This window comes from Staurois parvus, unplaced genomic scaffold (assembly GCF_062004578.1).
Source record: "Staurois parvus isolate SC_StPar_1 unplaced genomic scaffold, SC_StPar_1.0 ptg000039l, whole genome shotgun sequence".
Classification (NCBI taxonomy): domain Eukaryota; kingdom Metazoa; phylum Chordata; class Amphibia; order Anura; family Ranidae; genus Staurois; species Staurois parvus.
Genome location: NW_028317835.1, coordinates 1,060,943 through 1,205,121, shown reverse-complemented (window position 1 = coordinate 1,205,121; position 144,179 = coordinate 1,060,943). Strand labels below are relative to the sequence as shown.

At 47.5% G+C, this 144,179-nt stretch overlaps 2 pseudogenes across 1 annotated transcript; one reads left to right on the top strand and one right to left on the bottom strand.

The window, feature by feature from the left end:
• LOC149470539 (uncharacterized) overlaps positions 1-4,209 on the top strand; it is a 128,811-nt pseudogene extending 124,602 nt beyond the window's left edge.
• A 20,005-nt stretch (positions 4,210-24,214) lies between these two features.
• On the bottom strand, positions 24,215-139,926 carry LOC149470538 (uncharacterized; annotated as a pseudogene). The gene is made up of 3 exons (XR_016308465.1): positions 139,617-139,926; positions 117,426-118,327; positions 24,215-25,890 (listed from the first exon to the last, which is right to left on the bottom strand). The product of XR_016308465.1 is annotated as an uncharacterized LOC149470538 (transcript).
• Between the last annotated feature and the right edge of the window lie 4,253 nt (positions 139,927-144,179).

The window sequence follows — 144,179 nt, the reverse complement described above, 5'->3', positions numbered from 1 at the left end:
TTGTTACTTCCATAGTCCCCCATAATCTAACTGATAAGATATCAACCAAACCTTCTCTTGTTTGACCTAGCCTACCCCGTGAATGGCCTTTCTCCTCTTACTCCCCACCGCCCTTCCATATTTCCTTGATATAACAGATCTTTTTTTTTTTTTCTCCCCTTCTTTCTCTTTCCCTTCCTTTTTTACTTTCTTTCTTGCCCTTTTCTACAATCGACCCCCTCCTGGCCACTCTCCCCTGGCATGTCCTTCAGCTCAATTGTGGTGCCTTTCCTCCAGAGTACACACTATGACCCAGGCCATCTCTACTTTCTCCTTGACCCATCCCAAGCACAAGTGACCTCTCACTGCCACTGCCCTGGATTTGTAACATGTAAGGTCCTGCTAGATGCTTCTATGCAGTTATTCCTGACTGGACATAAGATGATATACCGAGCTTCCAGCGAACGGGACGCATGTTACACTATTTTAGCTTGTAATGGTTTGTTACTGTTTGACTTGAGCTCAACCAGCTTGTCGGTTGTCTTGTTGTACCTGTTGTATCAGCTCATCTTTTCTGCTGTAACTACCTAAGTGGCTTATACAACTTTGCTGATGACTTGTTCAGGCAATTTTTTTTTATAATATTTTTGAACAAGAAAATGAATTGACTTTCAAATTTCACCTCCAATTGGATATGTATTTAGTCTGCATTGTTGGGTTTTTAGATGCATTTGCCGAATGTACCTGCAAATCTGAACCCGAGTATCTTCACCCATCACAATGCAGCAGAATGCTCTGAATGAGAACAAAGAATGAGATTCTGCTGCAGAATATTGTATTTTACCAGCCAATGGGAATATTCTAGTGTTCTCCATAAAATACAAACCTTTAGATATGTACAATGTTGTAGATATACTTTCTATATATTAGATTCATTTAAAGGGTAACTCCACTTTTGTGGAGCAAAAATGACAAATACAAAAATAACACACAATTGCTGCACAATCCATATTGTAAGTGAATGTTATTAAATGATTTTTCCTGTTCCATCTGCAGCGCTGTAATTTTCTGTAAAATTCAATGCAATATGGCAACCTGGAGGCGTTCTATAAACAGCTGGTGTACTGAACACCCCCCAGAAATGTCATTTCCTGCTGCTGTGATTGGGTCATTAATTTTCCCAGAAGTCTGCACTAAACTCAAATTGTAGGCATCCTCTTGTACAAAGATTGTATTTCTGGTGTGATACTCCCAAGGATTAATCACTTCTAAAGGGATGCAGACTTTCCTCTTTAGAACACTGCAGGGGCATCAACTAAATCATAAAAATGTCACCCTCCATTCACATCCACATTACACATTGACATAGACAAACAGCTTTATTCTTCAGAGCAGAAACAGGTTGGAATCTACAACAACGTTTGGTAAAATCCCAGCAATGTACATTGATCACTCAGATTATTTTCTCAACAAAAATGCAGTTACTCTTTAAAATGAGAGTTATTATTACATTGTTTATATAGCACCAAAGGGTTTGCTCAGCGCTGTACAATAGAGGGGGGGACAATACATGAAACAGTACAGCAACTACAACCAGTACACGAGGGGTTAGAGGGCCCTTCTCTTTCGAGCTTACAATCTAGGAGGGAGGGGATAGTGGTACAGGAGGAAATGGCTGTGGGGGATGGAGTGGTAGGAAGAGTGGAGGAGAACGGCTGTTAGGTGAGGGTGGGGTAGGCTTCCCTGAAGAGGTGGGTTTTCAGGGAATGCCTGAAGGTGAGGAGGGAAGGTGACAGTCTGATGGATTGGGGTAGTGAGTTCCAGAGGATGGGGGAGGACCTGGAGAAGTCTTGCAGCCGTGCATGGGCGGAGGAGACCAGGGAGCAAGATAGGAGGTCCTGTGAAGAGCGAAGGGTACGGGTAGGGTGATACCTGGGAATAAGGTTGGTGAGGTAGTTAGGGGCAGTGTTGTGAATGACTTTGTAGGTCAGAGTGAGTAGGTTGAATTTGATGTGTTGGGCAAACGGGAGCCAGTGGAGGGAGAGGCAGAGGGGGGTGGCAGAGGTGGAGCAGTTGGTGAGGTGGATGAGTCTAGCCGCTGAGTTCAGGATGGTCTGATGCGGGGAGAGCCTGCACTGGGGTAGGCCGGTGAGGAGGGAGTTGCAGTAGTTGAGGCGTGAGATAATCGGAGTGTACGAGTAGTTTAGTGGTGTCTGGGGTAAGGAAGGAGCGTATCTTGGCGATATTGCGAAGGTGGAGCCTGCATGAGTTTGTAAATGATTTGACATGAGGTTGGAAGGAAAGATTTGAGTCCAGAATGACGCCAAGGACTTTGGCTTGCGGGGTGGGAGTTAAATAGGAAGTAACTTTATTTAGACCTTTTATACAGAATTCTGACTTGTATTTATCTTTTTCTATACAGGTGGATTGAGGAACCAAGTTTTTGGTCAAGTTGCTCTTTATAAGTACAACTGATCTACGTGGGAAATGAGCCATATGGGAGTCTTAGGTGACTGAAAGTCTTTAATGCAGTTCACTGGAGGATTCACACAGGACACAAGACATATCAGTGCTCTTATTGTTTGGGATCCTCTTCAACATTGATCCATCCTCAGAGGACAACAGGAGAGAAGTCATTTCAGTGTTCTGGACGTGAAAAGTCCAACCCCTGTACACATAAGAGGAGTCATTTTAAAAGTTGCTTCTTCTTTGGAAAGTGACAGGTTTTACAATGAAGGCAAAACGCATCACACAGCAAGAGATGGACACTGGTGAGAAACCATTTCAGTGTTCTGAATGTGACAAACCTTTTACATCAAAGAGTAATCTTATAAAACATAAGCAGATTCACACTGGAGAGAAGCCATATCAGTGTTCTGAATGTGACAAAGCATTTATAGTGAAGGCAGATCTTATCAGACACCAGAGGGGCCACACTGGAGAGAAGCCATATCAGTGTTCTGAATGTGACAAAGCATTTATAGTGAAGGCAGATCTTATCAGACACCAGAGGGGCCACACTGGAGAGAAGCCATATCAGTGTTCTGAATGTGACAAAACTTTTAAACATAAGGAAGGTCTTAAAATGCACAAGATGATTCACACTGAAGAGAAACCATTTCAGTGCTCCAAATGTGACACAGCTTTTCTACGGAAGGCACAGCTAAATGAACACCAGAGGGTTCATGCTGGAGAGAAGCCATATCAGTGTTCTCAATGTGATAAATCTTTTGCACAGAAAGCTAATCTTATCTCACACCAACAGAATCACACTGGGGAGAAGCTGTATCAGTGTTCTGAATGTGATAAAGCTTTTGCACATAAGGAAAGCCTTCTCTCACAGCATCTTGCCAAGTCTTGGAGTCCTAGGGGGGAAAGTCCTTTCCATATTCTTTTGAATATTGATACATCATCAGTGATGCTTGAGGGTTCCAGCACATCCTACCTTTTCCACATCTCCCATTATACAATCCACCTCCCCTTTGATGGTTCACGCCTTATTTTAACATTCCACATCCTTCCTTGGATGACATCTTTACAGTCAGGTCTGCGGCTGGGACACCAGACAAGAAGTCTTTGTTCAGTGAGAAAGCAACTTCCTAAGCTGGCATAAGCCTTCCAACAGTGAGTTGCTGCAGTTTTTTGGGATGAGCTTGACAGTCCCACTTAAATCCAGCTGGTCCCATGTGAGTTCCATCCAGTTTTGCGGCAAGTCTAAGGGATCCTATCAGGTGAAGATTGGATGTCCTTGTTATCTTATTTCTCTGTCCAGCTATTGCTCCTCTCCATAGACATATCACACAGGACAACTACAAGAGATCTGATCTTACAAAGTGCTGAGTGTGCGGTCATATTCCTACAGATGGGTTCTCTTTATTGACTGAGTGGACAGATCCATTATTTTTTTTTTTAAATTTGGAAGTTTGTGAAACTATATTTTATCCTAGAAATGTTACAGCGTTGGCCCTAAAAGTGTAACTACAGCAAAATCAATGATGACATAAATGCTGAAATCTGTCATTACCACTTTATTCCTCGGCCCTTCTTCTTAAACCCCTCGAGCCCCAGAAAGGTGTTGTTTGTTTGTTTTTTTTTCCCCATTTTTGGCAATGTCCCAGTTCTGCGTATTTTATCTTTAGCATTTGTAATCTACCCAAATGTATTATACTTCAGTATTTTGGGGGACAAATAGGGCTTTTATTCAGTAGGAGATTTGAATGCTTACTTTATATTTTTATTTCATTGGTTTTATTAGTAATAAATTGTAATTTGAAAAAAATAAAGCATTTCCTTATTTTTCCCAATGCAGTGTTAAGGTCCTTTGTGCTTCCCCAAATTTTTAATTTCAAAATATAATCAACAAAGTCTGCTAATTAAAAATGATTTCACATTAGTGGATTGTTTCTGTAATTATCCACATTGTACTTTAGGAGAGCTTTATTCCCCTTGTGTTCTATACTTTGTGTATAGAGATCCCTCAGCAGAATAAACCTCCTACAAAACAAATTGTGCAGCTAGCATATAATGTGTTCCCACATGGAAACCGTAAATCACAATACAAAATACAGCGCAGCAATATAAACTCCAATGGTGCTAATAATACAAATGTGCATATATGAAGAGTGAGAACAGAAATGGTGTTTGTGACAATAAATATGTGCTACACCCAATATCTTCACAATGCATACACATAAATAATCACAGACTTGCACATAACAGTGCTGAAATAAATAGAAATACCAAATAAAATGTACTCAATAGTGAACTGTCCCTTTAAATCTCAGATATCTTCACATGTGCTTGTCCAGTATGTCTCCTATATATCGTGATCCAAATACACCGGCAACAAGTGTCTCATAAATAAAATCTCCAAACATTGGTGAACCGTCCCTTTAAATCCGCTGTACTCCAAGTGGATCAGTGTAATCACACTACTGCATACACGTGTCCGGTGCTCCCGTGTCACCCCTTAGTGTACATCCACCTCCAACACACTATTGTGCTCACCTTCAGGTTTGACCCGTAATGCCAGGTCAGACTACGCTTCTCCCTTTAACCCGGGAGGGTATACTGGTACACAGATCTTCACCATTGTCAGCACTTTAAAACTCTCCAAAATGCTCCACAATCATAGGAACAAAATGCTCCATATAGTGTAGTATTGCCAAGTAAAACGGACTTTATTAAAACAATCAAAATAAACTCACATATAAAAGTGTCCACCTGGGACACTGCAGGGCAAAAACTCACTATACAGTATGTCTTGTGAACAAAGTACAGGAATCCCTTTTCCAAAATGGTGGCATGTGCACTTCCGGGTTGTGGCTTGACATCATTGGTGTACCCTATGCGTTACGTCACGTGGTGGGTCTGGAAATGGTCAGTGGGGACCAGATCCAGACCCACGCAGGCATCTGTGCAGCTTGAGATCATCTCTAATAGTGATCTATTGCTGGCTGCAACCAGCATCTCTAGAGTGGATATGTAACGGAACCGACCCAGCCTGTGCTGAGTACTTCCATTATAATACCGCTTCCCTGTGCGAACACCGACCACAGACACCACAGCCGACCATACAAGACTAGATGACACCAGTCCTGAAGTAAACCAGGAAATAGACTATTTTATTTTAACACAGATACAAGATATATACATTCAATGAAACAACCCCCCCTCCCTGCATAATGACACAGGGCGGGGCAATCTACATTTAGTAACAAGAGACACAACAGCAGACAGTCCCATCAGGAGGGAGGGCAGCTGAGACACCCCCCACCAAGCCAATACACATAAACACAAACATCCCATAATAGTTTTCTCCCAAGCCAGACACACAATAGAACAATGAGATGCAACCACATGGCATTAAACAATCTACAACTCCCCACCCCAATATTAGGACAGATCACCCTGTACCCCTAACAGGCACAGGGTGACTTACACATAAGAGGGATATGGGGAGCTGAGACAGGATTCTCCCCATCTCTCCAAAGGGGGCTGTGCTCCATGGGCCCCCACCCAAAGTGAGTTGTGTTCCATGGGCCCCCACCCAAAGTGACTCCCATCACAGGATACATTGTATACAGCAAACTCTTCATAAACAGGATGGGGAATCTACATGACAAGTAAGGGGAACCTGCATACTGGAGTCACGGATCAGATCCCCATTAATGTTTTGTTTTCCAGTAATAATAATCAGGACATACAATTCGGTGACATTACCAGGACTGAGAAAGCATGCATGGCATGGAATGTGTTTCATCATCTAACAGGGAGATACAATACAGACATTGAGGGGATAATAGTCCGATGGAAGTGCTACATCCATATTCAGGAGAAGAGAACATGTCACAGAAAATTGCTTCAAGAAACTCCCAACTTGGACAAACCTCCAGTAATAAACAATCTTCAGTGTATTCACCTCATCAATATTGTGTTGTCTAGCAAAGTGTATGCCGGAGGGTTCAAATCGGATGTTGCAGCTTGGCAGGGTGTAGCTCAGCCCTGCCACAGAGGAAGCGGACAATTTGGGCAAGTGTGTGACCAGCACTTACACTGCCTGTAACGTCTACTTGTGTGTGGGGGAGGGTAAGAGGGTGGGGAGAGGGTATAGGTAAAGGGGTGCAAGACCAGTGGGGGCTAAGGAAAAAAGGGGGATCTTAAACTGTGTATAAGTACAATGATCTTATGATCTTCATTACGGGAGGGTTATGATTTGAGGTCAGCCATGAGGGGGAGGAGTCAGGTAATGTCTCAATAAATATCTACACAAGTATAATTGGATGTGTGAGACCCCATTATCCAGTATATTCATCAGAGGACTGGAAGTGGATCCAGCATGCCCAGATAGAGGTGAACCTAGAAGGGGAGCCGTGACAAATGGAAATGAGCTCTTCCATCTCTGCAACCATTGATGGTATATCAGAGCTGACACCAGAAGTGGCTCCATCACCTGAGGTGGTGTCACAGAACTGCATGGCGGATGACTATCCCTCGGAAGATCAAGGTGGAGTCTACAAACTGGTGTCACATAGAGAGTGTTGTCCATTTATATGAGAACATGAGGATCTGAGAAGGAGATATCTACACAAGGTAAAGGAGATCCAACAGGCACCTGGGTGGGGGAAGTTGGATCCAATGTTTTTGGATGGGCTGAGCTGGAACTTGGTGGGTTTGCTGCTTAAGCCTTTAGATGTTACTAATAGTTCTGATAGTAATTCTACACATTGCTGGGATTTCTCTCGCTGCCAGAGTGGAGTTGGCCTCCACTGAACAAGGCTCATTTTAGGCCTTCAGCCTGGACATAGTTACATAACTAATCTGATAGAAAGAAGACACAAGTCCATCCAATTCCACCAATAGAGGGGGGGAGGGGACACACACATAGAAACCCTCCATATACACGATCCTATACCCACAGCTCATCCAGAGGAAGGAAAATCCAATCTGTTCAAACAAAGGAAAATCATTCCTTCCTGACCCCCCGAGAGGCAATCGGATATTCCCGGGATCACCTTCCCTATAAATGTTCTATCCAGTTATATTCTGTGTATCCAAGAAAGGATCCAGGACTTCTGTAACGCAATCCACCAAAAACACAGCAAGGGCAGCGAGGGGGGAGGGGGCTTAGATATGCTGAAGCACCCCCATAATTCCCTCAGCACCCCCATAGATCCCCCAGCACCCCCATAATTCCCCCAGCACCCCCATAGATCCCCCATGGTCACAGTCAGGTCTTGAATATCTCTTTTTGTGTATCAGTTGCCCAGAACTGGGAGTATTGTAGATCCCAGACAGGGGACTTTGTCCTGATGTGCGGAGGGATCCAGCGGCTCAGAACTGCAGACCCCGATGCTGTGGTTCTAGTTGTGGCTGCAGGGACCCCGGTGGATTGCTATCTCCCTGTGACCAGAAGAAGTCCTCTGAGGTCCTCGGAGTGAAGTGGTCACACCGGGAGGAGGATTGCAGCTGCCGGCATCCTCCCCATATCACAATGATCAGCCGGAGATTCAGCAGCTATACAGCCACTCCATCCCTTCCACAATTGGAGGAAGGGGGTCCCCCCATCCCACTGTCCCCTTTCCTGGCCCCTCCCATCCCCTTTCCTGGCATCCTGAGCACTGAGCAGACACAGAGGAACTGACGTTGTCCCTCCTTCTCTGTGACATCAGAACCCGGAACCAACCAGGATTCCATCCCTTCCGCTTCTGCTTTGGTGACAACCTGTTAGTGGCTTGTCCAGCATGCCATCCAAGCCGTGCCACTTTTCTCCGATGCTTTGGAGGCCAGAGGAGAGGTCTAGGATCTCATAGAGGCCACACCTCTCCATAAAGAGGACCTGTCCCAGCCCATGATATCACCAGGTGAGCTGTTCATCCCGTGTCCTAGCAAGAGAGTTACCACCATCCAAAATAAAGGGGCGTGTTAGAGAGAAACCAATCCTAAAAGGAATGAGTGACTCCACCCCCTGTGCTCATACATGTAGGTCCCGCCCACAAATGTACACAGTGGTGGCCCACCGCAACTCACACATGTAGGTCCTGCCCACACATGTACACAGTGATTGCCCCCCGCATCCATGCATGTAGGTCTCGCCCACACAGTGATGCCCCCCCGCACTCACACATGAAGGTCCCGGCCCACACATGTACACAGTGATGGCCCCCCGCACTCACACATGTAGGTCCCGCCCACACAGTGATGGCCCCCCGCACTCACGCATGTAGGTCCCGCCCACACAGTGATGCCCCCCCGCACTCACACATGTAGGTCCTGCCCACACATGTACACAGTGATGGCCCCCCGCACTCACACATGTAGGTCCCGCCCACACAGTGATGGCCCCCCGCACTCACGCATGTAGGTCCCGCCCACACAGTGATGCCCCCCCGCACTCACACATGTAGGTCCTGCCCACACATGTACACAGTGATGGCCCCCTGCACTCACACATGTAGGTCCCGCCCACACATGTACAGTGATGGCCCCCCGCACTCACACATGTAGGTCTCGCCCACACATGTACACAGTGATGGCCCCCTGCACTCACACATGTAGGTCCTGCCCACACATGTACAGTGATGGCCCCCCGCACTCACACATGTAGGTCCCGCCCACACATGTACAGTGATGGCCCCCCGCACTCACACATGTAGGTCTCGCCCACACATGTACACAGTGATGGCCCCCTGCACTCACACATGTAGGTCCTGCCCACACATGTACAGTGATGGCCCCCCGCACTCACACATGTAGGTCCGGCTTACACATGTACAGTGATGGCCCCCCGCACTCACACATGTAGGTCCCGCTTACACATGTACAGTGATGGCCCCCCGCACTCACACATGTAGGTCCCGCTTACACATGTACAGTGATGGCCCCCCGCATTCACACATGTAGGTCCCGCCCACACATGTACACAATGATGGTCCCCGCACTCATACATGTAGGTCCCACCCACACATGTACAGTGATGGCCCCCCGCACTCACACATGTAGGTCCCGCCCACCACATGTACACAGTGATGGCCCCCCGCACTCACACATGTAGGTCCCGCCCCCACATGTCAGGGGTCTCCAGGAACATCATGGGTCTGTCAGCAGACCTCCTGTGTGACTCCAATCTGGGGCCCTGGAAAGGCGCTTCATGCGTGTCCTATGGAGATTTCATGGACGCACTTTGCGGGTGATCACAGGCGTGTGCAATGTGAAGGCGTGACATGTGTGTGCAGAAAATGGCGGATTATTCCGTGTCGGTGTGACTAAAATCCAGGAAATAGAGACTTTCCGGAAAAGTGCGCCAATCCCGTGTGACATAAAACATTGCCACGCCCACCATTTTATTCTCTATGGTTCCTGCATAAAAACATGGAATCATGCCTGCCCCCCTACGGGAGGGGTTATATGGGGGCGGGGCCAGTGGAAGCTCTGTGATTGGCTGTGGGGGGGTCGGTCGGCTCTGAGGACACTTTCCAGCTCTCGGGATGTTGGCTTTGCTCAGCTGTCTACACAATTCTGAAGAGGGGCAGTAATATACTGCAACAGAGGCTTTACCACCCCCCACTGCAGTCTGACCACAGAACAGGGGCAGCACAGGGTCCCCCCACTTCCCATAGACTTCTCTTATGTCCCCCGTTTTTGGTGCCTTTTCTGAAAGTTCACCAAAGATGCCGCATGCAGGACTGCGGGGGAGGGGGGGTCAGAAAACGCACCAAAAACTTGATGTCATAGAAGTCTATGGGGCGTACACTGGGCAGACCGCAGGGCTCAGTGTGAAAGCATTCTTATGTTTCTCCATGAAGGTCTAAGGGCCGGCTCACACTTGCTTTGCCCTCTGAAGAATGATCTGGTTTTGGATCGCTCTTCAGAGGGCACATTACAGGCAGGGAGGTGTCATTATATGGCCTCCTCACCTTCTGCTTGAATCCCTTCAGCCCCGCCCTGGCCTACCACACCCGCCCCATTCCCTGGAATCGGTGACATTGGCTGTGCCCGCTGATAGTGACAGTGGTGTCATTCCTGCCGCCGCACATAGACCCCCCTAGCTGAAAGGGGGGAGCAGGTCCATGGAGGTATAAGTGTGGCTCAGCCTTGGGGTATTACCATCCCCCAACAAGCCCTGACTGTCCTGTCCCCATAATACAGCCCAGCCCATTCTCTGCTCTCCCCTCCCCCTCCCCCATACACTCTTCTCTTCTCCCGGACTGATCCCGCCATGTTTTCTCTGTTCTCATACACGGTACAATCTGATTGGACGATCTCTTCTAGAATGACGGAAACTGTGTAATATGAGGACAAAGCTCAGCCAATCATTGTCTTCGTATCCAATCTGGCCTGTCCTTGTCCAATCAGATTGTACCGTGTATGGTCCCCTCCCATCTCCCACAGTCTCTATGAAGCCTGAACACAGGCCCCTCCCATTCTGTCATCATTCCATTACCATCCCCTGTACAGAAATGGGGGGCGTCTAGCAGGCGGTACTGCTCACCACAGGACATGCTTTCCTCCCAGTGACACCACGAACACAGGACATTTCTTTCCTTCCAGTGACACCACCAACACGGGACATGTCTTTCCTTCCAGTGACACCACCAACACGGGGCATTTCTTTCCTTCCAGTGACACCACCAACACAGGACATTTCTATCCTTCCAGTGACACCACCAACACAGGACATTTCTATCCTTCCAGTGACACCACCAACACAGGACATTTATTTCCTTACAGTGACACCACCAACACAGGACATTTCTTTCCTTCCAGTGACACCACCAACACAGGACATTTCTTTCTGCTGATTGTCTCTCTGTGGAAACCAATCATTCCCATCCAGGACTCTCGGGGTTTTCTCTATGGAAGAAACAAATACAGAGAGAGGTGGGCTGAGAGAGAACTCCACTTCTTTCAGTGTTTATGAGACAGAACCGGGAACTCGGGAAATGAATCGTCCAGAGTCGGTTATATTTATTTGATGGTAATTCTCCCACCAGAAGGATGGAGGCGCTGCTCTATGGAGATCCATTCAATCATCTCTCGCTTTCTTTCCCTCTCAATTCAATGAGCTTTATTGGCAGGAACAAAGGACATTGTAGCATTGCCAAAGCAGTTTGTATGGGAAGAGGGGAAATATAAAGGGGGAGGGGTCCATGGGAAGGATTATGAAGTCCTCAGTGTTTCATGTCCCTCTCAGTCTGTGGCATGGTGTCACATGTGGTGCAGCTATTTCCCCCATTGGCTCCTCTTCTCCCAGTAGAATTTGGAGTTTTCTCCTTTCTTCTATAGAAGTGAAGTCTGGGATGAGAGCGGAGAGTCTCTGGAAGTGAGTGTCCCTGACTGATGAGTACATGGGGCCCCGTACTGTCCTCCTCCCTCTCTCCCCCCCAGGTCCCAGAGGATGGCGGCCCATTCACAAAGTGCAGTGCGATTGGCCCATGAGCAGGAGGAAACCGGCTGTGGGGAGTCATGAGAAACGTGCAGTTCCTGGTGTGACCGGAGCCTGACAGGGAAAACGTTTATCTGGGGTGACGTTTGGGGACAATGTGATCAGTGACACCCACTTATGTCTGATCTCACTATTACTTTTCTATCCGAGTTTTCACTTCAATACGGGAAATAATGGGAAATCTGAGGGAAATCTGAGAGCCATATGAAGACTTTGGGCCGTTCTATTGTCTGTTCATATGTCTGTGTGTACATCACACCGAAAAGAGGGATATTTACAGGGCAAAGAGGGACAGAGAAATATGGTGTCACACAAGGGAGAGTGATGGGAGATATGATCAAATACAATCTCATTACCTCCTCTGCTCACACTTCCAGCAACGTCTCCTCTATAATTCCTCCCACATGGAGCTTCCTGTCTGTGCCTGAAATCACTTCCTGTGTGTGCCTTACCTTACTTCCTGTCTGTGCGTGACATCACTTCCTGTGTGTGCCTAACCTCACTTCCTGTCTGTGCCAGCCATCCCTTCCTGTCTGTGCCTGACATCACTTCCTGTCTGTGCTAGACCTCACTTCCTGTCTGTGCCTGACATCACTTCCTGTCTGTGCCTGACATCACTTCCTGTGTGTGCCTGATGTCACTTCCTGTGTGTGCCTAACCTCACTTCCTGTCTGTGCCAGCCATCCCTTCCTGTCTGTGCCTGACATCTCTTCCCGTCTGTGCTAGACCTCACTTCCTGTCTGTGCCTGACATCACTTCCTGTCTGTGCCTGACATCACTTCCTGTCTGTGCCTGACATCACTTCTTGTGTGTGCCTGATGTCACTTCCTGTCTGTGCCTGACATCCCTTCCTGTCCTTGCCTGACATCACTTCCGGTGTGTGCCTGATGTCACTTCCTGTCTGTTCCTGATCTCACTTCCTGTCTGTGCCAGACCTCACTTCCTGTCTGTGACTGAGGTCACTACCTGTCTGTGCCAGCCATCCCTTCCTGTCTGTGCCTGACATCACTTCCCGTCTGTGCTAGACCTCACTTCCTGTCTGTGCCTGACATCACTTCCTGTCTGTGCCTGACATCCCTTCCTGTCTGTGCCTGACATCCCTTCCTGTCTGTGCCTGACCTCACTTCCTGTCTGTGCCTGACATCACTTCCTGTCTGTGCCTGACATCACTTCCTGTCTGTGCCTGACATCACTTCCTGTGTGTGCCTGATGTCACTTCCTGTCTGTGCCCGACATCCCTTCCTGTCCTTGCCTGACATCACTTCCGGTGTGTGCCTGATGTTACTTCCTGTCTGTTCCTGATCTCACTTCCTGTCTGTGCCAGACCTCACTTCTTGTCTGTGCCTGAGGTCACTACCTGTCTGTGCCCGACGTCACTTCCTGTCTGTTCCTGATGTCACTTTCTGTCTGTGCCTGACACCACTTCCTGTCTGTGCCTGACCTCACTTCCTGTCTCTGTATATGTGTGATCACCACCTTGTGGAGCTCAGAAGAATGGCATCCTGAGAAATGTAAGAAAATGAAACCAAACTGTACGATGACAGCAAGATTTATTACCTACTTCAGCTCCGGAATGTTTTACCCCCTTCATGATAAGGGTTTTTTTTATTTTGCTTTTCAGCACTGCACTACTTTAACTGACAATTGTGCGGTCATGCTACACTGTACACAAGTTTCACTGATATAAATAGAGCTTTCTATTGGTGATATTTGATCACCACCAGGGGGGGGGGGTTATTTTTTAATTTTGAAAACAAATATCTTCTACTTTATTATAAAACATATCCCATAAAATCAGATTTCTTCATACATGTAGTACAACGTGTATTCTGCTCCGTGTCTTTGGTAGAAGCATAGCTGAATCCGTGGATATTGATTGGTCTGTGTGAAGTTATGGCGTCTACAAACTATGGGATATACAGTTGCAAGAAAAAGTATGTGAACCCCTTGGGATTACGTGGAGTTTTGCATGAATTGGGCATAAAATGTGCTCTGAACGTCATCTAAGTCACAACAATAGAAGAACACAGTCTGCTGAACATAATACTACACAAACATTAGATGTTGCCATTGTTTAATTGCACATAACATGTAAACATTCACAGTGCAGGGAGGAAAAAGTATGTGAGGCCCTAGCTTAATGACTTCTCCCAGAGCTAATTGGAGCCAGGAGTGAGCCAACCTGGACACCAATCAGTGTGATGATATTGGATGTGTTGCTGACAGCTGTCCTGCCCTTAAAAAACACACACCTGTTTTGGGTTTACCGATTTCAAGAAGCACTGTCTGATGTGAACCATGCCTCACAGAAAAGAGCTCTCAGAAGACCTACGATCAAGAATTGTTGACTTGCATGAAGCTGGAAAGGGTTACAAAAGTATCTCCAAAAGTCTTGATGTTCATGTGTCCACGGTAAGACAGACTGTCTACAAATGGAGAAAGTTTAGCACTGCTGCTACTCTCCGTAGGCGTGGTCGTCCTGTAAAAATGACTGCAAGAGCACAGCGCAGAATGCTGCATGAGGTAAAGAAGAATCCCAGAGTGTCAGCTAAAGACCTACAGAAATCTCTGGCACATGCTAACATTTTGTTGACACATCTACAATAAGGAAAACATTAAACAAGAATGGAGTACATGGGAGGACACCACCGAGGAAGCCATTGCTGTCCAAAAAGAATATTGCAGCACGTTTGAAGTTTGCAAAAGAGCACCTGGATGTTCCACAGCACTACTGGCAAAATATACTGTGGACAGATGACACCAAGATTGAGTTGTTTGGGAAGAACACACAACACTATGTGTGGAGAAAAAAAGGCACAGCACACCAACATCAAAACCTCATCCCCACTGTGAAACATGGCGGAGGGAGCATCATGGTTTGGGGCTGCTTTGCTGCCTCAGGGCCTGGACGGATTGTTGTCATTGATGGGAAAATGAATTCCAGAGTTTATCAAGACATTTTGCAGGAAAACGTACGACCATCTGTCCGCCAACTGAAGCTCCGCAGAGGATGGGTGATGCAACAGGACAATGACCCAAAGCATACAAGTAATTCAACAAAACAATGGCTGCAACAGCACAGAATACGCCTTCTGGAGTGGCCCAGTCAGAGTCCTGACCTCAACCCGATGGAAATGCTGTGGCATTACCTTAAGAGAGCGATTCACACCAGACATCCCAAGAATATTGCTACACTGAAACAGTTTTGTGAAGAGGAGTGGTCCAAAATTACTCCAGATCGTTGTGCAGGTCTGATCTGCAACTACAGGAAACGTTTGGTTGAGGTTATTGCTGCCAAAGGAGGGTCAACTAGTTATTAAGTCCAAAGGTTCACATACTTTTTCCTCTCTGCACTGTGAATGTTTATATGTTATGTGCAACTAAACCATGGCAACATCTAATGTTTGTGTAGTATTATGTTCAGCAGACTGTGTTCTTCTATTGTTGTGACTTAGATGACATTCAGAGCACATTTTATGCCCAATTCATGCAAAACTCCACGTAATCCCAAGGGGTTCACATACTTTTTCTTGCAACTGTAGAATGGAATTTATGCAGCTTTTACGTCGCTGTTACTTTCTGACTGCCGATCACATTTCTTGAGGCAGTAAAATGCCCGGACCTTACAAACATCCCCAAATGTCCCCTTTATGGGAAGGATACATCCCAAGGTATGTGCGGAGAGGCATGTTGTGTCCATGGAACATTTACAGTTTTTGCCATAAGTTATTGGAAAATGAAAAACAAAATCTCTTTTTACACCAAGTTGTCATTTAATGAGCTATTTCTGGCACACGCCATGGGGAGATGTGGAATTACACCCCAAAACACATTCTGCTACTTTTCCCCAGTATGAGGACACCACAAGTGACAGACTTTCTGGCAGCCTTGCCACATACAGGTCCCAAAATCCAATGACCACCTTAAGGAGGCTTAGGCAACCATCTTAGGGTGCCAGGATAGGGGGGTGGTAAAATATGAACATGCAGCCACTTGCTGGGGATTTGGATATTTAACAATGCTGCAGACGTGTTATTTCCCCCCATACTGCCCACCGCTACACAGCCGGGAGTGTGAGGACTTTAGTAAATCTGAATGTCGGCTGTCATGTGGAAGTGATACAAGTGGCTGTGAAGTCGCCTATCATTCCCACACCCACCACTGAGATGTGCCCCTCCCCCTGACACCATGTGGGACAGCAGAGCCCGGTACTGTCATGGTGGGTGTCACTGGGAAGAACAGAGGGAGCTCAGCGGACCTCCTATACACAGACCAGGACGTGACATGTACATTGGGGTGCCTACATAGGAACACAGTGATCCCCACACATATTACATATCAGCGCACACGCCGGAGGGAGAGCAATGATTGGAGCACCAGTGCTCCTGTGTAACTCTATACTGATGACCTGGAGGGGCTATTAAAGCGTTCCAAGTGCACACAGTGTTACGGCTTGACATGTTGGGAATCCCATTTCCTCGGCACAACCTCATCTTTTATATTTCACCAGAAAATAGGTCATGAATTGCATTTATGTGCTCAGAAATAAACGTTACTATATTGTTCCTGAAATGTTGCCTTTCATAAACTGTTGTGCTAATATCATGTAACATAGAAAATGACAACTCCCAACATTGTATTATATAGGGTGTCTGCTATCAAAGAATACATCAGATTTGGGGTTTAGTGATCTTCAGGAATAAATGATTTTTAAAAGGTGTAAACAAAGAACAAAAAATGTCCCCAGGACTCCATGGACCCCTTCATTCCACGCCGTCTCCAGGAACCGGGAAACCCCAGAGAAGCCAAGTGTCCCCCGACTTCCTCTCCAGGCTGGGATGTCACTCTGGTTGGCGCCACCTACAGGGGAAGAAGCAGACTGCACCGGCCTACATCTGCTCTATGCTTTGTCTGATCAGGATGGCGGCCATTTCTCCCTGAACACAGAGCGCCCTAAACACGAGGTAAACGTGGTGCAACACTGAGCCCCGTCCAGCTGTAGTGTAGACTTTGACAGGCTGCAGGCAGCGGGGCTGGACGCTGTACCTGTGCCTACCAGGTGTATTATAATGCCAGCATTGCACCCACAGGGGCCGGACCCCCCATGTACAAGGGGCCTAAGAGATACCATCAGCTTGTGTCCCATTCCACCAGACTCCTAGAACTGGAAGAGGACATTTTTGGGGGGATGTTGTAGAAGAACCCAGACCACGGTATTGTGCGGTGAAAATATCACCCAACTTTATTCATCATATATATGTGACACTTTAACAACAGAAGGAAAGAGATAGATTGTTTACATTTCAAGGATCTATTTATATCATCTATTATAAGAAATGATTAACATATGACACACACCTCATTAATACCAGCCCCGCCCACTTATGAAATCATCACTCACACTACACATTGTACATATCTCTGCACACACCAGAGGGAGAGGAATAACTCTAGGGCCATCATTCATGGTTCACTATATAAACTGATGACCTGTAAAGGCTTTTAAAGTGTCCCCTATGGACAATATTTGGTACTGAAGTTTGTCACCATTTCACAAGCACATGACATTTTAAAGCTTGACATGTTTGGTATCTATATGCTTGATGCCAACCTCATCTTTAATTTTTCATCAAATTAGGTCATATATTGTGTTTTTCTGCACTGTAATTATTGTTAGTGTTTTTTTACTGAAAATATGCATTTCATAGACAGCTGCGCTAATATTGTGTGACAAAAAAATTTTAACCACCACCATTTTATTCTCCAGGGTCTCTGCTTTCAGAAAATAAAACACAATATTTAGGGGGCTTTAAATAATCTTCTGTTCTAACAATGTGAATGTAATCATGTGCATAAACAAGCAAAATCAACTGGCAGCGAAAGACACAACAGCAACAATGTATACGATTATCATCAAATCTATAGTAGCAACTAATGGCCTAAGAAGCAAAGCCACCATATTACTCAACCAAGTTCCAGCTAAACCCATCCAAGAAAATGGATCCCACTTCCCCCCACCCAGGTGACTGTTGGAACTCCTTTACCTTGAGTAGATATCTCCTTCTGAGATCCTCATGATCTAATATAAATGTACAACACTCTCTGACACCAGTTTGTAGGCTCCGCCTTGATCTTCCGAGAGATAGTCAGCCGCCATGTAGTTCTGTGACACCACCTTAGGTGATGGAGCCACTTCTGCTGTCAGCCCTGCTATACCATCAATGGTGTCATTGGTTATCTGATCCATGACTCCAGTACACCGGTTCATCTTACTTATCTTAGATTACTTAGATTCCCCATCCCGTCTATGAAGGGCTCACTGCATAAAACATCTCCACTCCAGAGAAAATGTTTCTTCTCACTGGAAGGCCAGGGGAGTATTGGGGGAAATTGAGGCTTTCCATTACAGATATGGGGGAGGGGCAACATCACCTAAAGTACAGCTATGGGTGGAATTGAAGGGAAGACATTTTAGGGTGCTCCTTCCACACAAGAAGCAATGTATATGAAGGACTAAGAATCCATTGGACCAATGGGGATTAAACATTCTGCAATACATTGAGACACCATGAAATGTTACTGGCCTGTGATTGGCTCTCCTATTGTTAGTGAGGTGAGACTCTCCTTGTCGATGTCATTAATGGAATGAAACCATCTGAAATGTTTCCCCCAAATCCAAAAAGGTGACCCCCCCATGGGTAGGTATCCATCTTACTATTCCTAAAAACTAAAAAACTAGTAGTTGGAAGTCAATATAAAGCACTTTATACTGTTTTTAATTGATTATATATATATATGTACGTATTTTTTCTTTTTTCTATTTTTTGTATATGCATTTTGTAATAAATTTTGGATTAAACCTTATTGTTAAAAGTAAATGTGACCGACTTTCCTGTTGCCAATTACATGCACAGTCTATATAGCCGACGTATACAGGGTTGTTAAAAACAGTGGATATAACCGTTACATGTTTTCACACAAACAACATCACAATTAGCAACATTGTCTCAATTTGATCAATACAGCTGTCCATAATGATAGCTATAAAGGTTTGGCCCCAAAAAGATGGCTGCAACCATACATACTTCAAGAAAATGGTGCCAAACTATTATAAAAGAAGTCCAGGCACGGTGATTGTCCTATCACATCCCCCGGAAGAAGCCACCCGGAAGAAGTGACCCTGTGGCGCAATGCGTTGGGGAGGGGCTTTGATGTCACCACGGCAACCCAACTTCAGTAACGGCAGGTATAGACAGTGTGTGTAGACACACGGAGGAAGCCTGTCACATCCGCATTTAGTGGTTTTATCTATTACAAAGCGCATTGAAATGATTGACATGTGAGGTCATATAGAGGGCATTAAATAAATCTTTTTATTAAAACGATAAGGCACCAAATATCTCTTCTTTCTTCCACTATACTAACGAGGAGAAAAATAGGGAGATGGAGCCACATCCAGCATCAGAAGGAAGCAGAGATCATCATGTCCATACAAGCACATTAGAAGTGACCAATCCAGGAAAACCCAGGGGAGGTCCAAAGGATCTCATCAATACAAACCCCTAAAAGCTGTGTCAGCCCAGCAATAGGCTAACAAGAAGGTGAGCCCATAAAAGGGTCAATATTCAAGCAAGGATTTATTTCTACAGTTCCTTATATACAGCAATTACTATTGTGGACACGAATAGAATACTCCGCTATTATTCATAGACTTTGGACACCATTTCATTTTTAGATTCTTTTTCATTTTCAAAATTTTGTGATTATATTTCATTTATATTTTTTATTTTTCTTTATTTTTTTATTATTATTTTTTATATATTTTTCTATTATTCATAATTATTATTCATTTCTTATTTAAAAAAAAAATTCACACATATATATCCAGAAAATCTTTTTGCTGTACTTTATAAGGATTTCTCTTATTTTTTCATATGTGAATTATTCATGATAAAATCCAGCCAGTGTTTATTAATAACAATCTAATATATAATTTATATAGATATACCTTATTGTAAGGGCGCGGCCCTATCTATTAACTTACATTTTATCATCCTACTATTCCTGATATGAGTTTGTAGTCCCTGCTACTACAGGAAACATGCGGGCGATCATTTACACCTTTTACAGCAGGACAGTAAATATCAGAACACAATTCAAACATCAGACCAACAGCAGGAAGTCTGCTAACTGAATGTGTAATGCAATCTGTCATTAGCATTCCCAGAGTTCCCTCTGCAACATAGTTGTATCAGCTGTTGGTCCTGTCTGTACATCTGTTATTTTCCCACCTTCTGTAACAGAGTGACAACCCTGATCATTCTGCAGGAACATTACACAGCAGCGTTGTCACCCTGTACAGGGAAGTCTTAGATAGATTATAAGACACACAACAAGTAAAGCCCAACTTCAGCTAACGCTTCTACAGCAGTTACAGCAACAGGTTCTCTATAAGGTCCAACCCCCCATATGAATGACAACTGACAGTTGTGAGCACCCCCAGCAGTGTTATAGGATTTGCCCCGACCCCTCCAACTGCCATTTTTCCCAAAAGACTTGGCCTTCTACAGGAAGTACAAAAAAAAAACAATCTACTGGGAGTGACAACAAAAAATAAAACAAAAGGAGACTCAGAAAAACAAAACCTGCTCTGCTAATGACAGATTTCATTATTAATGTCATTACTGATTTTGCCCATAGTTACACTTTGGTGCCAACGTTGTAATATTTCCAGGGAGAAGAAGTTTTCTTTACAAACTTTGCACCAAAAAGAGATGTGTGCACTCAGAGTGATTATTGTGAACCCCAATCAGAGGAATGTCAGTCCCCCGGAAGAAGTGGTAGGAATATGACCGCACACTCAGCACTTTGTAAGTTCAGATCTCTGGCAGTTGTATTGTGTGATTAGTCTATGGAGAGGAGTAATAGCTGGAAAGAGAAAACATGGAACAAGGATTTCTGATCTTCACCTGATGGAATCCCATTTGGCAGAACCACATGGAACACAAGTGGCCAGCTGGGCTTACGTTTTACTGCTGAATACATCCCCTAAATCAGCAGTAACTCAGTATTGGAAGGCCTGCATCAGCTTGGGATGTTGTTTTCTCACTGAACAGAGACTTCTTTCTAGCTGGTGTCACAGACACAGACCTGCCTGAAAGGTTGTCACCCATGACCTGATATCCTACAACCTCACAAACACCCCCTTTCCTCTCTCTGATCACAATCTCATCACCTTCACAGTCTCCTCATCTTCAAACACTTATCCCTCCAATCAGCAATCACCTGCAGAAACCTTCACAACTTGAACCCTTCTCCCTTCCACTCTGCAACTGACCAACTCTATGACAGAATCTCTCCCCTGTCCTGCCCTGACCTGGCCACTGCTGTCTACAACAGTTCACTTTCATCCACATTAGACTCACTTGCTCCTCTAACCACACGAAACATCAGGCCCCGACCATTACAACCTTGGCAGACTGACCACACCAGACATCTTAAATGACATAGTCGTGTGCTGGAGCGAATGTGGCGTAAAACCAAATCTCACCAAGCATTCACCCGATATAAATCTGCTTTCTTCACATACAATTCCTCCCTCCATGCTGCCAGACAAGCCTACTTTGTCACTCTCATCAATACCTTGTCATCCAGTCCTCGTTGTCTCTTCTCTACTTCTAACTCTCAACTTTCTCCACCTCCACCCAGTACCTCACTCACTGCTCACGAGATTGCAAATCATTTCAAAAACAAGATTTACACAATTCGTAGGGACATCTTCACTGCACAGACATCCATCCCACTTAGCATACCTTATACTAAACCTCCCTCAACACTTTCCTCTTCTGACCTTCCTACTACCAAAGAGGTCACTAAGGTTTCTCAGAAGCCCGTCTCACTACCTGCCCCCTGGATCCTGTCCCCTCACAACTACTACGGTCACCCTCTTCTTCCATCCTATGCTCCCTCACTCACATCTTCAATCTCTCCCTCTCTACTGGTGCCTTCCCCTCCCCTCTAAAGCATGCGCACATCACTCCCATACTTAACAAGCCCTCCCTGGACCCCACCAACCTGAACAACTTAAGACCCATCTCCCTGCTGCCATTTACCTCTAAACTATTAGAACTCTTAGTCCACAATCGCCTGAGCTCCCATCTCAATGACAACAACCTTCTTGACCCTTTACAGTCTGGCTTTCCCTCACTACACTCCACTGAAACTACCCTACTAAAACTCACTAATGATCTACTAACTGCTAAAACCAATGGCCACTACTCCATACTCATCCCAACCAATGGCCACTACTCCGTACTCATCCCAACCAATGGCCACTACTCCGTACTCATCCCAACCAATGGCCACTACTCCGTACTCATCCCAACCAATGGCCACTGCTCCGTACTCATCCCAACCAATGCCCACTACTCCGTACTCATGCCAACCAATGGTCACTACTCCGTACTCATCCCAACCAATGGCCACTGCTCCTCACTCTTACTACATGACCTCTCTGCAGCTTTTGATACGGTTGACCATCCCCTCCTCCTCAAAAAACTCCACTCTCTTGGCCTCCAAGACTCTGCGCTCTCCTGGTTCTCCTCCTACCTATCACAGAGCTCATTCAGCGTTACCTTTAACTCTGCCTCCTCCTCTTCACTCCCTCTTTCTGTAGGGATCCCTCCAGGTTCTGTCCTTGGACCCCTACTCTTCTCCATCTACACCTCCTCCCTTGGTCACTTGATAAACTCCCATGGCTTTAAGTACCATCTCTATCCTGATGACACACAAATTTATCTTTCTACCCCTCACCTCACCCCTTCAGTCTCCTCCACACCTCACCCCTTCAGTCTCCTTTCGCATTACTACCCTACTAAGTGACATATCGGCATGGATGTCACTCCACTTCCTCAAACTCAATCTTTCCAAAACTGAGCTCTTAGTATTCCCCCCAGCCTGTGCCCCCTTCCCTGACTTCTCCATCAAGATCAATAACACAACCATCAGTCCCTCCCCTCATGCCAGGGCGCTAGGTGTAATCCTAGACTCCCATCTGTCATTTCAGCCCCAAATCCAATCGCTGTCCAAATCTTGTAGACTTCACCTCCGCAACAGCTCCAAGATATGGCCGTTCTTAACCTCGGAAACCACTAAGCAACTTATTCACTCCCTTGTTATATCTCGCCTCGACTATTTTAACTCCCTCCTCATTGGCCGACCTCATTGCAGGCTATCCCCTCTTCAGTCTAGCATGAATGCTACTGATATCCACCTTACAAACCATTCTGTATCAGCCATCCCCATCTGCCAATCCCTCCACTCAGTGTCCTCCACCCCTCTCTGCCAATCCCTCCACTGGCCTCCATTCAGTGTCCTCCACCAATCCCTCCATTCAGTGTCCTCCATCCCCCTCTGCCAATCCCTCCACTGGCCTCCATTCAGTGTCCTCCACCTCTCTTTGCCAATCCCTCCACTGGCCTCCACCCTCTCTGCCAATCCCTCCACTGGCCTCCACTCAGTGTCCTCCACCCCTCTCTGCCAATCCCTCCACTGGCCTCCACTCAGTCTCCTCCACCCCTCTCTGCCAATCCCTTCACTGGCTTCCCATTGCCCAACGGAGAAAATTCAAAACACTAACAATAACATATAAAGCCATTTATAACTCTGCCCCAAATTACATCACCGATCTTGTCTCCAAATATCACCCAAACCGTACTCTCCGCTCCTCGCACGACCTCCTGCTCTCTAGCTCCCTTGTCTCCTCCTCCCATGCTCATCTCCAGAGCTTCCCCCATCCTCTAGAACTCTCTACCCCAATTTATCAGACTATCGCCTACTCTGCTCACTTTTAGGTGATTTCTGAAAACCTATCTCTTCAGGGAAGCCTATCCTGCCCTCGGCTAATAATGGAATCTTTTACTCTTCCAACCAGTCCATCCCCCACAGTTACTACCTTTTGTACCACTAGCCCCTCCCTCCTAGATTGTAAGCTCTGAGGAGCAGGGCCCTCCTATCCCTCTTGTATTAAACTGTATGGTTACTGTATTGTCTCCCGTTATATTGTAAAGCGCTGAGCAAACTGTTGGCACCATATAAATCCTGTATAATAACAATAATAATAATAATATCAATGAGAGATGAAATGTGGAAAGAAGTCATTGATAATGGGAGAGGAGATGGAACAGGTAATGGGAGGAGTGGACAAGGTGGGCTTAGCTGGAGACCTCAAGCCTGGCTGATGATGTATCAATAGTCAGAAGAACCTGTAATGGGCTCTCCCACTGAGGCTTCAGAGACTTGGTAAGATGACAATAGACCCCATCCTAGTCTCTGGTACTGAGGCAGTGTTGGTCATGTATAACCTCAGGATCCAGAAATGAAGAAAATGCTTGGAAACACAACTCAGCTGGTGAATCATGAAAATGCATTACATGTTCATTCAAAGCTCCATGATAAAGATGAGAATCATGAGGGAAGCTGTTCAGTTATTGATGCTTATCTTAAAACAAATTGTCAAGCGATAAAATATTCAAATCCCTTCTAGTTGTGTATTGATGGACATAAGCACTAAACTCAGTTCATCCAATCACTACATTCCAGTTTGCTCAGATTTTAGTTTGTTTCTCTTAAAGTAGCATTTTATCTTCTCCCTTCTTCTCTAGTTTGTGGGATGACATTGGGGATGTGAAACTAACTTGTGACACCTGAAACTTATTTAATATTCCTTTTTTCCAGAATATAATCTATGCTGAAATTTGTGAATCCTCCGGTGATAGATTAGACCGGCATTAACTGAAAAAGTTTTGTCACATTGAGAGCATTAAAATGGCTTCTCTCCAGTGTGAATCCTCTGGTGTGCGATAAGATTTGACTTCTGTATAAAAGCTTTATCACATTCAGAACACTGATATGACTTCTCTCCAGTGTGAATCCTCTGGTGTGTGATAAGATTTGACTTCTGTATAAAAGCTTTATCACATTCAGAACACTGATATGACTTCTCTCCAGTGTGAATCCTCTGGTGTGTGATAAGATGTGGCTTCTGAGTAAAAGCTTTATCACATTCAGAACACTGATATGACTTCTCTCCAGTGTGAATCCTCTGGTGTCTGATAAGATGTGACTTCCCTGTAAAAGCTTTATCACATTCAGAACACTGATATGACTTCTCTCCAGTGTGAATCCTCTGGTGTGTGATAAGATCTGACTTCTGAATAAAACCTTTATCACATTCAGAACACTGATATGGCTTCTCTCCAGTGTGAATCCTCTGGTGTGTGATAAGATTTGGCTTCTGAGTAAAAGCTTTATCACATTCAGAACACTGATATGACTTCTCTCCAGTGTGACTCCTCTGGTGTCTGATAAGATCTGACTTCTGAATAAAACCTTTATCACATTCAGAACACTGATATGACTTCTCTCCAGTGTGAATCCTCTGGTGTTTGATAAGATGTGACTTCACTGTAAAAGCTTTATCACATTCAGAACACTGATATGACCTTTGTCCAGTGTGAAGCCTCTGGTGTGTGTTAAGACTTGACTTTTGTGTAAAAGCTTTATCACATCCAGAACACTGATATGACTTCTCTCCAGTGTGAATCCTCTGGTGTCTATTAAGATGTGACTTCACTGTAAAAGCTTTATCACATTCATAACACTGATATGGCTTCTCTCCAGTGTGAATCCTCTTGTGTTGAATAAGATGTGACTTCTGAGTAAAAGCTTTATCACATTCAGAACACTGATATGGCTTTTCTCCAGTGTGAATCCTCTGGTGTTCAAGAAGAGTTGACTTTTGTGTAAAAGCTTTATCACATTCAGAACACTGATATGGCTTTTCTCCAGTGTGACTCCTCTGGTGTTCAAGAAGAGTTGACTTCAGAGTAAAAGCTTTAACACATTCAGAACACTGATATGGCTTCTCTCCAGTGTGAACTCTTTGGTGTATTATAAGGTATCTCTTTCTTATAAAAGTTTTGCCACACTGAAAACACTGATATGGCTTCTCTCCCTTGCAAGCCTTCTGGTGTGTGATATATTTTCTCTCCATTGTAAAATCTACAAACAAGTAGTTTGAAATGACTCCTCTTATGTATACTGGGGTTGGACGTTATTGTAAAGCCATTGTCACTTCCAGAACACTGAAATTACTTTTCTCCTGCTGGATCAATGTGGAAGAGGATCCAAACCATGACTTTTAGAACACAGATATGACTTGTATCCCGTGTGAATCCTCCAGTGAACTGCAATAAAGACTTTCAGTCAATTAAGACAAACATATGTCTTGTTTTCCATGTGACTCAGCTGTATTCATGAACCAAAATGTCCTAAAACCTGGTTCATCAATCTACCTGTAGAGAAAGAAAAAATAATTCTATATAAAGGGTTACATAAAGTTGCTTTCTATTTTTAATGTTCATTACTAAATATATCTTATGAATAGAAAGAATATGTACAGCATTATCTACAATATTTTTTTAATCAAATAGATTTGATTAAGAAAGTTTATAAGTGCGCACAGTATTCCCAACATTCAGCCCAGACAATGGAGTCATACATTCTCACGTATAGGCAGTTGTGGCACTGTTACAGATCATACAGAACAATAACTTGCTTTGTCTATGGTGTCACTTTTACCTTTTATAAACAAATGAACAGAGAAAAGAACAAACAACCTAGAACAATTCAGCTGTACACGGCAAGTAACTCCCCCCAGTACATACATAGATAGCTGACACCGATCAATGAAGCCCGTGTCTCCAGGATCATACCCCAAGTATGGGTCTCCCATGTAGTCACCATTCAGTAGGATACAACTGGCTCGTTCTCCTTCTATGGGGCTAAAAGAGATAAGATTTTAAAAGCCTATGAAGAACTAAGAGAGAACAAGGAGTATCCAGCCAGTTCTGCCAGACATACATCTCCTGGGGGAATTACAATGTTGGTAAGTTTGTTTTTCACATGTTAATGTGGAGTTCACCTGCTCAATCCACTGTTGTCTGCTGGGAGTTTGACATGATAGCCAAGATTGGGATATTTTTTATGGTCAATAAACAGCAGCCTCACTATTGCTATATGACTTGTAATAGGAGGAGGTGTAAATAATTCCTCCTCTATTGACACCAAGAGGCACACCTGAGGAATATTGAATACCAACATTATAATACTGTTCATATCGTTCCACTTTTTGAATATCTCCAAAACACGTATCAAATCCCCGACATCACCGCTACAAGTGGGGTCAAAGGGGAAATCCCTCCTGTCCTAGCTGAACAATTGAGCTGGAGTCCTGAAAGCTCTATGCAAAAGAAATGACTGAGTTTCTGTGAAGAGGACAGAGACATGAGAGGTATGGAGGTCAATATCATCTCCCACCACTTTCTCTTATTTCCTCTGACTGTTTTCCATTTCTTTCTATAAGTCTTCGGTAAGAGTCAAAAGACTGGAATAAATAGATGAGAGATCATGCCTTTCCCACTGGTGCCATCTGAAGCCCATTAACAAGTGTGAGAGTGATGTGAAATCTGTATCTGATGGAAGTAGCAATCGATGGATGGGATCTAATGTGTCTACTAAGTCCCACCTGGTAAGATGTTGAAGTTGGGCAGCTATAAAATAAAGTCTAGCATTTGGTATTGCTAGGCCTCCTTGGTCTTCACCATACTGTAGAGTAGTGAGTTTGATTCTAGCTGACGGCATCTTCTAAATGAGTTCCCCAAACTGGGAGTCTATACTGGAGAACCACTTACGAGGTGTCCACATGGGAGAATTGTGGAGTATATAGAGGAATTGTGGGGTCCATATCTTCTCTTGTTCATAGATTTTATTGGAAAGAGATAATAGTTTTACAAGGAGCTCAAAATGTGATTGCAGGACTCAACAACAGTGTCAGGGAAGATCGCAGCGGCGCACGAATCTGCGCATGCGCAGGATCCTGACAAGGCATACAGGAAGGCGGGCACTAGGACCCAGGCGCACCTGTCACAATGACGGCGCTGGGCAGGCACTAGGACCCAGGCGTGCCTATCGGTGCCGGGCGGGCTATTTAAACGGACCACTGCAGGATCCAAATTGCCGTATGGTCTTATTCCTTTGCCTCTGATTCCTGACTCGGAGTTGTTTCCTGTTGCCGAACCCAGCCTGCTCCTGACTACCATTGACCTTCTCCTGCCCTGACCCCTGGCTTGTCTCTGGATATTCTTCTGCCTTCTCCTGGTCATTCTGACCTCCTGTTGCTGAACCTGGCCTGTGACCCGACTATGCTTCTGCCTGCTGCTCTGGTCTGCTCTGCCTTTTCGGACACCAAACCCGGCCCGCCTGACTCCGCTACCTGCCACATGGATCCATCTGCATCCTCCTCTGATCTGCTCTGCCTTTTCACATCAGGCTCACTACTAAATTACGTGACACTAGAGGTCTCCTCTACCGTAGCTGGGCATACCTTGGGGCCACAACCTGGTCTCAGCCTGCTCCAAGTCCATCCCCACCATCAGGGGCTCTGGTGAACAAGCAGACTGGGGCTTAGACCCCGCACCCTAGGGAACCCCAAACTGTGGACCTATAGAGCTACCGCTAGAGTCGTGACAGTACCATATGGCCATGTCTAAGCCTGGAAGAGGACCTTCTCCCCTGGATGAGATATGTCATCATTTGACCGCACTTACCCAGGCTGTTAAGATCTTACAGGATGGATATGCACATTTGGAAGAACGTATCCAAACCTTGGCTACACCCGCTTCTGTACCAACAGATCCGGCTACTTCTCCCTCGGCCAGTGATTCATCAGAAACCCGTACTAGTACGGTGGTCCAGTTACCTTCACCTTAACCTTGTGTGCCTACTCCAGAACGATTTAATGGGGATCAAAGTAAATTCAGGGCATTCAGAAACGCATGTCAGCTGTATTTTGACCTGCAAGCACAAACTTTCTCCACAGAGACTGTTAAGGTGGGGTTCATCATCTCCTTGCTGCAGGGAGAACCTCAGGGTTGGGCCCACCGCCTGCTCAAGAGTCACCATCCACACCTAAACACCATGACTACATTCTTCAATGCCATGGCCCAGCTATACGACGATCCACAGCGGACAACTACAGCTGAAACAGCATTACATGCGCTTCAACAGGGTCGCCAAGCAGCAGAGGACTATGTCTCAGACTTTAGACGATGGAGTGGTGACACAAACTGGAATGATGCAGCCCTACGACATCAGTTCCACCTGGGCCTGGCCGAACCCCTCAAGGACGAGCTAGCTCAGGTAGGCATACCTGGTTCCATGGAAGATCTGATAGCGTTAGCCATCCAGATTGACCGTCGGCTACGTGAACGCAGGTTGGAAAGATCCAACCAAGCTCTGAGGCCTACCTGGGTGCTACCCAAGTTTCCAGCCCAGCACAATCCCCCTGCTAGAACCCGGGATTCTGAGGATACGGATGCCCCGGAACCTATGCAACTCGGGCTAATACATCCTTCACGAACTACCGAGGAATGTCAAAGATGTCGGGTCCACAACCTCTGTTTATACTGTGGAGAACCAGGCCATTATGTGCATTCCTGCTCAGCTAAAATGCGTAAGTGCATCTTTGTTTCTTTAGCTGCTCCTCCATCATGTTCAAATAGTTCAACTCACCTGGCTGTTCCCATTTCCTTCCAGCATCCCGGAAGAACTGTGTAGGTGACGACAAATATTGACTCGGGGGCCTGCAGCTGCTTCATAGATTTAAACTTTGCCGCCCAACAACATATCCCATTACTGCCAAAAGAACACGGGTTAAACATTTTTCTTGCTGATGGAAGCCGTATTAAATCCGGACTGGTAGACAAAGAGACCCCACCAATCCATACTACAGTAACCAACCATCATCAGGAATTTTTACTTCTAGATGCTATCACCGCCCCACTGTTTCCTCTCATACTGGGCCTTCCTTGGCTACGGGCACACGAACCTCAAATTAACTGGAAGTCGGGCTCGATCCAATTTCCCTCTTCTTACTGCCAGGAACATTGTTTGGCCAAGGTATCCTCAGGTCCACCTACCCTACTGTGCATGGACTCTGATAAAGAAATCTCTCAAACAATTCCTCCAGCTTACCATGACTATCTTGACGTATGCAGTAAACGGGGAGCAGATACACTTCCTCCTTATCGATCCTATAACTGTCCGATCGATTTGCTTCCCGGGTCTGAAATCTCCATTGGGCGGATCTTCTCCTTATCTGAGCGGGAACTAGGAGTTCTAAAGGAATATATCGAGGAGAATCTCCAGAAAGGGTTCATTCGGCCCTCCACTTCACCAGCTGGAGCTGGAATATTCTTCGTAGAAAAAAAGGACAAGTCCTTGCTGCCCTGCGTGGATTATCGGAAACTAAATAAGATTACCGTTAAGAACCGGTATCCCCTTCCCTTGGTTTCTGAACTATTCCAGAGACTCAAGACTGCCACTATCTTCACCAAGTTGGATTTGAGAGGGACATAAAACCTGGTCCGCATACGGGAAGGGGACGAATGGAAAACGGCCTTCCGCACCCGTTTCGGCCACTTTGAATACCTGGTCATGCCATTTGGGTTATGCAACACGCCTGCTACTTTCCAACATTTCATTAATGACATTTTCAGAGATTACCTGGATGTTTTTGTTGTCATCTACCTGGATGATATATGTAAATCCTCCTGCGCTTCTATGTCTCCTAGGATGAGTAAAAGGAACAGCCGCTCACATCCAAATCTCACCTTAAGATAGAACTAATAAATCTAATATATAAATGATGTAGCGCTGTAATAACTCATGAGTATGGTTATAAACATATCACTCTACTGACATCCAAAAGATAGCAATTGTGACATATATAAGTGATGCGTGCAATATAGAATACACTTATATATGGTTGTACTTCTCTACGGTTGGTGAATCACAGGATTCCCAAACATCATACTTATGAGCATCCTACCATTGCCTGACTAAAGAGGAATAGAGGAAGGAGGAGGAGAGAGTATAGAAGGTGGTGGAGTCATTTCTGGCCTGGAGGAATCGTGTAGGATCCAGGGTGATCCAAGAGGCTTATTTGGACCCTGTGGGTCGCAGGGGGAAAGTGAGCGGGCACGCCTGCCATATAGGAGTACTTCTCACTACCTGCACTGGCACAGCAGCACATGGTGTGATCATTGCATTGTGTGGATTTTTGAGACACAACTTGACACCGAATATAGTGGACTTTTTATCACCATTGTTTATATAAGTCACTTATCTGATGATGCATAACCCTGTATAGGGAAGCACTGTGTGACAATGATGATATGATCACTTGTTTATGATCACTTGGATATTTATAAGTGTATTCTATATTGCACACATCACTTATATATGTCACAATTGCTATCTTTTGGATGTCAGTAGAGTGATATGTTTATAACCATACTCATGAGTTATTACAGCACTACATCATTTATATATTACATCTACCTGGATGACATTCTGATTGTCTCCGCATCTCTGGAGGTACACCGAGACCATGTGAGATGCATTCTGGGACGGCTTCGCCAGCACGGACTATATGCTAAGGCAGAGAAATGCAACTTTGAGCAACAGAGCATTCCATTCCTGGGCCTGATCATCTCTACTGCCAGAATTGCAATGGATCCCCAAAAGAACACAGCAATTTTGGAATGGCCGGTACCCTCAGACAAAAAAGGAGTTCAGGGGTTCATCGGATTTGCAAATTTCTACTGGAAATTCATTAAGAACTTTTCGGGCCTCATTTCACCTATCACTCACCTCACCAAGTTAGGAGTCCACTTCCATTGGACCCCAGAGGCGCAAGCGACTTTTGAGACAGTGAAGAAATTATTCACAGCAGCCCCCATCTTAAGCCATGCAGACTCCTCTCTTCCTTACACCTTGGAAGTAGATGCGTCCTAAAACACAGTAGGGGCAGTTCTTTCACGAAGGAAAGGCCTGAAGGAACTAATGCATCCAGTAGCCTTCTTCTCTAGGAAACTTACCTCAGCTGAAAGGAACTACAACATTGGGGACCGAGAACTCTTGGCAATAAAGACAGCACTGGAGGAATGGAGATACCTGCTGGAAGGGGCCATACATCCAATTCTGATATATAGCGATCACAAGAATTTAGAATATTTAAGGACTGCTAAACGTCACAAACCACGCCAGGCTAGATGGGCACTGTTTTTCTCCAGATTCATTTTTCACATCACCTACAGGCCAGGATCCAAAAACACTAAACCAGATGCGCTTTCACGTATGTTCGAGGATCCAAAAGAATCTCCAAAACCGGACACCATTCTACCAGCAGGGAATTTCTTGCTATTAAAGTCTGAACTTCGGGGGCGCATGCGCGGCCAGGGACGATGGCGGCTGCATTTTAGCTGAGCTCCACTCATCCCCGGCCAGCACGGACTCACCTGATACGCGCCACTGCTTCCCTGCTAATAAGGGTGAGTCACACCCACTTAGCACCCGGCCCGGCTCCAGGGAGAGACCTGTATGGGGAAGATAGGGCGCTGGAAGCCCCCCTTCCCGCAGCCACCGGATTCGCGGCCCTCGCCGCTCCGGCGGTTCCTGTCCAGGCCGCAATCCCCGGCCTCCAGTATGCCCAGGAACCCAGGGAGAGATCCCGCCCCCCCGGTGGTCACGGAGGGTACTGCACCTTCATGCCTGTCAGCTTCCATGCCTGCCTCTGCCCTGACTCAGCCCCAGATGGAGGACTCTGATCCCCATAATAAAACTGGGGATCCCCAGCATATAACTAGGGGGGCAGCAGAATACTCTGCATCGGGAAATCATCCTCCCTCCACCCAGATATCTCAGCAAACCATACCGTCTCCTTCCCTCACACTTTCAGCGCTAGATGACAAGCTGCAAATTTTTCTGCGCAATATTACCGCATCCATATCCACTAAAATTGGAAAGCTGGCATTAGATCTCAGAGGGGAAATAACTCAGATTGGAGACCGCACGGATAAATTGGAGACTGAGTTTGATGATTTGGTGCAATACGTTCATGTTTTGGAGGAGGATAACGCATATTTGAAGCATTCCATGTCCCAAATGCAGCTCCAGCAAGAGGATTTAGAAAACAGGGAACGGCGCCAAAATATCCGTATACGCGGTATGTCCGAATCAATCGCTGATGCGCAATTGCACCGTCACCTTCTGTCCTTCTTTAGCGCAACTGCTCCATTGGTTCCGGAAACAGACTGGCGAATGGACAGGGCTCATCGCTCACTGGGCCCAAAACCTGTCGAAGGCACCAGACCACGTGACGTCATAGTTAGCTTCCACTTTTTTCAAAGCAAAGAAGCCTTATTATCAGCTGCTCGCCACAAATCATCTCTGGAATTTAAAGGTGACAGACTCCAACTCTTCTGCGATTTGTCTCCGACTACCTTGGCCAAGAGGCGAGCCCTGAAGCCGCTCACCACACACCTTCAACAACATCATGTCCTTTACCAATGGGGGTTTCCTTTCCGGTTGGTCGTAACTAGGGATAATACCCAAGTCGTGCTTCGTGATCTTCATGAGGCGGATTCCTTCTTAAAGCGCCTGGGACTTCCACCTTTGCCTGAAGATGTGTCCCCTCTGCCACCAACTCCGTCTCGTCCATCCGCCACCCCCAACAAGATCTGGACTCCAGTCCGCGGAGGTTGGAAGAGACTCACACGTACCCCACAGCGTCCACGTCACCCTCAGTAGATCGATCCGTCTGTATGATGATTCTCTGGGGTGCCCTTCCGATGTGTTTCCGGTGATGATCCTTCCTTCCTGGGTTTTTTACATAATTTTTTTTCTTTTCGGGTTTCTCTTTTCTGTCCGGCCGAACCATTGTTGGGTGCATTTTCTCACTTCTGTTTTATCTGGCCGGGCATGACGATTTTTCTGATGTCTTGGTTGTCATGCTGCTCCCGAATTTGTCTAGCCATAGGCCTAGACGACTTGGGCCAATTGGTTGTTCCCGAGTTTATATCCTCACGGATACTTATGTCAATTTCTATGTTTACACCTTTCTGTGTTACTTTATTGTTTTTTGTTTTTTTTTTCTATTGCATCGATGGTATTTCATTTCTTTTTTATGCTAACACATTTGCTTCAATTTTTGTTATTTTATAATGGCTTTGAGGTTTCTGTCGTATAATGTCAAGGGCCTCAACTCCATTCAAAAAAGGTGGATGGCTTTGAGGGAACTTTGATCCTCAGGAGCAGACATTATTTTTGTTCAAGAGACCCATTTCAAATCAGCTGGCTCCTTTCGTTTTGCCTCGAGATTTTTTCCCCAAGCCTATGCGGCCTTTGATCCCCCCGGGAAGGCTGGGGTGGCAATTTTGATTGGGTCGCACTGCTCCCTTCGGATTGTTTCCTCCAAAGTTGACCAAAAAGGTTGTTTCATTATTCTGGAATGTATGCTGGGTAACACTCCCCTTGTTCTGTTGAATTTATACGCCCCCAATACGGGTCAATTGCAATTTCTTTCCCAAACACTCGCTGCTTTAGACTCTTTTTTCACTGCGCATGTGATTGTGGGGGGTGATTTTAATTTGATTTTTTCCCCCCATAAGGACAGGAAAGTTCTTTTTGAGTCCACACCCTCGAAGCGGCAATGCTCCGCTTCAAAATCCTTTCGTAGACTGATAAGGGAGCATCGTCTCTTCGACGCCTGGCGGATTAAACACCCCAACCATAAACAATTTACTTTCTACTCCACCCCTCACCGTAGCTTCTCCCACTTAGATCATTTTTTCATCTCTGCCCCACTGCTTCCACTCTTGGTCTCTTCTGAAATTAACCCCATTACCTGGTCTGATCACACCTCTCTGACTTTAAACCTTTTCTTTCCTCCCGCTATACCCAAACCATGTCATTGGTGCCTTAATGAGACCTTCCTCTCCACAGATCATCTTAGGGATGAATTGTCTCGGGGACTTGATACTTATTTTACCCTCAATGTTGGCTCCGTAGCCTCTTCCTCTATTTTATGGGAGGCCCATAAGGCGGTATTTCGGGGACTCTGTATTTCTATGGGTTCTCGTTTAAAGAAATCTGCGGCACGTGCTAAGGCCTCTCTTGTACATCAACTATTTTTGGCGGAGCGACGGTTGATGGCCAAGCCGTCCATTTCTGGGCTCTGGAAGGTAACATTTTTACGTGACCGAATTAAAACCCTCGACTCCAGTAAGGCTGCACAATCCCTTCTGTGGGTTAAACAGAAATTTTATGAATTTTCCAACAAACCCCATCGTATGTTAGTCAATCGACTTAAAGCTCAGTCTCCTTCCACGATGCCTGATCTTTTAATCCAATCAAACGGCAGCCCTACCTATGATCCTCAGGTCATGGCAACCCTTTTTGGCTCCTACTATGAGAAACTGTATAACTGTTTGATCCCAGACCTTCACCCGCCTCTCACACAGTTATCCTTTGACAATTTTTTTGATTCCTTGTCATTTCCGAGACTATCACCCTCAGACATTGCCATTCTTAATGCTGACATTACGATAGAGGAATTACTTGATACAATTAAACATCTCCCTTCTCGTAAGGCCCCGGGTCCAGATGGTTTACCCTACACCTATTATAAATCCTTTATTGATATCCTGGCTCCCCATCTCCTTTCTCTTTACAGAAATCTTTTTAAGGGGGTCACACCCCAGACTGAATTTTCACGAGCCTATATCTCGGTTATCCCTAAACCCGATAAAGATCCCTCTATTGTAGACAACTACCGTCCGATTGCCCTACTTAATTCCGATTACAAGATTTTCACAAAAATTTTAGCCAACCGACTGTCCGGAATTATTTCCAAACTCATACATAGGGACCAAGTGGGCTTTGTGCCTTCCAGACATGCTGCGGATAACACCAGGAGATCTATTGATCTGGTTGATCTGGTTAATCGATCCTCCACCCCTGCTGTGTTACTGAGCTTGGACACTCAAAAAGCTTTTGACCGGTTAAGTTGGCCCTACATGTTTATGGTTTTGGAGAGGTTTGGTTTCCGGGGTCCATTTGTAGCAGCCTTGAAGGCCCTTTATTCTTCCCCATTTTCGCAGGTCAGATTAGCATCTTTTCTTTCACTCCCTTTTCAGATGTCAAATGGCACACGTCAGGGTTGTCCACTCTCCCCTCTGCTGTTTATTCTTTGCCTGGAGCCACTGGCCACAGCCATTAGGTCGAATCCGGATATTCGCGGGATACATTCCCATACCCATGAGTACAAATTATCGCTGTTTGCAGACGACATCCTCCTCACACTCACGAGTCCCTATACTTCTTTACCGATTTTGCATCAGATCTTGAAACAATTTGGGGCTATTTCAGGTTACAAAGTTAATACGTCTAAAACTGAGGCACTCCCAATTCACGTCCCACCTGTCACATTATCCTTGCTTCAGGAAGCCTTTCCCTACCGGTGGTGTACCCATTCTTTCAAATATTTAGGTACTAATCTTACTTCCTCTTACCAATCCATATACGAGGCCAATTTCCCTCCACTATTTATAGCAATTTCTCGCTCTCTGAAACGATGGGATGCCTTGCCCATCTCTTTCCTAGGATGCATTAACGTATTAAAAATGACAGTGTTGCCTAAACTTTTGTACCTGTTTGCGACCCTCCCCGTTCCCGTTCCTATGTCCAAACTTCACTCTCTTCAGAAATCTTTCCTGCATTTTATTTGGCACAACAGGCGGCACAGGATTGCACGTTCTGTTTTGCTTTCCCCACGATCTAGGGGGGGCTTGGGGGCCCCGGATATTATAACATATTACTACGCAACTCATCTTCGTTTTCTCATGTCATGGTCTTCCCATCATCCTCCCAACACATGGACTGAGATCGAATCTTTGCAATTGTCCCCAGCTCATCCATGCTCTCTCCTTTGGTCGACCTCAGCAGTGGATGTCTCCTCCTTTCGCCATTTATTTCTGGGACCTATGTATTTTTCTCTGACTGTTTGGCGGAAATGTAGGGCTAAATTTACACTGGCCTCCGATTGCTCCCCACTGACAAATGTCCTCTATAACCCTAATCTCCCAGAAAATATGGCCATGTCCCGGATGTCGCATTGGGTTGTAGCTAACCTTTTTCAATTGCGTCACTTGGTACACCCGGTGTCTCGTAAGTTACACTCATTCCCAGTCCTCCAGAAAAAAGCCCTTTTACCTTCTCAACACCTATATATTTATCTTCAAATACGCCACTTTTTTTCCACTTTCTCTCCTTCATTGACTCTGGGGAAGCCTACTCCCTTTGAAAGTTTATGTATGCAGGGTCCCCACCATAGGGGTATAATCTCTAATACTTATAAACTTCTTATGGAAGCCCCCTCCTTATCCAATGATACTCACCTTTACATGCGTAGGTGGTCTCAATTCACACAATGCGATATTGATTTATTAACATGGAAGAAAATTTGGGAAAATGCATCTAGATCTTCTGTCTGTGTGGTTTTTAAGGAAAATATTTACAAGATTATGATGTTATGGTATAAAACACCTGAGGTTCTGCATGCTTATAATCCGAGTGCTTCTCCTGATTGCTGGCGCTGTAGTAGAGACCTTGGTTCTCTCTATCATATTTTTTGGACATGCAGCTCCATTACTCCTTTCTGGCAGGATGTTCTCTCCTTGCTGAATTCATTGCTGCATGTCTCTCTCCCACTTGATCCATTACATTTTTTACTGGGTCTACCATTCCCAGGATTACCTAAAGTATCCAGGAAACTCGCTGTACATGTGCTGACCGCGGCCAGGAGAAGCATTCCTATGTGTTGGTTATCCTCTAATCCTCCTTCAATGTCGATTTTGTACAAACTCATTGCTGATGTAAGACAGATGGAATATTTGACTGCACTACATAGTTGTTCGTTTGCTGTATTTGAGATGATTTGGCTCCCGTGGGATACTTTCACCTCTTCTATGCCGGCCCACATTGCAAGGCCCTGATATCCTTTACATTGATATTTATGACTCCGCTGGTCCTGACACTATTTAATTTTGCCATCGATGTATCTTTCTGTTATGTTTATTTTCTTTTCTTATCCTTTTGAAATATACTGTTTGTATTTCATGAAACCAATAAAAATTGTTAATATAAAAAAAAAAAGTCTGAACTTCTGTGTCAATTGCAGCAGGCCTCAGTAGGAGCCTCTAGTCCACCTGGAATCACTGTACAAAACAGGGAAGGGCTTTTATGGAAAGGGGAGCAAATTTTGGTACCCGAAGAGGCACAAATTCTTGTACAGGGTTACTGCCATGATCACCCGTTAAGCAGGTCACTTCGGAGTTTCCAAGACATTGGAATTGGCCCAACGCTCGTTCTGGTGGCCGAATATGGCTAAGGATTGCAAAACATATGTAAGGACTTGTGCCATCTGCAATCGGAACAAGACCACTCGAAACAAGCCTGGGGTTTACTTAAACCTCTACCAGTGCCTGATAGGCCTTGGAAAATGATATCCATGGACTTTATAGTGGAACTTCCGCCTTCCCAAGGACATACTGCTATTTTTGTGGTTGTGGACCGGTTATCAAAAATGGCCCAATTTTTGCCACTAAGGAATACACCCTCTGCTTCTGAGACTGCTCGGATTTTCATTAAAGAAATCGTAAGACTCCATGGAGTTCCTGTGAACATTGTCTCGGACCGAAGGGTACAATTTACTTCGTGATTTTGGAAAGCGCTATGCGAAACCCTGGAAATCAAGTGATCCTTTTCCTCTGCCTACCACCCACAAACAAACAAACGGGCAAACCGAACGAACCAATCGGACCCTGGAACAATACATCAGATGTTACACATCCTTCCTCCAAGACTACTGGGTGGCAATCTTACCTCTGGCAGAGTTCGCATATAACAATGTTAGCCATTCTGCCACTAAACAATCACCATTTTTGCTAACTATGGGTTCCACCCTACCTTTTTACCTGACCTGGTCCCAGAAACTTCCGTTCCTGCTGCTCAGAATATACTAAATTTCTTTGTCTCTAACAACAAATTGTTACAAGAGGCGGTCGCAAAAGCCCAGGAAGACAACAAGAGGGTCTTCGACAGAAAGAGAAGGGAAGAACGGATTCTGCATCTGGGAGACCAGGTCTGGCTGGCTACAACTAATCTGAAGATGGCGTGCCCTTCGAGGAAGTTGGCACCAAGGTTTGTGGGCCCATTCTTGATAAGACACAGAATTAAAGTCACATATGAATTGGCACTTCCGGAGTCCATTAGAATACACCCAGTTTTCCACGTGTCACTGTTGAAACCTGCCGTACCCGATCCATTTCCTAGTCATAGGTCAAGCAGCACCGAGTCCATAGACGTGGACAGGGAAGAGGAATTTGAGGTCAAGGCTGTTGTGGACTGTAGGAAAAGGATGGGTCATACACAGTACCTTATTAAGTGGAAGGGGTATGGTCCGGAGGAAAACTCATGGGAACCAGCTCAGAATGTTCATGCCACAGACCTAGTTCAGGAATTTTTTCGCAGTCACCCGCAAAAGAGGAGCCAATTGGGCATCCAGAGGATGCCCATAAGGGGGGGGCAATGTCAAGGAAGATCGCACGAATATGTGCATGCGCAGCATCCCGATAAGACATACAGGCAGGCGGGCACTAAGACCCAGGCGCACCTGTCACCAATGACAGCACCGGGCAGGCACTAGGACCCAGGCACGCCTTTCGGCGCTGGGCGGGCTATTTAAACGGGCCACTGCAGGATCCAAATTGCCGTATGGTCTTATTCCTTTGCCTGTGATTCCTGACTCTGAGTTGTTTCCTGTTGCCGAACCCAGCCTGCTCCTGACTACCATTGACCTTCTCCTGCCCTGACCCCTGGCTTGTCTCTGGATATTCTTCTGGCTGCTCCTGATCATTCTGACCTCCTGTTGCTGAACCTGGCCTGTGACCCGACTATCCTTCTGCCTACTTCTCTGGTCTTCTCTGCCTTCTTGGATACAAAACCCGGCCCGCCTGACTCCGCTACCTGCCGCACGGATCCATCCGCATCCTGCTCTGGTCTGCTCTGCCTCTTCACGTCAGGCTCACTACTAAAGTATGTGACACTAGCGGTCTCCTGGACATACCTGGGGGCCGCGACCTGGTCTCAGCCTGCTCCAAGTCCATCCCCACCATCAGGGGCTCTGGTGAACAAGCAGACTGGAGCTTAGATCCCGCACCCTAGGGAACCCCAAACTGTGGACCTATAGAGCTACTTCTAGAGTCTTGACAAACAGTAAGTCAGAAGGGGTACAACCCTTAGAGGTAACATACAGGTTGTAATTTGTACACTACAAATAATATCTTCATACATTAACATTCATTAATACATTTTTCAAAAAATTTGAAAAGAAAAAGTTTGTTTCTTTTTTAAAATTTAGCAAACAGGTAATTGTTCTACTTCACTGATGTGCGTTGATGAGGCGGCACTGATAGGCGGCACTGATAGGTGACACTGATGAGCTGGCACTGATAGGCAGCACTGATGATGGGTACTGATAGTCGGCACTCATAGGCAGCACTGCTGGGCACTGACTGGCGGCACTGCTGGGCAAAGGTGGGTGACACTGCTGGGCACTTGTGGGCGGCACTGGTAGGTGGCTCTGCTGGGCACCGATCCTCAAGGCACTGATCATCAATGATCGATGCCGATCCCTCCTCTGACAACTGCCAGCAGTACTTTCCTCATGCTCTGACAGGGTGAGGAAAGTGCAGTCAAGACCCGGCAATTGCATTTCCTGATGACCAGCGTGTCATAGGACACGGCAATCACGGAGATCACGGGGGGCACGCAGGAGAGCGCGTTCTGGGAGGACATCATAGGACGGCCTCCCAGGACTGGCCAGCCACAGTGCAGACGTCATTTGGCTACCTGCGGTCATCAACTAGTTAAAGCAGCACTTCCCCTTTTGGGTGGAGCTCTACTTTAACTTCAGCAAGAGATAACAGTGCTATAGTATCAAGGGAGGAGTGAATGTAGGGAGTGAAACATGTTATATACTCTATAGTATCATTTCTGGTACTCTCACAGTGGGAGTATAGATACCATACACATCCCTCCTCAGCTTCTCACCCCTCCCCCATACACATCCCTCCTCAGCTTCTCGCCCCTCCCCCATACACATCCCTCCTCAGCTTCTCGCCCCTCCCCCATACACATCCCTCCTCAGCTTCTCGCCCCTCCCCCATACACATCCCTCCTCAGCTTCTCGCCCCTCCCCCATACACATCCCTCCTCAGCTTCTCACCCCTCCCCCATACACATCCCTCCCCAGCTTCTCACCCCTCCCCCATACACATCCCTCCCCAGCTTCTCACCCCTCCCCCATACACATCCCTCCCCAGCTTCTCACCCCTCCCCCATACACATCCCTCCCCAGCTTCTCACCCCTCCCCCATACACATCCCTCCTCAGCTTCTCACCCCTCCCCCATACACATCCCTCCTCAGCTTCTCACCCCTCCCCCATACACATCCCTCCTCAGCTTCTCGCCCCTCCCCCATACACATCCCTCCTCAGCTTCTCGCCCCTCCCCCATACACATCCCTCCTCAGCTTCTCGCCCCTCCCCCATACACATCCCTCCTCAGCTTCTCGCCCCTCCCCCATACACATCCCTCCCCAGCTTCTCGCCCCTCCCCCATACACATCCCTCCTCAGCTTCTCGCCCCTCCCCCATACACATCCCTCCCCAGCTTCTCGCCCCTCCCCCATACACATCCCTCCTCAGCTTCTCGCCCCTCCCCCATACACATCCCTCCTCAGCTTCTCGCCCCTCCCCCATACACATCCCTCCCCAGCTTCTCGCCCCTCCCCCATACACATCCCTCCTCAGCTTCTCGCCCCTCCCCCATACACATCCCTCCCCAGCTTCTCGCCCCTCCCCCATACACATCCCTCCTCAGCTTCTCGCCCCTCCCCCATACACATCCCTCCTCAGCTTCTCGCCCCTCCCCCATACACATCCCTCCTCAGCTTCTCGCCCCTCCCCCATACACATCCCTCCTCAGCTTCTCGCCCCTCCCCCATACACATCCCTCCTCAGCTTCTCGCCCCTCCCCCATACACATCCCTCCCCAGCTTCTCGCCCCTCCCCCATACACATCCCTCCCCAGCTTCTCGCCCCTCCCCCATACACATCCCTCCCCAGCTTCTCGCCCCTCCCCCATACACATCCCTCCTCAGCTTCTCACCCCTCCCCCATACACATCCCTCCCCAGCTTCTCGCCCCTCCCCCATACACATCCCTCCTCAGCTTCTCGCCCCTCCCCCATACACATCCCTCCCCAGCTTCTCACCCCTCCCCCATACACACCCCTCCTCAGCTTCTCACCCCTCCCCCATACACACCCCTCCCCAGCTTCTCACCCCTCCCCCATACACACCCCTCCCCAGCTTCTCACCCCTCCCCCATACACATCCCTCCCCAGCTTCTCGCCCCTCCCCCATACACACCCCTCCTCAGCTTCTCGCCCCTCCCCCATACACATCCCTCCCCAGCTTCTCGCCCCTCCCCCATACACATCCCTCCTCAGCTTCTCGCCCCTCCCCCATACACATCCCTCCTCAGCTTCTCGCCCCTCCCCCATACACATCCCTCCTCAGCTTCTCGCCCCTCCCCCATACACATCCCTCCTCAGCTTCTCGCCCCTCCCCCATACACATCCCTCCTCAGCTTCTCGCCCCTCCCCCATACACATCCCTCCTCAGCTTCTCGCCCCTCCCCCATACACATCCCTCCTCAGCTTCTCGCCCCTCCCCCATACACATCCCTCCTCAGCTTCTCGCCCCTCCCCCATACACATCCCTCCCCAGCTTCTCGCCCCTCCCCCATACACATCCCTCCTCAGCTTCTCGCCCCTCCCCCATACACATCCCTCCCCAGCTTCTCACCCCTCCCCCATACACATCCCTCCTCAGCTTCTCACCCCTCCCCCATACACATCCCTCCTCAGCTTCTCGCCCCTCCCCCATACACATCCCTCCCCAGCTTTTCGCCCCTCCCCCATACACATCCCTCCCCAGCTTCTCGCCCCTCCCCCATACACATCCCTCCCCAGCTTCTCGCCCCTCCCCCATACACATCCCTCCTCAGCTTCTCACCCCTCCTCAGCTTCTCACCCCTCCCCCATACACATCCCTCCTCAGCTTCTCGCCCCTCCCCCATACACATCCCTCCCCAGCTTCTCGCCCCTCCCCAATACACATCTCTCCTCAGCTTCTCGCCCCTCCCCCATACACATCCCTCCCCAGCTTCTCGCCCCTCCCCCATACACATCCCTCCTCAGCTTCTCGCCCCCCCCATACACATCCCTCCCCAGCTTCTCGCCCCTCCCCCATACACATCCCTCCTCAGCTTCTCGCCCCTCCCCCATACACATCCCTCCTCAGCTTCTCGCCCCTCCCCCATACACATCCCTCCTCAGCTTCTCGCCCCTCCCCCATACACATCCCTCCTCAGCTTCTCGCCCCTCCCCCATACACATCCCTCCTCAGCTTCTCGCCCCTCCCCCATACACATCCCTCCCCAGCTTCTCGCCCCTCCCCCATACACATCCCTCCCCAGCTTCTCGCCCCTCCCCCATACACATCCCTCCCCAGCTTCTCGCCCCTCCCCCATACACATCCCTCCCCAGCTTCTCGCCCCTCCCCCATACACATCCCTCCCCAGCTTCACGCCCCTCTCCCATACACATCCCTCCCCAGCTTCTCGCCCCTCTCCCATACACATCCCTCCCCAGCTTCTCGCCCCTCCCCCATACACATCCCTCCTCAGCTTCTCGCCCCTCCCCCATACACATCCCTCCCCAGCTTCTCGCCCCTCCCCCATACACATCCCTCCTCAGCTTCTCACCCCTCCCCCCTCCTCAGCTTCTCACCCCTCCCCCATACACATCCCTCCTCAGCTTCTCACCCCTCCCCAATACACATCCCTCCTCAGCTTCTCACCCCTCCCCCGTACACACCCCTCCTCAGCTTCTCACCCCTCCCATATACACATCCCTCCCCAGATTATTATTATACAGTATTTATAAAGCGCCAATGGTTCGCTCAGCGCTGTACATTACAGAGGGGGACAGAACATGTGACAGAACAATACCAATACAATGCAAAACATGAGGGGATCGAGGGCCCTGCTCTTTCGAGCTTACAATCTAGGAGGGAGGGGATGGTGGCACAGGAGGAGATAGCTGTGGGGGATGGAGTAGTAGGAAGAGTGGAGGAGGTCAGCAGGGGATATGGTAGGCTTCCCTGAAGAGATGGGTTTTCAGGGTGCGCCTAAAGGAGAGGAGAGTAGGTGAAAGTCTGATGGGTTGCGGCAGGGAGTTCCAGAGGATGGGTGACACCCTGGAGAAGTCCTGGAGGCGGGCATGGGAGGAGGAGACCAGGGAACTAGAGAGAAGGAGGTCTTGTGAGGAGCGGAGTGTGCGTGTTGGGCGGTACTTGGATATTAGGTCGGTGATGTAGTTCGGGGCAGTATGGTGGACAGCTTTGTACGTCAGTGTTAGGATTTTGAATTTGATCCGTTGTGCAATCGGAAGCCAGTGGAGAGATTGGCAGAGGGGGGTGGAGGCCAGTGGAGGGATTGGCAGAGGGGGGTGGCGGAGATGGAGCGGTTGGTAAGGTGGATGAGTCTGGCAGCCGTATTCAGGATCGACTGAAGAGGGGATAGCCTGTGGTGAGGCAGGCCAGTGAGGAGGGAGTTGCAGTAGTCGAGTCGTGATATGATGAGGGAGTGGATGAGCTGTTTAGTGGTTTCTGGGGTTAGGAACGTGCGGATTTTGGCGATGTTGCGGAGGTGGAGTCTGCATGTTGCGGAGGTGGAGTCTGCATGTTGCGGAGGTGGAGTCTGCATGTTGCGGAGGCGGAGTCTGCACGAGTTTGTTAAAGATTGGACTTGGGGCTGGAAGGATAGGTTGGAGTCCAGAATGACACCAAGTACTCTGGCCTGCGGGGCGGGTTTGATGGTAGCGTTGTTGGATGTGATGAAGAAGTCAATGGGGGGGTGGTGTCCGGGCTGGGGGGGAAGACAAGAAACTCGGTTTTGGAGAGGTTCAGTTTAAGGAAGTGGAGCGACATCCAGTCTGATATGTCGCTCAGTAGGCTTGTGATTCAGGCGGAGACCGAGGGGGTGAGGTGGGGGGTTGAGAGATAGATTTGTGTGTCGTCGGCATAGAGGTTGTAGTTGAAGCCGTGAGAGTGAATGAGTTGGCCAAGGGAGGAGGTGTAGATGGAGAAGAGAAGGAGCCTGAGGACAGAGCCTTGAGGGACCCCAACAGAGAGGGGGAGAGAGGGGGAGGTGGTAGCATTATAGGCAACGCTGAAAGAGCGTTGTGACAGGTAGGATGTGAGCCAGGAGAGAGCAGAATCTCTGAGGCCAAGGGAGTGTAGTTTCTTGAGAAGGAGGGGGTGGTCGACTGTGTCGAAGGCCGCAGAGAAGTCAAGGAGTAGGAGCACTGATAATGGCCATTAGCTTTGGCGGTTAGCAGGTCGTTGGAGAGTTTCAGTAAGGCGGTTTCGGTGGAGTGTAGGGGACGGAAGCCGGACTGTAGGGGATCGAGGAGGTTGTTGTCATTGAGGTGAGAGCTTAGGCGGGTGTAGACTAGGCGCTCGAGGAGTTTAGATGTAAATGGGAGCAGGGAGATGGGTCTGAGGTTGTTCGGGTCATTGGGGTCCAGTGAGGGCTTTTAAAGTAGGGGGGTGACGTGTGCATGTTTCAGAGGGGAAGGGAAAGTGCCGGAGGAGAGGGAGATATTAAAGATGTGGGTGAGGGAGCGTAGGATGGAGGGGGAGGGAGGTCATAGGAGTTGTGAGGGGATAGGGTCGAGGGGGCAGGTGGTAAGGCGGGCATCAGAGAGGATCTTGGAGGCTTCCTCGATGGTAATAAGGTCAAAGGTGCGGAGTGTTAGGGGGGCTTCAGTATGAGGAATGTAGGGTGGGGTGGAAGTGGGGGTCAGAGCAGTGGTGGGGCCGTGGGAGAGGGGTGATGAGGGGGTAGTTGAGTGAGGGGGAACGGGGTTGGAGGGAGTTTGAGCAGCGACGAAGTCCCTGCGGGTTATGTCGAGGGGGGGGGTGATGAGGGGATAGCTGTGTGAGAGGGGAAGGGTTGAGAGGGCGTGTAAGTTGCAGCGATGTCCTTGCGAATTGTGTCAATCTTGTTTTTGAAGTGATTGGCAATCTCAAGGGCAGTGAGTGAGGTGCTGGGTGGAGGTGGCGAGAGTAGAGAGTTGAAGGTGGAGAAGAGTCGGCAGGATTGGAGGAGAAGGCCTTGATGAGGATCAGGAAGTAGGCTTGTTTGGCTGCGTGGAGGGAGGAGGTGTAGGTGTGGAAGGCAGATTTGTAGCGGGTGAAGGCTTGTTGGGATTTGGTTTTGCGCCATAGTTGCTCCAGGGCACGACTGTGTTGTTTGAGGGTTTTGGTGTGATCAGTCTGCCAGGGCTGGAGCAGTCGGGGTCTGATGTTGCGTGTGGTTAAAGGCGCTAGTGAGTCAAGGGCTGTTGACAGCGCGTTGTTGTAGGCAGTCATAGCCAAGTCGGGGCAGGACAGGGGGAGGATGCTGTCGTGGAGATGATCAGCTGCAGAGTGGAGGGGGGCAGGGTTAAGGTTGCGGAGGTTACGGCTCGTAGTAGTGTGACATTTGGAGGGGTAGGCGTTGGAGGACGAGGAGATAGAGAAGGTGATCAGGTTGTGGTCAGAGAGAGGGAAGGGGGTGTTAGTGAGGTTGTGGGGAGCGCAACGGTTGGAGAAGACAAGATCAAGGATATTACCGTTGGAGTGGGTGGTGGATTGTATGCACTGTGCAAGTGCAAAGGAGGAGGTTAAGTGGAGGAGATGGGATGTGGCCGGGTTGTCGAGGTTGACAGGGATGTTGAAATCCCCAAGGATGATGGTGGGTAGCTCAGAGGAGAGGAAGAAGGGTAGCCAGGAGGAGAAGTCATCCAGGAAGCGGGGTATGGATCCAGGAGGCCGGTATATCACAGCAATCTTCAGGGGGGTTGGGGAGAATAGTCAGACGCAGTGGGCCTCGAAGGAGGAGAAGGATAGGGAGGGGGGGTTTGGGAGAACTCGGAAGGTGCTCTGCGGTGACTGGAGCAGACCAACCCCACCACCTTTACGACCGTTAGGCCTGGGTGAGTGGGTCCAGGTGAGACCTCCGTAGGAGAGTGCAGCAGGGGAGGTAGAGTCAGTGGGCTGGATCCAGGTTTCTGTGATCGCTAGGAGGTTGAGGGAGCGGGAAACAAAGAGGTTGTGGATGGCGGTGAGCTTGTTGCACACCGATCGGGCGTTCAGGAGTGCACATGAAAATGGGGGGGAGATTTTAGGGAGCAGGGGGACAGATACTAAGTTGTGGGGGTTGGGGCAGGACGTGGAGGCAGGAGGGTGTTGTGCGGGTGAGGAAGGTGGTGGAGGGCCAGGATTGGGGGAGATGTCTCCACGGTTAGGAAGAGGAGAAGGGTGAGAAAGGTGGCATGGGAGCGGGATGTGCAGGAGCGTGAGAAACTACTAGTGGAGGTGTTCGGGTCAGTGGAGAGTGGAGTAATAGGAGGAGGTGGTGGGTGCCGTAGAGGGGTGAAGGAAGCAGTGAGGACACAATATACAAATGTTTGGGAGGAGCAGAGGGATATAGTGAATGGATTTTGGGAACGGAGGAGAGGAAAATGAGAAGGAGGAGTGGAAGAGGCATTGTGGGGAGGTGATGAGAGCAGTAGCAGGGAGATGATAGCAATGAGGGGGAGATGTAGGGAGATTCTCACCCCTCCCCCATACACATCCCTCCCCAGCTTCTCACCCCTCCCCCATACACAACCCTCCTAAGCTTCTCACCCCTCCCCCATACACATCCTTCCTCAGCTTCTCACCCCTCCCCCATACACATCCCTCCTCAGCTTCTCACCCCTCCCCCATACACATCCGTCCTCAGCTTCTCACCCCTCCCCTATACACATCCCCCCCAGCTTCTCAAACCTCTCTCATACACATCCCTCCCAGCTTCTCACCCCTCCCCCATATATATATATCCCTTCCCAGCTTCTCATCCCCTCCCCCATACACCCCTTCTGAGCTTCTCACCCCTCCCCCATACACATCCCTCCCTAACTTCTCACCCATCCCCCATATATATCTTCCTTAGCTTCTTGCCCCTCCCCCATACACAGCTGTAATGGAACCGACCCAGACTGTGCTTGAGTACTTCTGTTAGAATACCACTTCCCCCTCCGAACACCGACCACAGACACCACAGCCACCCATAGAAGACTAGACGACACCAGTCCTGAAGTAAACCAGGAGGTAGACTAGTTGATTTGAACACAGATACAAGATATATACACACCGCGGACAGTCCCCCCTCCCTGCATAATGACCCTGGGCGGGGCAATCTACATTTATTATGTGATAGGTTAGTGTAGCGCTACAAACATAAGAGCATAATAAAAAACATATAATAATAGACACAATATGAATGGCACACATCTCATAGTGCAATAAGGTGACCATGTGATGATAAAACAGAATAGATGTGAACATATGTGGCCCAAGCCCCACTCAGTAATGTGAGAAGTGAGTACTATATAGGTATGAGAAGTGAGTACACAAAGAAAATGCAATAAAGGTGATCACATGATAAACTTCAAGTGATGGTCGTCACGATCCTGACGAAGTCACATGACGGTGACGCAACGCATAGATACGTGGTGACGCAGCATCCGGTCCGCGGTGACGTACTTCCGGTACGGCCGCCATCTTAGCCTACCTTGAATGTGAATAGGAAACCCATGCAGTACACCCATACATCCCTATGGAATGGTGGCTTCTTATACTGCATGTGAGTTTACAACTTTACTTTTTTAATAAAAGCACCTATTGTATGGCTTTATATGCTCTGAGAGATTCTTCCTGTGCTTTTATCACCCGGTTGAGAGGTTTATCCTGCTGAGACCAGGAGCCAGTGTACCCTGATTACTTACCTTACCGCATGAGATGTCCATGGGAGACTTGCTGGTGATTTCTGCAATTTTGGATCAAGATCCTGAGTGATCTTAAAGCCGTACAGGCCCTTTGGGCTGCTGAGTGGAGGTGAGGGGGCAATTTAGCCACAGGAGGAGAGTCACTCACCATCACTTGACGTTTATCGTGTGATCACCTTTATTGCATTTTCTACTGCTTTGAGCTTGAGCACCACCTTATAGCCTAATGAACGTTTATACAGCGATGTGACTCCACTTGAAGCTTACTGTGTTCTCACCTACATTGTGTTCTAACTGTCTTCAGCTGAGCGCCATCATATCGTGTGATGTACTTTGTGTACTCACTTATCATACCTATATAGTACTCACTTCTCACATTACTGAGTGGGGCTTGGGCCACATATGTTCACATCTATTCTGTTTTATCATCACATGGTCACCTTATTGCACTATGAGATGTGTGCCATTCATATTGTGTCTATTATTATATGTTTTTTATTATGCTCTTATGTTTGTAGCGCTGCACTAACCTATCACATGATATTGATCTTTTGACTGTTGGGTACCAGTTTGAGTGCTAGCCGCTTAGTATTTGAGGGACTCCATTGAGCGCAGGAGGATTATATATACAGTATTGAATCTACATTTATTAACAGGAGACACAAAAGGTATTCAAACTTCACACCAGCAGACAGTCCCATCAGGAGGGAGGGCCGCTGAAGACCCCCCCACCAACCAATACACACAAACACATACATCCCATAATAGTTTGCTCCCAAGCCAGACAAACAATAGAACAATGAGATGCAACCACATGGCATTAAACAATGAACAACCCCCCACCCCACCTAGACATGTCTACACAATATCAGGACATCTCACCCTGCACCCCTAACAGGCACAGGGTGACTTACACATAAGAGGGATATGGAGAGCTTAGACAGGGGTCTCCCCACCTCTCCAAAGTAAGCTGGGTTCCATGGGCCCCCCACCCAAAGTGACTCCCATCACATATCTCCCCTTTTGGCAGGGGACCCCAAACAGGTTGACTCTGAAGTTAGTCTGTACTTCCAGTCCCCCAATGCCAGCACCCACACAGTACCCCAAACAAATTGTCCCAAACATAGCAATACTCACTCAGCCAACCTCTGCCTCTCTCGTAGAACATATCTGCCACTGGGGAGAAGTACGGACTGGTCCTTCTCCCTGAAGTCCTCTCAGTCACTGGAGAGAAGACAGGGTGGCTGGGCCTACTCCATCATGCTGTGGGGGATCTGGGCCGACTGCCCAGCATCCCTGGGGTATCCAGGTGGTGACTGTATTCTCATCCACTCTGACTTGATGGACATCCCCCAGTGTTCGCAAAGTAAGGCTGACATCCTCTTGTCCCAATGCCAGACCCTTTTCTGGGGTTGTGTCAGTGGAGACCGAAGTCCCATCCATGGACATCAGCTCATGCAGTTGTGAGGTGCCGATTGCATCCTCTTCCTGTAGCTCCTGCGGTGCTGATTGTTGTGGGCAGAGGTCAACCACGCCATGTCCTGATGACAGCTCTTCTGCTGGAGGCGCCGATGGCTGGTTCCTCCTCCGCAGAAAAGTCAATCAAATCCCCAGTCTCTGGAACTGGTATCTGGGAATAGGCATTTGCCATCTCCTGTCCGTGGAACCCAGAAGATGTTACCAGTGCTGGGCAGAGGCTAGCAGAGCTCTGCCCTTTAGTCAGCACTTTAGGTTTGGGGACAGCAATCTCTGGAATTTCCACTGCCGATTCTTGGGCATGCTGCTGAACATGTTTTAGCAGTTGCCTGTATGCCCTTTCCAGATCCTGTTCTTTCATCAGTAGGTATTCCAGATCTGGTTCAAGCTCTGAGACCCCTGTGAGACCGAACATAGCCTCTCTGTCTTCTTGCAGGTCCTCCAGGGTAGGTTATCCTTCATTGCCAAACACAAAATGATTTGTAAGGCTCTCCCACAGCAATCCAGGACCACCAAAGTCCTATCCCTCCAGAGAGCATTCTGTTGTCACTCCTAAATATTTCTGCTCTGCATGCCATTACAGAGACCGATATGGGTTGTCCAGCTTTATCTCCTGCTGGACCATCCTGTCCAATTCAGTCACCCATTGCTCCTGGGGTCGCTCTCCCAGGAATGGCATCTGTAACTTCCGATGGTCCCTGGCCCGTTCCCCTGGGGTTGGATAGCACTTGCCCTTGTCCATACCAGCAACCTGGAGGGTTCCACTCTAAAGCACCACCTGAATCCGCTGCCTGAGCTCCAGGTACTCATCTGCAGACACAGTCCTGGGGTATTCTGCAAGAACGATCCGCAGCAGCCCCGGGAACTCTGATGCCAGGTCCACATCTCCACTGGGGTGACCGACATCTACTTTCCTGATCTTGAATCCCGGTAGTGGTTTGGACGTGTTCACAGCCAGGAAGCACAACCTTGCCACCAATGTAACGGAACCGACCCAGACTGTGCTTGAGGACTTCCGTTAGACTACCACTTCCCCGTCTGAACACTGACCACAGACACCACAGCCGACCATACAAGACTAGACACCAGTCCTGAAGTAAACCAGGAGGTAGACTAGTTGATTTGAACAAATATACACTCGGGACAATCCCCCCCCTCCTTGTATAATGACACAGGGCGGGGCAACCTACATTTAGTAACAAGAGACACCAGCATATTGATCTGTCTATAGCAGGGACAGGAGCCGGGACCAGGAATAGGAGATCCACCTGACTTACCCGTGTGCTCTGACATGGAGAAGATCCCATGCTGGCCCTATGGTGGGCGTGTGTTCAGGATGGAGACCGACAATCACAGGACCGTCTGGAAGCCGATCTAAAATGGCTGAAAGGAGGAAAGTGTTCCCGAGACAGGAAGTGACACTGGACAGGAAGTGACTCCAGACAGGAAGTGACTTCAGACAGATTTATACAGAGGCTGCAGCATGGAGAGCAGACACTAGATGGTGCTGGTCCAAAAATAGCTGAATAGCATAAAACAGGGGAAAAAACTGAAAACAAAAGACGATGGCGGCTCATAAACTTCTATTGTCAATGTATGCACAGTTATCACATTACAGTGGATTAGATCTCCCTCCATTTTGTTGTAGCCCGCCTGTCCCTCCTCCTGTGGCCATTTTCCTTTAGTCTAATACAATGTTCTCACAGTTATCACATTACAGTGGATTAGATCTTCCTCCTCCATTTTGTTGTAGCCCGCCTGTCCCTCCTCTGGCGGCCATTTTCCCTTAGTCTGATATGAATGCTGGCACATTTTGTCCCCTGATATTAGACATTAGCCGGGTGATTGTATACACACAGCGGGCAGATCTCAATCAATGTCACCCACTAGTCTATACTGTCACGGGGTTGGCCAGCCAATCATGTGGCTCCTATTCTGTCCTTCCAATGACCATTCCTAGTACATAGGACTCATCTTCCATACTACATTCATGATACAACAAGATGGAAACTCCCAATATACAGAGAAAATCTCCCATAAAATACATAGAAATCACATCTGCCCTAAAGGGCCATAAACATAAGAAGATTGCCCCCGACGCCCCCAGATTCATCTACAATACTAGCCAAGGTGTCATTGGTCCCCCTAACACACGGATAGCACCCCAATCCTGCATTCATACATGTGACAATACACCATGGATTCCTCCCGCTCTATATTATGTCTCCATACAAATCAGTCGCCATCCAATCCATCCATCTCACAAAAGCTCCAATACCCAGCAAATGTTTCCGTCTCCTCCTAGTAATAACCATGTGATCTCCATGAGAATAAAGCGCTATTTTGTGTCCTTATCCCCTCCCCCTACGCAGGATGTACACCCCTTCATGGCCACGCCTCTTTATGTAATTGACAATTGCGCGGTCGTGCAACGCTGCACCCAAACTAAATATACATCCTTTCTTCACACAAATAGAGCTTTCTGTCGGTGGGATGTCATCACCTGCGCGCTTTTTATTTTTCACGCCATAAACAAAAAAAGACCAAAAATTTGGAAGAAAAACGATATTTTGTACTTTCAGCTATAAAATATATAAAGTAACCTCAAAGTTAGTTATAAATTTCACCAAAATGTCTCCCGCTCCATGTTTATGGGAAAAGGACCCCAATAAGTGGACATTGATTGCTTTGTGTGTGACCGTTATATCGTCTGCAGACTATGGGGAGATCATGGGGTGTACACAGCTTGTACTTCTCACTGCACAGCACATTTCTGGGGGGCTAAGATACCAGGACACCCCCAATACCAGGACACCCCCAATACCAGGACACCCCCAATACCAGGACAGGACACCCCCAAATACCAGGACACCCCCAAATACCAGGACACCCCCAATACCAGGACACCCCCAAATACCAGGACAGGACAAACACCCCCAAATACCAGGACGGTACAAACACCCCCAAATACCAGGACAGGACAAACACCCCCAAATACCAGGACAGGACAAACACCCCCAAATACCAGGACAGGACAAACACCCCAAATACCAGGACAGGACAAACACCCCCAAATACCAGGACAGGACAAACACCCCCAAATACCAGGACAGGACAGTACACACCCCCTGTGACGGGGGGGGGGGGGCAGGACAGAAGACACAGAGCAGCTGATAAACACACAAAGCTTTATTGAAAGAATGACAATCACTCAATTGGGGTCAGCAGGTAGCGTCTCAGTGCCCAGTGTAGGGGAAGAGCAGGGAGAGGGCCCAAAACAATTGTAATCCGGCCCCAGGGGGCAAAGTCAGAGTCTCTGGCAGTTTGTAATCCAAACAGGGAAGAGAAAGGGGGGAGAGTTCATGGACGGTCCATAGGGGAATAAAACGGGTGCAGACACTCACGGGTCCAGCAGGGATGTCCTGGCTCACAGCAGATGATAGCAGGGGGCGACCCTCCTCAGCACACAGCAACAGCGGGTAATCCGGGCCCCAGAGAATTAGAGTATAGGGGGGCCCATAACAGGTAGTCCTATCACACAGCAGCAGCGGATAATCCGGGCCCCAGAGTATTAGACAGAGTATAGGGGGGCCCACAGCAGGCAGTCCTAGCACACAGCAACAGCGGGTAATCCGGGCCCCAGAGTATTAGGAAGAGTATAGGGGGGCCCACAACAGGCAGTCCTAGCACACAGCAGCAGTGGATAATCCGGGCCCCAGAGTATTAGGCAGAGTATAGGGGGGCCCACAACAGGTAGTCCTAGCACACAGCAGCAGCGAATAATCCGGGCCCCAGAGTATTAGGCAGAGTATAGGGGGGCCCACAACAGGTAGTCCTAGCACACAGCAGCAGTGGATAATCCGGGCCCCAGAGTATTAGGCAGAGTATACGGGGGCCCACAGCAAAGCAGTCCTAGCACACAGCAGCAGCGGATAATCCGGGCCCCAGAGTATTAGACAGAGTATCGTGGGGCCCCCAACAGGCAGTCCTAGCACACAGCAGCAGCGGGTAATCCGGGCCCCAGAGTATTAGGCAGAGTATCGTGGGCAAACTAAAAAATCCCAGCGCCAATCAAAGAAAGTGTACAATTATGCAGCTGTGCACCAGTGAAAACCACCAATAATGAATAACACAAAAAAAAAGCGCAAAAATTAAATAAAAAACAATCACAAATAAATAAATGTAAAAAATATTTATATAATATTTCAAACATAAGTCCTTATTCCCAATTCCCAAAAGGATTTTCAAGACAATGTTCCAAAATGTGCTTCCACCTGATCACCACGTGACATCATATTGACCGCACTCACCAGATGGAGGTGAGTAATAAGCCTCATAGGATATAAGGGATCCTATAGCCCCTCAAGAGGAACTCAAATCTCCTTCTTCACCCTGCTTAGATACAGCAATCGACTCCACTCTACTTCTCCATGGAATCCTCAATCATGTGCAAGGAAAGAAAGGCTACATAGTGTAATCCTGCCACTCAATACCATAGAAATCCATAGAATAAGGACACTCACATGTTTCATACAATAACAGGCCTTGTTTAGTAGCCTCAAAGGCGTGCGTTCCAAATACCGGAAGTGACGTTGGAACGCATGGTATTTGGAACGCACGCCGTCTTTTGCGGTTCAAGCAGCCATCTTAGAGGTGGAAAGCTGGTCATCCTCTACAGTGATTCTTAAAGCGTGAGATCCCTATATTTACAATTTGGAATCTTGTTCCTTTGAGGCCTTTGAGGCTACTAAACAAGGCCTGTTATTGTATGAAACATGTGAGTGTCCTTATTCTATGGATTTCTATGGTATTGAGTGGCAGGATTACACTATGTAGCCTTTCTTTCCTTGCACATGATTGAGGATTCCATGGAGAAGTAGAGTGGAGTCGATTGCTGTATCTAAGCAGGGTGAAGAAGGAGATTTGAGTTCCTCTTGAGGGGCTATAGGATCCTTTATATCCTATGAGGCTTATTACTCACCTCCATCTGGTGAGTGCGGTCAATATGATGTGTCACGTGGTGATCAGGTGGAAGCACATTTTGGAACATTGTCTTGAAAATCCTTTTGGGAATTGGGAATAAGGACTTATGTTTGAAATATTATATATATATATATTTTTTTTTTGCACAGAGTATCGTGGGGCCCACAGCAAAGCAGTCCTAGCACACAGCAGCAGCGGATAATCCGGGCCCCAGAGTATTAGGCAGAGTATCGTGGGGCCCCCAATAGGTAGTCTTAGCACACGGCAGCAGCGGATTATCCAGGCCCAGAGTATTAGACAGAGTATCGTGGGGCCCACAGCAGGTAGTCCTAGCACACAGCAACAGCAGGTAATCCGGGCCCCAGAGTATTAGGCAGAAAATTGTGGGGCCCACAGCAAAGCAGTCCTTGGAGTATGGCAGCGTGCCCAGCGGGTAATAATACTGTAAATCCCGGGTAATACTGCAGAGTGTCAGCGAGTAATAATCCTACCGATCCCGGTATTACTGCAGAGTGTCAGCTGGTAATAATCCTCCCGATCCTGGGGTCTTTGCAGAGTGGCTGTGGGGGTCTTGCCTCACCGCAGACCTATCAGCAGCTGTGTAGCGGACAGAACGACCTGGGACGCTCCTCACCGGCCTTCTTAAAACCAGTGTAGGACGCTCCCAGTCATCCTGGCAACCGTGGGGCATTTCCCGGCAACGAGGCACACCCCCATGACATGGGCCATGCTCACGAGAGTACGGCCTTTGTCAGTCGGCGAGTGCAGGAGCGGGAAACTCCTGTGCCAGCGCTGTACTCACCAGGGCCATGCGGCGTTGGGCTGACTGCCGCGGCCTGGAACATCCCTGCGGGGGGTCCGCCCCTTCTCCTGCTGGATGGCTGGAGAGGTGTGAACCTCACAGCAGGGAACTATCTCTCCCCCTCCAGCTGCTCTGGATAGAGACAGAGAGGTGACAGGAGTCACACCTCTCATCCTGGATGGCCGGGCTTCAAAGGGCCATGACATGATGAGAGGGGGGAGAGGTGGGTGGAGCTGAGAGGAGGGAGAGCGCACAGCCTGGCACCCCATGACAGTTGAGTTTGGTGTTGGGTCTGGTATGTTGGTTGGAGGACGAAGCTTGACACTGGAGATCTCGTCACAAATTGTGTCCATCTTCTTGAAGTGACTGGCAATCTCCTGTGCAGTAAGTAAGTTGGTGGGCGGAGGCAGTGGGGGGCGGAGTAAGGAATTAAGGGTAGAGAAGAGTGATGAGGATTGGATGAGAGGGTCTTGATGAGAGTTGTAGTAGGTTTGCTTAGCAGCATGGAGGTTGGAGTTGTATTTGAGGACAACATGGAGCGGGAGACATTTTGGCCGAAATTTATAACTAACTTTGAGGTTACTTTATATATTTTATTGCCGAAAGTAAAAAATATTGTTTTTCTTCTAAATTTTTGGTCTTTTTTTGTTTATGGCGTGAAAAATAAAAAGCGCACAGGTGATGACATCCCATCGACAGAAAGCTCTATTTGTGTGAAGAAAGGACGGATATTTAGTTTGGGTGCAGCGTTGCACGACAGCACAATTGTCAGTTACATAAAGAGGCGTGGCCATGAAGGGGTGTACATCCTGCGTAGGGGGAGGGGATAAGGACACAAATTGGCGCTTTATTCTCATGGAGATCACATGGTTATTACTAGGAGGAGACAGAAACATTTGCTGGGTATTGGAGCTTTTGTGAGATGGATGGATTGGATGGCGACTGATTTGTATGGAGACATAATATAGAGCGGGAGGAATCCATGGTGTATTGTCACATGTATGAATGCAGGATTGGGGTACTATCCGTGTATTAGGGGGACCAATGACACCTTGGCTAGTATTGTAGATGAATCTGGGGGCGTCGGGGGCAATCTTCTTATGTTTATGGCCCTTTAGGGCAGATGTGATTTCTATGTATTTTATGGGAGATTTTCTCTGTATATTGGGAGTTTCCATCTTGTTGTATCATGAATGTAGTATGGAAGATGAGTCCTATGTACTAGGAATGGTCATTGGAAGGACAGAATAGGAGCCACATGATTGGCTGGCCAACCCCGTGACAGTATAGACTAGTGGGTGACATTGATTGAGATCTGCCCGCTGTGTGTATACAATCACCTGGCTAATGTCTAATATCAGGGGACAAAATGTGCCAGCATTCATATCAGACTAAGGGAAAATGGCCTCCGGAGGAGGGACAGGCGGGCTACAACAAAATGGAGGCGGGAGATCTAATCCCCTGTACTGTAATGTGATAACTGCACAAACATTGATATCAGACTAAGGGAAAATGGCCGCCGGAGGAGGGACAGGCGGGCTACAACAAAATGGAGGACAAAAATCTAATCCACTTCACTGTAATGTGATAACTGTGTTTTTATTCATAACAGAAGTTTACGAGCCGCCATCATCTTTTGCTTATCAGGTTTTTTCTCTGTTGTTTTATGCTATTCAGCTTTTTTGGACCCACACCCTCTAGTGTCTGCTCTCCATACTGCAGCCTCTGTATAAATCTGTTGAGTCACTTCCTGTTCAGTGTCATTACCTCCAGGTCACTTCCTGTCCTGTGTCACTTCCTGTCCCGGGAACACTTTCCTCCTTTCGGCCATATTAGATCTGCTTCTAGAAGGTCCTGTGATTGCCGGTCTCCATCCTGAACACACGGCCACCATAGGGCCAGCATGGGATCTTCTCCATGTCAGAGCACACGGGTAAGTCAGGTGGATCTCCTATTCCTGGTCCCGGCTCCTGTCCCTGCTATAGACGGACCAATCATCTGTGACCGAACCTTCCTCCTCGTCATCGATGATCTGGGTGTATTATTATTATTTATTCCAGGTACTTATATAGCGCCGTCAGTTTACATCTATATTGTACATTCCTGGAGCCTGTCCCCATACAACTCCTCCGGTCACCCCGCTCCATCATTCGCTCCGTCACTCACATCTTTAATCTCTCCCTCTACTGGCACATTCCCCTCCCCCCTAAAGCATGCGCACATCACCCCCATACTCAAAAAGCCCTCCCTGGACCCCACAAACCTGAACAACCTCAGACCCATCTCCCTGCTGCCACTCACTTCCAAGCTCCTTGAGCACTTCGTCTACAATCGCCTGAGCGCCCACCTGTAACATACATGTAAGATTTGAGTGGATAAAGATTTGATCAGTAGAAATATGGAATCGTAGCCATAACAGGTGGAATGGATAGGATATGATCAATAGGCTGAAAGCCGGGCTTCTGGGATGTGACATGAAGGTGCAGACTGGAGTAGATGAGATGAGGCCACGCCCTCTCATTGTAAAGGTGTGTTCAGGAACAGTCTGGTCATTAAGGATGTATATTGAGCCCCTGGGCAGTAGGGAAATGAATGGTCATCAATGGATCTGGGCTACAGATGTGTATGAATACACAATGACTCCATAGGCCTTACAGACTCAATCATCATTTAGCATGAGTCTAAAGCCCCGCCTCCTGGAGGTGACACTTCTTGTGTGTCAATCAGGTTATCACTTTCTGGGGAAACAGGTTTGGAGTTAAATGACAGCAGACTGTCTGCCTGAGGTGGAAAGCTCTATAGGTAATATTCACATCAAAGAAGTATGTTTCTTCTCTCATAAAAGCTGAAATATTAGTTGCAGAGATATGAACATACTCCCTTCTTGTAGGCCATTCTGTGCGCTGCACTTGCATATGAAATTCATAGTTGTGACTTGGGGGGAAAAGCCAGGAAAACGCAGGAAACGGTTAGGTGACGCTGGGTCGCGACCATTGAACAGTGTTTGGTACTGTCGTGATCGGGCTGATGCACTAGTGTCAGAAATCCAATCCCCGACTTGGGGTTCAGGCCAGTCTTGGCCCAATTGGACTTGGGCAGGTCAGCATCCACAGCATATTGTGGGCAGATGCAAGAGCCGCCCCCCATGGTCGGTTGGCCGAGGACTAATGTCCCGCCTATGTCCTAATCCGAATATATTGAATACACGGACATTTGGACACTTATATGGAGCTGGTTCGATTGACCAATGGATTGCTAAGTTTCTGGCTTGCTCCCTGTTGCGTCCGCAAATGCGCGTCTCTGTTAGCTAGTCGCTGTGGGCATGGCGTGTGGGGGACACGTGACAGGGTGATCGTTGACAGATCCTTGACACCACCTCACTGACAGCAACCCCTACAGTCTGGCTTCCGTCCCCTACACTCCACCGAAATCGCCCTACTCAAAATCACCAACGACCTGCTAACTGCCAAAGCTAATGGCCACTACTCAGTGCTACTACTCCTCGACCTCTCCGTGGCCTTCCACACAGTTGACCACCCCCTCCTCCTCCTTAATAAACTACACTCCCTCGGCATCAGAGACTCCGCCCTCTCCTGGTTCTCCTCCTATCTATCCCAATGCTCCTTCAGCGTTACCTATAATGCTACCATCTCCCCCTCTCTCCCCCTTTCTGTTGGAGTCCCCCAAGGCTCTGTCCTTGGGCCCCATCTACACCTCCTCCCTTGGCAAACTGATACACTCCCACGGCTTCAACTATCACCTCTATGCCGATGACACGCAAATTTACCTCTCCACCCCTCGCCTCACCCCTTCAGTCTCCGCCCGTATCACCCACCTACTGAACGACATATCAGACTGGATGTCACTCCATTTTCTCAAATTGAACCTTTCCAAAACTGAGCTCCTGATTTTCCCCCCAGCCCGCGCCCCCCCCCCCATCCTTTCCATCACAACCAACAACGCCACCATGAATCCCACCCTGCAAGCCAAAGTCCTAGGTGTCACTGTAGACTCCAATCTGTCTTTCCAACCCCATGTCCAATCGCTGGCAAAATCATGCAGGCTCCACCTCCGCAACATCTCCAAAATACGTTCGTTCCTAACCCCTGACACTACTAAACTACTCGTTCACGCCCTTATTATCTCACGTCTGGACTACTGCAACTCCCTCCTCACCGGCCTCCCTCATCACAGACTATCCCCGCTTCAGTCTATCCTGAACTCAGCGGCCAGATTCATCTACCTTACCAACCGCTCCGTATCTGCCACCCTCCTCTGTCATTCCCTCCACTGACCACTCAGTGTCCTCCACCCCTCTCTGCCAATCCCTCCACTGGCCTCCACTCAGTGTCCTCCACCCCCCTCTGTCATTCCCTCCACTGGCCTCCACTCAGTGTCCTCCACCCCCCTCTGTCATTCCCTCCACTGGCCTACACTCAGTGTCCTCCACCCCCCTCTGTCATTCCCTCCACTGGCCTCCACTCAGTGTCCTCCACCCCCCTCTGTCATTCCCTCCACTGGCCTCCACTCAGTGTCCTCCACCCCCCTCTGTCATTCCCTCCACTGGCTCCCAATTGCCCAACGCATAAAATTCAAACTACTAACATTGACATACAAAGCCATTCATAACTCCGCCCCAAACTACCTCACCGACCTGATACCCAAATATCACCCAACCCGTAATCTTTGCTCCTCACAAGACCTCCTACTTTCTAGCTCCCTGGTCTCCACCTCCCACGCCCGACTGCAGGACTTCTCCAGTACTTTCCCCATCCTCTGGAACTCACTACTCCAATCCATCAGACTGTCAACTACCCTCCTCACCTTTAGGTGCACCCCGAAAACCCATCCCTTCAGAGAAGCCTACCCCGGCCTCACCTAACAGCCGATCTCCTCCACTCCTCCTACCACTCCATCCCCCACAGCCACTTCCTCCTGTACCACTCTCCCCTCCCTCCTAGATTGTAAGCTCCCAGGATCAGGGCCCTCGCACCCCTCGTGTATTGTATTGTTACGGTACTGTCTCACGTTCTGTCCCCACTATAATGTACAGCGCTGAGCAAACCCTTTAGCGCTATATAAATACTGTATAATAATAATAATTCCTATCAATCCCCGCCCCCGAGGGGCATACAATCTAAGGTCCTAACTCACATTCATACATACACATACTAGGGAACACTTAGGAGACAATTCACCTCCCAGCATGTCTTTGTAGTGTAGAAGGAAACTGGAGTACCCGGAGGAAACCTACGCAAGCACAGGGAGAACATGCAAACCCCATGCAGGTGGTGCCATGGTTGGGATTTGAACCAACAACCCGAGTACTGCCAGGTGGAAGTGCTAACCACTCAGCCACTGTGCTGCCCCGTGCTGTATATATCTCAGCATCTACTTCTCAGTGTTGGTTTCCTCCTCATTGCTGGCCATTAAATGGGCCTCAGAATGGCTCCGGTATTCCCTCCTAGGAAGGACATTCAGGCCGATCTCCCACCATGTTCCTCTGATGTGTCCGAGACAGAATAACAGGAGAGACACCAGGTATGTATGGAGAGGGGTGAAAAGCTGGGAGGGGATATGTATGAGGGAGGGGTGAGAAGCTGGGAGGGATGTGTATGGGGGAGGGGTGAGATGTTGGGGAGGACTGTGTATGGGGGAGGGGTGAGAAGCTGGGAGGGGATATGTATGGGGGAGGGGTCAGAAGCTGGGAGGGATGTGAATGGGGGGAGAGGGGAGAAGATGGGGATTAATGTATATGGGGGAGGGGTGAGAAGTTAGGGAGGGATGTGTATGGGTTAGGGGTGAAAAGCTGGGGAGGGATGAGAAGCTAGGAGGGGATAAGTATGGGGTAGGGGTGAGAAACTGGGAGGGATGCGAATGGTGGAGGGGTGAGAAGTTGGGGAGGGCTTTTGTGACGGGAGTCACTTTGGGTGCAGGGCCCATGGAACAACTCACTTTGAAGAGGTGGGGAGACCCCTGTCTCAGCTCCCCATATCCCTCTTATGTGTAAGTCACCCTGTGCCTGTTAGGGGTGCAGGGTGAGATGTCCTGACATTGTGTAGACATGTCTAGGTGGGGTGGGGGGTTGTTCATTGTTTAATGCCATGTGGTTGCATCCCATTGTTCTATTGTCTGTCTGGCTTAGGAGCAAACTATTATGGGATGTATGTGTTTGTGTGTATTAGCTTAGTGGGGGGCGGGTCTCCAGCAGCCCTCCCTCCTGATTGGACTGTCTGCTGGTGTGAAGTTTTAATACCTGTGTGTCTTTTGTTACTAAATGTAGATTGCCCCGCCCTGTGTCATTATGCAGGGTGGGGGGACTGTCCCGAGTGTATATACTGTATATTGTATCTGTGTTCAAATCAACTAGTCTACCTCCTGGTTTACTTCAGGACTGGTGTCTAGTCTTGTATGGTCGGCTGTGGTGTCTGTGGTTGGTGTTCGGAGGGGGAAGCAGTATTCTAACGGAAGTCCTCAAGCACAGTCTGGGGTCAGTTCCGTTACAGCTGTGTATGGTGTAGGGGCAAGAAGCTAAGGAAGATATGTATGGGGGAGGGGTGAGAAGCTGGGGAGAGATGTGTATGGAGGAGGGGTGAGAAGCTCAGAAGGGATGTGTATGGGGGAGGGGGTGAGAAGCTGGGCAGTGATATATATGGGAAGTGGTGAAACGTTGGGAGAGGATATGTATGAGGTAGGTTTGAGAAGCTTGGGGGGTGTGCATAGGGGAGGGATGTGTATGGGGGAGGTTTGAGAAGCTGGGGGAGATGTGTATGGGGGAGGGGTGAGAAGCTGGGGAGGGATGTGTATGGGGGAGGGGTGAGAAGCTGGGGAGGGATGTGTATGGGGGAGGGGTGAGAAGCTGGGGAGGGATGTGTATGGGGGAGGGGTGAGAAGCTGGGGAGGGATGTGTATGGGGGAGGGGTGAGAAGCTGGGGAGGGATGTGTATGGGGAGGGGTGAGAAGCTGGGGAGGGATGTGTATGGGGGAGGGGTGAGAAGCTGAGGAGGGATGTGTATGGGGGAGGGGTGAGAAGCTGAGGAGGGGTGTGTATGGGGAGGGGTGAGAAGCTGGGGAAGGATGTGTATGGGGGAGGGGTGAGAAGCTGGGGAGGGATGTGTATGGGGGAGGGGTGAGAAGCTAGGGAGGGATGTGTATGGGGGAGGGGTGAGAAGCTGAGGAGGGATGTGTATGGGGAGGGATGAGAAGCTAGGGAGGGATGTGTATGGGGGAGGGGTGAGAAGCTGAGGAGGGATGTGTATGGGGGAGGGGTGAGAAGCTGAGGAGGGATGTGTATGGGGAGGGATGAGAAGCAGAGGAGGGATGTGTATGGGGAGGGATGAGAAGCTAGGGAGGGATGTGTATGGGGGGAGGGGTGAGAAGCTGAGGAGGGATGTGTATGGGGAGGGATGAGAAGCAGAAGAGGGATGTGTATGGGGAGGGATGAGAAGCTAGGGAGGGATGTGTATGGGGGAGGGGTGAGAAGCTGGGGAGGGATGTGTATGGGGGAGGGTGAGAAGCTGGGGAGGGATGTGTATGGGGGAGGGGTGAGAAGCTGAGGAGGGATGTGTATGGGGGAGGGGTGAGAAGCTGGGGAGGGATGTGTATGGGGGAGGGGTGAGAAGCTGGGGAGGGATGTGTATGGGGGAGGGGTGAGAAGCTGAGGAGGGATGTGTATGGGGGAGGGGTGAGAAGCTGGGGAGGGATGTGTATGGGGGAGGGGTGAGAAGCTGGGGAGGGATGTGTATGGGGTAGGGGTGAGAAGTTGGGGAGGGATGTGTATGGGGAAGGGGTGAGAAGCTGGGGAGGGATGTGTATGGGGGAGGGGTGAGAAGCTGGGGAGGGATGTGTATGGGGGAGGGGTGAGAAGCTGGGGAGGGATGTGTATGGGGGAGGGGTGAGAAGCTGGGGAGGGATGTGTATGGGGGAGGGGTGAGAAGCTGGGGAGGGATGTGTATGGGGGAGGGGTGAGAAGCTGAGGAGGGATGTGTATGGGGGAGGGTGAGAAGCTGAGGAGGGATGTGTATGGGGAGGGATGAGAAGCTAGGGAGGGATGTGTATGGGGGAGGGGTGAGAAGCTGAGGAGGGATGTGTATGGGGAGGGATGAGAAGCTGAGGAGGGTTGTGTATGGGGGAGGGGTGAGAAGCTGGGGAGGGATGTGTATGGGGGAGGGGTGAGAAGCTGGGGAGGGATGTGTATGGGGGAGGGGTGAGAAGCTGGGGAGGGATGTGTATGGGGGAGGGTGAGAAGCAGGGGAGGGATGTGTATGGGGAGGGGTGAGAAGCAGGGGAGGAATGTGTATGGGGAGGGGTGAGAAGCTGGGGAGGGGTGAGAAGCTGAGGAGGGATGTGTATGGGGAAGGGGTGAGAAGCTGGGGACGGGTATGTGTGCGAGAGGGGTGAGAAGCCGGGGACGGATATGTATGGGGAGGGGTGAGAAGCCTGGGACGGGTATGTATGGGGGAGGGGTGAGAAGCCTGGGATGGGTATGTATGGGGGAGGGGTGAGAAGCCTGGGACGGGTATGTATGGGGGAGGGGTGAGAAGCCTGGGACGGGTATGTATGGGGGAGGGGTGAGAAGCCTGGGATGGGTATGTATGGGGGAGGGGTGAGAAGCCTGGGACGGGTATGTATGGGGGAGGGGTGAGAAGCCTGGGACGGGTATGTATGGGGGAGGGGTGAGAAGCCGGGGATGGCTATGTATAGGTGTTCTGTCTCTCCAATCTAAGCATTGATAGTGTGATCTCTGTAACTTACAGTTGTGATGAGATGGTGATAACTTCATCCTCAGTTGGATACCACAGTCAGTGACTCCATCGATAAGACATCTTGTAGATCTTGTGAAGTTTCTTCCATAAACTGAGAGAATCTTACAACAATGAACATTCGATCGGTCAAAAGATCATCATGTTTCTGCTTCTTGCCATGAGGCTAGAACTGCAATGCATTTCTGGGAAAGGGGGAGGGGCTATCTATACAACATTAAACCAAATAAACTTTAGTTCAAGTCCAATATAAATAATGAAGATTCTTTCCGGGAACATCTGCAAAACAAGAGGGAAGGGAAGAACAAAGGAAAACAATGCAAACATTCAGCATAATACTTGCAGATGTTGGTGTGGAAAGTCCAGGCTGAGACATGGAAATCCATATTCAGAGGAGAAGGCAGCAACATGCACCTTCCTTCTTACCTCCCTGTAATTCAGGTGGATGACTTGTCTTCCTCTTTGGTTCCTTTATAGGCCTGAAGTAAAGGTGTGCAGAACCTTCTTTCATGACTCTAACTTCTACCTTGCGTACCTTTCCATCGTTACTTGGCATAGTCTTTGTAATAAGAGCCATGGGCCAATGGTTACCATGGGAATCTGTCTCCTTCAAAACAACTACGTCTCCCACTTGTAGATTGGGTTTGCTAGTTTGCCATTTATTACGACTTTGAAGGGTAGAAAGGTACTCCATCTTCCAGCGATTCCAGAACACATTAGCAAGATGTTGAACCCGTCGCCATTGATGCTTGTAAATGTTGGGGTAATCAAGTTCCTCTGTGGGAATAGTGGCTACCCCAGTTTTTTGGGTAAGAAGAGTGGCTGGAGTGAGCAACACTGGGAACTCGGGATCTGAGGACACAGGGACCAATGGCCTTGCATTGATTATAGCGGACACTTCTGCAAGAAGAGTGACTAAGATTTCATGAGTAAATTGAGATGTTTTCTGGTCCAGTAGCATAGAGTCCAGGATCTTTCTTGCAACTCCAATCATGCGTTCCCAAGAGCCTCCCATGTGAGGAATGAGGTGGGTTGAGTTCCCATTTACACTTATTGCCACTCAAGAAGTTCTCTATCTTTTCTGCTGCTGTAAAATGAGTCCCACAGTCAGATCTCAGGGACTTTACAGGTCCTCGTACAGAAACAAATCTTCTGAAAGCATTAATGATACAAGAAGAGTCCATTGATTCTATCACATCAATGTGCACTGCACCAATGCTCAAGCAAGTGAACAGCACAGCCCATCGCTTATTGTTAGCAACTCCGCCACGAGTTCTGCGTGTAACAACAGTCCAGGGGCCACATATGTCCATGCCAACATTAGTAAATGGTGCTTCAGTGCTTAATCAGTCAGCTGGCAACTCTGCCATTTGTTGTAGGTGCTTCCTGTGACGGGAGAGACTTTGGGTGGGGGGCCCATGGAACACAGCTCATGTTGGAGGAGTAGGGAGATCCCTGTCTCAGCTCCCCATATCCCTCTTATGTGTAAGTCACCCTGTGCCTGTTAGGGGTACAGGGTGGAATGTCCTAGTATTGTGTAGACATGTATAGGTGGGGTGTGGGGGTTGTTCATTGTTTACTGCCACGTGGTGTATCCCATTGTTCTATTGTGTGTCTGGCTTGGGAGCAAACTATTATGGGATGTATGTGTTTGTGTATCGGCTTGGTGGGGGGGGTCTGCTGATGTGTCTCTGGTTTCTAGATGTGGTTTGCCCCGCCCTGTGTCCATATGCAGGGGGGGGGTTGTTCCCTTGAATGTTTATATCTTGTGTCTGTGTTAAAATAAAGCGGTCTATTTCCTGGTTTTACTTCGAGTGGTATCTAGGGCCGGGGTTGTGGATGGCTTTGTATGCTGTGGTTAGTATTTAGAATTTTATAGGTTGGGTTAGTGGAAGCCAGTGGAGGGATTGGCACAGAGGGGTGGAGGCCAGTGGAGGGATTGGCAGAGAGGGGTGGAGGCCAGTGGAGGGATTGGCAGAGAGGGGTGGAGGATGCTGAGCTGAGGTCAGTGAAGGGATTGGCAGAGAGGGGAGAGGATGCTGAGTAGAGGTCAGTGAAGGGATTGGCAGAGAGGGGTGGAGGGTGTATATGGGAAGGTAGATGATCTGTGGGGTCTGGGTTTATATGGAGGAGGTAGGTGCGTATGGGAAAGATAGGTTATCTGTGGGATCTGGTTATGTTTTAGGGAGGTAGGTGATCTGGGTGTATGTTTTAGGTAGGTGATCTGTGTGTATGTATGGGAGAGGTAGGTGATATGTGGGATCTGGGTGTATGTTTTAGGTAGGTGATCTGGGTGTATATATGGGAGAGGTAGGTGATATGTGGGATCTGGGTGTATGTTGTAGGTAGATGATCTGGGTGTATGTATGGGAGAGGTAGGTGATATGTGCGATCTGGGTATATATAGGGGAGGTCGGTGATCTCTGGGATTTGGATGTATAAGGAGAGGTAGGTGATATATGGGATTTGTGTATGTATGGGGTAGGAAGGTGATCTGTGGGATCTGGGTGTATATGGGGAGGTAGGTTATCTGTGTGATCTGTCTGTATATGGGGTAGGTAGGTGATCTGTGGGATCTGGGTGTATATGGGGGAGGTAGGTGGTCTGTGGGATCTGGGTGTATATGTGGGAGGTAGGTGATCTGGATGTATATGGGGGAGGTAGCTGATCTGAGGGATCTGGGTGCATATGGGGAGGTAGGTGACCTGTGTGATCTGTCTGTATATGGGGGAGGTAGGGGATCTGAGTGCACATGGGGGATGTAGATGATCTATGGGAACTGGGAGTGTATGGGGGAGGTAAGTGATCAGCGGGATCTTTTTGTATATGGGGGAGGTAGGTGATCTGTGGCATCTGCATGTGTATGGGGCAGGAAGGTGATCTGTGGGATATGTGAGTGCAGGGGAGGTAGGTGATCTGTGGGATCTGGGTGTATATGGGGAAGGTAGGTGATCTGTGGGATCTGAGTGTATATGGGGGAGGTAGGTGATCTGTGGGATATGTGAGTGCAGGGGAGGTAGGTGATCTGTGGGATCTGGGTGTATATGGGGAAGGTAGGTGATCTTTGGGATATGGGGGAGGTAGGTGATCTGTGGGATCAGGGTATACAGGTGAAACTCGAAAAATTATTATTATACAGTATTTATAAAGCGCCAATAGTTCGCTCAGCGCTGTACATTACAAAGGGGGACAGAATATGTGACAGAACAATACCAATACAATGCAAAACATGAGGGGATCGAGGGCCCTGCTCTTTCGATCTTACAATCTAGGAGGGGGGGATGGTGGCACAGGAGGAGATAGCTGTGGGGGATGGAGTGGTAGGAAGAGTGGAGGAGGTCGGCAAGTTAGCAGGGGGTGGGGTAGGCTTCCCTGAAGAGATGGGTTTTCTGGGTGCGCCTAAAGGAGAGGAGAGTAGGTGATAATCTGATGGGTTGGGGCAGGGAGTTCCAGAGGATGGGTGACACCCTGGAGAAGTCCTGGAGGCGGGCATGGGAGGAGGAGACCAGGGAACTAGAGAGAAGGAGGTCTTGTGAGGAGCGGAGTGTGCGTGCTGGGAAAAATGAGAATCTGGTGCATTCATTCATTGATTCATTCATTTATTTCAGTGCAGCAACTTAAAAGGTGAAACTAATATATGAGACTCATTCCATGCAAAGCAAGATAGTTCCAGCCGTGATTTGTCATCATTGTGATGATTATGGCTTACAGCTCATGAAAACCCCAAATCCACAATCTCAGAAAATGAGAATATTCCATGCAATCAATAAAACACGGATTGTACATAGAACAATATCGGACCTCTGAAAAGTAGAAGCTGCATATGTACTCAGTACTTGGTTTGGGCCCCTTTTGCAGCAATTACTGCCTCAATGTGGCGTGGCATGGAAGCTAACAACCTGTGGCACTGCTGAGGTGTTATGGAAGACCAGGATGCTTCAATAGCGGCCTTCAGCTCTTCTGCATTGTGCGGTCTCATGTCTCTCATCTTTCTCTTGGAAATGCCCCATATATTCTCTATGGGGTTCAGGTCAGGCGAGTTTGCTGGCCAATCAAGCACAGTAATCCCACGGTCATTGAACCAGGTTTTGGTGCTTTTGGCAGTGTGGGCGGTGCCAAGTTCTGCTGGAAAATGAGTCAGCATCCTCATAAAGCTGGTCTGCGGAAGGAAGCATGAAGTGCTCCAAAATCTCCTGGTAGATGGCTGTGGTGACCCTGGACTTAATGAAGCACAGTGGGCCAACACCAGCAGATGACATGGCTCCCCAAATCAACACAGACTGTGGAAACTTCACACTGGACTTCAAGCATCTTGCAGTGTGTGCCTCTCCATTCTTCCTCCATACTCGGGGTCCTTGGGCCTCTCCATTCTTCCTCCATACTCGGGGTCCTTGGGCCTCTCCATTCTTCCTCCATACTCGGGGTCCTTGGGCCTCTCCATTCTTCCTCCATACTCTGGGTCCTTGGGCCTCTCCATTCTTCCTCCATACTCTGGGTCCTTGGGCCTCTCCATTCTTCCTCCATACTCTGGGTCCTTGGGCCTCTCCATTCTTCCTCCATACTCGGGGTCCTTGGTTTCAAAATGAGATGCAAAAGTTGCTCTGATCAGAAAAGAGGACTTTGGACCACTGAGCAGCAGACCAGGTCTGTTTTTCTTTAGCCCAGGTAAGATGCTTCTGTCATTGTTTGTTGTTCAGGTGCGGCTTGACAAGAGGAATACGACATTTGAAGTTCATGTCCAGGATCCGTCTGTGTGTGGTGGCTCTTGATGCACTGACTCTAGCCTCAGTCCACTCCTTGTGAAAGTCCCCAACATTTTTGAATAGCTTTTTCCTGCCAATCCTCTCCAGGCTGTGGTCATCCCTGCTGCTTGTGCACCTTTTTCTTCCACACTTTTCCCTTTCACATAACTTTCTATTAATGTGCTTTGATACAGTACTTTGGGAACATCCAACTTCTTCTGCAATTACCTTTTTGAGGATTTCCCTCCTTATGGAGGGTGTCAGTGATGGTGTCAGGTCAGCAGTCTTTCCCATGATTGTGATTCCTACTGAACCAGACTGAGAGACCATTTAAAGGCTCAGGAACCCTTTGCAGGTGTTATGGCTTAATTAGCTGATTAGAGTGGGACACTTTGAGCCGAGATTATTCCATCTTTTCACAATATTCTCATTTTCTGAGATTGTGGATTTGGGGTTTTCATGAGCTGTAAGCCATAATCATCATAATGATGACAAATCACGGCTTGAACTATCTTGCTTTGCATGTAATGAGTCTATCTCATATACCGTATTTTTCGCCGTATAAGACGCACCTGACCATAAGACGCACCTAGGTTTTAGAGGCAGAAAACAGGAAAAAAAAAAATTCTGAACTAATGGACTGCAGATACAGTACAGGGATGACCAGAGACTGCGGACACAGTACAGGAGATGACCAGAGACTGCGGACAGCACAGGGATGACCAGAGACTGCAGACCGCACAGGGATGACCAGAGACTGCGGACAGCACAGGGATGACCAGAGACTGCGGACAGCACAGGGATGACCAGAGACTGCGGACAGCACAGGGATGACCAGAGACTGCGGACAGCACAGGGATGACCAGAGACTGCGGACAGCACAGGGATGACCAGAGACTGCGGACAGCACAGGGATGACCAGAGACTGCGGACAGTACAGATGACTGCTGACCTTTGGGGAGGTGGGGAGCGGGTACCTGAATTTGACAGGTACCCGCTCTTACTTCCGCAGAGTTTTTGTTTGATCTTACCTGTTCCTCTATCCAGCCGCGTGCTGTCTTCCCGACTTCTGTAATGGCGCTCGGCATGACAGCCGACTTCTGTCTTCCCGACTTCTGTAATGGCGCTCGGCATGACAGCCGGGTGCCCAGTGCGCATGAGCGAGAAGCACTTGCGCTTTGTGATTGGTCCGGCTTCTGGGATCTGTCATGTGTCCCAGGTACCGCCTTACCGTTCACAAAAAGCACCGCTTCTTGCGCATGCGCACTTGGCACCCGGCTGTCATGCCCAGTGCCCACACTACAGAAGCCGGGAAGACAGCGTGCCGCTGGATAGAGGAACAGGTAAGGTCCCGCTGCAGAGCTGAGCGGCCGGCCCGGTATTCTGACACGGCCGCGGTGGAAATACCAGACCGGCCGCTCCATATTCGCTCCATAAGACGCACTGACATTTCCCCCCAGTTTTGGGGAAGAAAAAGTGCGTCTTATACGGCGAAAAATACGGTATTAGTTTCACCTTTTCAGTTGCTGCACTGAAATAAATGAAATTTTGCACCATATTCTAATTTTTCGAGTTTCAACTGTATACTCCACAATTCTCCCATGTGGACACCTCGTAAGTGGTTCTCCAGTATAGACTCCCAGTTTGGAGAACTCATATAGAAGAAGCCGTCAGCTAGAATCACAGTCACTACTCTACAGTATGGTGAAGACCAAGGAGGCCTAGCAATACCAAATGTTAGACTTTATTTTATAGCTGCCCAACTTCAACATCTTACCAGGTGGGACTTAGTAGACACATTAGATCCCATCCATCGGTTGCTACTTCCATCAGATACAGATTTCACATCACTCTCACACTTGTTAATGGGCTTCAGATGGCACCAGTGGGAAAGGCATGATCTCTCATCTATTTATTCCAGTCTTTTGACTCTAAGAGAGAGTGGTGGGAGGTGATTGTGACCTCCATACCTCTCATCTCTCTGTCCTCTTCACAGAAACTCAGTCATTTATTTTGCATAGAGCTTTCAGGACTCCAGCTCAATTGTTCAGCTAGGACAGGAGGGATTTCCCCTTAATACCCCAATTGTAGTGTTGATGTCGGGGATTTGATACACATGTTTTGGAGATGTCCAAAATTATTCAAAAAGTGGAACGATATGACCAGTATTATAATGTTGGTGTTCAATATTCCTCGGGTGTGCCTCTTGGTCTCTTTACTTTATGCAGGAAGACAGTACAGTAACAATACAGTTCAGTACAAGAGGGATTAGAGGGCCCTGCTCCTTGGAGCTTACAATCTAGGAGAGAGGGGATAGTGGTACAAGAGGTAATTAGCTGTGGGTGATGGAGTGGTTGGGGGAGTAGGGGATTCCAGTAGTTAGCTGGGGTCGGGGTAGGCTTCCCTGAAGAGATGAGTTTTCAGAGTGCGCCTAAAAGTGAGCAGAGGAGGCGATAGCCTGATAGCTTGGGGTAGGGAGTTCCAGAGGATGGGTGAAGCCCATGAGAAATCCTGGAGATGAGCATGGGAGGAGGAGACAAGGGAGCTAGAGAGTAGGAGGTCTTGCGAGGAGCGGAGAGTACGGTTTGGGTGGTATTTAGAGACAAGGTCGGTGATGTAGTTCAGGGCAGTGTTATGAACGGCTTTATACGTCAGTGTTAGTGTTTTCAATTTTATCCGCTGGGCAATTGGAAGCCAGTGGAGGGATTGGCAGACAGGGGTGGAGGACACTGAGTGGAGGCCAGTGGAGGGATTGGCAGAGAGGGGTGGAGGACACTGAGTGGAGGCCAGTGGAGGGATTGGCAGAGAGGGGTGGAGGATACTGAGTGGAGGCCAGTGGAGGGATTGGCAGAGACGTGGCTGATACAGAACGGTTAGTAAGGTGAATGAGTCTGGCAGCAACATTCATGATGAACTGGAGTGGGGATAGTCTGCGATGAGGTCGGCCAGTGAGGAGGGAGTTACAATAGTCAAGGCGTGATATAATAAGGGAGTGAATGAGTTGCTTAGTGGTTTATGAGGTTAGGAACGGGCGTATATTGGAGATGTTGCGGAGGAGGAGTCTACATGAGTTTGTCAGTGATTAGACCTGAGGCTGAAAGGACAGATTGGAGTCTAGGATGACACCTAGTACCCTGGCATGAGGGGTGAGACTGATAATCACTAAGCTCTTCTCTGAAGCTCACCTTACCACCTGCCCCCTTGACCCTTTCCCTACACAACTCCTATGATCACCCTCCTCCGCCATCCTACGCTCCCTCACCCACATCTTTAATCTTTCCCTCTCTACTGGCACATTGCCCTCCCCTCTGAAGAATGCGCACATCACTCCCATACTTTAAAAACCCTCCCTGGATCCCTCTGACCTAAACAACCTAAGACCCATCTTCCTGCTGCCATTTACATCCCAACTCCTTGAACGCTTAGTCTATAATCACCTGAGTTCCCACCTCACCGACAACAACCTCCTTGATCCCCTACAATCTGTCTTCTGTCCCCTACACTCCACTGAAACCGCCCTACTCAAACTCACCAATGACCTGCTAGCCTCCAAAGCCAATGGCCACTACTCAGTGCTACTACTCCTCGACCTCTCTGCAGCTTTCGACACGGTCAACCACCCCCTCCTCCTCAAAAAACTATACTCTTTTGGCCTCAGAGACTCCGCTCTCTCTTGGCTCTTTTCCTATCTATCACAACGCTTCTTCAGTGTTACCTATAATGCTGCCACCTCCCCCTCTCTGTTGGGGGTCCCCCAAGGTTCTGTCCTCGGGCCCCTTCTCTTCTACATCTACACCTCCTCCCTTGGTCAACTAATACACTCCCACGGCTTCAACTACCATCTCTATGACGATGACACTCAAAATCTATCTCTCTACCCCCCCGTCTCACCCCTTCAGTCTCCGCCCGAATCTCTAGCCTTCTGAACGACATATCAGACTGGACATATCAGACTCCAATTCCTCAAATTAAACCTTGCCAAAACCGAGCTCCTAGTTTTCCCCCCAGCCTGTGCCCCCCTGACCTCTTCATCATGACCAACAACATCACCATCAGTCCCACCCCGCAAGCCAGAGTATTAGGTGTCATTCTAGACTCCAATCTGTCTTTCCAGCCCCAGGTCCAATCGCTGACAAATTCATACAGACTCCACCTCTGTAACATCTCCAAAATACGCACGTTCCTAACTCCAGAAACTACAAAGCAACTCATTCACTCCCTTATTATATCACGACTTGACTACTGTAACTCCCTCCTCACCGGCCTACCCCAACACAGGCTATCCCCACTTCAGTCTATCCTGAATTCTACAGCCAGACTCATCCACCTTGTACTGTCTCCCATTATAATGTACAGCTGAGCAAAGTGTTGGCGCTATATAAATACTGTATAATAATAATAATAGTGTTGTTGATCTTGATGGAGAAGTCGGGTTGGGGGGAATACTAGAAGCTCAGTTTTGGAAAGGTTGAGTTTGAGGAAGTTGAATGACATCCAGTCCGATATGTCACTTAGTAGGCTATTGATGCGATTGGAGACTGAGGGGGTGAGGTGGGGGGTAGAGAGATAGATTTGTGTGTCATCAGCATAGAGATGGTAGTTGAAGCCGTGGGAGTTTATCAATTGGCCAAGGGAGGAGGTGTAGATGGAGAAGAGGAGGGGTCCGAGGACAGAACCTTGAGGGACCCCAACAGAGAGAGGGAGTGAAGGGGATGTGGCAGCATTATAGGTAACACTGAAGGAGCGCTGTGATAGATAGGAGAGCCAGGAGAGAGCGGAGTCTCTGAGACCAACTACATGGGAGACCCATACTTGGGGTATGATCCTGTAGACACGGGCCTCATTGATCGGTGTCAGCTATCTATGTATGTACTGGGGGGAGTTACTTGCCGTGTACAGCTGAATTGTTCTAGGTTGTTTCTTCTTTTCTATGTTCATTTGTTTATAAAAGGTAAAAGTGACACCATAGACAAAGCAAGTTATTGTTCTGTATGATCTGTAACAGTGCCACAACTGCCTATACGTGAGAATGTATGACTCCATTGTCTGGGCTGAATGTTGGGAATACTGTGCGCACTTATAAACTTTCTTAATAAAATCTATTTGATTAAAAAAATACTATAGATAATGCTGTACATATTCTTTCTATTCATAAGATATATTTAGTAATGAATATTAAAAATAGAAAGCAACTTTATGTAGCCCTTTATATAGAATTATTTTTTCTTTCTCTACAGGTAGATTGATGAACCAGGTTTTAGGACATTTTGGTCTTCATGAATACAGCTGAGTCACATGGAAAACAAGACATATGGGTGTCTTAATTGACTGAAAGTCTTTACTGCAGCTCACTGGAGGATTCACACGGGATACAAGTCATATCTGTGTTCTAAAAGTCATGGTTTGGATCCTCTTCCACATTGATCCAGCAGGAGAAAAGTAATTTCAGTGTTCTGGAAGTGACAATGGCTTTACAATAAAGTCCAACTAAGTATACATAAGAGGAGTCATTTCAAACTACTTGTTTGGAGATTTTACAATGGAGAGAAAATATATCACACACCAGAAGGCTTGCAAGGGAGAGAAGCCATATCCTTGTTCTGAATGTGGTAAAACGTTTATAAGCGAGAGAGACCTTATAATACACCAAAGAGTTCACACTGGAGAGAAGCCATATCAGTGTTCTGAATGTGATAAAGCTTTTACAGTGAAGTCACATCTTATCAGACACCAGATTGTTCACACTGGAGAGAAGCCATATCAGTGTTCTGAATGTGATAAAGCTTTTACTCTGAAGTCACATCTTATCACACACCAGAGGATTCACACTGGAGAGAAGTTATATCAGTGTTCTGAATGTGATAAAGCTTTTACAGATAAGTCACTTCTTATCAGACACCAGAGGATTCACACTGGAGAGAAGTCATATCAGTGTTCTGAATGTGATAAAGCTTTTACAGTGAAGTCAGAGCTTATAACACACCAGAGGATTCACACTGGAGAGAAGCCATATCAGTGTTCTGAATGTGATAAAGCTTTTACACGGAAGTCGCATCTTATCAGACACCAGAGGATTCACACTGGAGAGAAGTCATATCAGTGTTCTGAATGTGATAAAGCTTTTACAGTGAAGTCACATCTTATCACACACCAGAGGAGTCACACTGGAGAGAAGTCATATCAGTGTTCTGAATGTGACAAAGCTTTTACTCAGAAGTCACATCTTATCAGACACCAGAGGATTCACACTGGAGAGAAGCCATATCAGTGTTCTGAATGTGATAAAGCTTTTACACGGAAGTCACATCTTATCACACACCAGAGGATTCACACTGGAGAGAAGCCATTTTAATGCTCTCAATGTGACAAAACTTTTACAGTTAATGCCGGTCTAATCTATCACCGGAGGATTCACAAATTTCTGCATTGATTAAATTCTGGAATAAAAGGGATATTAAATAAGTTTCAGGTGTCACAAGTTAGTTTCACATCCCCAATGTCATCCCACAAACTAGAGAAGAAGGGAAAAGATAAAATGTTACTTTAAAAGAAACAAACTAAAATCTGAGCAAACTGGAATGTAATGATCGGATGAACTGAGTTTAGTGCTTATCTCCATCAATACACAACTAGAAGGGATTTGAATATTGTATCTTTTGACAATCTTTTTAAGATAAGCATCAATAACTGAACAGCTTCCCTCATGATTCTCATCTTTATCTTTTTTTATGGAGCTTTGAATGAACATGTAATGCATTTTCATGATACACCAACTGAGTTGTGTTTCCAAGCATTTTCTTCATTTCTGGATCCTGAGGTAAAACATGCCCAACACTGCCTCAGTACCAGAGACTAGGATGGGGTCTATTGTCATCTTACCAAGTCTCTGAAGCCTCAGTGGGAGAGTCCATTCCAGGTTCTTCTGACTATTGATACATGATCAGCCAGGCTTGAGGTCTCCAGCTAAGCCCACCTTGTCCATTCTTCCCATTACATGTTCCATCTCCTCTCCCATTATCAATGCCTTCTTTCCACATTTCATCTCTCATTAATATTATTATTTTTATACAGGATTTATATAGCGCCAATAGTTTGCTCAGCGCTTTACAATATAACGGGAGACAATACAGTTCAATACAAGAGGGATAGGAGGGCCCTGCTCCTCGGAGCTTACAATCTAGGAGGGAAGAGTAGAAGATTCCATTATTAGCTGAGGGCAGGATATGCTTCCCTGAAGAGAGAGGTTTTCAGAGATCGCCTAAAAGTGAGCAGAATATGCAATAGTCTGATAAATTGGGGTAGAGAGTTCCAGAGGATGGGGGAAGCTCTGTAAACGAGCATGGGGGGAGGAGACAAGAGAGCAGGGGATCGTGCGAGAAACACAGAGGACTGTTTGGGTGATATTTGGAGACAAGATTGGTGATGTAATTTGGGGCAGAGTTATAAATGGCTTTATATGTTAATGTTTTGAATTTTATTCATTGGGCAATGGGAAGCCAGTGGAGGGATTGGCAGAGTGGGGTGAAGGACACTGAGTGGAGGCCAGTGGGGGGATTGGCAGAGAGGGGTGTAGGCCAGTGGAGGGATTGGCAAAGAGGGGTGGAGAACACTGAATGGAGGCCAGTGGAGGGATTGGCAGAGAGGGGTGTAGGCCAGTGGAGGGATCGGCAGAGAGGGGTGGAGGGATTGGCAGAGAGGGGTGGAGAACACCTAATGGAGGCCAGTGGAGGGATTGGTGGAGTACACTGAATGGAGGCCAGTGGAGGGATTGACAGAGAGGGGTGGAGGGATTGGCAGATAGGGGTGTCTGATACAGAACGTTAAGTAAGGTGGATGATGGCAGCAGCATTCATGATAGACTGAAGAGGGGATAGCCTGCAATGAGTTTGGCCAATGAGGAGGGAGTTACAATAGTCAAGGCGAGATATAACAAGGGAGAGCATAAGTTGCTTAGTGGTTTCCGAGGTTAAGAACGGCCGTATCATGGAGATGTTGAGGAGGTGAAGTCTACAAGATTTGGACAGCGATTGGATTTGGGAATGAAAGGACAGATGGGAGTCTAGGATTACACTTAGCACCCTGGCATGAGGGAGGGACTGATGATTGTGTTATTGATCTTGATGGAGAAGTCAGGGAAGAGGGCACAGGCTGGAGGGAATACTAAGAGCTCAATTTTGGAAAGATTGAGTTTGAGGAAGTGGAGTGACATCCATGCTGATATGTCGCTTTCTAGGGTAGTAATGCGAGAGGAGACTGAAGGGGTGAGGTGAGGAGGAGACTGAAGGGGTGAGGTGAGGAGGAAAAAGATAGATTTGTTTGTCATCAGCATAGAGATGGTACTTAAAGCCATGGGTGTTTATCAAGTGACCAAGGGAGGAGGTGTAGATGGAGAAGAGGAGGGGTCCAAGGACAGAACCTTGAGGAACCCCTACAGAAAGAGGGAGTGGAGAGGAGGAGACCGAGTTAAAGGTATTGCTGAAGGAGCACTGTGATAGGTAGGAGGAGAACCAGGAGAGAGTGGAGTCTTGAAGGCCAAGAGAATGGAGTTTTTTGAGGAGGAGGGGATGGTCAACCATATCAAAAGCCGCGGAGAGGTCATGTAGTAAGAGTAAGGAGCAGTGGCCATTGGTTTAGCAGTTAGTAGGTCATTAGTGAGGTTTAGTAGGGTAGTTTCAGTGGAGTGTAGTGAGTGAAAGCCAGACTGTAAAGGGTCAAGAAGGTTGTTGTTGGTGAGTTAGGAGCTCAGGCGATTGTAGACTAAGCGTTCTAAGAGTTTAAAGGTAAACAAGAGCAGGGGGATGGGTCTTAAGTTGTTCAGGTTGGTGGGGTCCATGGAGGGCTTTTTAAGTATGGGAGTGATGTGCGCATGCTTTAGAGGGGAGGGGAAGGCACCAGTAGAGATGGAGAGATTGAAGATGTGAGGGAGCATAGGATGGAAGAAGAGGTGACCATAGTAGTTGTGAGGGGACAGGATCCAGGGGCAGGTGGTGAGACGGGCTTCTGAGAAACCTTGTTTGGCAGCATGGAGGGAGGAATTGTATGTGAAGAAAGCAGATTTATATCGGGTGAATGCTTGGTGAGATTTGGTTTTATGCCACATTCGCTCCAGCACACGACTATGTCTATAAGATCTCTGGTGTTGTCAGTCTGCCAAGGTTGTAATGGTCGGGGCCTGATGCTTCATGTTAGAGGAGCAAGTGAGTCTAATGTGGATGAAAGTGAACTGTTGTAGACAGAAGTGGCCAGGTCAGGGCAGGACAGGGGAGAGATTCTGTCATAGAGTTGGTCAGTTGCAGAGTGGAAAGGAGAAGGGTTCAAGTTGTGAAGGTTTCTGCAGGTGATTGCTGATTGGAGGGATAGGTGTTTGAAGATGAGGACACTGTGAAGGTGATGAGATTGTGATCAGAGAGAGGAAAGGGGGTGTTTGTGAGGTTGTAGGATATCTTCTCATGGGTGACAACCTTTCAGGCAGGTCTGTGTCTGTGACACCAGCTAGAAAGAAGTCTCTGTTCAGTGAGAAAACAACATCCCAAGCTGATGCAGGCCTTCCAATACTGAGTTACTGCTGATTTAGGGGATGTATTCAGCAGTAAAACGTAAGCCCAGCTGGCCACTTGTGTTCCATGTGGTTCTGCCAAATGGGATTCCATCAGGTGAAGATCAGAAATCCTTGTTCCATGTTTTCTCTTTCCAGCTATTACTCCTCTCCATAGACTAATCACACAATACAACTGCCAGAGATCTGAACTTACAAAGTGCTGAGTGTGCGGTCATATTCCTACCACTTCTTCCGGGGGACTGACATTCCTCTGATTGGGGTTCACAATAATCACTCTGAGTGCACACATCTCTTTTTGGTGGAAAGTTTGTAAAGAAAACTTCTTCTCCCTGGAAATATTACAACGTTGGCACCAAAGTGTAACTATGGGCAAAATCAATAATGACATTAATAATGAAATCTGTCATTAGCAGAGCAGGTTTTGTTTTTCCGAGTCTCCTATTGTTTTATTTTTTTGTTGTCCCTCCCAGTAGATATTTTTTGTCTACTTCCTGTAGAAGACCAAGTCTTTTGGGAAAAATGGCAGTTGGAGGGGTTGGGGCAAATCCTATAACACTGCTGGGGGTGCTCACAACTGTCAGTTGTCATTCATATGGGGGGTTGGACCTTATAGAGAACCTGTTGCTGTAACTGCTGTAGAAGTGTTAGCTGAAGTTGGGCTTTACTTGTTGTGTGTCTTACTTATAATCTATCTAAGACTTCCCTGTACAGGGTGACAACGCTGCTGTGTAATGTTCCTGCAGAATGATCAGGGTTGTCACCCTGTTACAGAAGGTGGGAAAATAACAGATCTACAGACAGGACCAACAGCTGATACAACTATGTTGCAGAGGGAACTCTGGGAATGCTAATGACAGATTGCATTACACATTCAGTTAGCAGACTTCCTGCTGTTGGTCTGATGTTTGAATTGTGTTCTGATATTTACTGTCCTGCTGTAAAAGGTGTAAATGATCGCCCGCATGTTTCCTGTAGTAGCAGGGACTACAAACTCATATCAGGAATAGTAGGATGATAAAATGTAAGTTAATAGATAGGGCCGCGCCCTTACAATAAGGTATATCTATATAAATTATATATTAGATTGTTATTAATAAACTCTGGCTGGATTTTATCATGAATAATTCACATATGAAAAAATAAGAGAAATCCTTATAAAGTACAGCAAAAAGATTTTCTGGATATATATGTGTGAATTTTTGTTTTTAAATAAGAAATGAATAATAAATATGAATAATTGAAAAATATATAAAACATAAATAAAAATAAAAAATATAAATGAAATATAATCACAAAATTTTGAAAATGAAAAGATGAAAAAGAATGTAAAAATGAAATGGTGTCCAAAGTCTATGAATAATAGCGGAGTATTCTATTCGTGTCCACAATAGTAATTGCTGTATATAAGGAACTGTAGAAATAAATCCTTGCTTGAATATTGACCCTTTTATGGGCTCACCTTCTTGTTAGCCTATTGCTGGGCTGACACAGCTTTTAAGAGGTTTGTATTGATGAGATCCTTTGGACCTCCCCTGGGTTTTCCTGGATTGGTCACTTCTAATGTGCTTGTATGGACATGATGATCTCTGCTTCCTTCTGATGCTGGATGTGGCTCCATCTCCCTATTTTTCTCCTCGTTAGTATAGTGGAAGAAAGAAGAGATATTTGGTGCCTTATCGTTTTAATAAAAAGATTTATTTAATGCCCTCTATATGACCTCACATGTCAATAATTTCAATGCGCTTTGTAATAGATAAAACCGCTAAATGCGGATGTGACAGGCTTCCTCCGTGTGTCTACACACACTGTCTATACCCGCCGTTACTGAAGTTGGGTTGTCATGGTGACGTCAAAGCCCCTCCCCAACTTGTTGCGCCACAGGGTCACGTGGCTTCGTCCGGGGGATGTGATAGGACAATCCCCTTGCCTGGACTTCTTTTATAATAGTTTGGCGCAATTTTCTTGAAGTATGTATGGTCGCGGCCATCTTTTTGGGGCCAAACCTTTATAGCTATCATTATGGACAGCTGTATTGATCAAATTGAGACAATGTTGCTAATTGTGATGTTGTTTGTGTGAAAACATGTAACTGTTATATCCACTGTTTAACAACCCTGTATACGTCGGCTATATAGACTGCATGTAATTGGCAACAGGGAAGTCGGTCACATTTACTTTTAACAATAAGGTTTACTCCAAAATTTATTACAAAATGCATATACAAAAATAGAAAATAGAAAAAATACGTACATATATATATATAATCAATTAAAAACAGTATAAAGTGCTTTATATTGACTCCTAACTAGTAGTTTTTTAGTTTTTAGGAATAGTAGGATAGATACCTACCCATGGGGGGGTCACCTTTTTGGTTTTGGGGGAAACATTTCACATGGTTTCTTTCCATTAATGACATCGACAAGGAGAGTCTCACTTCACTAACAATAGGAGAGCCAATCACAGGCCAGTAACATTTCATGGTGTCTCAATGTATTGGAGAATGTTTAATCCCCATTGGTCCAATGGATTACTAGTCCTTCCAGATAACATTTGCTTCTTGTGTGGAAGGAGCGCCCTATAATGGCTTCCTTTCAATTCCACCCATAGCTGTACTTTAGGTGATGTTGCCCCTCCCCCATATCTGTAAGGGAAAGCCTCAATTTCTCCCAATACTCCCCTGGCCTTCCAGTGAGAAGAAACATTTTCTCTGGAGTGGAGATGTTTTATGCAGTGAGCCCTTCATAGACGGGATGGGGAATATAAGTAATCTAAGATAAGTAAGATGAACCGGTGTACTGGAGTCATGGATCAGATAACCAATGACACCATTGATGGTATAGCAGAGCTGACAGCATAAGTGGCTCCATCACCTAAGGTGGTGTCACAGAACTGCATGGTGGCTGACTATCTCTCGGAAGATCAATGCAGAGTCTACAAACTGGTGTCAGAGAGTGTTGTACATTTATATTAGATCATGAGGATCTCAGAAGGAGATATCTACACAAGGTAAAGGAGTTCCAACAGTCACCTGGGTGGGGGGAAGTGGGATCCATTTTCTTGGATGGGTTTAGTTGGAACTTGGTTGAGTAATATGGTGGCTTTGCTTCTTAGGCCATTAGTTGCTACTATAGATTTGATGATAATTTTATACATTGTTGCTGTTGTGTCTCTTGCTGAGTTGATTTTGCTTTTTTATGCACATGATTACATTCACATTTTAGAACAGAAGATTACTTGAAACCCGCAAACATGTTTTGTTTTCTGAAGCAGAGACCCTGGAGAATATAATGGTGGTGGTTGCCATTTTCTATGTTACAGGATATTAGCTCAGCTGTTTGTCAAATGCATATTTTTTGTAAAAAACCCACTAAGATCATTTTAATACAAAATATATGACCCAATTTGTTTGGTGAAATATACAATATTGGGTTGGCATCAAGTATATAGATACCAAACATGTAAAACTTTAAAAATTGTGATAACATATTGCTGGTCACAGATCCTCTTTAAAGAAACACAAGAGGTCTATCAGACCCCTAATGTCACCTCTGGACCCCAGAAAAGATGGTCAAGCACAGATCATGTTTGACCAACATCCCGGAAGACACGAATGTACATCTGCCAAATCTGTATCTGAGTAGACCATAGAAGCAGCATTAGAAAGAAATGTGAGCATGGCTTCAGTCAGGCGATGGTCCTGGTGGTCATGGTCTTGTTCTCCTTCAGGTCCTCTCACCTTGTAGATGGTGACATGGACTTGTGTGGGAATGAGCAGGAGGGGCTCGGGGTTCTCTTGTACCCTATCAGCTTGTTATGGATAAAAGATGAAAGTGTCTTCTGGGAAGTTACAGGGATTTGGAGGTTTAGAGGGTTACATAAGTGGGCGGGGCTGGTATTAATGAGGGGTGTGTCATATGTTAATCAGTGTCTTAGCATAGATGATATAAATGGTATAAGTAGATCCTTGAAATGTAAACAATCTATCTCTTTCCTTCTGTTGTTAAAGTGTCACATATATATGATGAATAAAGTTGGATGATATTTTCACCGTTCAATACCGTGGTCTGGGTTCTTCTACAACACCCCCCAAAAAATGTCCTCTTCCAGTTCTAGGAGTCTGGTGGAATGGGACACAAGCTGATGGTATCTCTTAGGCCCCTTGTATATGGGGAGTGGGGTGACTCCTTTTAGCAAAGTAGACCCCACAAGGTATTTGCAGAGAGGCATGTTGAGTGCATGGAAGATTTTATTTTGTGCCAAAAAATTTTTTTTACACAAAGTTGTCAGAGACGAGATATTTCTCACACAAGCCATGGATATATGTGGAATTACACCCCCAACACACATTCTGCTACTTCTGGGGATACCACATATGAGAGCATTTTTGGAAGCCTAGCCACGTAAGAGGGTCCAAAATCTAATGACCACGTTCAGGCTTTCAAAGGTCATATTTAGTTTCCATACTACCTATCCCAGTTTCAGAGGTCCTGAATTGCCAGGAAAGTGCAAACACCTCCCAAATGACCCGTTTTTAGAAAGTAAACACCCCGAAGTATTTGATCAGAGGCACGGTATTTTGCAGATCTAATTCTTATCACAAGGTTTTGAAAAATGTAAAAATGAAATAAAAAATCCATGAGGCAGCCTGCCTGGGTTATATAGCTGCAGCAGCTGCTCCTCCAATTAGGCATCCACCGGTCCAGCACAGTGCAGAGGGATCATCACATCCAAAGAGGGATCTCCATACAGGTGCACATTAAAGATTAAGATGTGGGATTGGTGAGCCTTTAACCACTTGGTGACCACGCTATACCCCTGGTTACCCAGTTCTGGAAGGGAATCATATGACGTCCTTCCAGAACATGCCCTCCAGTGCACCCCCAAGGGCAAGCACCTGGCGACATCCGTGATCACTGTGCCCTACGGAGACAGCTGATCATGCGATGAGGTAAAAGGCCAATCACAGTGACCTTTTACCACGTGATCAGCTGGGTCCAATGACAGAGCACATCAAACAGTAAATACAGTTCCTGGTTATCGGTAACCAGCAGCTATCAAAGGGCAGATCGACACTGATCATCAGGGCCCTGATCAGTGCCCTGCAGTGCTGCCCAGCAGTACCACCCAGCAGTACCTCCCACCAGGGCCCTATCAGTGCCCCCCAGCAGTGCCACCCATCAGTGCTGTCCAGAAGTTGCGCCCATCAGTGCTGCCAGTCATGACTGTCAGTCAGTGCCGCCCATAAGTGCCCCTATCAGTGACCATCATTGCTGCATATCATCAATACTCATCAGTGAAGGAGAAAAAATACCTGTTTGCAAAATTTTATAATAGAAACAAAGAAAATGTTTTTTTTCAAATATTTTGCTTATTTTTGTTGATAACTCCCCCCCACCCCCAGCGGGCAGTAAATACCACCAAAGAAAGCTCGATTTGTGTGAAAAAATTACAAACATTTCATATGGCTACAATGTTACATGACCGCCCAATTGTCATTCAAAGTGCAAGAGCTCTGAAAGATGAAAATTGTCCCGGACAGAAAGGGGGTAAGTGCAGACTTATACTCATCTGATCCTGTGCACAAAGATAGAAGCTCTCCGGGGTCTGTGACTCCTCATTGGCTCCCACTGCTATCAATCACAGCCAGTGAGGAGGGAGCGGGGGTGGGTCAAACCATGCTCTGTGTTTCATAGAGGCGGCTGAGGAGCGAGAACATATGAGTGCCCCAGAGTAAGCATCTTGCCTGGAGCGCTGGGGGGGATCTGAGAAGATGAGGATCCTGGCGGCTCTGTGCAAACACATTACACAGAGCAGTTAAATTTGACACGTTTGTTATTTAAAAATTGTGAAACTTGACAACCACTTTAACCCCTTCACGCCGGCGCCTCTAATTTCAGAAGCCGGGAGGCGGGGTGGGGTTTAGGGTCATGTGACGCGACGTGTCACGGCGGTCACAGGATCGGGAAAGGTCCTGATCAAAAAAAGGAGATCGGGACCTTTCCATGAGTCCTGTGCTGGGAGTGCGCAGGGTGCGCGCTCTCAGCACATATGTTCTTTCTTAATAGAACGCAAATGTGTGGCTGCTTGGCGTCAAGGCCCAAAGGCCCGGAGGGCGCACATTTGCATTCGGCCAGTGTGAAGAGGTTAATCATCTGATTTTGTGAGCGCATAAATGCATGTAAATGTGAGTAAACGCAACGCAAGTTTGGCCCCTCTGATCACCCGTCCTTCCCGATGATAAAAATGTCCTGCGAACGCATGTAACCGCACATGTGGGAAGTCATGAGAAACGTGCAGTTCCTGGTGTGACCGGAGCCTGACTGGGAAAATGTTTATCTGGGGTGACGTTTGGGGACAATGTGATCAGTGACACCCACTTATGTCTGATCTCACTATTACTTTTCTATCCGAGTTTTCACTTCAATACAGGAAATAATGTGAAATCTGAGGGAAATCTGAGAGCCGTATGAAGACTTTGGGCCGTTCTATTGTCTGTTCATATGTCTGTGTGTACATCACACCGAAAAGAGGGACATTTACAGGGCAAAGAGGGACAGAGAAATATGGTGTCACACAAGGGAGAGTGATGGGAGATATGATCAAATACAATCTCATTACCTCCTCTGCTCACACTTCCAGCAACGTCTCCTCTATAATTCCTCCCACATGGAGCTTCCTGTCTGTGCCTGACCTCACTTCCTGTCTGTGCCTGACATCACTTCCTGTCTGTGCCTGACCTCACTTCCTGTCTGTGCCTGACCTCACTTCCTGTCTGTGCCTGACATCACATCCTGTATGTGCCTGACATAATTTCCTGTCTGTGCCTGACATCATTTCCTGTCTTCCATATAGACTTCCTGTCTCTGCCTGATATCACTTCCTGTCTTCCATATAGACTCCCTGCCTATGCCTGACCTCACTTCCTGTCTGTGCCTGACATCACTTCCTGTCTTCCATAGAGACCTCCTTTCTCTATATATGTGTGATCACCACCTTGTGGAGCTCAGAAGAACTGCAGCCCAAGAAATGTCACAAGAAAATGAAACCAAACTGTATGATGACAGCAAGATTTATTACCTATTTCAGCTCCGGAACGTTTTACCCCCTTCATGACTGGGGATTTTTTTGCTATTCAGCACTGGCAATTGTGCGGTCATGCAACACTGCACCCAAATTGAATTGAATTATTTTTCTCACAAATAGAGCTTTCTTTGGTGGTATTTGATCAGCACTGGGGTTTATTTTTTAATACAAATGATATTTTTGATGGAATCCTTTTGCTTGGTTGACCTATATTAGTTTATAGGTCCATACTATGAGGTGAGCGGCCATCCTTATCCATAGGTGGAGGTGCAGATTTCACGGGGGAGCACTGCAGTCTTTCTGGAGCACATTCTATATCAAACGCCTTTATTCTAGCACAATATTTGATTGAACTGTTCCAATTATAAAGACTTTTATTGTATATTTTATATGTATATATGTACATGAATATGGCGTGTATGAGAGAGAGCAACACTGATTTTCAGATTGGATTAAATGATATCTTCTACTTTGTTATAAAACATATCCCATAAAATCAGATTTCTTCATACATGTAGTACAACGTGTATTCTGCTCCGTGTCTTTGGTAGAAGCATAGCTGAATCCGTGGATATTGATTGGTCTGTGTGAAGTTATGGCGTCTACAAACTATGGGATATAGAATGGAATTTATGCAGCTTTTACGTCGCTGTTACTTTCTGACTGCCGATCACATTTCTTGAGGCACTAAAATGCCCGGACCTTACAAACACCCCCAAATGTCCCCTTTATATGCTATGGAAATTTTGTATTGTTGGTTGAACTTTAAATGTGTCATATATGAGTGTTATTCATATGTCTCTCGTGTGGCTTAATTAAAGCTCTGAAGGCTGCAATTGGGCCATGCGCATGTACAATGTATGTATTACAGTTAGAGATGAGCGAAGTATTCAAAAATTCGATTCGACTGATTCGGCGAATTCGTGGAAAAATTTCGATTCGAGTCGAATATATTCGCTGTGAATTTAACTTAAAAAAGGGTGTTTCTAGGCTTCAGAGAGACTTAATATTAGTGCTGAACACTGTACCTTTAATTTAAATGCCCTTGGAGTCTGCTGGGGAAGAGAAATAATACTGTCAGGCAGTATGACATGCAGATGAGTGCCGTCGATCTTAGAATCACCGCACACTTCACTCATTTGGCCAGTCACGGGGCCAAAACCAGAGTGTGGAGCCACAGTGTGGCGGTGGAGGCAGCAGCAATGGGAGGCCATACAGCACCCTATGACAAAAATGGAAACCACCAGCAGTGTGAGGAGACCTGAAAGTGGCACATGGCAGAGTGTGGCGATAGAGACAGCAGCAATGGGAGGCCGTACAGGGACCCATGACACACTCTGGACCTGGCAGCAGCATGAGGAGGCGGTACAGGGGCCCATGGCAGATTACGGGCCTGGCAGCAGCATGAGGAGTCGGTACGGGGGCCCATGGCAGATTACAGGCCTGGCAGCAGCAATGGGAGGCCGTACAGGGACCCATGACACAATCTGGACCTGGCAGCAGCATGGGGAGGCGGTACAGGGGCCCATGACAGATTACGGGCCTGGCAGCAGCATTTGGAGTCGGTACGGGGGCCCATGACACACTCTGGACCTGGCAGCAGCATGAGGAGGCGGTACAGGGGCGCATGACAGATTACAAGCCTGGCAGCAGCAACTTGGACAGGAGGACGTTCAGTTTCTGCACCGTCTGGTGCGTGCTCGCAAACTGTTGTCTCTTGGAAACGGATTCCAAGAAAGACTGCTGACGGAATCCGTGAAGAGGAGTAGCAGGAGAAGGAGCATCTGAACGAGCGGAATATGCCAACAAGCGACAACAGGGGCCCATGACAGATTACGGGCCTGGCAGCAGCATGAGGAGTCGGTACGGGGGCCCATGGCAGATTAGGGGCCTGGCAGCAGCTATGGGAGGCCCGTAATCTGCCAGCACCCTATGACAAAAAATGGAACCCACCAGCAGTGTGAGGAGACCTGAAAGTGGCACATGGCAGAGTGTGGCGATGGAGACAGCAGCAATGGGAGGCCGTACAGGGACCCATGACAGACTCTGGACCTGGCAGCAGCATGAGGAGGCGGTATAGGGGCCCATGGCAGATTAGGGGCCTGGCAGCAGCTATGGGAGGCCCGTAATCTGCCAGCACCCTATGACAAAAAATGGAATACACCAGCAGTGTGAGGAGACCTGAAAGTGGCACATGGCAGAGTGTGGCGATGGAGACAGCAGCAATGGGAGGCCGTACAGGGACCCATGAGAGACTCTGGACTTGGCAGCAGCATGAGGAGGCGGTATAGGGGCCCATGGCAGATTAGGGGCCTGGCAGCAGCTATAGGAGGCCCGTAATCTGCCAGCACCCTATGACAAAAAATGGAACACACCAGCAGTGTGAGGAGACCTGAAAGTGGCACATGTTTGGGGCATGATTCATGGCGGATTTAGTCAGTTGTGTCAGGAACTGGTGGTTTGAAATCCAGACTAATCCACGCCTGATTCATTTTCACAAACGTCAGTCTCTCCACACTTTGGGTGGACAGTCGTGTCCTCCGCGGAGTTGCAATACCTCCTGCCGCACTAAACACGCGCTCCGATGCCACGCTACTGGCCGGGCATGACAGCCTTTCAAGGGCAAATTCAGCTAGTTGGGGCCAAAGGTCAAGTTTCGTTGCCCAGTAGTCAAGGGGATTGTCTTCCTCGGTTGGCAGGGTGCTGTCCAAGTAGGCCCAAGCCTGTTGTTTGAGGTCCTGCTCCAGGTCCACCTGATGCTGCTGCTGCTGCTGCTGCGGCTGGTTAGTAGTTTCCTCACTGCGCTGGTGAAGAAAGCTACTCATCATCGACTGCAGACTGAGGCAGCCACTGCTGGTGGAGCTGCCACTGCTCCTACCACCCCACCCCTCCCCTGCTGCCATGGCAGCGGAACGCGAGCGCACAGGGCCCACAGTGTCTGAGGATGGACGTTGGCGCAGACAGGCAGAGACCAGCTGACTACATAGGTGGTTTTTATAGTACGTTATTTTGGCCTCCCTCTCAGCAGGTGTGAAAAAGGCCACCATTTTTGAACGGTAGCGAGGGTCCAACAAGGTAGACAGCCAAAAGTCATCCCTCTGTCTGATGGTTATTATTCGGCTGTCGCTACGCAAGCAACCGAGCATGCTATGGGCCATTTGTGCCAAGGAATGCGAGGGACTCCCTGCCTCCATCTCCACAGCATACTGCCACGGTGCGTCTGGGTCCTCTGTCTCCTCCTCCTCCTCCTCCTCTACCAGATGCTCCTGCTCCTCCACTCCTGTCCGCTGAGTGGAAAAACCACCCATTTCACTCAATAATTCCTGAGCACCAATGTCCTCCTCTACCTCCTCCTCTTCTTCCTGTCCTGCCCCCACAGGGGTCATGTGGCGTTGAGATCTGTGCGCCACGTCTACCGCACCCTGACCAGCCATTGTTAACAGCATTTGTTCCAGGACGTGCAACAGAGGAATGACGTCGTTCATCCCATAGTCCTGGCGACTCACGAATAGCGTGGCCTCCTCAAAGGGCCTGAGCAAGCGGCAGGTGTCACGCATGAGCTGCCAATGGCTGACATCTAAGTTACACAGGGAGTACCTTTATCCGCTTTTAACATCAGGAAATCGGTGATGGCCTTTCGCTGTTCGTAAAGGCGGTCTAACATATGTAGGGTTGAATTCCACCTTGTTGCAACGTCACAGCATGAGGAGTCGGTACGGGGGCCCATGGCAGATTACGTGCCTGGCAGCAGCAATGGGAGGCCCGTAATCTGCCAGCACCCTATGTCAAAAAATTCAACACACCAGCAGTGTGAGGAGACCTGAAAGTGGCACATGGCAGAGTGTGGCTATGGAGACAGCAGCAATGGGAGGCCGTACAGGGACCCATGACACACTCTGGACTTGGCAGCAGCATGAGGAGGCGGTATAGGGGCCCATGGCAGATTAGGGGCCTGGCAGCAGCAATGGGAGGCCCGTAATCTGCCAGCACCCTATATCAAAAAATTCTACACACCAGCAGTGTGAGGAGACCTGAAAGTGGCACATGGCAGAGTGTGGCGATGGAGACAGCAGCAATGGGAGGCCGTAAAGGGACCCATGAGAGACTCTGGACCTGGCAGCAGCATCAGGAGGCGGTATATAGGGGCCTATGGCAGATTAGGGGCCTGGCAGCAGCTATAGGAGGCCCGTAATCTGCCAGCACCCTATGTCAAAAAATTCTACACACCAGCAGTGTGAGGAGACCTGAAAGTGGCACATGGCAGAGTGTGGCGATGGAGACAGCAGCAATGGGAGGCCGTACAGGGACCCATGACAGACTCTGGACCTGGCAGCAGCATGAGGAGGCGGTATATAGGGGCCTATGGCAGATTAGGGGCCTGGCAGCAGCTATGGGAGGCCCGTAATCTGCCAGCACCCTATGTCAAAAAATTCTACACACCAGCAGTGTGAGGAGACCTGAAAGTGGCACATGGCAGAGTGTGGCGATGGAGACAGCAGCAATGGGAGGCCGTACAGGGACCCATGAGAGACTCTGGACCTGGCAGCAGCATGAGGAGGCGGTATATAGGGGCCTATGGCAGATTAGGGGCCTGGCAGCAGCTATGGGAGGCCCGTAATCTGCCAGCACCCTATGTCAAAAAATTCAACACACCAGCAGTGTGTGAGGAGACCTGAAAGTGGCACATGGCAGAGTGTGGCGATGGAGACAGCAGCAATGGGAGGCCGTACAGGGACCCATGAGAGACTCTGGACCTGGCAGCAGCATGAGGAGGCGGTATATAGGGGCCTATGGCAGATTAGGGGCCTGGCAGCAGCTATAGGAGGCCCATAATCTGCCAGCACCCTATGTCAAAAAATTCAACACACCAGCAGTGTGAGGAGACCTGAAAGTGGCACATGGCATGAGACACTGTGGACCTGGCAGCAGCATGAGGAGGCGGTATATAGGGGCCCATGGCAGATTAGGGGCCTGGCAGCAGCTATGGGAGGCCCGTAATCTGCCAGCACCCTATGTCAAAAAATTCAACACACCAGCAGTGTGTGAGGAGACCTGAAAGTGGCACATGGCAGAGTGTGGCGATGGAGACAGCAGCAATGGGAGGCCGTACAGGGACCCATGACAGACTCTGGACTTGGCAGCAGCATGAGGAGGCGGTATATAGGGGCCTATGGCAGATTAGGGGCCTGGCAGCAGCTATGGGAGGCCCGTAATCTGCCAGCACCCTATGTCAAAAAATTCTACACACCAGCAGTGTGAGGAGACCTGAAAGTGGCACATGGCAGAGTGTGGCGATGGAGACAGCAGCAATGGGAGGCCGTACAGGGACCCATGAGAGACTCTGGACCTGGCAGCAGCATGAGGAGGCGGTATATAGGGGCCTATGGCAGATTAGGGGCCTGGCAGCAGCTATGGGAGGCCCGTAATCTGCCAGCACCCTATGTCAAAAAATTCAACACACCAGCAGTGTGTGAGGAGACCTGAAAGTGGCACATGGCAGAGTGTGGCGATGGAGACAGCAGCAATGGGAGGTCTCCCATTGTCCCAACATGGCCCAAATAGTCCCAACATGGGCCCCCTGGCCACGCTTGACTTTCTGGCCACATAGTCGACATACGGCTACGTTTACTTCCTCGGGCGGCTTGACGAAAAATTGCCACACCGCCGAGTAGGAAACTTTGCCCCCGATACTCCTCACTGGCTGACTGCTGCTTCCTCCGTGCACACCGGCACCACTACTGGCCGTGGTGGTAGGCTGCAGTGGAGCTGGTGCTCTACTCCGTGGCCGTTTGGCTCCACTGACACTGCTTCCACTGACACTGCTGCGACCCTGCTGCTGTCTCCTGGGCAACCCACCGACTGTTTCGCTCACTGCCAAGCTGCCACCCTCTTCTCCTGATGATGCGGAAGAAATTGCCTGATGACGACGAGGCTGCCAAGTGCGATCAACCTCCTCATCATCAAGTAGGGTCTCCGCCTCACTACTAGCCCCCTCGGCTGCGTCTGGGTCAGGAGACAGACCTGTCTCTAGACCGGCTACCGGGCCACTCTCCTCGCCAGTACTTCTTCGCCTGGCTGCTGAAAAGGCGGATGTCTCCCCCCGTTCCTGACCGCCCTCTGTTAGCTCTTCCTCACTGTACAGTGGGGCTGAGCCCACAGCATGCGATACTTCGCTTGGTGAGGGAACACCAAAGGACAGGGGCAGGTAGAGGACACGTGATTTCAGTGGGCTTGGTCCCGGGCCATGCCAACTAACGGTTGTGTCTGACGTACCCACCGACCGTTGGCTGTAGGTGTCAGAGGTGACCTGGGAAGAGGAAGACGACCGAGCCAACCAATCGATGACGGCAGGGTTGTCGGTGGAGACACGACCGCTGGATGACACCGGGAGCACTGGCCTCTGGCTGCGAATAGTGCTGCCTCGACCCCTTCCTCTGCTGCCACGTCTGCTCGCTCCTAAAACATTGCCTCCTCTGCCACTCCTCTGCATGTTGTCTGACATACTCTTTAATTAAACGATTATGTATCCCTGAGTAACAATTCTGTGTCCCTGAGTAACAATTCTGTGTCTGTGCGAGTAACAATTCTGTGGCCCTAAGTAACGGTTCTGTGGCCCTCAGTAACAGTTCTGTGTCCCTGTGTAACAATTCTGTGTCTGTGCGAGTAACAATTCTGTGGCCCTAAGTAACAGTTCTGTGGTCCTCAGTAACAATTCTGTGTCTGTGCGAGTAACAATTCTGTGGCCCTAAGTAACAGTTCTGTGGCCCTCAGTAACAATTCTGTGTCTGTCCCTGAGTAAAAATTCTGTGGCCCTAAGTAAAGTTTCTGTGGCCCTCAGTAACAGTTCTGTGTCTGTGCGAGTAACAATTCTGTGTCTGTGCGAGTAACAATTCTGTGGCCCTAAGTAAAGTTTCTGTGGCCCTAAGTAACAATTCTCTGGCACTCAGTAACAATTCTGTCTGTCCCTGAGTAACAATTCTCTGGCACTCAGTAACAATTCTGTCTGTCCCTGAGTAAAAATTCTGTGGCCCTAAGTAAAGTTTCTGTGGCCCTGAGTAACAATTCTCTGGCACTCCGTAACAATTCTGTCTGTCCCTGAGTAACAATTCTCTGGCACTCAGTAACAATTCTGTCTGTCCCTGAGTAAAAATTCTGTGGCCCTAAGTAAAGTTTCTGTGGCCCAGAGTTACAATTCTCTGGCACTCCGTAACAATTCTGTCTGTCCCTGAGTATGAATTCTGTGGCCCTAACTAGCGTTTCTTTGTCCCTAAGTAACAGTTCTGTGGCCCTGAGTAACAATTCTGTGTCTGTGCGAGTAACAATTCTGTGGCCCTAAGTAACAGTTCTGTGGCCCTCAGTAACAGTTCTGTGTCTGTGCGAGTAACAATTCTGTGTCTGTGCGAGTAACAATTCTGTGGCCCTAAGTAACAGTTCTGTGGCCTTCAGTAACAATTCTGTGTCTGTGCGAGTAACAATTCTGTGTCTGTGCGAGTAACAATTCTGTGGCCCTAAGTAAAGTTTCTGTGGCCCTAAGTAACAATTCTCTGGCACTCAGTAACAATTCTGTCTGTCCCTGAGTAACAATTCTCTGGCACTCAGTAACAATTCTGTCTGTCCCTGAGTAAAAATTCTGTGGCCCTAAGTAAAGTTTCTGGGGCCCTGAGTAACAATTCTCTGGCACTCAGTAACAATTCTGTCTGTCCCTGAGTAACAATTCTCTGGCACTCAGTAACAATTCTGTCTGTCCCTGAGTAAAAATTCTGTGGCCCTAAGTAAAGTTTCTGTGGCCCTAAGTAACAATTCTCTGGCACTCAGTAACAATTCTGTCTGTCCCTGAGTAAAAATTCTGTGGCCCTAATTAAAGTTTCTGTGGCCCTAAGTAACAATTCTCTGGCACTCAGTAACAATTCTGTCTGTCCCTGAGTAATAATTCTCTGTCACTCAGTAACAATTCTGTCTGTCCCTGAGTAAAAATTCTATGGCCCTAATAACGTTTCTGTGGCCCTAAGTAACAATTCTGTCTGTCCCTGATTATGAATTCTGTGGCCCTAACTAGCATTTCTTTGTCCCTAAATAACGATTCTGTGGCCCTCATTAACAAGTCTGTGTCCCTGAGTAATGGTTCTCTGTCCCTAAGTAACTTTTCTCTGTCCCCAATTATCGTTTCTGTGGCCCTAACTCTGTCCCTGTCCCTAGTACAGAGCGGTCTGCCTCTGTTCAATAACTGCAGGCAAATGAAGAATTCCAAAATGGCCGCTATTTATAGCTCGACCATTACACAGTGCTGGCTGGCTGGCTGCTGATTGGCTGATGCGATCACATGTAGTTGAGGAATGCATTATGGGTCAGCGCGCCTTGTCTGCGCGCCTTCCCAGACATCCCCGCTCCGTCGCCGCACATGTCAGCCGCCATTTTCTGAAAGATTTCGATTCGCGCGTCCGAATTAGGCTATTTTTCGGATTCGGCACGAATCAAAATTTTTCCGATATTCGACTCGAATTCCACTTCGGATACTTCGATTCGCTCATCTCTAATTACAGTACTCAGCTCTGTAATGGATGAGATGGCAGATCTGCGCTTATAGACCGGCGTGTATACCACCATTCGATGCGAATGCCGCCGGCGGTAGGCCGCGGGCCTGTATCCACATATCAGCAGCATAGTACCACATGGACTTCATAACGCAAGGCGCCAAGCAGTGTGAACTCCGCGTGTAGGCTTATGCATATCTTACAACCCATTACCGACCTGAAACTGTATCTGGATGGATGTGTTTTAATAAAGATCGTATCGGGCCCATCCAGATACAGACTGATGTTCCTAGGGGATGCTTGTACAGAGAATTTACATACCACTAGGAGCTAGGACAGGAAATATGCTCTCCATAGAGCTCATGGGGGGAGGGGAGGAAGTCTGCTGACCTCAGAGGGCTCATGGGGGAGGACCAGTGATAGATAATAGGAAAGGCTACGCTCCAATCGGAATGTACATCCTCTGTATAGGCACTCCCCATGCATTGTTCTGTGGGAGGGGATTGACCTTATTCATGTGGGGGGGGGCGTGTGTCTGCTTGTAAATAAAAATCGGAGGCTGGGGTTAGACCCTGTCATGGAAATTTTGTATTGTTGGTCGAACTTTAAATGTGTCAGATATGAGTGTTATTCATATGTCTCTCGTGTGGCTTAATTAAAGCTCTGAAGGCTGCAATTGGGCCATGCGCATGTACAATGTATGTATTACAGTACTCAGCTCAGTAATGGATGAGATGGCGGATCTGCGCTTATAGACCGGCGTGTATACCACCACGGCATTCGATGCGAATGCCGCTGGCAGTAGACCGCAGGCCTGTATCCACATATCAGCAGCATAGTACCACATGGACTCCGTGCCGCAAGGCGCCAAGCGGTACGAACTCCGCGTGTAGGCTTATGCATATCTTACAACCCATTACCAATCTGAACTGTATCTTGGATGGATGTGTTTTAATAAAGATTGTATCGGGCTCATCCAGGTACAGACTGATATTTCTAGGGAATGCTTGTACAGAGAATGAACATACTGCTAGGAGCTGGAACAAGAGATATGCTCTCCATAGAGGGCTCATGGGGGGAAAGGGGAGGAAGTCTGCTGACCTCAGAAGGCTCATGGGGGAGGACCAGTGACAGATAATAGGAAAGGCTATGCTCCAATCGGAATGTACATCCTGTGTATAGGCACTACCCATTGCATTGTTCTGTGGGAGGGATTTGACCTTATTCATGTGGGGGGGCGTGTGTGTATTTGTAATAAAACCAAAGGGGAGAATGAAAACTTTCCTTATGTGAATTCCAACACTAGCCTTAGAGTGTTGTGTGATCATTCTAGGGTAACGGAGCTCCACCCCCCACATTTCAACAGAAGCTAACCCATTTGGATGGGCAGGAATCGTGTAGTTTAGCTGCAGTCGTGGTAAGCGAGATTCGCACAGCTTTATGGGGGATTTCTGCGCATCCAACTGCGAGTACTCACGGTAAGGAGAAATTCGTTAAAGCGAATTTCCAAGACAGTTTGGCGAGCCTGGTGGATAATAAAGCGTATTCTGGGATAGCTAACCGAGCACGAGGGGGGAATGAGCCATCATGAACTAGCAAAAAGTATGCCGGCACATTTCAGGTCTCCCTGCCATTAAGAGGATCGCTTTTTGCGCGTTCGTGTGGCTGATTTCGCTCTCTGTTAGCTAACAAGAATTACCGCTTAGCAAGGACCTAGTTTTGTCCTAAAATCTTGATTTGTGGGTGAAAGACAAGGGTTTGTCTCTGCGGAGAGCAGCAGAGGGGTGGGTTTGGTTGGCTGGATTTGGTCAAGTTTAAAAATCTTCCAACCAAAAATTAAACGGGTATATGTTTTAGCGGGTAAAAGTTGTTGCATAGTGTTAGGTAAGTATTTGTGGGTTGTAGGTACTGTGGTAATTGCTTTACCCCCCCTCCACGTGAGGTAATTATTACAGTGCTGAAAGGTTTAGGTTAATTGTTAACTGTTGTAAGATCTTTGTGTGTATGTAGTCTGTGCAATGTTTTGTGGTACTACTGCTCCCAGCAAGCATGCAGCAGGGGGTCCTTTCTGTTACATGTGTATGTTAGTGTGATATGTTGGTGTTTTATGTCTGTTCTGTGATTATACCAAATTGTGTTGTATGTGTGCTGTATATTGTTGTGTAATTGTCCAGTGTATGTTCTGTCCAAAAGTCTGTTTTATGTAAGAGGTTAGAGGCAATTTTGAGGCTAGTGTTCCCATGTGCTTCCCCTGTTGGTGGCCATTTTGTTGACTACCACATGTGCTTTACCTGTTGGTGGCCATTTTGTTGACTACCACATGTGCTTTACCTGTTGGTGGCCAATTTGTTGACTACCACATGTGTTCCCTGTTGGTGGCCATTTTGTTGACTACCACATGTGTTCCCTGTTGGTGGCCATTTTGTTGACTACCATATGTGCAGTAATCTCTATGCAATGTGCATGAAGTTTCCTATATGCATTTGACCCATTTTGTGTTTTAATCCAAATTTTTACAGTTTAAGTTGTTTGCTTTTAGCTTTAAATTTGCGTATTGCCAGCCAATTTAAAGTATGTTAAGCGAGTTTTTCCCTCACGTGTTCCACATTTAGTGAGCGCAGTGAAGTCTGGGTTTTTGCACATAGATTTCTTGTATACTGATTATGTTTTTTTTGTGTTTTTCTTGTTAAAAGTAGTTCCTTATTGTAAAGCGGGTTTGTTTTAAGCTGCTGCGTCACGTGTTTCGCGTCCAGCAGACTTTTTGTGTAAACGGTTTTAGGTGGTTGCAGTGAAGATTGCGTGTGTAGCGCAGATCGTTTAGCGGCGCTGATAGGATTGATTTTCGCGTCAGCAACGGGTTATTCTTGGAGCAGTTTTTCGGTTTACCTGTGTAATTGTTTTACTGCTAAATATCCCGTGTTTTTCATAAGGATCCACTTTGTCCTTTTTAACGGTTTTTCAGGTTGAAAAGGGGATTTTCTGTGTGTATTAGGAAAGATTTTTCTTTACACAAATTTCCTAAAGGTCAGTTAGCAGCTTTCCGGCCAACCAGTGACCCCTAAGTAACATCCAAGAACCCCTCCTTTTGTTTTGACTTGTGTTAGCTACTGTGTGCAGGGAGAGAAAAGCCACTTTCATCATTGTGCGGTGTGGCCTGCCAAACACAGTGGGTGATGAGAACCACATAAATTGCGCTGTGCGAGTGGGCGGTCCAGGGAAGTGTAACGCTTAGCCTGGTTACTAGAGATGAGCGAATCGAACCAGGCGAAGTGGAATTCGATACGAATTTCAGGAAAAATTTGATTCGCGTCGAATCCGAATATTTGCCTATTTTCCCTATTTTTCCCGATCAGCCGGCAAAAGTGTCCCTGCAGAGAGCTCCGCTATTTCTGACAGTTCTCTGACAGAAGGAACACATGTACAGCGGTTGAAACATTGTATCTATTTGTTTCCATTTAGGATACAGATGTTTTTATTCGGAAACAGATACAATGTTTCAACCGCTGTACATGTGAAGGAACTGTCAGAGAACTGTCAGAAATAGAGGAGCTCTGCAGATATACTTAGCGGAGCTCTGCAGATACACTTTTTGCCGGTTTGGAATTCTTATTTTCATCCTACTTCTTCTTCTTCTTCATCCTCATCCTCATCCTCAGAAGAAGAAGAGGATGAGGATGAAGAAGAAGAAGAAGAAGTAGGATGAAAATAAGAATAATTCCAAGCCGGCAAAAAGTGTATCTGCAGAGCTCCTCTAAGTGTATCTGCAGAATAGAGGAGCTCTGCAGATACACTTTTTGCCGGCTTGGAATTCTTCTTATTTTCATCCTACTTCTTCTTCTTCTTCTTCTTCCTCTTCATCCTCATCCTCTTCTTCTTCTTCTGAGGATGAGGATAAAGAAGAAGAAGAAGAAGAAGTAGGATGAAAATAAGAAGAATTCCAAGCCGGCAAAAAGTGTATCTGCAGAGCTCCTCTAAGTGTATCTGCAGAATAGAGGAGCTCTGCAGATACACTTTTTGCCGGCTTGGAATTCTTCTTATTTTCATCCTACTTCTTCTTCTTCTTCTTCTTCATCCTCATCCTCAGAAGAAGAAGAAGAGGATGAGGATGAAGAAGAAGAAGAAGTAGGATGAAAATAAGAAGAATTCCAAGCCGGCAAAAAGTGTATCTGCAGAGCTCCGCTAAGTGTATCTGCAGAGCTCCGCTAAGAAATAGCGGAGCTCTGCAGATACACTTTTTGCCGGCTTGGAATTCTCCTTCTTCTCATCCTTCTTCTTCTTCTCATCCTTCTCCTTCTTCTCATCCTTCTCCTTCTTCTCATCCTTCTCCTTCTTCTCATCCTTCTTCTTCTCATCCTTCTCCTTCTTCTCATCCTTCTTCTCATCCTTCTCCTGCTTCTCATCCTTCTCCTTCTTCTCATCCTTCTCCTTCTTCTCATCCTTCTCCTTCTCCTTCTTCTCATCCTTCTCCTTCTCCTTCTTCTCATCCTTCTCCTTCTTCTCATCCTTCTCCTTCTCCTTCTTCTCATCCTTCTCCTTCTTCTCATCCTTCTCCTTCTTCTCATCCTTCTTCTCATCCTTCTCCTTCTTCTCATCCTTCTCCTTCTTCTCATCCTTCTCATCCTTCTCCTTCTTCTCATCCTTCTTCTCATCCTTCTCCTTCTTCTCATCCTTCTTCTCATCCTTCTCCTTCTTCTCATCCTTCTTCTAATCCTTCTTCTCATCCTTCTCCTTCTTCTCATCCTTCTCCTTCTTCTCATCCTTCTCCTTCTCCTTCTTCTCATCCTTCTCCTTCTTCTCATCCTTCTCCTTCTCCTTCTTCTCATCCTTCTCCTTCTCCTTCTTCTCATCCTTCTCCTTCTCCTTCTTCTCATCCTTCTCCTTCTTCTCATCCTTCTCCTTCTTCTCATCCTTCTCCTTCTTCTCATCCTTCTTCTCATCCTTCTCCTTCTTCTCATCCTTCTTCTCATCCTTCTCCTTCTTCTCATCCTTCTCCTTCTTCTCATCCTTCTTCTCATCCTTCTCCTTCTTCTCATCCTTCTCATCCTTCTCCTTCTCCTTCTTCTCATCCTTCTCCTTCTTCTCATCCTTCTCCTTCTCCTTCTTCTCATCCTTCTCCTTCTTCTCATCCTTCTCCTTCTCCTTCTTCTCATCCTTCTCCTTCTTCTCATCCTTCTCCTTCTCCTTCTTCTCATCCTTCTCCTTCTCCATCTTCTCATCCTTCTCCTTCTCCATCTTCTCATCCTTCTCCTTCTCCTTCTTCTCATCCTTCTCCTTCTTCTCATCCTTCTCCTTCTTCTCATCCTTCTCCTTCTCCTTCTCCTCATCCTTCTCCTTCTTCTCATCCTTCTCCTTCTCCTTCCTCATCTCCAAGGGCATTTAAATTAAAGGTACAGTGTTCTGCACTAATTTAAAGGCTCTCTGAAGCCTAGAAACCCTTCTTATAAGTTAACTTTGTAGCGAATAAATTCGCATCGAATCAAATTTCTTCCTGAAATTCGGCGAATCAGCCGAATCGAATTTTTGAATAATTCGCTCATCTCTACTGGTTACCACAAACACTTCGGGTGGTCAGGATCACATAAATTGCGCTGTGGGAGTGGGAGGGGTACTCTCAGTCTGACCGCCACTTGATGCGCTTCGGGTGATCGATAAGTATCACATAAATTACGCTGTGCTGGGAAAGTGGTGGAATCAGGCCTCTCGGTAGGATCCCATCGAGTGCTCCAGGGGGTAAACAGGTACCCAGACGCGGGATATATACCAGTGACTAGTCACGATGGGCAGTAGTCAGTCCATGAAGAGAGAGGGGGAAGCAGCCCTCTTCAGGGTAAGGACAGCTGCACAACTGATGAAGGTGAGTTTGGGGGGGAAGTCTACAGAACCCCTCAAAAGGTGGAATAAATGGTCGAAGGGTACCAGATGGGAAATTCCCCGGGAAGGTACATTTGACGCATGGAGGTGGGAAAAATTCATCTCTGAATTTGAACCACGGATGCAGGCGTCAGAACTAGAGATCGCACAGCTATGGCTTCACAGGTCAATCCGATTAGGGAAGCAGGGCATACATAAACTGGTGTCTGTCCGGAAGAACCAGGTGATGTATACCTGGCCTCCAGAGGGAATAAAACAGGAGGATCCAGTGTCAGAGGTGGAGGAAGCTCTTTCAGGGCTGACTCTACTAAGGCAGGCAGGATCAGGGTCTGCTGGGGTTCCCGAACAACTAACAGTGGCTGAGATAAGTATAACTGCACCTGTCTCTTCTGCTAGTGGCGTCACTCTTGATGTACCTTCCGTGTCTTCTGTATCTATGCCTCAGCCTCTACCTCTACCTCTCCCCTCTCCCTGCTTCACCCCAGCTCCTTCTGTTTCCAACTATGAAGCCTTCTCAACAACCGATTTGCAGACTATCTGTGAATCAAGGGGAATAGACACCCGGTTAAGAAACAGGGCGGATTGTATCAAAGCGCTACGAACCACTGATCAGACCCCTGCCCCCCAGCTATACCCTGATCTGAGGGACCTCAAACCTGAAGGTGCAGTAAGCGAGGTGGTTAATCTAAGCCCACCGATGAAGCTGGGCCAGCCCTTGCACTCTTCCCGGACCGAGGCCTATCCAGTCAGGGTGCAGCAATTTGAAGGTCCTCCCAATGCACAGGGGGGGACGGACTTTAGGGGAACGGGTAGTTTGGCATGTCCCCTTCACCCCGGTAGAGATCCGCACTATTCTGGCTGAGCTCCCGGACTATTGAGTCAATCCGAGAGGATTTGCTCGAATGTTTGGACAAAACCAGTTCAGCTATGGTATGAGCGGGTCAGATTGTGCACAGATCCTGCGGGCGAAGGTGGGCATGGAAGTGGCCAGTACAGTGATTGCAGGGTGCTCTATAACCACTCATGAGGAGATGACTTCAGGGGGCAAAGAGTTCTGTGCACAGCTAAAGGCAAAGCTTCCAGAAATGTATGGTGCTACCTCTATTACGGACATGATGAAGCTCACCCAGGGTCCTAATGAGGAAAGCGCCTGCTTCTGGCGCCGTCTCAAGCAGACGGCACTGGATGCGGATCTGGATGTTGGACCTGATGCTCCAACTGAAGGGGTAAAGGTGACCGCGACGCACATTCTGTTGCGGGCCAAATTTTTGGAAGGCATCGATACTAAAATTCGGGAAAGGCTGGTTCTGGCCCGACCCGAATATAATGAGATGTCTATCCCTGCTATCCTCTCCACTCTTGCAGCAATAGAGAGGGAAATGGATAGAAGAAAACAGGACAAGGCCAAAGTTCTTATGTCCCAGACCCCACACAAAAAACCAAGGGATCTGGGTCACAGGAAGGATAGGCCCCCACCCAGGTGCTTCCAGTGCCACCAAACGGGGCACATGAGGAGGAGCTGTCCCCAATTACCTAAAGGTCGGTGGCAGTTCATTCCTGATGAGTCCTCCGCCCCTGTGACCACCATGGTAAGTAACTCCTATGAATTCTCATAGGAAGTTGGCAAATCGGTGTCGGCCCAGATCCATCTTTTTCTAGAGGAATTAAAACATCCCCTCCCTTGCCTCACCGACACCAGTGCAGCAAGAACGGTCTTGCGAAAACAGGACATCCAAGGCAAGGTACCCCTCTAAGGGGAAAGCCCTCCTAATCCCTATTAACCTCACTATCAAATGATGCACTATTCTTAACCCAGCTTCTCTTCTTCCTGTGTTGGAAGATGAGAAGGGGGGGAGGACAGCAACGACAGTGCTGAATTTTGCAACCCGACTAACGATACTAACACCTCTTCTGCTAACATGAGTTCTTTGTCCACTACTAATCTCTCTTCCAAAGGACATGACTGCATTTCTCTGATGGAATTGGAGTCAGCGGCGATCAGCCCAGTGAAGGAAGCGCCACTACCGGAAGCGAAAAATCTTTTGTCGATGGTTCCAGGTACTACACCCAAGACGGTAAGCCACACACTAGTTGTGGAAAAGGGCTCTTTGAATGCACATATGTCAGCTCAGGAAGCTGAGCTGTGGGCACTGGCCAGGGCATGTGAGTTGACGTGTGCCAACGCTAGTACCATGGCGAAGAATAGAGATGAGCGAATCGAACCAGGCGAACCGGAATTCGATACGAATTTCAGGAAAAATTTGATTCGCGTCGAATCCGAAAATTTGCCTACTTCGGGTGCGCGAATCAAATTTTTCCCGATCAGCCGGCAAAAGTGTCCCTGCAGAGAGCTCCGCTATTTCTGACATTTCTCTGACAGTTCCTTCACATGTACAGCGGTTGAAACATTGTATCTATTAGTTTCCATTTAGGATACAGATGTTTCAACCGCTGTACATGTGAAGGAGCTGTCAGAGAACTGTCAGAAATAGAGGAACTCTGCACATACACTTTTTGCCGGTTTGGAATTCTTATTTTCATCCTACTTCTTCTTCTTCTTCTTCATCCTCATCCTCATCCTCAGAAGAAGAAGAAGAGGATGAGGATGAAGAAGAAGAAGAAGTAGGATGAAAATAAGAATAATTCCAAGCCGGCAAAAAGTGTATCTGCAGAGCTCCTCTAAGTGTATCTGCAGAATGTCATTTATGGAAACAAATAGATACAATGTTTCAACCGCTGTATGGAGTGAATGTCCCAGAACTGTCAGAAATAGACAGAAACTGTCACAGAACTGTCCTTCTTCTCATCCTTCTCATCCTTCTTCTCATCCTTCTTCTCATTCTTCTCCTTCTTCTCATCCTTCTCCTTCTTCTCATCCTTCTCCTTCTTCTCATCCTTCTCCTTCTTCTCATCCTTCTTCTCATCCTTCTCCTTCTTCTCATCCTTCTCCTTCTTCTCACCCTCTTCTCATCCTTCTCCTTCTTCTCATCCTTCTTCTCATCCTTCTCCTTCTTCTCATCCTTCTTCTCATCCTTCTTCTCATCCTTCTCCTTCTTCTCATCCTTCTCCTTCTTCTCATCCTTCTCCTTCTTCTCATCCTTCTTCTCATCCTTCTCCTTCTTCTCATCCTTCTCCTTCTTCTCATCCTTCTCCTTCTTCTCATCCTTCTTCTCATCCTTCTCCTTCTTCTCATCCTTCTTCTCATCCTTCTCCTTCTTCTCATCCTTCTCCTTGTTCTCATCCTTCTCCTTCTTCTCATCCTTCTTCTCATCCTTCTCCTTCTTCTCATCCTTCTTCTCATCCTTCTCCTTCTTCTCATCCTTCTCCTTCTTCTCATCCTTCTCCTTCTTCTCATCCTTCTCCTTCTCCTTCTTCTCATCCTTCTCCTTCTCCTTCTTCTCATCCTTCTCCTTCTCCTTCTTCTCATCCTTCTCCTTCTCCTTCTTCTCATCCTTCTCCTTCTCATCCTTCTTCTCATCCTTCTCCTTCTTCTCATCCTTCTCCTTCTTCTCATCCTTCTCCTTCTCCTTCTTCTCATCCTTCTCCTTCTCCTTCTTCTCATCCTTCTCCTTCTTCTCATCCTTCTCCTTCTCCTTCTTCTCATCCTTCTCCTTCTTCTCATCCTTCTCCTTCTTCTCATCCTTCTCCTTCTCCTTCCTCATCTCCAAGGGCATTTAAATTAAAGGTACAGTGTTCTGCACTAATTTAAAGGCTCTCTGAAGCCTAGAAACCCTTTTTATAAGTGATCTTCGTAGCGAATAAATTCGCATCAAATCGAATCTGAAATTCGCCGAATCAGCCGAATCGAATTTTTGAATACTTCGCTCATCTCTAGCGAAGAAATACCTGTCTGAGGTTGTGTGCCGCTGGGGTCTACCTGAAACCATCGAGTCCGATAGGGGGTCACACTTCACTGGACAGATCTTTGCAGAGGTATGTAAAGCCTTTCACATCAACCAATGGCTACACACCCCGTATCACCCCGAGAGTAGCGGTAAGGTTGAACGTCTCAACAGAATCCTTAAAAACAGGATCTCCAAAATCATGGCCGATACCAAAAAACCTTGGCCTGAGTGTCTCCCCATTGCCCCCTATTCCATCCGGAATGCCCCTCAGCAACCACATGGGCTGTCACCCTACGATGTGTTGTTTGGGGGACCTCCCAAAACAGGGTTGTACTTTCCTCAACAGTTGTCATCTTTGCATTCACAGCTTACAGGTTATGTGCAATCTCTGCAACGGGAGCTGCAGAAGATACACCATCGGGTTCGCAAATCGCTCCCCGATCCAAATGCAATAACAGGTGTTCTTTCTATTGAGCCAGGTGATTGGGTCGTCCTAAAGAAACATCAAAGAACCGGACTCGAGCCACGGTTCACCGGACCATACCAAGTCCAGCTGATGACACCTACCTCACTCAAGCTCGAGGGACAAGACAACTGGGTGCACGCAAGCCACTGCAAGAAGCTTTTCAGCTACACCAGAGAATGAGGGGTGTCATTTTCCTTTTTCTTTTTGTTTGTATGTCTTACATCTGTGTGAATGGAGGAAAAGACGGCAGATACCCCAACCTTTTATTTAAAATGCATCTGCGTTTAGCCAGAACCGCCAACAAAACCAACTGTTGGGTATGCTCTAAGCCCCCACCCAGTCATCACATGTCCGCAATGGCCGCTGTTCATGCCCTATATGACATCCACGTCGGCATGAAAAAGCAAGGGACCCCTGGTCAGCCCCCACGTAGACATTTGTCGGTAGAACTCAATGACACATTTTTAGCAGGTAACATCAGTTTTAGCACCAATATTAGCTCTAGCTCCTGTAGGGCCCTCACCAGTCCATTATGGGTAACTGGACAGCTAGGCAGCCCTCAGGTGTGCTTTAACATCAGCTTTGGCACAGGTAACAAGTTTGTTGGGACTACCACCTGTGAGGGAGGTATAACTGTCAATCTGACTAACCAGACTTCCTTTCTGAGTAACCACACTGACCGACCAGACCACGTGTGTTGGAAGGACGGATGTGATGTGCAGACTGAGGGAGCAATCCCCCAGTCTGTGCAACTGTTGTTCAGTGCCAGAGGCCAAATGAAGAACTCCTCCTGCTCTGCTCTGACAGGTCCATACTATTTTCTGTGTGGTTCGGCAGCCTATTTGTTCAGCAGAACATTTCCCCAGAACACGAAAGGTTTGTGTGCCCTCATAAAGCTAGTCCCAGCATCCTATGTAGTGATGGATCATGAAGAGTTGATGGTCCACAAGAAGGTAAGGATGGCAGGGAGAGTTCGCAGGGAGCTGTTCTCTGAGGGCAACCAAGCATGGGCTTGGTTCCCCTCATGGACAGGTTGGGGAATAGAACTTATGAAGCACCTTAACAATTTTTCTGTCATTGTGGATAGTATGTTTAATGAGACCGTAGAGGCTGTCAGAGAAATTGCCCAAGAACAACGGCAGATGGGAATTTTAGTGCTTCAGGAGAAGATGGCCCTTGATTACCTTTTAGCCGCCAAAGGGGGGTTCTGTGAGTTCATCGGAGAGGATTGTTGTACTTGGATAGAAGACACCGATGACAAGGTCCAGGCCCATATGGACAAAGTTAGTGAACTACAGGGAAAAGCTAGAGCTATATGCTGTGTGTCACAACGAATGTCGCATTGAATGCCGTGGTGGTATACACGCCGGTCTATAAGCGCAGATCTGCCATCTCATCCATTACCGAGCTGAGTACTGTAATACATACATTGTACATACGCATGGCCCAATTGCAGCCTTCAGAGCTTTAATTAAGCCACACGAGAGACATATGAATAACACTCATATATGACACATTTAAAGTTCAACCTGTAAATACAAAATTTCCATGACACTGGCAATGACAAGCAGGCTGTGATAGTCTCTCCCCCTTCTGTGGGGTCTCTGGCAATAGCAGGCAGGCTATGATTGACTCTCCCCCTTCTGTGGGGTCTCTGGCAATGGCAGGCAGGCTATGATTGTCTCTCCCCCTTCTGTGGGGTCTCTGGCAATGGCAGGCAGTCTGTGATAGTCTATCCCTTTCTGTGGGGTCTCTGGGAATAGCAGGCAGTCTGTGATGGTCTCTCCCCCTTCTGTGTGTTCTCTGGCAGTGACAGGCAGTCTGTGATAGTCTCTCCCCTTCTGTGGGGTGTCTGGGAATGACAGGCAGGCTGTGATAGTCTCTCCCCCTTTTGTAGGGTCACTGGCAATAGCAGGCAGGCTATGATTGTCTCTCCCCCTTTTGTAGGGTCTCTGACAATGACAGGCAGGCTGTGATAGTCTCTCCCCCTTCTGAGGGGTTTCTGCAATGACAGGAAGGCTGTGATGGTCTCTCCCCCTTCTGAGGGGTTTCTGGCAATGACAGGCAGGCTGTGATGGTCTCTCTCCCTTCTGTGGGGTCTCTGGCAATGACAGGCAGGCTGTGATAGTCTCTCCCCTTCTGTAGGGTCTCTGACAATGACAGGCAGGCTGTGATAGTCTCTCCCCCTTCTGAGGGGTTTCTGGCAATGACAGGCAGGCTGTGATAGTCTCTCCCCCTTCTGTAGGGTCTCTGGCAATGACAGGCAGGCTGTGATAGTCTCTCCCCCTTCTGAGGCATTTCTGGCAATGACAGGCAGGCTGTGATAGTCTCTCCCCCTTCTGTGGGGTCTTTGGCAATGACAGGCAGTCTGTGATAGTCTCTCCCCTTCTGTGGGGTCTCCGGCAATAGCAGGCAGGCTGTGATGTCTCTCCCCCTTCTGTGGGGTCTCTGGCAATGACAGGCAGTCTGTGATAGTCTCTCTCCTTCTGAGGTGTCTCTGGCAATGACAGGCAGGCTGTGATAGTCTCTCCCTCTTCTCTAGGGTCTCTGACAATGACAGGCAGGCTGTGATAGTCTCTCCCCTTCTGTGGGGTCTCTGGCAATGGCAGGCAGGCTTTGATAGTCTCTCCCCCTTCTGAGGGGTTTCTGGCAATGACAGGCAGGCTGTGATAGTCTCTCCCTCTTCTCTAGGGTATCTGACAATGACAGGCAGGCTGTGATAGTCTCTCCCCTTCTGTGGGGTCTCTGGCAATAGCAGGCAGGCTGTCTCTCCCCTCCTGTGGGGTCTCTGTGAGGCTGAGGGGTGGGCTGGCAGAGTCTAGTAACAAAGGTCCCTCCATAGCTGGGGATCCTTTGATGACTGCACAACGGAATGCGCCCGACACCAGCCTCTTAAACTCATGTGGGACGCTTCCCGGCCGCCTTGGCAACCGGGGCCGGTGCTGGCGTGCCTCATTGCCCGGCAACGAGGCATGCCCCCTGGGCAGGGGTTGTGCTCTCATAAGCGTGACCTTTGTTCCATGTCATCTGCGTGCGTGGGAATTTTGTGTGCCCGTGCTGCGGATGTCAGGGCTGAGATGGTGTCAGCTAGATGCTGGAGCCAGGGCCATCCCTGTGGGAGGTTCACACCTCTCCATGGAGAGGTGTGAATCTCGCCACCTCTCCACTGCCAGAGAGGAAGAGACAGGATGGGGTGGTGGAAGTCTCACCTCTCATCCCAGGGCTGCAGGATGAGAGGGGGAGGGGTGAACACTAGACCCCAGGGATGAATCAGGCTGGTAGCAGGGACATCCTGGGAGCAGGGATGATGTCTGCCTCGATGAAAGGCAATTTGGGAGGTGTGCGTCGAGTTGGCAGGGCAGCTGGCCGGGAGGGAGGGGGGCCCACAGTAATTGAGTTAGGCCATTTGGCTGAGTGACACAGAGGACAATTGGAACTATACAGAGCAGGATGCTGAGGTCATGTGATACAAGGCATTAATGGCATTAATAAGGGGATTAGTAATTGGCAGGCCCCTATACCACGACACACCCACTTATGTCTGATCTCACTAGTACTTTTCTATCCGAGTTTTCACTTCAATACGAGAAATAATGTGAAATCTGAGAGCCATATGAAGACTTTGGGCCGTTCTATTGTCTGTTCATATGTCTGTGTGTACATCACACCGAAAAGAGGGACATTTACAGGACAAAGAGGGACAGAGAAATATGGTGTCACACAAGGGAGAGTGATGGGAGATATGATCAAATACAATCTCTTACCTCCTCAGCTCACACTTCCAGCAAAGTCTCCTCTATAATTCCTCCCACATGGAGCTTCCTGTCTGTGCCTGACCTCACTTCCTGTCTTTGCCCAACATCACTTCCTGTCTGTCCCTGACATCCTTTCCCGTCTGTGCCCGACCTCACTTGCCGTCTGTACATGACATCACTTCCTGCCTGTACTTAACATCACTTCCCGTCTGTCCTCGACATCACTTCCCGTCTGTGCCTGACATCACTTCCCGTCTGTCCCCGACATCACTTCCCGTCTGTGCCTGACATCACTTCCCGTCTGTGCCTGACATCACTTCCCGTCTGTGCCTGACATCACTTCCCGTCTGTGCCTGACATCACTTTCCTTCTGTGCCTGACATCACTTCCTGTCTGTGCCTGACATCCCTTCCTGCCTGTGCCCGACCTCACTTCCTGCGTGTGCCCGACCTCACTTCCTGCGTGTGCCTGACATCATTTCCCGTCTGTGCCCGACATCACTTCCCGTCTGTGCCCAACATCACTTCCCGTCTTTGCCCGAGATCACTTCCCATCTGTGCCCGACATCACTTTCTGTCTGTGCCTGACATCACTTCCTATCTGTGCCTGACATCACTTCCCGTCTGTGCCTGATAACACTTCCCGTCTGTGCCTGACATCCCTTCCTGTCTTTGCCTGACATCCCTTCCTGCCTGTGCCCAACCTCACTTCCTGCATGTGCCTGACCTCAATTCCTGTCTGTGCCCGACATCAAATCCCGTCTGTGCCTGACAACACTTCCCGTCTGTGCCCGACATCACTTTCCGTCTGTGCCCGACATCACTTCCCATCTTTGCCTGACATCACTTCCTGTCTGTGCCTGACATCCCCTCCTGTCTTCCATATAGACTTCCTGTCTCTGTATATGTGTGATCACCACCACCAGCCCAAGAAATGTCACAAGAAAATGAAACCAAACTGTACGATGACAGCAAGATTTATTACCTACTTCAGCTCCGGAACGTTTTACTCCCTTTATGACCGAAGTATTTTTTGCCATTCAACACTGGCAATTGTGCGGTCATGCAACACTGCACACAAATTAAATTGATATCATTTTGCACACAAATAGAGCTTTCTTTGGTGGTATTTGATCAGCACTGGGATTTATTTTTTAATACAAATTATATTTTTGATGGAATCCTTTTGCTTGGTTGACCTATATTAGTTTATAGGTCCATACTATGAGGTGAGCGGCCATCCTTATCCATAGGTGGAGGTGCAGATTTCACGGGGGAGCACTGCAGTCTTTCTGGAGCACATTCTATATCAAACACCTTTATTCTAGCACAATATTTGATTGAACTGTCCCAATTATAAGGACTTTTATTGTATATTTTATATGTATATATGTACATGAATATGACGTGTATGAGAGAGAGCAACACTGATTTTCAGATTGGATTAAATGATATCTTCTACTTTGTTATAAAACATATCCCATAAAATCAGATTTCTTCATACATGTAGTACAACGTGTATTCTGCTCCGTGTCTTTGGTAGAAGCATAGCTGAATCCGTGGATATTGATTGGTTTGTGTGAAGTTATGGCGTCTACAAACTATGGGATATAGAATGGAATTTATGCAGCTTTTACGTCGCTGTTACTTTCTGACTGCCGATCACATTTCTTGAGGCAGTAAAATGCCCGGACCTTACAAACATCCCCAAATGTCCCCTTTATGGGAAGGATACATCCCAAGGTATGTGCTGAGAGGCATGTTGTGTCCATGGAACATTTACAGTTTTTGCCATAAGTTATTGGAAAATGAAAAACAAAATGTAATTTAATGAGCTTTTTCTGGCACACGCCTTGGGAATATGTGGAATTACACCCCAAAACACATTCTGCTACTTCTCCCCAGTATGAGGACACCCCAAGTGAGCGACTTTCTGGCAGCCTTGCCACATACAGGTCCCAAAATCCAATGACCACCTTAAGGAGGCTTAGGCAACCATGTAGTGTAGACTTTGACAGGCTGCAGGCAGCGGGGCTGGACGCTGTACCTGTGCCTACCAGGTGTATTATAATGCCAGCATTGCACCCACAGGGGCCGGACCCCCCATGTACAAGGGGCCTAAGAGATACCATCAGCTTGTGTACCATTCCACCAGACTCCTAGAACTGGAAGAGGACATTTTTGGGGGGATCTGTTGTAGAAGAACCCAGACCACGGTATTGTGCGGTGAAAATATCACCCAACTTTATTCATCATATACATGTGACACTTTAACAACAGAAGGAAAAAGATAGATTGTTTACATTTCAAGGATCTATTTATACCATTTATATCATCTATGCTAAGAAACTGATTAACATATGACACACCCCTCATTAATACCAGCCCCGTCCACTTATGTAACCCTACAAGGTGAGAGGACCTGAAGGAGAACAAGACCATGACCACCAGGACCATCGCCTGACTGAAGCCATGCTCACATTTCTTTCTAATGCTGCTTCTATGGTCTACTCAGATACAGATTTGGCAGATGTACATTCGTGTCTTCAAGGAGCTGATCAAACATGATCTGTGCTTTACCATCTTTTTTGGGGACCAGAGGTGACATTAGGAGTCTGATAGACCTCTTGTGTTTCTTTAAAGAGGATCTGTGACCAGCAATATGTTATCACATGCGAGGCTATTAACCCCCTATATGGCAATAATAAAGTTCAGAGAAAGAAAAGTGTAAAGTAACACACTGTAAATGAAAAAACACACAAAACACATTTTAAAGCCCCCAGTTCCCGTATACATGAGCAATTGCAAGGGTTGGGTGCGGTTATGTAGGAAAACATCAATCACACTACACATTGTACATATCTCTGCACACACCAGAGGGAGAGGAATAACTCTAGGGCCATCATTCATGGTTCACTATATAAACTGGTGACTGTAAAGGCTTTTAAAGCGTCCCCTATGGACAATTTCTGGTACTGAAGTTTGTCACCATTTCACAAGCACATGACATTTTTAAAGTTTGCATGTTTGGTATCTATATACTTGATGCCAACCTCATCTTACATATTTCATCAAATTGGGTCATATATTGTGTTTGTCTGCACTGGAATTATCGGTATTGAGGTTTTTTTTACTGAAAATATGCATTTCATAGACAGCTGTGCTAATATTGTGTGATAAAAACCACCACCATTTTATTCTCCAGGGTCTCTGCTTTCAGAAAATAAGAAAAAGTTTTTGGGGTTTTAAATAATCTTCTGGCCTAACAATGTGAATGTAATCATGTGCATAAACAAGCAAAATTAACTGGCAGCAAAACACACAACAGCAACAATGTATACAATTATCATCAAATCTATAGTAGCAACTAATGGCCTAAGAAGCAAAGCCACCATATTACTCAACCAAGTTCCAGCTAAACCCATCCAAGAAAATGGATCCCACTTCCCCCCACCCAGGTGACTGTTGGAACTCCTTTACCTTGTGTAGATATCTCCTTCTGAGATCCTCATGATCTAATATAAATGTACAACACTCTCTGACACCAGTTTGTAGACTCTGCATTGATCTTCTGAGAGATAGTCAGCCGCCATGCAGTTCTGTGACACCACCTTAGGTGATGGAGCCACTTCTGCTGTCAGCTCTGCTATACCATCAATGGTGTCATTGGTTATCTGATCCATGACTCCAGTACACCGGTTCATCTTACTCATCTTAGATTACTTAGATTCCCATCCCGTCTATGAAGGGCTCACTGCATAAAACATCTCCACTCCAGAGAAAATGTTTCTTCTCACTGGAAGGCCAGGGGAGTATTGGGAGAAATTGAGGCTTTCCCTTACAGATATGGGGGAGGGGCAACATGACCTAAAGTACAGCTATGGGTGGAATAGAAGGGAAGCCATTTTAGGGTGCTCCTTCCACACAAGAAGCAATGCATCTGGAAGGACTAGGAATCCATTGGACCAATGGGGATTAAACATTCTGCAATACATTGAGACAACATGAAATGTTACTGGCCTGTGATTGGCTCTCCTATTGTTAGTGAAGTGAGACTCCCCTTGTCGGTGTCATTAATGGAAAGAAACCATGTGAAATGTTTCCCCCCAAATCCAAAAAGGTGACCCTCTTGGGTAGGTAGCCATCCTACTATTCCTGATATGAGTTTGTAGTCCCTGCTACTACAGGAAACATGCGGGCGATCATTTACACCTTTTACAGCAGGACAGTAAATATCAGAACACAATTCAAACATCAGACCAACAGCAGGAAGTCTGCTAACTGAATGTGTAATGCAATCTGTCATTAGCATTCCCAGAGTTCCCTCTGCAACATAGTTGTATCAGCTGTTGGTCCTGTCTGTACATCTGTTATTTTCCCACCTTCTGTAACAGGGTGACAACCCTGATCATTCTGCAGGAACATTACACAGCAGTGTTGTCACCCTGTACAGGGAAGTCTTAGATAGATTATAAGTAAGACACACAACAAGTAAAGCCCAACTTCAGCTAACGCTTCTGCAGCAGTTACAGCAACAGGTTCTCTATAAGGTCCAACCCCCCATATGAATGACAACTGACAGTTGTGAGCACCTCCAGCAGTGTTATAGGATTTGCCCCGACCCCTCCAACTGCCATTTTTCCCAAAAGACTTAGTCTTCTACAGGAAGTACAAAAAAAAAACCAATCTACTGCGAGGTACAACAAAAAAAAAAATACAATAGGAGAATCAGAAAAGCAAAACCTGCTCTGCTAATGACAGATTTCATTATTAATGTCATTATTGATTTTGCCCATAGTTACACTTTGGTGCCAACGTTGTAATATTTCCAGGGAGAAGAAGTTTTCTTTACAAACTTTACACCAAAAAGAGATGTGTGCACTCAGAGTGATTATTGTGAACCCCAATCAGAGGAATGTCAGTCCCCCGGAAGAAGTGGTAGGAATATGACCGCACACTCAGCACTTTGTAAGTTCAGATCTCTGGCAGTTGTATTGTGTGATTAGTCTATGGAGAGGAGTAATAGCTGGAAAGAGAAAACATGGAACAAGGATTTCTGATCTTCACCTGATGGAATCCCATTTGGCAGAACCACATGGAACACAAGTGGCCAGCTGGGCTTACGTTTTACTGCTGAATACATCCCCTAAATCAGCAGTAACTCAGTACTGGAAGGCCTGCATCAGCTTGGGATGTTGTTTTCTCACTGAACAGAGACTTCTTTCTAGCTGGTGTCACAGCTGCAGACCTGCCTGAAAGGTTGTCACCCATGAGATGACATCCTACAACCTCACAAACACCCCCTTTCCTCTCTGTGATCACAATCTCATCACCTTCAGTCTCCTCATCTTCAAACACCTATCCCTCCAATCAGCAATCACCTGCAGAAACCTTCACAACTTGAACCCTTCTCCCTTCCACTCTGCAACTGACCAACTCTATGACGGAATCTCTCCCCTGTCCTGCCCTGACCTGGCCACTGCTGTCTACAACAGTTCACTTTCATCCACATTAGACTCACTTGATCCTCTAACAACACGAAGCATCAGGCCCCGACCATTACAACCTTGGCAGACTGACAACTCCAGAAATCTTAAACAACATAGTCGTGTGCTGGAGCGAATGTGGCGTAAAACCAAATCTCACCAAGCATTCACCCGATATAAATCTGCTTTCTTCACATACAATTCCCCCCTCCATGCTGCCAAACAAGCCTACTTTGTCACTCTCATCAATACCTTGTCATCAAGTCCTTGTTGTCTCTTCTCTACTTCTAACTCTCAACTTTCTCCACCTCCACCCAGTACCTCACTCACTGCTCACGAGATTGCAAATCATTTCAAAAACAAGATTGATGCAATTCGTAGGGGCATCTCCACTGCACATACATCCATCCCAGTTAGCATACCCTATACTAAATCTCCCTCAACACTTTCCTCTTTTGACCTTGCTACCACTGAAGAGGTCATTAAGGTTTCTCAGAAGCCCGTCTCACTACCTGCCCCCTGGATCCTGTCCCCTCACAACTACTACGGTCATCCTCTTCTTCCATCCTATGCTCCCTCACATCTTCAATCTTTCCCTCTCTACTGGTGCCTTCCCCTCCCCTCTAAAGCACGCGCACATCACACCCATACTTAAAAAGCCCTCCCTGGACCCCACCAACCTGAACAACTTAAGACCCATCTCCCTGCTGCCATTTACCTCTAAACTCCTAGAACGCTTAGTCTACAATCGCCTGAGCTCCTACCTCACCGACAACAACCTTCTTGACCCTTTACAGTCTGGCTTTCGCTCACTACACTCCACTGACACTGCCCTACTAAAACTCACTAATGATCTACTAACTGCTAAAACCAATGGCCACTGCTTTGTACTCATCCCAACCAATGGTCACTGCTCCGTACTCATCCCAACCAATGGTCACTGCTCCGTACTCATCCCAACCAATGGCCACTGCTCCGTACTCATCCCAACCAATGGCCACTGCTCCGTACTCATCCCAACCAATGGCCACTGCTCCGCACTCATCCCAACCAATGGCCACTGCTCCGCACTCATCCCAACCAATGGCCACTGCTCCGCACTCATCCCAACCAATGGCCACTACTCAGTACTCATCCCAACCAATGGCCACTACTCCGTACTCATCCCAACCAATGGCCACTACTCAGTACTCATCCCAACCAATGGCCACTACTCTGTACTCATCCCAACCAATGGCCACTACTCAGTACTCATCCCAACCAATGGCCACTACTCAGTACTCTTACTGCTTGACCTCTCTGCAGCTTTTGATACAGTTGACTATCCCCTCCTCAAAAAAAAAAAACAACTCTTTTTGCCTCCAAGACTCTGCTCTCTCCTGGTTCTCCTCCTACCTATCGCAGCGCTCCATCAGCATTACCTATAACTCTGCCTCCTCCTCTCTACTCCCTCTTTCTGTAGCGGGTCCCTCAAGGTTCCGTCCTTGGACCCCTACTCTTCTCCATCTACTCCTCCTCCCTTTGTCACTGAATAAACTCCCATGGCTTTAAGTACCACCTCTATGCTAATGACACACAAATCTATCTACCCCTCACCTCACCCCTTCAATCTCCTCCTCACCTCGCCCCTTCAGTCTTCTCTCGCTTTACTAACTTACTAAGCGACATATTGGCATGGATGTCACTCCACTTCCTCAAACTCAATCTTTCCAAAACTGAACTCTTAGTATTCCCTCCAGCCTGTGCCCCCTCCCCCGACTTCTCCATCAAGATCAATAACAAAATCATCAGTTCCTCCCCTCATGCCAGGGTACTTGGTGTAATTCTAGACTCCCATCTGTCTTTTCATTCCCAAATCCAATCACTGTCCAAATCTTGTAGACTTCTCCTCCACAACAGCTCCAAGATATGGCCGTTCTTAAGCTTGGAAACCACTAAGCAACTTATTCACTCCCTTGTTATATCTCTCCTCATTGGCCGACCACATTGCAGGCTATCCCCTCTTCAGTCTATCATGAATGCTTCTGCCAGACTCATCCACCTTACTAACCATTCTGTATCAGCCACCCCTCGCTGCCAATCCCTCCACTGGCCTCCATTCAGTGTCCTCCACCCCCCTCTGCCAATCCCTCCACTGGCTTCCCATTGCCCAACGGAGAAAATTCAAAACATTAACAATAACATATAAAGTAATTTATAACTCTGCCCCAAATTACATCACCAATGGAATCTTCTACTCTTCCAACCAGTCCATCCCCCAGTTACTACCTTCTGTACCACTAGCCCCTCCCTCCTAGACTGTAAGCTCCGAGGAGAAGGATCCTCCTATTCCGCTTGTATTTAACTGTATTGTTGCTGTATTGTCTCCCGTTATATTGTAAAGCGTTGAGCAAACTGTTGGCGCTATATAAATCCTGTATAATAATAATAATGAGAGGAGATGAAATGTGGAAAGAAGGCATTGATAATGGGAGAGGAGATGGAACATGTAATGGGAGGATTGGACAAGGTGGGCTTAGCTGGAGACCTCAAGCCTGGCTGATGATGTATCAATAGTCAGAAGAACCTGGAATGGACTCTCCCACTGAGGCTTCAGAGACTTGGTAAGATAATAGACCCCATCCTAGTCTCTGGTACTGAGGCAGTGTTGGTCATGTATTACCTCAGGATCCAGAAATGAAGAAAATGCTTGGAAACACAACTCAGTTGGTATATCATGAAAATGCGTTACATGTTCATTCAAAGCTCCATAAAAAAGATAAGGATGAGAATCATGAGGGAATCTGTTCAGTTATTGATGCTTATCTTAAAAAAGATTGTCAAAGATAAAATATTCAAATCCCTTCTAGTTGTGTATTGATGGACATAAGCACTAAACTCAGTTCATTCGATTACATTCCAGTTTGCTCAGATTTTAGTTTGTTTCTTTTAAGGTAACATTTTATCTTATCCCTTCTTCTCTAGCTTGTGGGATGACATTGGGGATGTGAAACTAACTTGTGACACCTGAAACTTATTTAATATCTCTTTTCTTCCAGAATTTAATCAATGCTGAAATTTGTGAATCCTCCGGTGATAGATTAGACCGGCATTAACTGTAAAAGTTTTGTCACATGGAGAGCATTAAAAGGACTTCTCTCCAGTGTGAATCCTCTGGTGTCTGATAAGATGTGACTTATGAGTAAAAGCTTTATCACATTTAGAACACTGATATGGCTTCTCTCCAGTGTGAATCCTCTGGTGTGTGATAAGATGTGATTTCTGAGTAAAAGCTTTATCACATTCAGAACACTGATATAGCTCTCCAGTGTGAATCCTCTGGTGTCTGATAAAACTTGACTTCTGAGTAAAAGCTTTATCACACTCAGAACACTGATATATCTCTCCAGTGTGAACCCTCTGGTGTGTGATAAGACTTGACTTCTGAGTAAAAGCTTTATCACATTCAGAACACTGATATGACTTCTCTCCAGTGTGAATCCTCCGGTGTGTGATAAGATTTGACTTCTGTGTAAAAGCTTTATCACATTCAGAACACTGATATGACTTCTCTCCAGTGTGAATCCTCTGGTGTCTGATAAGATGTGACTTCACTGTAAAAGCTTTATCACATTCAGAACACTGATATGGCTTCTCTCCAGTGTGAACTCTTTGGTGTACCATAAGGTCTCTCTTGCGTGTAAAAGTTTTGTCACATTTAGAACAATGATATGGCTTCTCTCCCTTGTGAACCTTCTGGTGTGTGATATATTTTCTCTCCATTGTAAAATCTCCAAACAAGAAGTAGTATGAAATGACTCCTCTTATGTATATGTGGTTTGGACTTTAGTGTAAAGCCATTGTCACTTCCAAAACACTGAAATTCCTTTTCTCCTGTTGTCATCTGAGGCTGGATCAATGTGGAAGAGGATCCAAACCATGACTTTTAGAACACAGATATGACTTGTATCCCGTGTAAATCCTCCAGTGAGCTGCAATAAAGACTTTCAGTCAATTAAGACACCCATATGTCTTGTTTTCCATGTGAGCTGTATTCATGAAGACCAACATGACCGAAAACTTGGTTCATCAATCCACCTGTACCAAAAAAAAAAAAGTTAAAATTCTATATAAAGGGCTACATAAAGTTGCTTTCTATTTTTAATGTTCATTACTAAATATATCTTATGAATAGAAAGAATATGTACAGCATTATCTACAGTATTTTTTTTAATCAAATAGATTTTATTAAGAAAGTTTCTAAGTGCGCACAGTATTCCCAACATTCAGCCCAGACAATGGAGTCATACATTCTCACGTATAGGCGGTTGTGGCACTGTTACAGATCATACAGAACAATAACTTGCTTTGTCTATGGTGTCACTTTTACAGGATCATACCCCAAGTATGGGTCCCCCATGTAGTTACCATTCAGTAGGATACAACTGGCTCGTTTTCCTTCTATGGGGCTAAAAAAGCTAAAATTTTAAAAACCTATGATGTTAATGTGGAGTTCACCTGCTCAATCCACTGTTGTCTGCTGGGAGTTTGAGATGATAGCCAAGATCGGGATATTTTTTATGGTCAAGCAGCCTCACTATTGCTATATGACTTGTAATAGGAGGAGGTGTAAATAATTCCTCCTCTATTGAGACCAAGAGGCACACCCGAGGAATATTGAACACCAACGTTATAATACTGGTCACATTGTTCCACTTGTTGACTAATTTTGGACATCTCCAAAACATGTATCAAATCCCCGACATCACCACTACAATTGGGGTCATAAGGGGAAATCCCTCCTGTCCTAGCTGAACAATTGAGCTGGAGTCCAGAAAGCTCTATGCAAAAGAAATGACTGAGTTTCTGTGAAGAGGACAGAGAGATGAGAGGTATGGAGGTCACAATCACCTCCCACCACTCTCTATTATTTTCTCTGTTTCCCATTTCTTTCTAATAGGTCTTCGGCAAGAGTCAAAAGACTGGAATAAATAGATGAGAGATCATGCCTTTCCCACTGGTGCCATCTGAAGCCCATTAACAAGTGTAAGAGTGATGTGAAATCTGTATCTGATGGAAGTAACAATCAACGGATGGGATCTAATGTGTCTACTAAGTCCCACCTGGTAAGATGTTGAAGTTGGGCAGCTATAATATAAAGTCTAGCATTTGGTATTGCTAGGCCTCCTTGGTCTTCACCATACTGTAGAGTAGTGAGTTTGATTCTAGCTGCTTCTTCTAAATTGTCATGGAAATTTTGTATTTACAGGTTGAACTTTAAATGTGTCATATATTAGTGTTATTCATATGTCTCTCGTGTGGCTTAATTAAAGCTCTGAAGGCTGCAATTGAACCATGCGCATGTACAATGTATGTATTACAGTACTCAGCTCGGTAACGGATGAGATGGCAGATCTGCGCTTATAGACCGGCGTGTATACCACCACGGCATTCGATGCGAATGCCGCCGGCGGTAGGCTGCGGGCCTGTATCCACATATCAACAGAATAGTACCATATGGACTCCGTACCGCAAGGCGCCAAGCAGTGCAAACTCCGTGTGTAGGCTCATGTAAATCTTACAAGCCATTACCGACCTGAAACTGTATCTGGATGGATGTGTTTTAATAAAGATCTTATCGGCCCATTCAGATACAGACTGGCACTGTTTAATCTAGGGGATGCTTGTACAGAGAATTTACATACCACTAGGAGCTAATAGGATGGGAAGTTTGCTCTCCTCAGAGAGTTCATGGGGGGGAGGGGAGGATTGGTGTAAAGGGGGAAGGTTGCTTCCCTCAGAGAGCTCATGGAGGGAGGGGAGGACTGGTGATAGATAAGAGGAAAGGCTACGCTCCAATTGGAATGTACATCCTGTGTATAGGCACTCCCCATGCATTGTTCTGTGGGAGGGGATTGACCTGACTCATGTGGGGGGCATGTGTGTTGTGTGTGTGTGTAATAAAACCGGGGGCTGAGTCTGAAGCCAGCCTCTATGTGAATTCCAACAGCAACCTGAGAGTGTCATGTGATCATTCCTAGGTACCTGGAGCTCCATTTCCCCACATCTCAAGATAGCTAACCCAGTTGGAGGCGCAGGAATCGTGGAGCTAAGCTGCAGTCACAGTAAGCGAAGTTCGCACAGCTTTATGGGGGATTTCTGCGCATCCAACCGTGGGTACTCACGGTAAGGAAAAATTTGTGAATTTCCAAGACAAAATGAGCTCCCCAAACTGGGAGTCTATACTGGAGAACCACTTACGAGGTGTCCACATGGGAGAATTGTGGAGTATATAGAGGAATTGTGGGGTCCATATCTTCTCTTGTTCATAGATTTTATTGGAAAGAGATAATAGTTTTACAAGGAGCTCATAACAATGTGATTGCAGGACTCACCAACAGTAAGTCAGAAGGGGTACAACCCTTAGAGGTAACGTACAGGTTGTAATTTGTACAGTACAAATAAAATCTTCATACATTAAAGTGGAGTTCCAGTGAAAATAAAAAAAAATAAAAGTCAGCGGCTACAAAAACTGTAGCTGCTTACTTTTAAAAGACGGGCACTTACCTGTCCCTCGATCTCGTGGTGTCCTCCCAAAAGCCCGTTTCACCGGCCACCCTGTGTTTCCAGTGTGGCATCATCAGTGTGGGCACCCAGCTGTGACAGTTTGCGGCTTCACATCCGGGTGCCCACTGAGCATGCGCGAGTATCTCTGTGCTTTGTGAATGGTCCCGTAGTCTTCTAGGACCTTTCATGTGTCCCAGAAGACTACAGGGAGGGAGGGGGGAGGACAACTTCCACTTCTGATCACCTAGGTGATTGCAGCAGAAGTGGGAGCGGATACCTGTCAATTTCGGTTACTACGGTGTTGGGCCTATTTATCGCATACCAGGGATCATGGATCAGTTTGAATACATCAGAATACTTGAAGAGGTCATGCTGCCTTATGCTGAAGAGGAAATGCCCTTGAAATGGGTGTTCCAACAAGACAACGACCCCAAACACACCAGTAAACGTGCAACCTCTTGGTTCCAGACCAACAAGATGGACGTTATGGAGTGGTCAGCCCAATCCCCGGATCTTCATCCAATAGAAAACTTGTGGGGTGACATCAAAAATGCAGTTTCTGAGGCCAAACCAAGAAATAGAGAAGAACTGTGGAATGTGGTCCAATCATCCTGGGCTGGAATACCTGATCACAGGGGCCAGAAGTTGGGTGACTCCATGCAACACAGATGTACAGCAGTTCTCAGAAACAGTGCGACTACAACCAAATATTCATGAAGTCATTCAAAGGAAAGCAAAATCTTCAAACACTTCTCAGTTTATATATTTTTTTAGAGGAACAACACAAATTTGATGTATTTTCTTCATGTTGTGATTTGGAATAGAATGTGTCGTGTTCCCAATGCATTTGTGTGGATGGAAATAAAAGCTATTAGAAGGATTTTCAGCTTTAGTCACTTTTTCCAACACACTGCTATTATTTTGAACACAACTGTATATGGTATGAAGTGTAAGGTGGTGGAGCTGGTAGCTGTGTATATAAAGGTGGAAATCAAACCTCTGACATGGGGGTCACATTTACATATGTTATGTGACAGTAGGCAGGTGAAATCACCTGGTTGTGTCCTGGATGGACGATACATTTGTCCAAGGTTTAGACTATATGGGGATTTGTTCCACTAGGGGGGGAAGTGCTGAGTCCTTCAGCACTGAGGTAATGAGCCCAGCTGAAGATAGTGGGCTCATTAAGGCCTTCATAAAACTCCCCAGCCTGCTTAGGGAGTTGCTCCAACCTGGAACCAGATCTGTGCCTGAACTGACTGGGGAGCAACATACTATCTGTGTGCAATGAGACAAAAGCCTGTGTGGCTAAGCCTCCAACTAACAGGGGCTAGGTATAGCATCAGGCTATACCTGGTGGATAGCTAGGGAAGCTATGTTGTACAGTAAGTATCCAAGTTGGCCAGGATTTGATGTTTCTTTTTTTTTTTTTTACGTTTTTCTGTAAATATTGTAAATAAACTGCACCTTTTTGTTTTTTTCACCTCCATTGTTGTGCTGTGCCTGTGTTTTGTGTTGTGCACCCATCCAGGGGGTCACACACACCCACTGCTGAGCGAACCCCGTTACAGTGTTCAAACCTGGTCATGTCTAGGAGGGAGGGGGTTGGTGTGTAAGTGGGAGGAACAAAAGTGATTGATCTGAAGATATCTAAAAAGTTCAGGTCTAGATATTTTGTGGGAGTCACATAGGGTTTGGAAGGGTATAAAGGAGTCTGGTGCTGTGAAATTGTAAGTTTGAACTAGACTAGCTCTAGGACAAGCATGAAAAGAAGATGGAGGCATCCATGCCGGATAAAAGCCTGGATTGAGGAGGTATGCCATGAGTGGGTTATGGGGTGACTGTAAGGTGTATCAGAACTTTAGACTGTCCCAGATAGATGGGTAGTGTGACGGAGCGTAGGCAGGACAGAACACACAGAGTAGATGGCAAACGCACAAAGCTTTATTGAGACAAACAGACGGCAGTCACCGAATAGGGGAGTTCGCAGGGAGGGTGAATACGCCAGTCCAGGATGACACGGAAGGACCAACACACTTAAAGTCCAGCACCGAGAGCCAAGGAAGAGTCTCTGTAGCAAGTAAAGTCTCCCCCAGCTCTGGGAGAAGGGGGGTCCTAGGCAGCCTTGGGTCTCTGCCAAGCCTGGCCACAAAAGGTCCCGGCCACAGCTCTTGGGCTCCTTCCGTCAGCTACCCAGCAGTGAATACCTTGGGAGCGCTGCATGAGCTTATTAAAACTGGTCGGACCCCCCTAGTCACCTAGGCAAACGGGGGGGCCAGAGCTAGGGTGGCTCAAGCTTGCCTTAGGAATTAGTTTCATATTTGCAGGAGGGGGGGATGAGGGGCATGGATGAGAGATGGCAGAGAGAGAGAAGGGACAGAGAAGGGGCTGAGAGGGGGGGCAGCTGTGACAGGTAGTGTTGAGTAATTAGGTCTTGCAGTGAGCGATGGTCTCTGGAGTGTAGCCATAGTAAATTGGCAACTGATATGATATTTAGGGAGTTGAGCAAGGTGTGCAGCTTGGAAATATTTTGCAAAGTTCGGAAGCCCCAGACCACTCTAAGTTTCGGTAAGGTACGGATGGACCTGGGTAGATGCAGTTTAATAGTGCCCCATACATAAGTGGTGCCGCGACACTAATATGCAGAGGAAACAAAAAGGTATATATATGGGTAGGACCCAATAAAGGTATAATATTTTGGGCAGAATTGTCATTTTTTACAACTGTGATACAACCCATCCATGAGAGGGGTAGTCTGGACCAGGATGTCATAAGATTAGTAAGGTGTGTTAACATAGGAGGGTAGTTAGCAGAATATAGAATATTGAGGTCTGCCATCAGCTTGGGTCCTAAATCAGGAATATATTGACTGGACCAAGAGAAGGGTGGAGGACGTTGTAGTTGTGACACAGTTAAGGAGGGTAGAGAGATATTAAGAGCTGTAGACTTTTTGGGATTCGCAACCAGGTCCAAAATCACTGCAAATTGGTCAACGCATTGGAGAAGGTTGGGTGCTGAGATCAAAGGAGAAGATTTGAAGAGGAGATTGTCATCAGAGAAAAAGCATAACTTATGATGATGACCACCAAGTTCTAATCCTTTAATATTTGTGTTAGTTCTTATCAGCTGTGCTAAAGGTTCATTCGCTAGAAAAGGAGGGGGGGGGAGGGGCAGCCTTGCCTCATTCCACTTTGTATAGAAAAAAAGTCTGACTTGTTACCCACGTACCTCAAGTAAGCCCTTGGGGAGGTGTAAAGGGGCGATATCCATTGGAGTCAAAGGCTTTTTTTATGTCTAAGGAAAGGAAACAGCCGGGTATGCGGCGTATGCAAGCTGCATGTTCTAGCAAAATCACTCTGTGGTCTCGGCTTGGCAGAGGGGGGTTAAAACCCATCTGATCCTTGTGTATCAAGGTGCCTATGAGAGTTCAGCCATGCAGATAGGATTTTTCTAGGATTTTATCATCCAAGTTAAGAAGGGAGATTGGTGTGTAATGAAGCCATGTGGTGTGATCTGATTGGGGTTCAGGTAGCATAGAAATGACTGCTGTTAGGGAGTCTGAGCAGAAAGAATAACCTTTGAGTAAGGCATTAAATGCATTAACCAATAAAGGTGGAAGGAGGTTAGTAAATATTTGGAATATAGGACTGTAAGCTGTCTGGGCCAGGCCGCTTATTAGACTTTAGGGACTTGATGGAGTTCGGGACCTCAAGTTCTGTAATAGGTGTTTCCAGGGAAGAACATTGAGAAGCTGAGAGTGTTGGTAGAGATAGGCTTGAGAAAAGTTCAGTGGCCTGCGATTCATCATAGGAGCCGGTCTCAGAGTATAATTCTGCTAGAGGTTTGTGGAAGACCTGTAATATTTTATTAGGATGGCTGGTGTGTGAAGTTTTTGTAATCTTTAAATAGACAAGTCTGTGTGTGTGGTCTGAGGTTCGCAGTCCCAGGGCTAGAAAAGTGTCAGGTTTGTTTGCTTTCATATAATGTTCATGTCTGGATTGGCGTAGAACTTTTTCATCTGATTCTGTCAAGAAAACATCTATTTCTAGCCTTGTCTTGTCCAGGACAATCTATGAGAAGGTGAGGGGTCTGATTGGAAGGCTTTGTTGGCCTGATGAAATGAGGTTTCTAAGCGGTGATGGATTGCTCGCTGTCCTTTCTTGAGATGTGAGGCTTGGCTGATACAGGCTCCCCTAATTACAGATTTATGGGCTTCCCAAAAGGTCAGGAGAGAGATGTCATCAGTTGTGTTATGTGTCAGGTATTCTTTGATGGCTAGTTCAATGTCCAGTCTGTGGGATGGGTGGGCCATTTAGACTCCATGTAGTGCTAGTTTGTTGGGGTACTAAGGAGGAGAGGGTGAAGAGGACAGCTTTGTGACCAGTTCAGGGGTAAGGTATGATGGTTCAGGATAGGAGGGCTGGGGACATACCTCTAGTCAGAAATATATGGTCAATGTGGGAGAAAGTTTTATGTGGATATGAGTAGTATGTATAGTGTCTTCTAGCTGGGTTAGCTTCTTGCCATGTGTCTATGAGAGAGTGTTGTTGGAGTTGTCGCTGGAAGGAGGATGTGGATGGATAAGAGGTTATGGGGGATTTGTATAGAAAGAGATAAACTAGCTGGCTGAAATTGCCACATAGGGAATCTATTACTTGTAGCAAATGGGAGTTAAGACTGCAATTGGGACATAGTATGAAGCTATAGTGACCTCTGAGTCAAGGTGACCCACTAGAAAATATAACGGCTCTCTGGGTCCCAGATCCCTGCCTTGGGTGTAAAGGGAGTAGAGCAGTGGAAAGCTTTGAGTACACCTGTGTGTTTAGTTGCGGCAGAAGCCATATAAACCTGTGGGTAGGAAGAGCGGAGATATTTCTGCATATGGCTGGCAGTGAAATGAGTCTCCTGCAGGCACACCACATGTGCTTTGGCATGGGCAAAGGTTTGAAGGCCTTAATTTTTTTATTCCCCGAACATTCAGGGTAAGTATATTTATTGGAGCCATGATAAAGGACAGATGCAAAGCTGATTGTAGGTGTTGCATCATGGCGACATCATCACCCCTGGGACAGGAATAAGAGAAAGAAAGGAGGAGAGAAGTGGGGGAAGCAAGGTTAGTAAAGAGAGAAATGTCTGACAAAACAGGTCAGGAGGCCAAAAGGCCATGATGTGAAAACAGGTAGGTTGTCCATCTGTCTATGTCACTGGGATATAAATGGATGGAAAACAAAAGTCCTGGGCAGGCCCAACTCAGGGCTACCAAGGAAAATGTGGGGGAGCAGTGAACATCTTCAGAAGTCACAGAGGCCAAAAACAAGATATTAAACATCCGTTTGGTAGTGGAGTCAGGCCAAGGATAGACTATTGGGAATAAGATGTTAGCCTGCAGATATAAGCAGTTGGTAAGTGTATGCATTGTTCAAAGAGGCTATGCTTGGCTGGGTATCATGGGCATTAAACAACATTAGACCTCAGCTGGATGAAAGGGTGATCCGTTTGTTATTTTGTTGTCCAGCTATTAGTAGAAGGTTTAGCTAACAGCACTGAGCTGTTAGTTGCAAAAATTGTAGAATTATACTAAATATATATTTTTTTGTTTACAAACGTTTTTATTTTTTAAGAAATAGACTTCAAAATGGCATTACAGCTTCAAATAGAATATACAAGAGAAACAAGGAACAACTGCAGTATTCATTTCAAAGGTGAAATTATGTAGAATAAAGGGAAAAAGAGAAAAGAAAAAAAAGAGAAAAGAAATTTAGTACATGAGCAATATAAGTAGAGAGGGAGGCAGAGTTATAAAACGACCAACAAAGTAACTCAATCAATCAAAGCATAAATGGTCCTTATTGATCTAGTAAATGCCTGTGAGTTCTCCAAAGTTCCCATTTTCTGTCAAATAAATGCATCTTATCCAATAGAGTATAATGAATTCTCTCCATGAGCATCACCGCATCAACTCTGCAGAACTGTGGTCAATGGTACTGTGAGGGATTTCCAATGTAGGGCAATAGCCCATAGGGTGGATATACAAATGCTATGGATTAGCCTCATAACCTCAGTCTGAACTCCCGAGATAGGGGCTCCCAGTAGGCAGGACTGCATAGACAGATGCACCGGAGCACCTGCCATTGTAAAGGCAACTTCAGAACCTTTGTGCCACACCAATGAGAGGCTTGGGCAGGCCCAAAATATATGCACTAGAGTACCAGCAAGGCCACAGCCCCGAAAACAAAGGTGGGACGTCCCTGGATACATGGGGTGTAGTCTAGATGGGGTATGATACCATCTGGTTATTACTTTGAGGGCCGTCTCATGGACAGAAAGATCTAGAGCTCTTACACACATTATCCACCATGGAATCCCAATCCTCATCAGAAAAAGTGACATCACGATCAGCCTCCCATTTCTGTCTATAAAGAGGGGGTGAGGGAAAGAAAGTAACCAAAAATTGGCGATACAAATCTGAAATAAGACCCCTGCCCCTAGGAGAGTCACGGCTAATACATTCAAAAAATGAAATCGGAGATGAAGGCGTAAGACCAAAATGTGAATTATAAAAATGTCTAATCTGTCGATAATGATAATATTCACGAAGCGGAATATCAAAAAGTATGCGTAGCATCTCAAAAGTGATACAAGATCCTCCTCTCTGAAAGTCAGATGACCTAATAAAGGACCTATCATACCACCAACGGAATACCTGTGAAGATGAGAATGCTGTAATAAAATTTGGGTCACCAAAAAATGATGAACCTGGTGAGACAGAGGAGACAAGATTCAATTTAAGTTTATAACGGGACCAAAACATCAATGATTGGGCAACAATGGAATTATAGAGCAATAACGAGGGGGGAGGAAATTTTGGACCATAATACACCTGGTAAATAGAACGGATGTATAGACTGAGATTCAAATCTGATCCATGGGACCTGGGAAGTAATAGTCGCCCATTGTGATAGCTCTGCGAAATGGGCTGACAGGTAGTAAAGCCAGAAATTGGGGAGACCTAGGCCTCCCGCCCATTGTGACCGGTAGAGGACCGATGAAGTAAAACGAGGGCGTTTGTTACGCCAAATAAAATGATTAATAATCCGTTGAAAGCGATCTAAGAACGTTTATGAGACAGGGATTGGGAGTGATCTAAATAAAGTAATCTAGAGAAGACATTCATTGTTACTGCCGTGACTCTGCCAAGAATGAGATAGGGGATCCATGCCAGATCTTCAATAGAGGTGAGAGGCGTGACACACATGGTGGCCAATTAGCAGCAAATAATTTTGAGTATCTGGGGGTGAGGTTTATACCTAGGTATGAAATCTGATCTGTGGCCCAACGAAATGGAAAAGAATTGCGGAGAGATGCACCCAGGGAATCAGGAACATTAATAGGCAGAACTACTGATTTAGTAAAATTTACAGTAAGACCTGATACTGTTACAAAGTCATTCAATAATGAGCAGAAGTCAGGCAATGACACCAACAGTTTAGTAAGGAAAAGCATAACATCATCTGCATACATACAAATTGTGAAATGTGAACCAATAATGGGGAACCAGAAATGTCTGAGTGTGATTATTGCAACTGCCAAGGGTTCCAAAACAAGCGCCAATAATAATGGTGAAAGAGGACAACCCTGACGGGTACCTCCGCCTAGTGTACAAAATACAGAATTGCAGCCTGGAAGTCTTATTCTTGTTTTGGGGGGAGTCATACAAAGCATGTACACCAGACAGAAATTCATCACTAAAGCCCATCTTCTGCAGTAATGAAAACAAGTATGGCCAGAGGACACCATCAAAGGCCTTGTTAATGTCCCGGCTCAGCAACAAAACTTCTTTAGAATGCAAATTGGCGTCCTGAATAACATTTAATGTGAGAGGAATATTGTCCGTGATAAGTCTGCCTGGGATAAATCCGGATTGGTCCAGTGAGACCAAAGAGGAGATAATGGGGCCAACCTATCTGCCAGAATGCGGCTAAATATTTTCAGATCATTGTTCATCACTGAGATTGGTCTATAGTTTTGAGGTAAACGATGGTCTTTCAGGGGTTTAGGTAATAGAGACAGGTTAGCCAAGAGTATCTCCTCAGGAAACCTACCGCCCTGCAAAACATCATTGAATAATGACATCAAAGAGGGAGCCAATGTAGGAGCAAAATGTGTATAATAACTGGCCGTGAACCCATCAGGGCCGGTGCTGTGGAAGTTCTGAGTGCGCTAATCACACAGGATATTTCCTTCAAAGTGCATGGGGCATTGAGAGAGGATATCTGAGAGGGTGAGAGAACAGGGAGGGGTATAGAATCAAGCCATGAGCCATTTGAGGAAGCAGAAGTTGGTTGTGGGGGAGCTAATAGGGTGGAATAAAATTTTTCAAAAATACCCAGGACTTCACGAGGAAGAGAGGAGATACTGCCGGATTTAGTACGTAACTTGTAGATATGTGGGGGTCATATTGAAAGGTTTAATTTCCATGCGAACATAGTAGACCCTGAATTACTATGTAATAAAAAGGAGGCCTTCGACCAGCGTAGAGCTTTTTAAATTTTCTGGGATAGTAAAATATTCAGTTCTAGACACTTTTGCGATATCATGGTTTGTTACGGAGAGATGGATTGCATCATGAGCCCTATAATGTGATTCTAATTCTCGGGTAAGTTTCTGAATTTGTTTCCACCGCTCTCTATTTCTAGAAGAAGCCATAGAAATAAGGTGGAAATAAAAACCCTACTAGAGTAAAACCTTTTCTTACTCTGGGAATGTCCTCTTGTTATGGGCTGTACATTCCAGAGCCTCCTCTAGACCTGGACCAAAAAGATTATCACCAATAAAGGGTAAGGCACAAAGGTGCAGTTTGAATGCGGAGTTCCCTGCCCAGGTTTTTAACCAAAATGCCCTTTTAGCTGAATTCACTAGGGCAGAGGTTCAAGCCGCTAGCTTAACTGATTTGGCCGAGGCATCCACAAGGAAATCAACTGCTTTAAACAGCAAAGGAAATTATTTATTTATTTCAGGTACTTATATAGTGCTGTCAGTTTACGCCGCGCTTTACATATATATTGTACATTCACATCAGTCCCTAACCCTCAAGGGGTGTACAATCTAAGGTCCCTAACTCACATTCATACATACACATACTAGGGACAATTTTGAAATCAGCCAATTAACCTACCAGCATGTCTTTGGAGTGTGGGAGGAAACCGGAGTACCCAGAGGAAACCCATGCAGGCACAGGGAGAACATGCAAACTCCAAGCAGGTGGTGCCGTGGCTGGAATTCGAACCAACAACCCGAGTACTGCCAGGTGGAAGTGCTAACCATTTAGCCACTGTGCTGCCCTATATTTCAGAATTTGCTGCCTGAAGGTTCCTGCCAAAAGATGCGACTAACTAGGTAAGCCAGCATTCCAGATTTCTGGTGACACCGGTAGACGATAAAGCTGGCCTAAAGCTGATGGAAGTGGAATCCCAGGCCCTGCGGAGTAAGACTTCATCCCTCTTATACATAGGGTCCTTCATGGCCCCCATATCTTCAAATGCTAAGTCTATCCTTTTAGAGACTTTAGATAAGGGGGTGTCTAATTTCTGAACCTTGTTCCATTGCTGGGACCTGTTATCCTAAAAAGAAAACCTTGTTTCAAGGTTACTTGAGAAAAAGGGTTTCCTGTCAGGGCTTTCCCATTCCTGCTTAATGGTATCAACCAGGGAACTATGGACTAGAAAGACCCTAGTCTTTCTAGCATGCAAACCTTGATACATGAGGTCATGCTTACATAGGCAAACATCCTCCTCCTCGATTTCTAAGGTTTTGTAGATAACTTTAAGGAGGTCGTCCACATCTTCCAGGGGCAATTTGTTCCTGGAACCTCTGGAGGAGCAAACTTCACCGTCCTCCTCTTATGAGCCTGAATCTAACCGTGAGGAAGCAAGAGACCTAGGATCCTCCTCCGGGTCCTCCTTCCCTCTTAATGCATCTGCTAACGACAAACCCACCGATTGGGTCCAAGGACCCAGTGGCGACTGCATTTTTCCAATATGGATCTAAAGGATACACTACCACCTCCCCCCCTCTTCTCCATCTACACCTCCTCCCTTGGCCAACTGGCCACTCACACGGCTTCAACTACCACCTCTATGCCGACAACACGCAAATCTATCTCTCGACCCCTCGCCTCACCCCTTCAGTCTCCGCCCGAATCACCAGCCTACTGAACAACTTATCAGATTGGATGTCACTCCACTTCCTTAAACTGAACCTCTCCAAAACCGAGCTCCTAGTCTCCCCCCAGCCCGCACACACCCCCCCACTGACTTCTCCATCACGTCCAACAATGCCACTATCAGGCCCACCCCGCAGGCCAGAGTACTTGGTGTCATACTAGACTCCAATCTGTCCTTCCAGCCCCAAGTCCAATTGCTAACAAACTCATGCAGGTTCATCCTCCGCAACATCACCAAAATCCGCTCGTTCCTAACCCCAGCAAACCACTAAACAGCTCATCCACTCCCTCATCATATCACGACTCGACTACTGCAACTCCCTCCTCACTGGCCTGCCTCTTAACAGGCTATCCCCACTTCAGTCGATCCTGAATACGGCAGCCAGACTCATCCACCTTTCCAACCGATCCATCTCCGCCACCCCCCTCTGCCAATCCCTCCACTGGCTTCCGATTGCCCAAATTCAAAATGCTAACACTGACATACAAACCTCTCAATAGCTCTGCCCAAAACTACATCACCAACCTAATATCCATCTACCACCGAAAAGATATGTTTCGCTCCTCACAAGACCTCCTTCTCTCTCGTTCCCTGATCTCCTCCTCCCATGCTCGCCTCCAGGCCATCAGACTATCACCCACTCTCCTCTAGTTTAGGCGCACCCTAAAAACCCACCTCTTCAGGGAAGCCTACCCCACCCTCTGCTAACTGCCGATCTCCTCCACTCCTCCTACCACTCCAACCCACAGCTTTTCCTCCCATACTACTATCCCCTCCCTCCTAGATTGAAAGCTCCAAGGAGCAGGGCCTTCGAACCCCTCGTGTATCACATTGTATTGTTATTGTACTGTCTCATGTATTGTCTTCCATTGTAATGTACAGCACTGAGCGAACTGTTGGCACTTTATAAATACGGTATAATAATAATATTAATAATAACAATAAAAGAGTTGAAATGTAGACAACATGTCATCCTTAATGGAGGTGAGCACTTTATGGCAGGCTGTAAATGACTTATCCTTAATTAGGCTAGCCACACAATTGCAGCATAAGGGTTTTTCCCAAGCTGAACCCAATTTAGCTGCACAAACTGCACACTTCTTCTTGGGGATCTGACTCTGCACCTTGTCCTGGACTTTAACATACAATGAGCAAGAAAAGACACAATACAGAAAATAATCAGCACAGGGCCCCTCATACAAAACCACTGTGCTGGGGGAGCAAGAAAAGGTAGTGTGCCCACCAGGGTCAGCAAGAGGGATCAGAGTCCCCAAGCTTAACTTAGAGGAGCCAGTGCTTGAAGGACCAGGGTATGCCTGAGAAGTGCCAGCGCCTTCCATCCATCCCTCTTGGTGTGGAGCCACAGGCTCTGCTGGGTCTGTACTCCAGACTGGCTGCAGTGCTAATATGGAGACTGGAACCACGAGTCTCCGGCGCCTTCAATGACGTCACCGCAGCCGTAACTTCCGGTTCCTGAACAGCACCCAGAAGTTACGGGTACTTGCACGCCTGCTTGGCAGTCACTCTGCCCCATTGTGCATCGGATGCTGGAGCCCCCCCCCCTCGGGAAGGACAACGACAGGCATCAAAGGTCCTGGACCCCTCAGGACACCCCCGATGATGGTTATCATCCACTGAGGCATGGAAGGACATCAGGAGAGCAGCCCCACTTCCCCTGAAGGGATCGCGTCGGGCATGAGGAAGTAAGCCAGACCAGGAGCCACCAGCAACCTCTAGGGCCCAGGACTTCCAGACAATCAGTTCCTTGATGACTGCACCCATCCTTGCAGAGGAAACACTAAAAACTCAGGAGGGAGGTCTGGTGGTCCGCCTTTTATAGTACTGTGCTTACGTGTTTCCTGTCCCAGAGGGAGGAGCTCTGTCTCAGGAAGGATGTCCTGGAGGACGTTTGGAGAAATGAACATTAGAATGTCTGAGAGACAAAAGCCAGAAATAGATCAGTGGCTGCATGCACGCCTCATTGTTAGGCTGCAGGTAGAGAGGCAGAGATGAGGCAGGATTTATCATGAAATACAAATTAAAGTGTATTATTTTCAGAACAGCCAAGAATATTTCACAAGGTCTGAAAAGTATGTAAGTCATCGAGTTATTCCCCAATTTAAGAAGAAGAGCATAACTGCAGGTAGTAAATGTAAGAGAGAAGCTGCAGATGATAAGATGGTGGGTAGTATGTACAGGAGAGGAGTGCGGGGGGTATGACGGTGGGTAGTATGTACAGGAGAGGAGTACGGAGGTATGACAGTGATATGTATGTACAAGAGAGGAGTAGGGGGGTACGACAGTGATGGGTACGTACAGGAGAGGAGTAGGGGGGTACGACAGTGATGGGTACGTACAGGAGAGGAGTACGGAGGTATGACAGTGATGGGTACGTACAGGAGAGGAGTACGGAGGTATGACAGTGATGGGTACGTACAGGAGAGGAGTACGGAGGTATGACAGTGATGGGTACGTACAGGAGAGGAGTACGGAGGTATGACAGTGATGGGTACGTACAGGAGAGGAGTACGGAGGTATGACAGTGATGGGTACGTACAGGAGAGGAGTACGGAGGTATGACAGTGATGGGTACGTACAGGAGAGGAGTACGGAGGTATGACAGTGATGGGTACGTACAGGAGAGGAGTACGGAGGTATGACAGTGATGGGTACGTACAGGAGAGGAGTACGGAGGTATGACAGTGATGGGTACGTACAGGAGAGGAGTACGGAGGTATGACAGTGATGGGTACGTACAGGAGAGGAGTACGGAGGTATGACAGTGATGGGTACGTACAGGAGAGGAGTACGGAGGTATGACAGTGATGGGTACGTACAGGAGAGGAGTACGGAGGTATGACAGTGATGGGTACGTACAGGAGAGGAGTACGGAGGTATGACAGTGATGGGTACGTACAGGAGAGGAGTACGGAGGTATGACAGTGATGGGTACGTACAGGAGAGGAGTACGGAGGGTATGACAGTGATGGGTACGTACAGGAGAGGAGTACGGAGGGTATGACAGTGATGGGTACGTACAGGAGAGGAGTACGGAGGGTATGACAGTGATGGGTACGTACAGGAGAGGAGTACGGAGGTATGACAGTGATGGGTACGTACAGGAGAGGAGTACGGAGGTATGACAGTGATATGTATGTACAGGAGAGGAGTAGGGGGGTATGACAGTGATGGGTACGTACAGGAGAGGAGTACGGAGGTATGACAGTGATGGGTACGTACAGGAGAGGAGTACGGAGGTATGACAGTGATGGGTACGTACAGGAGAGGAGTACGGAGGTATGACAGTGATGGGTACGTACAGGAGAGGAGTACGGAGGTATGACAGTGATGGGTACGTACAGGAGAGGAGTACGGAGGTATGACAGTGATGGGTACGTACAGGAGAGGAGTACGGAGGTATGACAGTGATGGGTACGTACAGGAGAGGAGTACGGAGGTATGACAGTGATGGGTACGTACAGGAGAGGAGTACGGAGGTATGACAGTGATGGGTACGTACAGGAGAGGAGTACGGAGGTATGACAGTGATGGGTACGTACAGGAGAGGAGTACGGAGGTATGACAGTGATGGGTACGTACAGGAGAGGAGTACGGAGGTATGACAGTGATGGGTACGTACAGGAGAGGAGTACGGAGGTATGACAGTGATGGGTACGTACAGGAGAGGAGTACGGAGGTATGACAGTGATGGGTACGTACAGGAGAGGAGTACGGAGGTATGACAGTGATGGGTACGTACAGGAGAGGAGTACGGAGGTATGACAGTGATGGGTACGTACAGGAGAGGAGTACGGAGGTATGACAGTGATGGGTACGTACAGGAGAGGAGTACGGAGGTATGACAGTGATGGGTACGTACAGGAGAGGAGTACGGAGGTATGACAGTGATGGGTACGTACAGGAGAGGAGTACGGAGGTATGACAGTGATGGGTACGTACAGGAGAGGAGTACGGAGGTATGACAGTGATGGGTACGTACAGGAGAGGAGTACGGAGGTATGACAGTGATGGGTACGTACAGGAGAGGAGTACGGAGGTATGACAGTGATGGGTACGTACAGGAGAGGAGTACGGAGGGTATGACAGTGATGGGTACGTACAGGAGAGGAGTACGGAGGGTATGACAGTGATGGGTACGTACAGGAGAGGAGTACGGAGGTATGACAGTGATGGGTACGTACAGGAGAGGAGTACGGTGGTATGACAGTGATGGGTACGTACAGGAGAGGAGTACGGAGGTATGACAGTGATGGGTACGTACAGGAGAGGAGTACGGAGGTATGACAGTGATGGGTACGTACAGGAGAGGAGTACGGAGGTATGACAGTGATGGGTACGTACAGGAGAGGAGTACGGAGGTATGACAGTGATGGGTACGTACAGGAGAGGAGTACGGAGGTATGACAGTGATGGGTACGTACAGGAGAGGAGTACGGAGGTATGACAGTGATGGGTACGTACAGGAGAGGAGTACGGAGGTATGACAGTGATGGGTACGTACAGGAGAGGAGTACGGAGGGTATGACAGTGATGGGTACGTACAAGAGAGGAGTACGGAGGTATGACAGTGATGGGTACGTACAGGAGAGGAGTAAGGTGGTATGACAGTGATGGGTACGTACAGGAGAGGAGTACGGAGGTATGACAGTGATGGGTATGTACAGGAGAGGAGTGTAGAGGTATGACAGTGATCGGTATGTACAGGAGAGGAGTACGGAGGTATGACAGTGATGGGTACGTACAGGAGAGGAGTACGGAGGTATGACAGTGATGGGTACGTACAGGAGAGGAGTACGGAGGTATGACAGTGATCGGTACGTACAGGAGAGGAGTACGGAGGTATGACAGTGATCGGTACGTACAGGAGAGGAGTACGGAGGTATGACAGTGATGGGTACGTACAGGAGAGGAGTACGGAGGTATGACATTGATGGGTACGTACAGGAGAGGAGTACGGAGGTATGACAGTGATGGGTATGTACAGGAGAGGAGTACGGAGGTATGACAGTGATCGGTGTGTACAGGAGAGGAGTACGGAGGTATGACAGTGATGGGTACGTACAGGAGAGGAGTACGGTGGTATGACAGTGATCGGTATGTACAGGAGAGGAGTACGGAGGTATGACAGTGATGGGTATGTACAGGAGAGGAGTACGGAGGTATGACGTTCCCAGGGAGGAGTATCTCAGGAAGGGTCTATACTCCACCATAACTCTGGTTCTCGGAGTGTCAGGTCCCAGCGGGTTCTCCTGGTGTCTCTCCTGTTATTCTGTCTCGGACACATCAGAGGAACATGGTGGGAGATCGGCCTGAATGTCCTTCCTAGGAGGGAATACCGGAGCCATTCTGAGGCCCATTTAATGGCCGGCAATGAGGAGGAAACCAACACTGAGAAGTAGATGCTGAGATATATACAGCACGGGGCAGCACAGTGGCTGAGTGGTTAGCACTTCCTCCTGGCAGTACTCGGGTTGTTGGTTCAAATTCCAACCATGGCACCACCTGCCTGGAGTTTGCATGTTCTCCGTGTGGCTGTGTTGATTTCCTCCGGGTACTCCGGTTTCCTCCTACACTACAAAGACATGCTGGGAGGTGAATTGTCTCCGGTCTAAGTTGTCCCTAGTATGTGTATGTATGAATGGGAGTTAGGGCCCTTAGATTGTACGCTCCTCGGGGGCGGGGACTGATGGGAATGTACAATATAGATGCAAACTGATGGCGCTATATAAGTACCTGGAATAAATAATAATAATACACCCAGATCATCGATGACGAGGAGGAAGGTTCGGTCAGAGATGATTGGTCCGTCTATAGCAGGGACAGGAGCCGGGACCAGGAATAGGAGATCCACCTGACTTACCCGTGTGCTCTGACATGGAGAAGATCCCATGCTGGCCCTATGGTGGCCGTGTGTTCAGGATGGAGACCGATTCTGTTGCCGAAGCAGATCTAAAATGGCTGAGAGGAAGAAAGTGTTCCAGGGACAGGAAGTGACTCCAGACAGGAAGTGACACAAACAGGAAAAGACTCCAGACAGGAAGTGACTCCAGACAGATTTATACAGAGGGTGCAGTATGGAGAGCAGACAGTAGATGGTGAAAAAGCAGAATAGTATAAAACAACAGGGAAAAAACCTGAAAAACAAAAGATGATGGCGGCTCGTAAACTTCCTATTTAGCAGCTTGACGTCATTGTCCCACTCTACAGGTTACATCACATCACGTGACTTCCTCTGGAGTTGGCCATCGGACGTACAGCTGCCTATATATAAAGTAATAATCCTTAATAGACTAATCAGGCGCCATTAAGTTGTAGCCTGTCTGTCCCTTATTTGGCAGCCATTTTCCCTTGGTCTAATATAGTGTTTTTACATTACAGTGGATTAGATCTCCCTCCTCCATTTTGTTGTAGCCCTCCTGTCCCTCCTCCGGCGGCCATTTTCCCTTAGTCTGATATGAATGCTGGCACATTTTGTCCCCTGATATTAGACATTAGCCGGGTGATTGTATACACACAGCGGGCAGATCTCAATCAATGTCACCCACTAGTCTATACTGTCACGGGGTTGGCCAGCCAATCATGTGGCTCCTATTCTGTCCTTCCAATGACCATTCCTAGTACATAGGACTCATCTTCCATACTACATTCATGATACAACAAGATGGAAACTGTTATAGAGTCATTGTACAAATCCTGTGACCCGACTTGTATCCGGGAATATTGCATGGCCTTCTACTTCCTGCTTCCTGTTCTATGCTGACCTGGATGCAGTTCTGTTGTACAACATGATTCCTCACACCAGCAGCTTGTGTTGTCTTCATTCCTGTACATGAAACATGGTGTCAGAAGTGACTGGAATCAGGACTGAGCCTCTTGTTTGGAGCGCAGCAGCTTTGGGAAACACAGGTTTGTGAACTACAGCCTGAGACTGAGGATTGTCTGAGATTTGATAGCTCAGAGGCTTCCTGACAATATGGCTGCCATGAATGGCATACCTCCCCCAGAGGGGATGACAATGAGTGGGGATTGGAGCAGCAATTGGGAATCTTTCAGAGCTGAATGTGAAGATTATTGTCTGGCTACAGGCTGGAATGAGAAATGTGCAGGAGTGCCGGCAGCAACTCTGAGAAGAGTCATGGGCAGTGAATGCAGGCATGTGTATAAACACAATGTGACCCTCACAGCAGATCAGCAACACAATGTTACAGCCATTGTAAATGTACTGGAAGATGATCTCATACCTGCTACAAATGTCATTTATGAAAGGGATGTGTTTGGATGCTGCAAACAAGAAGACGGACAATCTTTGGATCACTTTGTTACACACTGGAGAGAAAAGGCAGCAACTTGTGAATATGGCACTCAGAGACCAATTGATAAGGGACACAATTGTTGTTGGTATAGCTAGCGAGAGAGCACACGCAGGCGCCTCCTAAGAGAACATGACTTCACTCTACACACAGCCATTGAGACGTGCCGTCCAGCAGAGCTCACTGACAGACGTCTGAAAGTTATGGAACAGGACAGACAGCAGACCGACAGCATAAACATTGCAATGCAGCATGGCAACAGGAACAAAGTGCAGCAACGCCGCCTGATGAGCACAAATACTGCCAACCCTACAGCTTGCAGATACTGTGGGACTGTGCATGAAAGAATTAAAGAGCCGTGTCCAGCTTATGGGGAGTCTTGGAAGTCTTGTGGAAGAACAAACCATTTTACTAACGTTTGTTTGTCAAGTAAACGACGGCCATCAATAGGCAAATGACACAACGTGGAGAACACATCCGCATATGAGGAAGAGACACACACCACTGAAGTTATAGACAGCAGTGATGGGCCTACCTCCCCCCACACAGATCACCTACCTCCCCCCACACAGATCACCTACCTCCCCACACAGATCACCTACCTCCCCCCACACAGATCACCTACCTCCCCACACAGATCACCTACCTCCCCCCACACAGATCACCTACCTCCCCCCACACAGATCACCTACCTCCCCCCACACCGATCACCTACCTCCCCCCACACCGATCACCTACCTCCCCCCACCCAGATCACCTACCTCCCCCACACAGATCACCTACCTCCCCCCACACAGATCACCTACCTCCCCCCACACAGATCACCTACCTCCCCCCCACACAGATCACCTACCTCCCCCCCACACAGATCACCTACCTCCCCCCCACACAGATCACCTACCTCCCCCACACAGATCACCTACCTCCCCCACACGCAGATCACCTACCTCCCCCCACACAGATCACTTACCTCCCCCACACAGATCACCTACCTCCCCCACACAGATCACCTACCTCCCCCACATTGTAAGAAGGCCAAGTTTGATGGTACTGATCCGTGGAAGGCCATTCTACATTGGAGGAACACCCCATCTGAAGGCATGGACAGTAGTCCTGCACAGCGCTTGATGTCTAGGAGACTGAAGACTTCATTGTCTGTGGCCAACAAATTACTTGATCCTTCTGTGGTTACAGGTGTCCCGGCGAAACTGCAGCGGAGGAAACAGATTGCCAAACTGTCATACGATGTGTCTGCTAAAGACTTACCTGAACTAAGCATTGGAGAGCCAATCCGTATGAAGCCGCTTCCAGGTGACAGGGCCGCTCGCTGGAGACTGGGTTCCTGTGTTCAGAGGGTTGCTCCTCGATCATATCTTGTGGATGTAGAAGGCAGTCTTTACCGCCGCAATCGAGTGGACCTGCGAAGGGCAGAACGATTCACCACACAAGCCTATTGGCTGGCCAACCCCGTGACAGTATAGACTAGTGGGTGACATTGATTGAGATCTGCCCGCTGTGTGTATACAATCACCCGGCTAATGTCTAATATCAGGGGACAAAATGTGCCAGCATTCATATCAGACTAAGGGAAAATGGCCGCCGGAGGAGGGACAGGCGGGCTACAAAAAAATGGAGGAGGGAGATCTAATCCACTGCACTGTAATGTGATAAATGTACAAACATAGATAAAAGACCAAAGGAAAATGGCCGCCAGAGGAGAAAAGTGCGGGCTACAATAAAATGGAGGACGAATATCTACTCCACTGCACTGTATTTTGAAAACTGTGTTTCATTCATCCTAGAAGTTTACGAGCCGCCATCATCTTTTGTTTTTCAGGTTTTTCCCTGTTTTATGCTATTCAGCTTTTTTTGGACCAGCACCATCTACTGTCTGCTCTCCATACTGCAGCCTCTGTATAAATCTGTCTGGAGTCACTTCCTATCCGGAGTCACTTCCTGTCTGTCTCACTTCCTGTCCCGGGAACACTTTCCTCCTGTCAGCCATTTTAGATTGGCTTCTAGAAGGTCCTGTGATTGTCGGTCTCCATCCTGAACACACGGCCACCATAGGGCCAGCATGGGATCTTCTCCATGTCAGAGCACACGGGTAAGTCAGGTGGATCTCCTATTCCTGGTCCCGGCTCCTGTCCCTGCTATAGACGGACCAATCATCTGTGACCGAACCTTCCTCCTCGTCATCGATGATCTGGGTGTATTATTATTATTTATTCCAGGTACTTATATAGCGCCGTCAGTTTACATCTATATTGTACGTTCCCATCAGTCCCCGCCCCCGAGGAGCGTACAATCTAAGGGCCCTAACTCACATTCATACATACACATACTAGGGACAACTTAGAAAGGAGTGAACTCATTTCCCAGCATGTCTTTGTAGTGTGGGAGGAAACAGGAGTACCCGGAGGAAACCCGCGCAGGCACAGGGAGAACATGCAAACTCCAGGCAGGTGGTGCCATGGTTGGGATTTGAACCAACAACCCGAGTACTGCCAGGTGGAAGTGCTAACCACTCAGCCACTGTGCTGCCCCGTGCTATATATATCTCAGCATCTACTTCTCAGTGTTGGTTTCCTCCTCATTGCCGGCCATTAAATGGGCCTCAGAATGGCTCCGGTATTCCCTCCTAGGAAGGACATTCAGGCCGATCTCCCACCATGTTCCTCTGATGTGTCCGAGACAGAATAACAGGAGAGACACCAGGAGAACCCGCTGGGACCTGACACTCCGAGAACCAGAGTTATGGTTATGGTGGAGTATAGACCCTTCCTGAGATACTCCTCCCTGGGAACGGTCATACCTCCGTACTCCTCTCCTGTACATACCCATCACTGTCATACCTCCGTACTCCTCTCCTGTACATACCCATCACTGTCATACCTCCGTACTCCTCTCCTGTACGTACCCATCACTGTCATACCTCCGTACTCCTCTCCTGTACATACCCATCACTGTCATACCTCCACACTCCTCTCCTGTACATACCCATCACTGTCATACCTCCGTACTCCTCTCCTGTACATACCGATCACTGTCATACCTCCGTACTCCTCTCCTGTACATACCCATCACTGTCATACCTCCGTACTTCTCTCCTGTACATACCCATCACTGTCATACCTCCACACTCCTCTCCTGTACATACCCATCACTGTCATACCTCCGTACTCCTCTCCTGTACATACCCATCACTGTCATACTTCCGTACTCCTCTCCTGTACATACCCATCACTGTCATACCTCCGTAACTCCTCAACTGTAAATACCCATCACTGTCATACCCTCCGTACTCCTCACCTGTACATACCCATCACTGTCATACATCCGTACTCCTCTCCTGTACATACCCATCACTGTCATACCTCCGTACTCCTCTCCTGTACATACCCATCACTGTCATACCTCCGTACTCCTCACCTGTACATACCCATCACTGTCATACCTCCGTACTCCTCTCCTGTACATACCCATCACTGTCATACCTCCGTACTCCTCTCCTGTACATACCCATCACTTTCATACCTCCGTACTCCTCTCCTGTACGTACCCATCACTGTCATACCTCCGTACTCCTCTCCTGTACGTACCCATCACTGTCATACCTCCACACTCCTCTCCTGTACGTACCCATCACTGTCACACCTCCGTACTCCTCTCCTGTACGTACCCATCACTGTCACACCTCCGTACTCCTCCCCTGTACGTACCCATCACTGTCACACCTCCGTACTCCTCCCCTGTACGTACCGATCACTGTCACACCTCCGTACTCCTCTCCTGTATGTACCGATCACTGTCACACCTCCGTACTCCTCTCCTGTACATACCGATCACTGTCACACCTCCGTACTCCTCTCCTGTACATACCGATCACTGTCATACCCCCCACACTCCTCTCCTGTACATACCCATCGCTGTCATACCTCCATACTCCTCTCCTGTACATACCGATCACTGTCATACCTCCGTACTCCTCTCCTGTACGTACCCATCACTGTCATACCTCCATACTCCTCTCCTGTACATACCAATCACTGTCATACCCCCCACACTCCTCTCCTGTATGTACCCATCACTGTCATACATCCGTACTCCTCTCCTCTACATACCGATCACTGTCATTCCCTGTTTATCACCTCTGCCTGTGACAGCATGGCTATTGAGAGCCAAGTTCTGAAGGACAGAGAGTTGTCTAGCTCTGTGATTCCTATGATGTTGCAGCTGGAAAGCAAATCTAGTGTCCCCGATCACCTCCACACTGGTTACAGTGTCCCCGATCACCTCCACACTGGTTACAGTGTCCCCGATCACCTCCACACTGGTTACAGTGTCCCCGATCACCTCCACACTGGTTACAGTGTCCCCGATCACCCCCACACCGGTTACAGTGTCCCCGATCATCCCCACATGGGTTACAGTGTCCCCGATCACCCCCACACCGGTTACAGCGTCCCCGATCACCCCCACACCGGTTACAGCGTCCCCGATCACCCCCACACCGGTTACAGCCTCCCTGATCACCTCCACACCGGTTACAGCGTCCCCGATCACCCCCACACGGGTTACAGTGTCCCCAATCACCTCCACACCTGTTACAGTGTCCCCGATCACCTTCACACCTGTTACAGTGTCCCCGATCACCCCCACACCAGTTACAGTGTCCCTGATCACCCCCACACCGCTTACAGTGTCCCCGATCACCCCCACACCGGTTACGGCATCCCCGATCACCCCCACACCGGTTACGGCGTCCCCGATCACCTCCACACCGGTTACGGCGTCCCCGATCACCTCCACACCGGTTACGGCGTCCCCGATCACCTCCACACCGGTTACGGCGTCCCCGATTACCTCCACACCGGTTACGGCGTCCCCGATCAACTCCACATCGGTTACGGTGTCCCCAATCACCGCCACACAAGTTACGGTGTCCCCGATCACCCCCACACCGGTTACAGTGTCCCCGATCACCCCCATACTAGTTAGTGTGGGAGGGATTTGTACCGTCCTGACATTTGGGGACTACTATAGGTAATGATGCACTAAGCTATATTCTCTGAGCACTCATGGAGGCCAACATAAGTCTTCAAAAGACTCACCATGCCAAAATGGGATAATTTTGTGGGTGTTTCCATTGTCGTGGTTTCCCAGGGCCTTCAAAAATGTGATATGTCGTCTAAAAATTTGGTGTGTAATTTATGCCCTCTGAAAGCCTGACTGTGCTCTTTTGATTTTGGTCCCCCTATGTGGCTAGGCTGTTAAAAAGTCTCACATGTGGTGTCCCCATACTCTAAAGGAGTAGCAGAATGTGTTGTGGAGTATATTTCTAAGTACGCCTAGAAGGTTTGTTAGAAATATCATATTAATTGAGAACTTTGTGTAAAAATAAATATTCTCCTTTTCTTTCCTGCATTTTCAAAAAAACGTTTGGTGAAAAATGACCAAATAAACTTACTATTCACTTCAGAAAATACATTGGGGTTTTTGCTTTCCAAAATGGTGACATTTTGTGAGAGTTTCCACTGTCCTGGTGCTCTGGGCAGCCAAATATGTGATTGGTAGTCATGAAATTAGTGTAGATTTGTAATTTATGCTCCTTGAAAACCCAAATGTGTTCCTTAAATTTTGGACCCCTCTATGCATCTAGACTGTGAAAAGTCTCACACAGGTGATATCCCCATACTCAGGAGATATAGCAGATCCTGTTTTGGGTTCATTTGGGTTCAATGTTCAAAGACTGAATAATTGTCATTCAAAGTGTGACAGCGCTGAAAGCTGAGAATTGGCCAGGGCAGGAGGGGGGTGAAAGTGTCC